General features: G+C 38.6%; 1 protein-coding gene and 1 long non-coding RNA gene across 2 annotated transcripts; one reads left to right on the top strand and one right to left on the bottom strand.

The window, feature by feature from the left end:
* Positions 1–34,750: 34,750 nt before the first annotated feature.
* On the top strand, positions 34,751–140,297 carry LOC309797622 (uncharacterized protein; the record flags this gene model as incomplete). Its single annotated transcript, XM_082646089.1, has 6 exons — positions 34,751–34,927; positions 81,773–82,867; positions 83,626–83,681; positions 133,284–133,505; positions 135,022–135,110; positions 138,684–140,297. 4 exons carry the CDS (start codon positions 34,751–34,753, stop codon positions 133,351–133,353), a joined length of 1,398 nt encoding a protein of 465 aa, XP_082502215.1. The 3' UTR covers positions 133,354–133,505; positions 135,022–135,110; positions 138,684–140,297.
* LOC309797621 lies at positions 67,054–81,989 on the bottom strand. Its single transcript, XR_014292738.1, has 3 exons — positions 81,923–81,989; positions 74,391–74,515; positions 67,054–67,178 (listed from the first exon to the last, which is right to left on the bottom strand). It is a non-coding gene; the product is annotated as an uncharacterized lncRNA (long non-coding RNA).
* Positions 140,298–144,179: the final 3,882 nt, after the last annotated feature.

Here is a 144,179-nt window from a genome sequence, read left to right as displayed (position 1 = left end):
TGCTTAAGCCTAGCTCTGTTTTTTCCTCTCCTCTTTTTCTAGGGAGCCAACTTTGACAAAGTGTGTGTAGGTAGGATGGTTCTAAACTGTGATTGTCTGAGTGACTCTGTCTATATCCAGGGTCTGTTATTAGGAAGACTCTTAGCCCACATATATAAGCCACAGTCTTAAATGTTGACGTCCTCATTTACAAATACTATATTTTGCTCCCATATGCTTAACCTACTTCTTTTATTTCTTAACTCATTTGAAATCCAATGAGGAAGAGGGAGGTTATTCAAAGCACCATATTTAGGAATTATGTAGAAAGGGCAGGTCTAGAAAAAAAATGGTCTAGAAAAGAAGAAACAGAGATGAATGAGGAAATCCAGGAGTGCCTCTTAGGAAGGAATCTAAACGATAGTAGCTCATTTGACAAAGGGAGAATTAACCATTGAATTAAATGTCTCTCGACTATTGAATACAGTGAAGAGATTAAAAGTATGTACCTGTGGGGCTTCCCTGGTGGCGCAGTGGTTGAGAGTCCACCTGCCGATGCAGGGGACACCGGTTCGTGTCCCGGTCCGGGAAGATCCCACATGCCGCGGAGCCGCTGGGCCCGTGAGCCATGGCCGCTGAGCCTGCGCGTCCGGAGCCTGTGCTCCGCAACGGGAGAGGCCACAGCAGTGAGAGGCCCGCGTACCGCAAAAAAAAAAAACAGTATGTACCTGTGGAGTGGCCAACACAGAGTTCATTAGTGACGGTGGAAAGGAGGGTTCCAGCGGATGGAGAAACACGAAGCCGTGTTGGTATGAGATGAAGAGTGAAAGTGTGTGGAGCCAGTGCCAACAACACTAGAGGATGAGGGTCTGGCAACGCGCAGATGCTGCAGGCTTCTGGGAAATGAAAATGTAATGGCGGAGGGGCGGGCGCGCAGCCCTTAGCTGCGCTTAAAGGTACAGCTCCTTCAGCAACCAGCCTGGCCGTGGTCCTCACGGCAGAGAGTGCAGTGAAAGACGGATCTCGGCCTTCTCCCAGGGCCCTCCAGTTCCTCTGGCCCCGGGGCGGGCGGGTGAGCTGGGGGCCGGAGACAGGCTGAGGGCCGTGTCCCGCGGAGCTCCAGAGCCCTCGGCACGGCCTCCCACCCGCCTGGCCCAGGCCTCGAGGCAGTCGTGAACCTACCCCGGTCCCTGCCTCGGCGACCTAATGGCAGCAGCGGTCCCCATGGGTCGTGGTGCACAGAGGTCTCAGCACCTGGAGTACACGGACACTGTCATCCAGGTAAGAGCTTCAACCGGCTTCAGTCTCTCTGCTCAAGTTTCAAAACTTGGTCCAGCTTTGATCAGTTGTCCACCCCAGGAGGTGGCCAGAGGTCAGGGTTCAGTTGCAAGGACTTTGCACATCATTACTTCAGGTCCGCCTCTGTGGTTGGGCTGTTCTCGTCAAAGGGCAGTTGTTGGCAGCTGGGAATTCACCTGACTGGTATTTGCTACAAATGATTCTCTCCAGTTTCAAGGAAAAGCCTGAGGGCCGGCGGGGTCCTGGGAGCCTGGCTCCCTCAGTGATGAAGGCTGGGCAGGGTCTGGGGACCTTGAGAGTCATTGTGTTCTGATGAGATTACCTTTTAGAGAGAATTACTTTGATGATATATGAGAAAGGGGTGCACACTTATGGAGTGAAGTTTCTGAGAATAGAAGGGTCTGCGATGAGAGAAAATATGGAGGCACTGGCATTTGCTGGAAGAGATGCTTTCTCCTAAATAGGAGTGAGAGGCTGGTTTCAGTCACATCAGAAATATGAAGCTCCTATCTTATAGTATAATCACAACAAAATATAAACTGAGACTATGAGTTGGAAGGAAGTAGGGGTGGAATTAGAAAGCCAGGCACATTAGAAAATGTGTGTAAGACCCTTTGCTGAAAATAGGAAAACAAGCTTAAAAGAGCTAACTGGAAAAACAAAGTAGAATTACTGGGTGTGGTTGAGGGCCTATTGGAGTTACTTGTGATTTTACTGTAATTTTCTTCTCAGCTCTGTGATTTTTGCCGAGGATTCTCCTTAACTCGGTGGCCTGTCTTCCTGGACTCATATCCTCCATGTTTTATCCCCCCCTTCTCCCTAATTTTACATCCTACCCTATTCCCTCTTTAATTTCTCCTTTATCCAACCCTTTCTTAGAGAAACAGCTTTACTGCCAATGACATTGTTAAATTAGCTACTATATGGGGAAATATTTGGCAGTGTTCCTGACAAACAGTGGTTTAATTCTAGTCAAATATTATGGGTTTTTTTTCTTTTTCCTAGAGACATAGTTACCTTTGAGAGCATACTATTCACCTAATAAAGGATGAATTCTTAGATAAGTGTTATGTTCCTTCTTAGACATTACAGAGAGACAGCTGCTAATCAATTATATAGAAATTTATCTAGACTGGCATCTGCCATATTCCCAATAAAAGCAAAGCACTTACCTAAATCTATGCGATGTTTTAGTAAATGCTTTCTTTAACATTCTAGAGTACTAAATCAGAAGACTTTTACTAAATTATTAACAGCTTGTTGAATACAAAGTAAGACTCCATAGAGCCCTCTTGGCTAATGTTAAGATTGAGAGATGAAACATCTAACACTAGATGAAAAGGAAAAGCAAAAATGTTTACATTGTGATTTTATTTCTTCAGAAAACTTTGCTAAATGAAAATTATCTGTATGTTAATGCTATCCCCAGGATACATATTCAACATTCATTAAACAAATATATTTGAGGACTTCATGTGTGAAAAGTTGTGGCAGAAGCTGCTAAATTGTTCTGGGTCCTTGAAGATCCTCTTAGAAGAGATCTACCCAGTGGACAGGACCACCTGTTTGGGATTTCATGTGATTAATAAACACACTTCAAGTGGTAAATCCACCGAAAACTGGGGGTTTATTTTTGGAGCTGTAAGCATCTCCTTCACCAATAGTTCCATACCTTGTCTTTCCCACTTTCTCAGGCTGAACTATACACTTAGAATGACAGCAACTGGGTCCCTGTAACAAAGTCACCTAGGACAGTGGCACCATGGACTAACAAGAATTGCCCTCCTGCATCTAGATTCCTATTTGAAGGAAAATCAAATATCTATCATCTTTGAGCCACTGTTATGGGAGCCCTTTGTTCCAAAGGTTCACCCTATACCCTAAATTAGTGGTGCTCATGACTTAGATTGCATCAGCATCACCTGTAGGGCCTGTTAAAACCTAGATTTCTGTTAAACATAGATGTAAACCCCCAAGTTGAAACAATAGATGCGAAGATAGCGTTATTTTTTCATAATTATTGAAACAGATTTATGCATAAGAAATGAGCCATGAAAGAATTATAAAGCTAAACCTTAACCTACTGTCGTGATGCTAAACATGCTACTTGTCAACTACTCTTTGATGAAATAGGGCTTGTGCACTGTTATTGAAACACACTCTACCCTGCAAAATGGCACATCTGGCCTTTCCCTCAACTGTTCTACCTTTTCAGTCTAGATAAATGTCACCAGGGGGAATTCCCTGGTGGTCCAGTAGTTATGACTCTGTGCTCCTACTGCTGAGGGCCCGGGTTCAATCCCTATTGGGGGAACTAAAATCCCACAGGCTGTGTGGTGTAACCAAATAAATAAATAAATAAATTTTAAAATGAAAAAAAAAATATTCACCAGCTATGACAATGACATTAAAATCATGGCTTAATATTTGAATGTAGTTATCTTCATTCCACTCCTTGGTCACCTTTGTTTGCTTTAAAGCAGTATGGATTTTAAGGAAGTCTGAAAGCCAAGTGTAAACATATTTTCATGTCAGCGAAGACAAAGCCAAGTTCATGACCTACTGATAATTGGTGTAGACTAACATACGGAATAGAAAAAGTATTGAACTAGATCAGGGCATTATTCTTGACCCTGGAATTAAGGGGCAAGTCAATTCATAATGTTTGGTTTTCTCCCCTGCATTTACAAAACAGCAGCAATGCTCCTTGTCACTAACTCATTAAGTTTGTTTGTCTGTTTTTAAAGATTTATTTTAATGTGGACCATTTTTAAAATCTTTACTGAGTTTGTTACAATATTGCTTCTACTTTATGCTTTTTGGTGTTTTGGCCCTGAGGCATGTGGGATCTTAGCTCCCCGACCATGGATCGAACCCGCACCCCCTGCGTTGGAAGGTGAAGTCTTAACCACTGGACCGCCAGGGAAGTTTTCAAGTTTGTATTAAGTATATTAAGTAGGTGGAAATGTAAAGTTCTAAGCAAACGTGTTTATTTGGATAACTGTGTCATAATTTAAATAGGTTAAGCCAAATGTGCACATGCTCCTTTTTATTGAATATTCTGGCCATTAATTTTTTTTTGAATATTATTTATTTATCTAGAATAAGAAGCCAGCTAATGGGGAAAGAAGTTACTTAAGGTGTATTTGTATGTGTTCAGATTTACTCCCTTATTACACTTTTCTTTGCCCATAGTGTGAGAAAAATACTGTTTGCAAACATGACAACTTGATGTATCCAAATGAAAACATTTACTCCAAAGGGAATGGTTTCGCTTTACAGACAAATTAAAAACCAGCTGTGCCAGACTTCATGGAAAACATTACACAGCAACTGATTTGTCCACAAATGAATCATTTCAATGAACACAATACATAAGGCTGCAGGTGGCATTTATTTTGACAAACTAGGTTTATTAAGGTAGTTGAATTTAAAAAAAAAGTTATCTGTAAAATAATAGAAAATTGCTCTAAAAGCTACCTTTTAAGTTTAAAAGGAAGGGTTCTTCCTACACTTAATTGAGTTTCTTGGATTTTCTATTGCTGTAACACAGAGATACCAGATAGATAATACAGAACAATGCATAGTAATTTAGGTAAGAGTTTTATAGTTCAAAGCAGAAAATCCAACAACAGGAGTCCAACTGGCAACAAGGTATCATTATATAAGATAGATAGATGATAGAATATAGTCATATACTCAGCAGTACTCACTGAGCTCCAATGATGAGCAAGGCAGTGTCCAAACTGCTAATATTTCAGTACCGAATAATGCAGAAAAGTCATTACTCCCTAGAGCTCACAATCTAATAATGGAAAAACAGATATTAAACAACAAATTTTGTTACTGATATTCAATCATAATTTTAATAATTTCAGTTATGTATTTCCTTAGGTGACTCAAATTACTGCATTGTAATTTGATTCCATTAAAAATACACATTTTCAATGGCGTGTCATACATGACTGTAGAAGTTGGGGATATAACAATAAATTTTTTGAAAAAATTAAATCTCTGCTCTAATAGAGTTAAAATTTTCATGAGAGACAGACAGATCGTAAAATCTTACGTTATGTAGAATATTACTAGGTGATTAGTGCTATGAAAGAAAATAAACTAGGTAGGAGAATAAGAGTGTTATAATATTCAAGAGTAGAGTTAGGAAATTATTTACTGAGGTGAGCCAAATATTGAAGCTGAGGGAGTGGAATGTGGGATGATATTTGCAATATATTTCCAGGCAGATGAAACAAGAAGTATGAAAGGCCATGGGGCAGAAGTGTGTCCAGTGAAAAGCAAGTTCAATAGTGTGAAAAGAGGTAATCAGGGGAAGATGAATAGAAAATATGGAGATACATGTTATGAATGTGTTCCCCCCAAATCCATATGTTGAATCCCTAACCCCCAGTGTAATAGTACTTGGATATGGGACTTAGGGGAAGTAATTAGGGTTAGATGAGCTTATTAGGATGGAAAATTCAGGAGTTCAGCATAAGATGGTGTCCTGGTCTAGGCCCACTGGAAAGATGTCATCTATATGATGGAAAGTGCTCCCTCCAAGATTGGGACTTGTTCCAAGTCATGGCCAACCCACTGATGGCAAAGACCCCAGGAATTTGGGCAGGCTTGTGGAAGGACATTAAAGGTGTAACCCATTCCATGTGAAGGCAAGCCATCCTGATCATCCTTGTAGAAAGGAATGCTTAAAAGTGTCTTTGCAATGTCAATTACCAAGTACCCTCAGTTTGGGTCACAGCCTGTAGCAATCACAATGTCAGGGAAGCACTGCAGGCCCCAAGTACTGAACTACAGTGTTGAGCCATTTATTACACATGGTGACTCTCCAGGTACCTGCAGCCTTCCACACAGGCAAGATGGGGCTACTGAATAGAGAAATAATCTCAGAGAGGGCTTTGACTTCCTGGAGCTCAGCAATGAGGGCAGCTGTTTATTTTTCTCCCTCAGGCAGCCAGTATTATTTTTGAGGAACAACAGCACTAGGTGAGGGTGGTAAGGTAGGTGCGTGGTCTTCCATATGCCCTGGGAGGATGGCCCTAATTGCAGTACTTTCTGGCAGGGACTGGGGGCGAAAGTGAGCAAGATGGCACATAGATAATAGACCTATTCATTCAGTAGCAGGAGGCGCAGCAATGGGGGTTTGTAGAGGCACTAAGGGATCCACCTATAGTCAGCTTGGGCAATGGTCCCAGAGGTGGTGGCCTCAGCCCCCGTATCAGAAGCTGTGATTCTTCCCTACCTCCCTATTGGACTGTAACCTTGGCATAGGGCTTCCTGTTCTCCTGGGGGTAGATGGACCTTGGCTTAACCTCTGGTACTGTCTTGTCTTTTTGTATTTTGTTTTGTGTTTTTTGGAAGCTCAAAAGATCTGGGTCAAAGTTGCTGGGGCACTCCAATTCATCTCCAGATTCATGGGAAGGGTCAGAGGGCATAGCACTCTTATTAGTCATGGGGACCACCATGAGGACCCTAGCAGGGTCACCCATGGCACTCTCCATGCCTTGTACCTGGCCTGGGGAGTTCATCCATCTCCTCCACTGAGACCTCATGTTTGAAAAACCAGACCCAGAGATCGCTTTGGGAAGATCCTTGCCCACATCGTCTAGGGGAGGGTGTGTAATTACCATTTTTACCTGTTTTTTGCTGTTGGTCAATTTTGCTATTTTGCCTGTAGCTGCCTTTTCCATGTCCAAGTTTGTCAGTTAAGATCTGGGTTGTCTCATGGACAGATAGAACTGACCCTATAAGGGATTTAATTGGGCTTGATAGCCAGCAGGATCTGCATGAACAAATATGGAAATCTGACTATGCCTAATAATCTCATCACCTGCTGTTCCCACTCCCTCATTGTACAACCAAGAGATAACCAGGGTGGCTTTCAGGGGCCCCATAGTCTCTGTGAGGATGGTCTAGAATGTTTTTCAGTGATGGGGAACTCATCACAGGTGGACAACTGGTGGGAGCCCAAGTAGTACCCGAATGAGGAAGAAGTGGGTCTGGGGTGCTGTGGAACCCACACCTTCCTCCCGCTTAGGCAAAGAGGATGATGTCAAGGCACTCCGGAGGAGAGGGTCTATTTCCAGGAATGCATTCAAAATTGAAAAAGCAATTAATGAGTCACCAATTTAACAACAAATTAACCAACTAAAGATCAGGAGCAAGACAAGGATGTCCAGTAGAAATTCTACCCAGAGCAGTTAGAAAAGGAATTAAAGGCATCCAGATTGGAAAGGAAGACTGAAAACGATCTCTATTCCTAGACAACATAATCTTGTATATAGACAAACCTAAGGAATGTGCTAAAAGGCTTTTGGCACTAATAAGCAAGTTGAGCAATTTTTCATGTACATGATCAATATACAAAAATCAACTGTATTTCTACATACTTGCAATGAAAAATCCAAAATGAAATTAAGAAAGCAATTCCATTTACAATAGCATCAAAACGAAATATATAATTAACAATAAATTTAACCAAGAAACTGCAGAACATATACTTTGAAGACTACGGAACAGCGTTGAAGAAACTAAAAATGATTCAATAAATGGAAATTGTTCACAGAACTCATAAGTTACTATAGGTAAGATTTCAATACTCACAAAATTTGTTTAAAGATTCAACATAATCCCTGTTAGAATCCCAGCTGGCTCTGCTGCAGAAATTGACAAGCACACTCTAAAATTCATATAGAATGGCAGGGGATGCACAAAAGCCAAAACAATCTTAAAAAATAAAAGTTGTTAGACTCAGAGCTCCCAGTTTCAGATCTTATTACAAACTGTAGTAATCAAAACAGTGTGGTACTTGCATAAAGATAGATACATAGACCAATGGGACAGAATTGAGAGTCCAGAAATAAAACTTTGTATCTATGGTCAATTGATTTTCAACAAAAGTGTCAACACCATCCAACTGAGAAAGAATAGTCTTTTCAACAAATGATGCTGGGACAACTGATAGCCACATGCAAAATAATAAAATTGGACTCCCACCTCATGCTAAGTACAAAATTTATCTGAAAATGGATTCAACATCTAAGTATAAAAACTGAAACTATAAAACTTTTAGAAGAAAATATAAGGATAAGTTTCTGTGATCTCAGATTTGACAAAACATTCTTAGATATGACACAAAAAGTGTAAGCAAGCAAAGGAAAAAAATTTTAATTGGACTTCATCAAAAATAAAAATGTTTCTGCTTCACAGGAAACTATCAGGGAAAGTGAAAATATAACCCGTAGAATGAAAGTATTTGAAAATTATGTATATGATAAGGTGCTTTTATCTAGAATATTTGGAACCATTACAGTTCAATAATAATAAGACAACCCCATTAAAAAATGGGTGAAGGATCTGAATAGATATTTCTATAAAGAAGTTATGTGAATGGTTAATAAACATATGAAAAGATGCTCAACATCATTAGCCATCAGGGAAATGCAAACTAAAACCACAATGAGTTATCACTTTGTACTCAGTGGTATGGCTATAACCAAAAAGTCAGGTAATAAGTGTTAGCAAGGATGAGAAGTATCAAACTTCTCATAGACTGCTGGTGGGAATATAAAATAGTGTAGCCATATTTGAAAACAATCTGGTGGTTTGTGAAACATTATCATATGTTACCATATTACCCAGAAATTCCACACCTTTGTATATACCTAAGAGAAACTAAAACACATGTCCACACAAAAATTAGTAGGAGAATATTTATAGCAGCCTTATTCATAATAGTCAAAAGATAGAAACAACCTGAATTCCATCACCTGATAAATGGAGAAACAAAACTCAATATATCCATACAATGCAAAATTATTTAGCCATAAAAAAGAATGGAGTAGTGATACATGCTACAATATGGATTAATCTTGAAAACATGATGCTAAGTGAAAGAAGCTAGTCACAAAAGACCACATAGTATATGAATTGTCCAGAATAGGTAAATCTATAGAGACAGAAAGCAAATTAGGGGCTACTTAGGTTTGAGTTGAGGGGTTAATGGGAGTATAAGATGGTAATAGCTATATGGTTCATGGTTTCTTTTTGCTGTGATGAAAATTCTAAAATTGACAATGATGATAATTGCATATGTCTGCCTATATAGCAAAAGAGTGAGTTATATCTTTTAAGTAGGTGAACTGTATGTTATGTGAATTATGTCTTAATTAAGCCACTATAAAGAAAAATAAAGCATTTGGTAAAGAATTGGAGATAGAAAAAAAAGAACAACTATTTTGAGAAGTTTTATAATAAAGAGGAAGAACTTAATGAGGCCAGAACTAGATGAAATAATATGGTTGGGGGAGTTTTTGGGCTTTTGTTTGTTTATTTTTTTAAGATAAGGTAACATAACATGGAGAGAAAGGAGCAAGGAATTCATGGAGGGATGTTGTTTAGATTCTGGAAAGAGCATGTGAGTCTATTTAACAAAGACAATGGCTTTATAACAAATATGCTATTAGAAAACTTAGTTACTTCTGCTTAAATGAATATCCATTTTGACCCTAAGTAAATGACTACCTTGAGCTAATCAAGCCAAGTATATTCTTACTTATTTATTTATGGAACTGGATTTTTTTGGTCCTAAAATCAGTTCCTATTCTATTCCATAACCTGGGATTTGAATAATGCTATTTAGATTGTTATTTTTACAAATTCTCATCAGTCTTTCAGGTCCCCAATTTCAAATATATCTATACCTATATATCTATATAATTCTAGTATATCGAGTTATATAAACTCTAATATATATATATATGTGTATATACTATATATATGTATATATACTATATATGTATATATGTATATGTATAATGTATATATAGTCTACATATCACACAATAACTATTGTTACTGTGTTTGTTGTTGTTATACTTATTTCAATTTGGTACGGCATAGGTTTAGACTTTAAATAATGATTCCAGGTTTTCTGTTGCTTTAGTCTTGTTTAAATTACTTCATTTTTCTCACTGTCATTTTTCACAACTATACTTAACTGTAAGAACACTAATCTGTATCTTGATTGTCTGTAATAATATTAAATAAAAGTGACATATACGTAGAACCTCTCCTCTTTACCTACTGTTTAAGAATCTTTACGTTTTTTTCGCTTTTGTCAACTGTTGTGCTTAATATCACATGAAAAATTTTTCTCAGTATCTCTGTGCTCAGTAATTTCAGTCAAAATTAATAATTATGTGATAAAAATGCACTAATCTAGATATGGTAACCTCCATTTTAAACCAAATTATAGTTTTGAACTTAGCAATCAAGAAAAAATAAAGGAACTCATTATCAATTCCATAAGTTATTCAGTACCTTTACATATTACTTTTGGTTGAGAAAGAAAACTTTAAGAAAGTCATTTTTCATTCCCTGTGAGGTGTAATTATTTAACTCATTAGCAGGAATCAAACTGATGGCTAAATTTTGGTGATTCATACCAAATAACTAAAATTTGAATATTTTTCTAGTAACTTCTTTCATGTCAACTTTGAAAACTAAGAAATGATATAGGAGAAAAAGTTTGTAACACTAATGGATGTTCTTTTTTTTTTGTATAATTGCTTTACAATGGTGTGTTAGTTTCTGCTTTATAACAAAGTGAATCAGCTATGCATATACATATATTCCCGTATCCCCTCCCTCTTGCGTCTCCCTCCCACCCTCCCTATCCCACCCCTCTAGCTGGTCACAAAACACCGAGCTGATCTCCCTGTGCTCTGTGGCTGCTTCCCACTAGCTATCTATTTTACATTTGGTAGTGTATATATGTCCATGCCACTCTCTCACTCCGTCCCAGATTACCCTTCCCCCTCCCCATATCCTCAAGTCCATTCTCTCCATCTACGTCTTTATTCCTGTCCTGCCCCTAGGTTCATCAGAACAATTTTTTTGTTTTTTAAGTTCCACAGATATGTGTTAGCATATGATGTTTGTTTTTCTCTTTCTGACTTACTTCACTCTGTATGACAAACTCTAGGTCCATCCACCTCACTACAAATAACTCAATTTCGCTTCTGTTTTTGGCTGAGTAATATTCCATTGTATATATGTGCCACATCTTCTTTATCCATTCATCTGTCAATGGACACTTAGGTTGCTTCCATGTCCTGGCTGTTGTAAATAGAGCTGCAATGAACATTGTGGTACATGTCTCTTTTTGAATTATGGTTTTCTCAGGGTATACGCCTGGGAATACTGGGTCATATGGTAGTTCTATTTTTAGTTTTTTAAGGAACCTCCTTTTTTGATGCAAAAAGGGTAACCTAAAACACTTCTTATTAAAGAAACTCAATTCATCACAGCAGGCTTGAAAACCTGGTGCAATCTGAGTTTTACAAAAAAGCTAACATTAAGCTCGTATTAATCTCTCATCTGAGATGATAGAAATTCCAAAAGTCCTCCTTGAAATATGTTATCACCTTTAAAAGTATTGCTTATAAAGTTATTCTTCTTTTCAAAGTGTACTTCATGTTTCCAAAGTCAAACGAAAACCTCAGCTCTCTTTTTCCATGTCTAAAGGCTCACTAAAGTTAGAGGTATATTAAATGTATATTAACACTAAATACTGACTGTTGGGCACAATAAAGAGAATTAGCTAATACATAATTAAGATATACTTCTGCTTACAATCACAGGAATATGTCAGTTGTTAATATTTACTTTAACCCTCCCATTTAGCTTCTGAGAATGTACATCCTACACACACACATACACACACACATACACTCATTTATGCACTATATGTATTATATCATTTTTATTGACCCTAAGAAACATAATTTCCCACATTATCTCCTTTCTGATATTTTAATGCTTCTTATCATCAGTGGAGTCTTACATTTGCAGGCAGATGGGTAGGCAGTAAGAATAATGTAGTTGTCATTTCCTGACATTTGGCTTATATTTTCCACTTTGCATACACACCAAAGTATGTATTAAATATAAGTATATTCTTTGAATTTTATTTTATTTATTTTTTATACAGCAGGTTCTTATTAGTTATCCATTTTATACATTTTAGTGTATATATGTCAACCGCAGTCTCTCAATTCATCACACCACCACCCGATGCCACTTTCCCCCCTTGGTGTCCATATGTTTGTTCTCTACATCTGTGTCTCTATTTCTGCCCTGCAAAGCAGTTCATCTGTACCATTTCTCTAGGTTCCACATATATGCATTAATATACGATATTTGTTTTTCTCTTTCTGACTTAATTCACTCTGTATGACAGTCTCTAGGTCCATCCACGTCTCTACAAATGACCCAGTTTCATTCCTTTTTATGGCTGAGTAATATTCCGTTGGGTATATGTACCACATCTTCTTTATCCATTCGTCTCTCAAAAGGCATTTAGGTTGCTTCCATGACCTGGCTATTGTAAATAGTGCTGCAATGAACATTGGGGTGCATGTGTCTTTTTGAATTATGGTTTTCTCTGGGTATATGCCCAGTAGTGGGATTGCTGGGTCATATGGTAATTCTATTTTTAGTTTTTTAAGGAACCTCCATACTGTTCTCCATAGTGGCTGTATCAATTTACATTCCCAGCAACAGTGCAAGAGGGTTCCCTTTTCACCACACCCTCTCCATCATTTGTAGTTTTTAGATTTTCTGTAGATTTCTGATGATGCGCATTCTAACTGGTGTGAGGTGATACCTCATTGTAGTTTTGATTTGCGTTTCTCTAATAATTAGTGATGTTGAGCAGCTTTTCATGTGCTTCTTGGCCATCTGTATGTCTTTAGGTTCGATATTATACACAATAAATACATATACTCATTTGACCTTGAATTCATTTCCAAGAATATTTCCTTTCAACTCAATTTCATTGAAAAGTGGTTTGTACTCATTCTCTCCATTTCCTCCCTTCCCATTCATGGTTCAAGTTGTTTGACTTTTATTCCCACTATTGGATAACACTTTCCAGTAAAATGTAACCAATGACTTCTGGATATTTAGTTCTTACTCTTTGTATCTTTCCTGAATTTCAAACCTTTGACTATTTTCCTTAATTCTATCCAGTATTAGTTACCATTGTTTCCCAGTCTTGTAAGGAAGACTGCAATGTCTTCCTTCAGACACTTACATCTTATGATTCCACACAGTTCTGTCTTCAGATTTCTTCTCATTCAACTTCTACTCACTTCCTCTTAATTTATCTAACAATATGGTTTCAAAAATCACCTGTTTGTCAATAACTCCCAAATCAATACAGTCTTCTCAGACTTTTCTCTTGAGACTCAAAATATATGTATCCAACATTTTATTATGTGTTCCCCTGATAATCTCATACCCATATCAAACTCCAAATATCTAATAATGAATCATAACTATTCATTTACTTAATCATTTTAAAAGATTTTGCTAGGAAATATGCTTTGGTCTTCATATTCAAACAGTATTTCATCCTAACTTCTATTATTTTATTTGTACCATAATCAGCATAGTTTCTTGAATTAAGAATTGGGATCATAGGCAAGACTTTACTTCCTCATGTCCTCACATTAAATTAATAGATAATTAACAAGGACCTACTATATAGCACAGGGAACTCTACTCAATACTCTTAATAACCTATATGGGAAAAGACTCTGAAAAATAATAGGTATATGTATATGTAAACCTGAATCACTTTGCTGTACACCTGAAACTAACACAACATTGTAAATTAACTATACTCCAGTATATAATAAAAATTAAAAAAATATGTTTAGGATCAGCAAATTCTGCCTTCTAATTATATCTCTGATCCTCTCTCTCTGTTCATTCCTGTTGTCTATTAATTTAGATGTTTTCTAACATAGTTCACCTTTGGAAAGGCCCCCCTCGCAGTGTTCTTTCTGACATTTATTCTTTAACCATCCTTCAGATTGCTTCAAAAGTGATAGTTTGGAAGAAAGAAAACCTGATTATTATTTTCTTAATTAATTAATTTATTTGGCTGTGTCGGGTCTCGGTTGTGGCATGCGGGATCTTTGCTGCGGCACACAGGTCCTTCATTGCCATGCACGTGCTCTCTAGTTGTGGCACGTGGGCTCAGTAGTTGCAGTGCATTGACTCTCTAGTTGTAGTATGGCAGCTTAGTTGCCCAGCAGCATGTGAGATCCTAGTTCCCCGACCAGGGATCAAACCCTTGTCCCCTGCATTGGAAGGTGGACTCCCAACCATTGGACCACCAGGGAAATCCCCAAAGCCTGATTATTTTTTTCTCTTAATTAAATCCCCTTAATAGCTCCCTGTTCCCTTCCAGAAAAAGTGTAAACAACCTAGCATGTTTCTTAGCAAGTTTGATGAGTATAATACAATAGCGTTGTCTATGTTCACTATGCTGTGCATTAGATTTCTAGGGCCTATTTACTACTTATTGCAAATTTGCATCCTTAAACAACATCTGTCCTATCCCCCACCCTCATCCCCTGGTAACCACCATTTTACTCTCTATTTTTACTAGGTTGGCATTTTTCGATTCCACATATAAGTGATAACATACATTATTTGTCTTTCTCTCTCTGCCTAGATCTTAATTATTGCAGCCACTAAAAATAAATGGAAGTTTTATGACATGATAAAGAAGCTAATTATTGCTACAATGGCAATCGTATTACAATATATATGTATCACATTAATGTGTTGTACAGCTAAATTTGCACAATGTTATACATCAAATAGATTTCAATTTAAAAAATAAACAACCTAGCTGCTATAACCTGGCCCTGGTTATATCACCAAGATTATCTCCAGCTATACTTTACATTCACAATGAATTATTCAACAGCTCTACTCTTTTCTAACTGCCCACTACTATCACCTACCCTTTCCTAATAGTCATTACCTTTTATTTGCTTCCTGGAAAACTCCCATTCATCTTCAAAATACAGGTCATAAATGACTAAAGAAGATGTTCTCTGATGCTTTTACTGTTATATTAAAGAAATTCCACGGTTTGTTTGCACATCTGTCTTTCCAACTAGCCTGTGCATTTCTTGAGGAAAAAAAAAAAGTTTCTTCATTTATCTCTATGTCTGCATTGCTGTGCACAAGGCCCAGAACTTAATAGGAGCTCCATCCATGTTTATTAAATGATGAGTGAGAAAATAGTGAATAAATATATGGATAAAATTAAAAATGAATAAATGAATACCTTTATAAAATTAAAGTTAAGAATAACTCTGTTTGTTTTGAGCCTGACTTCTTTATGTACTGGGTTAAGATATATCCCAGGCATTAGCTTCAGTGATGTTTTCAGTCTATAACTGTTATACCTTAATCTGTCTCTTTCCTATTCTGTACTAAGTTGCAGTGTTATTAGAAAAACTTGGTTGAGAATATCAAGGAGAGGAGGACATTACAAAGCAAGTTAAATATTCTGAAAGAAGTCTTTTAAGGTAAGGTTCATGATTGTCTAGAAAGATTTAATGAATGAAACATAAGGAGTCTATGGACTTCTTGAAATTGTACACAGAAGGTGAACTGCATATGTGAGGAAAGAATCCAAAGACAAAACAAAATTAGGAATTGTGTCCCAAAGGAAGCGTACAAGTATGGCTCTAGAAATTCGTCTACTAAATCAAATCAATAAGCTAAAACCTGAAAATTTCACCAAAATCTGTTCTGATTATTAATACTACAGAGAAAAATACTCTGAAACTTCCTTGACTAACATAATTTAATACTGGCTTTCACATTGTGTGAATTAATAGGGCTCCGATGGACAGTTCTTGCTTCGAGTTCTTGATGCAGTTGCCATACAATAGGGGCAGGTTAGAGTCAGATGAAGGCTTACCTGGTCTGTTCATCCAATGCGGAGTACTCACTTGGCTAGGAGACTCGAAGATCAGCTGTCAAGCAGAGCATCCAGAGAGCCTTTCCGTGTGACTGGGGTTTCTCACAGCATGATGGCTGGCTTCAGCATAAAAGCATCCCATGTACAAACGTCCCAAGACAGGATACAGAAGCTGCCAAACAAGCTAAGGATACACCTGAAATAAGCAAAGCATCCTTTCCCACTGTATTCTATTGGTCAAGGCCATAAGAGGACCCTCCTAATAGTTTGTTCTTAAAAAAAAAAAAAGAAAGGAGAAATAGAGTCTATCTTATGATGGAGGAGGGGCAACATCACATTGCAGAGCAGAGTGTGAGATGGGAGATATTGCCTTGGCAATCCATGGAAAATAAAATCTTCCATGCTGTTTACCAAGAAGAAAGACTTCAGGAAAAGTAAATGAGGATTTTGGAAAGCTTATTGATGCCTTACAGTGGTTATTTACACTGAGACAGGTGCAAAGAAAGAGGAAGGCAAAATAATGAAGAGTAATTTAATGTGAGGTGAGAAGAAAATCAAAATACTCAGTCTTACAAGCACTATTAAGGATCTTGCATCTTATCAAAAATTAATGGTAATCTATTCTAAGAGTTTTAATCAGGTTGATGAAATTAATATGTATATTTCCAATAATTGTGCAAAGTTTCTGTGAATCAGTTATGTTATCCTTGTGACAACTGTGTCAGAGAAGTATTAAAATTAAGACCCTTTTACAAATGAGGAGATTGAGGTTCAGTTACACTAAAAACAAAACAAACAAAGCAAAACAAAAAAAATTGCTCAAAGTTATGAATTTAATAAATGTCAGAGCTGGCATATGAGTGAGTCCTGGACAGATGGCTGCAGCACGGGATCACTGAGTGACCAAGCTAGAATTGTTGTACACAACACTTGAGTTTGCTTTCCCTAACCACACCTCAAATTAAAACAAAGATAAAGTCTTATTAGTCAGAAAAGGAAATGCTGGGATGGTGAATCATCTCTAGCTCTGAGATGGGGAAATGCCTCAAGCAAGAGTTAAAACCTTAATAGGCCCTCTAGTTCCCAGTTCATATATTGTCTCCTGGAATAAACTTTTATAACCATGAAGAAGCTATTTAAAACCTTCATTAGGATGCTTCAGCATCTCATCACCAAGGATAAATAAAAGCAAATTAACCTGAAGTAGGAGTGAGTAATCTCTTGAATAGAATAGTGCTTTGCTCCAGACACAAGTATTGCTGTACATAAAGTGCTGAACAAGAGGAAGATTACAGGATATCCATAGTGGCAGCACAGCTTGGAGCAAAACAGAGCTAAAGCAACACTTCTGTCTTTGTGAAGGTGCCAGCAGGAATCCACCAGTGGTAGGACTTGCTAAATTTAGATATAGAGCTAACAGAAGACCAATCTGAATTTAGGAATATGGTCAATTTATGAAGACAGAGGCCCTGACTTTAGTGCACGGTAACAGAGATCATACAAGCCATCCTGGAACCAGTGCCCTAGAAATGTCAGGGCAGGGAGAAGGAGAGCCTAAAACATGCACTGCCCTTGATTGGAGGATTCTCAATATAGACAATCTCTGGATTGTTTGCTTTGGTGTTTGTGATGCTAAAACTCAGCCTCTGTGCACCGGTGCTGAATCAAATCTCTGAGAAAGAGTTTTGGGTGAAGTAGGAAAGAATAGCTTTATTTCTTTGTCAGGCAAAGGGGGACACAGTGGGCTAATGCCCTCAAAACTGTATGTCCCAACCCCGGGAGGATTTGGTGAGGAGTTTTTTTTTGTTTGTTTGTTTTGTTTTTTGTTTTTTTTTTTTGCATTTGTAACCTATATTTGAAAGAGAGTTTCTAGAATCACAGCACAATTACGACAATACATTTGATAGCATCGTTATCGTAAATAAACACAAAGAGTCTAAAATATGGCAATGCCACCAGAAGGGAAAATGACGTTCAATTCACCCTCCATCCAGCCCTTTTGAGAAAATTACACCAAAAATCTGTCATATTTTCAGTTCAGAAATAAATTTTAGAAACTGTAAAACAAATTTCAGGAAGTTATGACGTTGTTTGAAAAGGCAGAGTTGCAGTTATTCTTCAATACGCTCAGACTCCTGTGTGGATTCTAACACGGAAGGCACTTTGTCACTGAGGCAGGTCCATTAGGGAGATGAGGTGTCCACAGGGTCCATTTCCCAGCCCACATTGTGGCACCAGGGAGCAAAACACCGTGAAACAGTAGCTGAGCCTCAGATCACAAAATGTTCAACAGGCATGCTCGGCAGCTGTTCATTTCCCATGGGTATGCCATCCAAGTACGACAATAACCAACTCTGACCAAATAAACACATCACGCCTGGGGCCATTATGACTCAAGACTGGACGGCTGGAGTTGAACTAGAACCATAAGACAAAAGGTGATGCTTGCATGGTTGGAGCTGGGTTGGGTTAGCATAGTTCGCATTTGTTTTCCTTCTGTGTTTATTTCATGTATTTGTTTTGTGTGTATGGTTAACAATTACAGAGTTCACTCTACCAAACATATATATCAGTAACTGCAAGCTAAAGGAATGTAACGAAAATGTACGCATGCTGCAATTATGATAATACCACAACCCAATGAGTAAACGCAAAGCAGTGGGTGTAAATACAAGCACAGAAATGTCCCATGCTCTGGTGAGGAGTTTTATAGCAATGGTTCAAGGGCAGGGTTGCTGATAAGGATCAGGGTGTGAGAGGGGCCTGCATTCCTCTAATCTGGCCTCAGCTGGTCTCCTGGTGAGCTTCTGTTGCATGGTTTTGTTGCCAGGGAAGCTTACTTTCTAGAGTGATCATTAGCTTACAGGGGTCTCCCATACTTTTTTCTTTAATTAGAATCCCCTGTGGGATTAACTATTTAATCACCTCCTTTGTCCCTTTACTCTGTCACTATCGATTTTGCCTGTAAATGTAAGATCAGAACTCGGGAGGTAGCGTAAATGAAGGTCCATCTCTAAATCAGCCCAGCTCCTTTTTCAAGGTATAGATGCACAGGTAGTTCACCTAAGGACTACGGAATTAGAAGTTAGTGATGTGACAAGCCATATGTATTCTGGTAAACTTCCCCTAGATGACACTGAAGGTTAAATGCTTGGTTAGAATTACAGCTTTTAAGATGTCAAAAGGTTGAGGATTTAACTTTGGCCATCAGATATAAGCACGTTAAAACAATAATAGGCTCTATTCTTTATTTTTAATTTTTTTAGTTTTTTAAAAAATTATGATACATCATGTTAGTGAGTTTTAGTGAGTGTATGGGGGATACAATTTTATAAGCAGTAATGTGAAATTATAAAACTATTGTAGAAGATATTGTGGCATTATGCATCAAAATGCTTAAAATATTTATACAACACTGACTCACTAATTTTACTTTGACAAGAATATTACTAGGTTTTAATCATACAAGAAATACAAAATTGCTTTTCAATAATAACAATATGGTAAAGCCTCTATGTTTCAGTCAAGGCAACTATGTTTCTTAGAATATCCACAGTTCCTTTCCATTATGGAAATAAGAGCAGATGTTGTACCTTATTTATCTTTGTAATCCTTTTGTAATTCCTTGGAACAAGATATTTCCTGAGTGAATGAAAATAATAACTACATCTGATTCCTTAGATTAGGAAAGTTATATGTCAAAGTGGTTTACATATTTTCTTTCGCAGAGGTTTATCATGTATATTTTATTTTTGAATTAAAAAATAGGCTCCCTGTTTTTAAAAATGAATACCTGCAGTGATGTTTGAAATGAATTTTCAATAGTAGTTTATATTTTCTCTCTTGCATATATTACTTGTACAACTTTGGGCCTAAGAATAAATTCTCATCAACGCCTGAATATGTCATATGCCAAGGATGTTTACTCTCCAAGCAATCACTGAATTGAGCCAACTTTTCTGTTTGATTATTTGTTTTTTAATTAGCCTGGTTGATATATTGTCAACAACCTCCTGCCTCTTGGAAATGGCTTAGTGAGTTCATTTGGTTTTTATCTTAGAAGTTAAAATTTTCCAAAATTACTTAGGGATTAATTAGTTAGTTATTTTTTAATTAAAAATTTGCTGTTGATTTTTGGGATAGTGTAGGAGAGTTCTTAGCTGCTTGAGGCCACATCCAGAATGGTGATGGAATTTGATTTGCCCAAAGGAGTGCAATTTGGGTACGTATGTGTCTTTTTTGATGGTTTGTGAGTTCATGAGCAATGAGACAAAAAAAGAGGATGAAAACAAAGTAGCCCTGCCAAATCTTCTGCTTTAATTATTTTTATATCCAGTCTAAATGTTTATTTGAATAATCTTTCGAGACATTTTCAAATGAACATAAAAACATATAATTCAGCAGGAGATATCATATCCCTACATTGTGCTGATGTAGGAAATAATCCCAAAACACACACACACACACACACACACACACTCACACACACATGCAACTCTCTCAGAGTTGAAGGCAGGCTGACAAGTTACCTGAGATTGACTGCCATTTTTGTGACTGCTTGAAACAGAAATGGATCAATGGACAACATTTCAGAGAGGTAGTTTTCATCTCTGCAAAAGAAATATCTCCCAACATGCAAAGCTGTAGAGAAGGGAAATGTGCATTATTGGGAAGTGACCACTGCTGATTGGAAATTTGTGCAATTAATCTTTAAAATTATGTGCAGTAAATTTCACTCTTGGGGTAGTCAGATGTGTGTTTTGACAAATGTGGTATTGCTATGTTTGTTATTTTTTAGCCATGGTAACGCATATGCAGTGATGACCCTGGGTTATAATTTGCATTTCTCTAATGACTAATGACATGGAAGTTGAGCAACTTTTCAGGTCCTTATTTACTGTTCATATATATTCTTTGGTCGAGTTTCTATTCAGATACTTTGCCTGCTTTTTAATTAGGTTGTTTGCTTTCTTATTGTTGAGTTTTGAGAATTAAGTATTCTGGATACTTTTTACAAGTCTTTTCTCAAATATGTCATTTACAAATATCATCTCCCAATCTGCTGCTTTTTTTTAAAAAATATGTTTAACAATACACTTCACAGAGCCAAAATTTTCATTCTGATAAAGCCAAATTTATCATTTTTTTCTTCCGTGGATAGGTTTAACTGATATATCTAAGACCTTTTTACTTATCCCAAATTCACAAAGATTTTTCTCCTATGTTTTCTACCAGACATTTTATAAATTTATGTTCATAGTGAGGTTTGTGATCCAATTTTAATTTTTGAATAAATTCAAGGTTCATTAATTTTTTTAGCATGCAGACCTTCCATTTTACAGCCCTTAAAAAAAGACACTTCTTATTCTATTGACTTGTCTTTATACCTTTGTCAAAAATCAGCTGATTATATTTCTGTGGGTCTATTTCTGGACCCTCTACTCTGTTCCACTCATATATGTATATTTTCCTTGACAATCCCCCACTGTCTTGACTGTTTGATTACTGCAGCTTCATCATAGCTCATAAATCAGGTAGTGTGAATCCTCTTTTCTTTTTGAATAAATTATCTTTTCTAAATTTATTTTTATTTTATTTTATTTTTTTTGGCTGTGTCGGGTCTCAGTTGTGGCATGTGAGATCTTCATTGAGGCATGCAGGATCTTTTCCTTCTGGCACAAGTTCTCTTTGTTGCCGTGTGCAGGTTTTTCTCTAGTTGTGGTGTGCAGGTTTTGTCTCTCTAGTTGTGGTACACGGGCTCCTGAGCACATGGGCTCTGTAGTTTGCAGCATGCGGGCTCTCTTGTTGAGGCACACGAGCTCAGTAGTTGTGGCGCATGGACTTAGTTGTCCCTCAGCATGTGGGATCTTAGTTCCCCTACTGGGGATCAGACCCACATCACCTGCATTGGAAGGCAGATTCTTTACCACTGGACCACCAGGGAAGTCCCTTGAATAAATTATCTTAGTTAGTCTTATTTCTTTGTGTTTCCATATACATTTCAGTATTAACTTGTTGTGGTCTACAAAAAGTTCTGCTACATTTTATTAGAATTGCATTGAAACTATAGATTTATTTAGAGAAAATTGACGTCTTATTAACATAGAGTCATTCAATTATGAACACAGCACATCTCTCTATTAAATGGAGTTCTTTGGTTTCTTTCATCAATGTTTTGTAGTTTTCAGTGTACAAGTCTTGTACATATTTGATTGCTCTTTACCTGTTTGCTTCATTTTTCTGTGCTATAATAAGTGATACTCCTTCTTTAATGTCAAATTATAAACGTTCGCTGCTGGTATATAGATACGATTGGATGTTATACTTTGCAACTTTACTGATTTACTTATTAGTTCTAGGAATTATCTTTAGAGTCCTTTGTATTTTCTATGTGAATAATCATGTCAACTGTAAATATTCAGTTTTATTTCTCCCTTTATTTCCTATATACCTTTTATTTTATTTTTTCTTGTAATATTCTTCTGGTTATAAATTTCAGTATAATGTTTTATAGGAGTGCTGATAGAGGACATCCTTACTTTGTTCCTGATCTTTGGAGAAAACATTCTATCTTTCACCGTTAATTAAATTATCTGTATTTTTGTAGATACTATTTATCAGGTTAAGGAAGTTTTCTTCTATCCCTAGCTTGTTGTTGGTATTTATAATGAAGTTTATTGAATTTTGTCAAATATGGTTCCTGTATCTATTGAGATGATATAATTTTTCTTCTTTGCTTTATTGATTTGGTGACTTACACTAATTGATTTTTCAATGTTGAACCAGCCTTGCATTCCTGAGGTAAACCCTACACTAATTGATTTTTCAATGTTGAACCAGCCTTGCATTCCTAAGGTAAACCCTCAGTCTTAGCCAAAATGAGTCAAAGATTTAGTGAAAAAAAATATTCTAAAATAGAGACATGAGTCAAAGACCTACCCCTATTTGAACAGTTGTGATTATGGACAGTACAATCAAAGAAATGAAAGAAATTAAATAAGAAGATATACAAAGGACAACCAGAAAAAAATCTCATTTCTTATCACTTGTAAAATTTTGTTTAGTTTTTTCACTCCATATGTCTTCTAAGTCTACATATAAGTTAAGATCACACTAACTACTCTTGCATATATCTCAAGCACACACGTGTGCGGGAGCAGACACACACACACAAAACCCTAAAATATAAATGTTTCTAAATATGAGAGGCATTTACTTTGTTTCCTTACAAAATTAAAACTGCTGTTTATTGCCAGTAGTCATAGCTCTCCTGATTAGTGATATAATACCTCAGTGTTCAACCTTAAGCTCTGCCATACTGAATGCTTGGCTTCTAGGGTCACTCTGCCTTTCAGCAGCAGGCTGGCAAAAGGCAAACAGAATGGAAGGGCACATGTAGAAAGTCTTTATGTGATGGGCCTGAGAGAGACAAGTGTTCTGCCCTTTGCTTCCCAATGGATAGCACTTAGTCACGTGACCTTACTTCACAGTAAACTGGTTTAAATGTATGTCTAGGAAAAAATAACAGGCAGGTTGAATTGGTCTCTCTCATAGCCACTGATGATTTCATAGTTGATTGTGAATATTCATATCTAGTAACCATATTTATAAAAACATAATGTAAATTTGGGGGGGAGTTCTTTGTTTCTAAAAACAGCATCCTTCAAACACACACATCAATAGTGTTAAAAAAAAGTAAAGCTTCCATTTTTAACATGAAATTCTGAATAATGTTTGAAGCAATATCAACTTATATTTATGAGTTATATACTTATACATACTTATGCATTACTTTAAAAGAATATTTATTTATTTATTTATTTATTTATTTATTTATGGTTGTGTTGGGTCTTCGTTGCTGTGCGTGGGCTTCCTCTAGTTGCAGCAAGCGAGCACTACTCTTCGTTGTGGTGCACGGGCTTCTCATTGCGGCGGCTTCTCTTTGGTGCAGAGCACAGGCTCTAGGTGCACGGGCTTCAGTAGTTGTGGCACATGGGCTCAGTAGTTGTGGCTCGGGGGCTCTAGAGTGTAGGCTCAATAGTTGTGGCACACGGGCTTAGCTGCTCCGTAGCATGTGGGATCCCTTACGGCCACTCCATGAGTCACTCTCCCGCCGAGCCCAGGAGGGAGGGGGCATCAGTCACAGACCCTAAGGCCTCAGCAGCATTTTGAAACAGCCTATGCATTACTTTTCTTGTATGAAAATGCTTAAATTTTTCTTTATAATTGCATAGTTTAAAAAACTAACATAGAATGATTGCCTCTTTCATACATTTAAACATTTATTTTCTCATATGTGAGGATATAAAACATGTACATATACATTTGGTATATTCTTCAAAACGCCATATATGTAAATATAGCAGGACATATAAAATATTAGTTTTTATGCTTGATTATTTTTGCTCAGTGTTGTAATTTTTTTTTTTTAAGAAGATGTCGGGGGTAGGAGTTTATTAAGTTATTTATTTATTTTTGCTGTGTTGGGTCTTCGTTTCTGTGCGAGGGCTTTCTCCAGTCGTGGCAAGCGGGGGCCACTCTTCATCGCAGTGCGCGGGCCTCTCACTATCGCGGCCTCTCTTGTTGCGGAGCACAGGCTCCAGACGCGCAGGCTCAGCAGCTGTGGCTCACGGGCCTAGTTGCTCCGCGGCATGTGGGATCCTCCCAGACCAGGGCTCGAACACGAGTCCCCTGCGTTAGCAGGCAGATTCTCAACCGCTGAGCCACCAGGGAAGCCCCAGTGTTGTAATTTTTGAAAGTAAATTTTAAAGGGTAGTATAATTCAGAATAAAATATAATTTTGAGATTTTATTTTATTTTTATATAATATCAATCAACAGGCTGATGATAATATATTCACACCTGTCCATGTACAGTTTTACAAAGTTTTAACCATTAACATGAATTCATTTCTTTAAGACTAAGTAACACGGAAAATGATTCCCAATTTTTTTCAAAGTACTTTGGGTCCTTCACTCCTATTGTCAAATAAGAAAGAACTAGAAAAAGTACCAAAGATAAGAATGAGTGGAAGTATGGTTTAGTGATGAAATTTAGTAAACTAGAAAAAAAAACCCTCAAAACAAAGATTTAAATATTCAGATATACTGAATAATTGAGCTATTACTAATATTACTATAATATAAATTAAATTGCATAAACTTATGCTTAGTGGAACTAAGTGATTATTTTCTAAATCATAACTCAGATAAAATATTCGGCCTCTAAGATGAGCCTAACATATTTGTAGGCAGTGCTCCTAGGGAAAAAAATAAAATAGCATCATTTTCAAATTATACATCATGCAAGATTGGATTTTAATGTGCTTCAGAATACCTCAACAATGATACCAAATGCAGCAATGCTATGGTAAAAATGTTATGTTAACAGGCATCCTATTTGTGCTTCATAATAAAATAATATTTACATTGAGATTTGAATTTTATTATGTTGGTGTTTTATTTACACTTTGAGTTGTAACATTAATAACACTAGGTTAAATCAAGTCTAGCCTAATTTCATTTTTTACAAACTTGCTTCTATATACATTTGCATAATTCTAGCAAACAGTAATCACAGTAATTCAGCTCCCTATAACCTCCTCTAACCATGTCATTCATAATTGCAGAAAATAGAAATTAACCTTTCTGAAAGCTGAATAGCATAATACTCTTTGCTGTCATGGAAAAGGTAGCAGGTGTGGCCGTGGGCTGCAGTCATTTGTCAAGTAAACCATAATGGTGGCATCAAGACAAAAATTATGCTAACGTAAAAGTAATGCTTCTCAACACTATTATTAGCACTCTGTACCAGCAGAATGATAATGAGACTTAAATCACTTCTGAGTTTCCAAATTATTTTTTTCATATGGTAGAGTGTTCCTTAGATTCTTTTTTAGATGCTGTGCATGCAGAAGTAAACACACTGAAGGTGCTTAACAAACTGTAACTGGGTTGAATGTAACCTAAAGCTCAGTTATAATTAGCTAATATTAATATAGTCTCTCACATGATGTTTACTAATTTTTTATAAATGTAACAGTTTTCAGTATTTATGTTACTTAGAAGTTTACTAACACATTAGGGTCTCTTCTCTCCTTTACACACAAGTTTTAAGTTTCTCAGTAAACGACATAAAAAAATATTGTCTTCTTCCTTGTGACTCAAATTTACAACCTGAGTTTGAGGCCTGAAGCTGCCCTAGCAATGTGAACTTCAGAAAGTAAATTAATCTCTCTTGATGTTTGGTTTCTTTATATGTTAAAAAAACAAAATAGTAACCACTCATTGTCATTGTAAGGGTCGATAGTATTATGTGTATAAAATCACTTAGTGGATTTTAAAGCACAATATGTCATTAAGATACAAGTGTTACTTAATATTGCTTGACAACATTTAAAATCCTCTAAATTAAGTAAGTCAATGTTGGGAGAAAATAGGCAATCTATCATTTGAAGATTCCAAATATTGAAGTCTAACTGGTTTTGTATTTTTCTGGCTAGATCTGACACCCGATAAATCAAAAGGATATCAAGTAGCAGAATAATCTGGTTAAGTGCAGAAGCCTCCTCTGTACCACTTTTACTTGGCAAGAGATTAGGCTGAGGATAAGCAACATCACAAACAAAATTAAAATGTCTGTGGCAGGCATATGAGCCCCATGATGAGGAAGCTGTAGAGGAGACAAGTGTCTTCCTCCATCACAGAGCTAAACATGGAAACAACTGGGATTTTCACACTGACTACTTGACTGCCCAAGGCCATGTTCATCATTTCTAAGCAGATGGGGTGCAACTTCTCAGCAACCATGAATCTATTAAATTATATTCAACAAAATTTCTGTGGTAAAATAAAGATGGCCACAAAGTTTTTGAGACTCTTTCTATTGAAAGGGGGATTCTAATTCTTCTCCCATTGAATCTGAACAGGTTTCTTAACTCATTTGTCTTACAAAATTAGGCAGTGGTCCAGATTTGGTCTACAGATCATACTTTTTTTTTTTTTTTTTTGCGGTATGCGGGCCTCTCACTGTTGTGGCCTCTCCCGTTGCGGAGCACAGGCTCCGGATGCGCAGGCCCAGCGGCCATGGCTCACGGGCCCAGCCGCTCCGCGGCATATGGGATCCTCCCAGACCGGGGCACGAACCCGTATCCCCTGCATCGGCAGGCGGACTCTCAACCACTGCGCCACCAGGGAGGCCCCAGATCATACTTTTTGACCCCTGATAAGAGTGGGTTGGGTTTAGCCTGTAAGTAAAAACTGAGTGGTTCTGTATGCTATAGTACTCTTTACTGAAGCCTTAGAGAATCCCAACAAGTACTTCACATTTTCCAAGTGACCTTTAAGATACTCCTACTTTTTAGTTATTTTAGGAACATACACTAAAGCCCATACACTAGGTTACATTCAATGCTTGTCGATAGACATCTGACGAACAGCCATAAGATTTCCTAAGTTGCAAGCATTGTGTTTTATTCCTGCACAAAGTACCCATTTTCATGGAGACATACAACCCAGTCATTTGTATTTCTACTAAAATACAATAATCATGGAAAGAAATGAGCCAATTATGTTTAGGTTACACAGATAGAGGAGTGAAGTGGGGAGTGAGAAAATGAGAAGAATCAATGATGTCTCCTAGCTTTCAGACTTCATCAACTGGGTGACTTGCAGTATCACTTAGAGATGGAGAATACTGGTGTGATGATTGTAAACACAGCCACCCTTTTCCATTTCTCCCCTCAAGAGGTGGAATCTATCACCCAGTCCTTAAGTCTCGTTCGACCATGTGACTTGAGGCCAATGGAACATTAGCTAACGTCACACCACAGAGACCTGAAAAGTACTTGTGAATTTTAATTTGCTCTCTTAAGAACTTAGAACCCTCCTGCTATCCTGAGAACAATTCCAGAATACCCTGTACACATGAAGAGAGGACCAAGTGGGTAGTCATTCCAACCAACTCCTTTATGAAACATCCACGGTGGCTGACCTGCCAGCTGGCAGACACATGAACCAATCAGAACAGACCAGAACTCTCCAGTAGGGTCAAAACCCATTGCCAAACTGCAGAATTGTGAGCTAAATGACTAGTTGTTGTTTTAAACCACAGTTATTTGGGGTTTGTATTAGTTACCTTTCATGTAACAAAGTGCAACAAACTTAGTAACTTAGTAACTTAAAGCACCATACATTTCTTATTTCAGTTTTCACTGTTCAGGAGTCAGGGCATGGCTTAGCTGGGTCCTTTGCTAGGGGTCTCTCAAGGTTGAAATTGTATCAGTAAGGCTCTGCTTTTATCTAGAAGTTTGAGTGGAGAAGAATGTACTTTGAAACACACTCAGGTTGTTGGCAGAATTAGTTTCCTCGCGGTGGCAGGACAGAGGATTCATCTTTTTGCCAGCTTTAGGCTGGAGGCTGCCCTCCACCACCAGAGGTTGCCCACAGTTCCTTGCCATATGGGCTTTGCCAACATGGCTGTTTCCTTACTCGGCCAGCAAAGAGCATCTCTGGAGCGAATCTGCCAGCAAGACCAAGGCTTCCTTAAATAACATCCTTTTGTTTCTGAATCAGAATTTCCAACGACTGGGACTCCCCTGGTGGCGCAGTGGTTAAGAATCCTCCTGCCAATGCAGGGGACACGAGTTAAGGCCCTGGTCCAGGAAGGTGCCACATGCCATGGAGCAACTAAGCCCGTGTGCCACAACTACTGAACCTGTGATCTAGAGCCCATGAGCCACAACTACTGAAGCCCACGTGCCACAGCTACTGAAGCCTGGGCGCCTAGAGCCCCTGCTCCACAACAAGAGAAGCCACCGCAAGGAGAAGCCGACGCACTGCAACGAAGAGTAGCCCCCACTCGCTGCAACTAGAGAAAGCCCTCACGCAGCAATGAAGACCCAACACAGCCATAAATAAATAAATAAATAAATAAATAAATAAATAAATAAAATCCTCAGGGAAGTGACACAACATCACCCTTGCCATATTCTGTTGGTTAGCAAGTCACAGATTCTACCTACACTCAGGGCAGGAGATTATACAAGGTCACGAATAGCTGGAGTCTATCCACCACAAGGTCATTTGTTACACAGGAGAAGTTAACCGATATGACCAGGTATGAAGACATTATGATTTTTGTGCTTAAAAGACAAGGTTCTGTGGGCTTCCCTGGTGGTGCAGTGGTTGAGAGTCCGCCTGCCGATGCAGGGGACACGGGTTCGTGCCCCGGTCCGGGAAGATACCACATGCCTCGGAACATCTGGGCCCGTGAGCCATGGCCGCTAAGCCTGCGTGTCCGGAGCCTGTGCTCTGCAACGGGAGAGGCCACAACAGTGAGAGGCCTGCGCACTGCAAAAAAAAAAAGAGTAGGTTCTATAGCTAGACTGCCTGATTTTATATCCTAGGTCTGCCACTTAGCTATGTGATATGAGACAATCCATCTAACTTCATCCCTAACCACATAAACAATTTCTATTTTAACAATGTAGATTTTTGACCTATGGGACTTATTAATAACAACTAAACAAGTCATAACCATACCGATACCTTTTACTCATATCATATTAATAACAAGAAAAAGAAAATTGGAATAAGATGTATCTATCACAACTTTATACCCAAACACAACTTCCCAGTAAGAAAAAAAAAAAAAAATCTGTCAGCATCAGCACTGTGGAAAACAGCAAAATGCAAATCTGCCTTAGGAAGCTTTTAGTGACTTAAATATTGAAGCCACTGAAACATTAATTTGAATTTAGGATTCATGCTACAGTGATTTTACTGTACTGTGTAGTTGGCTAGGACTTCCCACCTGTTCTTCCACAAAACTGAAAGTACGAAACAACTGAAATTTAAGTAGGCTTTTACTTAAACTTTCTCATTTGTAACATCTAAAAAGGCAGGATGTAACAGCTAAGAGGATAAACTTTCCATTTGGATGTTAACAAAGTAATTCCTTTAAACTTTATTCTTCTGTTTTAAATGGAAAATACTGTCTATAAACGCTCTCCTATTGCACATATTATTTACCCATATGATTTTTAATATATATTACCAACATGATTGGCATGTGATATTGCAATTTAGGCTGAGCATTAAGTGGCATATATAAAATAACATAAAAATAAGACATTTTATTCTTGCATTTTTATTTTTATTTATTTATTTTTTATTATTTTTTTAAACCACCTAATTTCCCTTTCACATTTTTATTTAGCAGGTTATTGAAAAGAAAAAAAAAAGCTTTCATTTTAAAGTCCAAGAACCCTGGAGGTTTTTTTTTTGTTTTTGTTTCTGTTTTTAGTTTCTGCTTTATAACAAAGTGAATCAGTCATACATATACATCTGTTCCCACATCCCTTCCCTCATGCATCTCCCTCCCTCCCACCCTCCCCATCCCACCCCTCCAGGCGGTCACAAAGCACCGAGCTGATCTCCCTGTGCTCTGTGGCTGCTTCCCACTATCTATCTACCTTACGTTTGGTACTGTATATATGTCCATGCCTCTCTTTCGCTTTGTCACAGCTTACCCTTCCCCCTTCCCATATCCTCAAGTCCATTCTCAAGTAGGTCTGTGTCTTTATTCCTGTTTTACCCCTAGGCTCTTCATGACATTTTTTTTAAATTCCGTATATATGTGTTAGCATACGGTATTTGTCTTTCTCTTTCTTACTTACTTCACTCTGTATGACAGACTCTAGGTCTATCCACCTCATTACAAATAGCTCAGTTTCGTTTCTTTTTATGGCTGAGTAATATTCCATTGTATATATGTGCCACATCTTCTTTATCCATTCATCCGACGATGGACACTTAGGTTGTTTCCAGCTCCGGGCTATTGTGAATAGAGCTGCAATGAACATTTTGGTCCATGTCTCTTTTTGAATTATGGTTTTCTCAGGGTATATGCCTAGTAGTGGGATTGCTGGGTCATATGGTAGTTCTATTTTTAGTTTTTTAAGGAACCTCCGTACTGTTCTCCATAGTGGCTGTACCAATTCACGTTCCCACCAGCAGTGCAAGAGTGTTCCCTTTTCTCCACACCCTCTCCAGCATTTATTGTTTCTAGATTTCTTGATGATGGCCATTCTGACCGGTGTGAGATGATATCTCATTGTAGTTTTGATTTGCATTTCTCTAATGATTAATGATGTTGAGCATTCTTTCATGTGTTTGTTGGCAGTCTGTATATCTTCTTTGGAGAAATGCCTATTTAAGTCTTCTGCCCATTTTTGGATTGGGTTGTTTGTTTTTTTGCTATTGAGCTGCATGAGCTGTTTATAAATTTTGGAGATTAATCCTTTGTCAGTTGCTTCATTTGCAAATATTTTCTCCCATTCTGAGGGTTGTCTTTTGGTCTTGTTTATGGTTTCCTTTGCTGGGCAAAAGCTTTGAAGTTTCATTAGGTCCCATTTGTTTATCTTTGTTTTTATTTCCATTTCTCTAGGAGGTGGGTCCAAAAGGATCTTGCTGTGATTTATGTCATAGAGTGTTCTACCTATGTTTTCCTCTAAGAGTTTGATAGTTTCTGGCCTTACATTTAAGTCTTTAATCCATTTGGAGCTTATTTTTGTGTATGGTGTTAGGGAATGATCTAATCTCAAACTTTTACATGTCCCTGTCCAGTTTTCCCAGCACCACTTATTGAGGAGGCTGTCCTTTCTCCACTGTACATTCCTGCCTCCTTTATCAAAGATAAGTTGGCCATATGTGCATGGGTTTATCTCTGGGCTTTCTATCCTGATCCACTGATCTATCTTTCTGTTTTTATGCCAGTACCACACTGTCTTAATTACTGTAGCTTTGTAGTATAGTCTGAAGTCAGGGAGCCTGATTCCTCCAGCTCCGTTTTTCGTTCTCAAGATTGCTTTGGCTATTCGGGGTCTTTTGTTTTTCCAAACAAATTTTGAAATTTTTTGTTCTAGTTCTGTGAAAAATGCCAGTGGTAGTTTGATAGGGATTGCATTGAATCTGTAGATTGCTTTGGGTAGTAGAGTCATTTTCACAATATTGATTCTTCCAATCCAGGAGCATGGTATATCTCTCCATCTATTTGTATCATCTTTAATTTCTTTCATCAGTGTCTTATAATTTTCTGCATACAGGTCTTTTGTCTCCTTAGGTAGGTTTATTCCTAGATATTTTATTCTTTTTGTTGCAATGGTAAATGGGAGTGTTTTCTTGATTTCATTTTCAGATTTTTCATCATTAGTGTACAGGAATGCCAGAGATTTCTGTGCATTAATTTTGTATCCTGCTACTTTACCAAATTCATTGATTAGCTCTAGTAGTTTTCTGGTAGCATCTTTAGGATTCTCTATGTATAGTATCATGTCATCTGCAAACAGTGACAGCTTTACTTCTTCTTTTCCAATTCGGATTCCTTTTATTTCCTTTTCTTCTCTGATTGCTGTGGCTAGAACTTCCAAAACTAGGTTTAAACTTTCGGATACCTCAAGAGTATATTAAAATAAGCCTGACATTTCATGACTTGAGAGGAATAATTGACTCATTATCTATGAACAAAACCGGGGAAAACATAACTACATTGTTTTAATTTATTAATGGCAAGTGTGTGGCATCATAGCTTTAGAAATCCTTGATCCCCTACAAATTTTTGTATATGGAATTCTTACATAGTTCTTGATCTTTTCTGAAGCAAAATATATTTTTCTTTATTGTCTTAGGCTACTTGCTGATTCAGAAAAATCACTGCATATTCATTGCCCTACACTCTTTTAATGGTTCATTGCCATTACTTAGAATATGTGTTAATGAAAAGATGTTATGAAGAGTATCTGAAATTTAACTTATTTAACTGAGAAAAAAAAAAGCAAATAAGCCTTTTAGGTCATTGCAAACTTGTGAGTTGGAAACAGTAACTTGTAGAATCATTAGGATGCTAAGATGGAAGAAAGAGAGAAAGAAAAGCCCTGAGTATTGAGCATAATGATCTGCACCTGTTTTCAATCATGACTTTCTGTGGAAGCATCGACCGCATTGGAATAAAGATTTCAGTGTTTGCACAGCTGGAATACAATGCTACTTTCCAGATAGTGGAAAGTCATTAAGGGCATATAAATAGACCACACTATGATTTTGGAAGATTGAACTATGAAATTTACTGAGGGGTAGGATTGTTTAAAAAATGTTTGGTTTGTTCAGAACTCCTTTTCTTAAATAGCCTAAAAATAAATACAGAGAGGATCGTGTTATTGCCAGTCTGGGATTGATTTACATGAAGTCTATAAATACAAGAGTGATTACCATCTAATGTGGGAGCTATCGCTTCTGTCCAAAAATAAGCCCCTCTCTATGGCTCCAAAGGGTAGAAATTCTGCTACCAGGGGAACAGACTTGATTTTCCACTTATCTTTTAATGACTTCCTGCAGGCAAAAACCGGGAGCCAAAATCCTACTGACATCTGTTTGTTGGTATGGGTCTTGTTTAGAACCCCAGTACTAAGTAATTATTCATTTTTTCTTGGCATTAGGATTGCATAGCTCACAATGTTTCACAACATGTAAGCTGTAATAAATAAAGGAATAAACAAAACTCTTCTCCTAAGTGCTCATTTATATAAAGCATCAGCAAAACAAACCGGAAAGCTTATACCATTTATTGCTAGATTGGCACTGTTTACAGTTCACATTTATCATTAACAAATGGAAGAAAAGGAAACTGCTAGCTTTTTCATCTTAAACCAGGTCTGATATTTTAATGATCAAGGAAAACTTCATGTTGAAATTTATGCTATTGTGTAAGTCATCCTGTGGAGTATTTTCTTTTATCCTTAGTATTTATTTTTAAGGCACTATGACTTCACTGACTTAGAAAAATGTGGATTTAAGCCTGAACCTGACCTTAGAGATATTAGGAAAATCTCTTAACCCTTCTAAGCATCTTTACTCCCATACTACATGGAGATAACAATATTTATTTCATAAGAGCATAGTGGAAAATAATTTAACAGACATAGGGTATATGACATCACTATCTTAGTAATGCTTTATTTTCTCCCTAAACTCTTCTGCTACTTGCTTTGAAGTATTTAATTTTAAGCACAAAGCGATGCTGACCAAGTTGTTTCGCATGGAAAGACAGCCCTCGTCAATTCAATTTAAAGATAGGTAAGTTGTGAGCCAACCACATAATAGAACTATTAGTATGGCACTTACCAAAGTGAGAAAGATCCAAATGGGGCCCATGTTTGCGGGAAGCTAAAGAATGTCCCCAGGAAATCAGGACCTAATTTCCACAACCTGTGAATATCACCTTATATGACGAAAAATATGTGATGATTTCTAAGGATTTTGAGATGGGACATGATGCCCGGTGATGCATTGCCTTAGTGTAGGCCTTAAATGCAGTCACACATGTTCTTATAAGAAAGAAGCAGGGGCGGGGCTTCCCTGGTGGCGCAGTGGTTGAGAGTCTGCCTGCCGATGCAGGGGACACAGGTTCATGCTCCGGTCCGGGAGGATCCCACATGCCGTGGAGCGGCTGGGCCCGTGAGGCATGGCCACTGAGCCTGCGCGTCCGGAGCCTGTGCTCCGCAGTGGGAGAGGCCACAACAGTGGGGGGCCCGCGTACCGCAAAAAAAAAAAAAAAGAAGCATGGGGTGGGTGAACATAGAAGAGGAGAAGGCACACAGAAGATGGTATGTCCCTGGAAGCAGGTGTGGGAGTGAAGTGGATGCAAGTTAAGGAAAGCTGGCAGCCACCTGAAGCTGGAAGAGGAAGCGGATTCTCCCCTGGGGCCTCCCAAAGGAACACCACCCTGCTGAAACCTGGATTTCCAGACGATGACACTGAATTTGGACATCCTGTGCCCAGCACTGTGAGAGAGTACATTTCTTTTGTTTTACATCATCAAGCTTGTGGTCATTCATTACAGGAATCTCCATGACTACTAGTACAATGCTGCTGATTGTTTAGAAGTAAGTGGACTGACTCACAAATGATCCATGATGCAGGAGGAGGTAAACACCAGACACATAACACATGTGCTAGAGGACCAGGATGGAGTCATCACACATGTGATATCTGAGGGGCACTGAAGGTTGTAGAGTGTTCATAGGAATGACAAAGAATGGGAAAAGAACATTCCACATGTATTACATACATGAGGCAAAAAAAGATGACTGAAAAGTCAGATAAGCAGTAGTTGGTGCTGATCCTTTCTTAAATGTGAACTTCCTCTGCTGAGATGGAGGAACCATGTGGGGAGAAATTTAATTTTGAAACCCAGTAGTAAAGAACACAGGCAAACAGCTCTTGGGATTGGAGTGAGCTACTTGCATGGGTACGTGTCTGAGCAAATATCCATACACTAAAGAAATACAGTTGTTAAGTGTTCTTCACTTACATATCTGAACCCTAATGCATTACACAGACATCTTCATAATTCTCTTCGTGTAAAAATATACCTGCCCTAAAAGAGGAAAGTAACTAGTCTGGTCCAAGGTGCACTGTAGGGTACAAAATGAAGTGAGGTGCATGTTGAAGAAAGAGACATATCCCTTAGCAAAATCTGGTTAAGAGTCCCAAACACTCGTTAGTGAAAAGAAATTAAAGGAGCCTCAAAATGACGTTAATTTTAGATGTGTATGTTAACAGGTTTTTTTTTTTGATGGTCTAGCTATGTGGTGGATATGAATGGGTCATCAGATTAAATTAAATGTTAAGTACATTATATTTATTTAATTGTTTTGTGTATGGTTCATGTATCTGAAGTGAAATTTTATGTTGTTTTTCCCTGAGTTAAAATACCCATTCAGGTATTTTGGTAAAGAACAGTATTTCTAAGGGAATAAGACATATAGCCAATATTTTGAATCCCAGCCTATGAAAATTAGGTAGGTAGGTATTACCATTTTAATAAAAATGTCCGAACCACTTTCATGTCTTTCTAAATTTGGAGGAGTTTACTCACGCAGAGGAAGAATACCTGCCACAATATCAAGACATGAATAGTCATGGCCTTTTGGGAAAAGTGGAAAGAGTTACCAGTGTTTGGAATGTTGGCTTAGTGGCCAAAGTAACAATAGAAAAGGCTCAGCAGGGGATTTGCAGAAATATTGAGAAGATCTTCTATGGGGAGCAGAAGAGTTTAGAGGCAATGTAACTAGGATGCAATGAAGGAGAAAATCTGGAGCCAGAGTAACCATGGAAGATAAAGGAAACTCAACTAGGAAATGATTTTAGACAAGAGAAAATGCAGGCCTGAACTAAAATTACAGCGATGTCACAAAAACAACATCTAACGACTCAGTACATAGGGTTCATTCTGAGCACCCCACGAAATGACAAAATGAGGCAACAAATTCATATCCTCCTTTCTTCCCTCAATATACTTTCTGATCTGATTATTGTGACAGTGCTTTGACTATGTCAAGTATTTATTATGCCATTGCATTTATGTTTAATATTTAATATGCAGTAATACACAAAGGAACAGAACTCTGAATGATAATCTGTGCAGAGAAGCAAAAGTAAAGCTTTTACTGTTCTCATCAAGTTTGTGAGCTGTCTGAAATGAGTCCATGTTTTTCAGATAATCTTGACTCCTGCAGTAGTTAGCAGACATCAAAAATTGCATTTCAATATAAACCAGTCTGGGTTAAAAGGAAACTTCTGCCAGTTAAAAAATCAGTCATACTGATACACATATAAGTGGGAAGAGTTACTTAAATTTGTGTGATTATTAACTTATCACCAGGGAATAGAGTTTTACATAAAACAAATATTGGGTTGGCCAAAAAGTTCATTCAGCTTCTCCCAGAACAGCTTACCAAAACCCGAATGAAGTTTTTGGCCAAACCAATACAAAAAGAACCTTGATCCAAGACTGAATGAGGAACAAATAGAAAAGATGAACAGACCAATCACAAGTACTGACATTGAAACTGTGATTTTAAAAAGTCCAACAAACAAAAGTCCAGGATCAGCTGTCTTTACAGGCAAATTCTATCAAACATTTAGAGAGGAGTTAACACCTATCCTTCTGAAACCATTCCAAAAAATTGCAGACGAAGGAACACTCTCAATTCATTCTGTGAGGTCACCATCACCCTGCTACCAAAACCAGAGAAAGATACCACCAAAAAAATTACAGGCCAATATCATTGATGAACATAGATGCAAAAATCATCAACAAAATACTAGCAAACCAAATCCAACAATACATTAAAAGGATCATACACCATGATCAAGTGGGATTTATCCCACAGATGCAAGGATTCTTCAGTATCTGCAAATCAATCAGTGTGAACCACTACATTAACAAACTGAAAAATAAAAATTATATAATATCTCAATAGATACAGAGAAAGCTTTTGATGAATTTCAACACCATTTATGATAAAAATTCTCCAGAAAGGGGGCATAGATGGGCACTACCTCAATATAATAAAGGCCAAATATGACAAACACACAGATAACATCATACTTGAGGGTGAAAAGCTGAAAGCATTTCATCTAAGATCAGGAACAAGACAAGGATGTCCACTCTTGCCACTTTTATTCAACATAGTTTTGGAAGTCCTAGTCACAGTAATCAGAGGAAAAAAAAAAGGAATACAAACTGGAAAAGAAGAAGTAAAATTGTCACTGTTTGCACATGACACTATACATAGAAAATCCTAAAGATGCCATCAGGAAACTACTAGAGCTCATTAATGAATTTGATAAAGTTTCAGGATAAAAAATTAATGCACAGAAATCTCTGGCATTCCTATACACTAAAAATGAAATATCAGAAAGAAAAATTGAGGAAACAATCCCATTTGTCATAGCATCAAAAAGAATAAAATACCTAGGAATAAACCTGGCTAGGGGGACAAAAGACCTGTGCTCTAAAGACTGTAAGATGCTGATGAAAGAAATCAAAGATGACACAAACAGATGGAAAGATATACCATGTTCTTGTATTGAAAGAGTCAATATTGTCAAAATGACTATACTTCCCAAGGCAATCTACAAATTGAATGCAAACAAAATCAAATTACCAATGGGATCTTTCACAGAACTAGAACAAAAAACTTTAGTATTTGTATGAAACACAAAAGATCCTCAATAACCAAATCAATCCTGAGAAAGAAAAATGGAGCTGGAGGAATCAGACTCCCTGATTTCAGGCTATATTACAAAGCTACAGTAATCAAAACAGTATGGTAGTGGCAAAGAAACAGAAATATAGATCAATGGAACAGGAGAGAAAGCCCAGAAATATACCCACACACCTATGGTTAATTAATCTATGACAAAGGTGGCAAGAATATAAAATGGAGAAAAGACAGTCTTCAATAAGTGGTGCTGGGAAAATTGGACAGCTACATGAAAAAGAATGAAATTATAATATTCTCTAACACCATGCACAAAAATAAATGCAAAATGGATTAAAGACTTAAATGTAAGGCCTGAAATTATAAAATGCCTAGAAGCAAACACAGGCAGAACACTCTTTCGCATAAATTGCAGCAGTATCTTTTTGGATTCTTCTCCTAGAGTAATGGAAATAAAAACAAAAATAAACAAATGAGACCTAATTAAACTTAAAAGCTTTTGCACAGCAAAGGAAACCAGAAGCAAAATGAAAAGACAACCAACAGAATGGGAGAAAATATTTGCAAAGGGACAAACAAGGGATTAGTCTCCAAAATATACAAACAGCTCATGCAGCTCTATATCAAAAAAAAAAAAAACAATCAAAAAATACACAGAAGACCTAAATAGGCATTTCTCCAAAGAATTCATACAGATGGCCAAAAAGCACATGAAAATATGCTCAACATTGCTAATTATTAGAGAAATGCAAATCAAAACTACAATGAGGTAGGTATCACTGTACATGGGTCAGGATGGCTATCATCAAAATGTCTACAAACAATAAATGCTGGAGAGGGTGTGGAGAAAAGGAAGCCCTCCTACATTGTTGGTGGGAATGTAAATTGGTAAAACTACTATGGAGAACAGTATCGAGGTTCCTTTAAAAACTAAAAACTGAACTACCATATGATCTAGCAATCCCACTCCTGGGCATATATTCAGAGAAAACCCTAATTCGAAAAGATACATGCACCCCAGTGTTCACTGCAGTACTATTTACAGTAGCCAAGACATCAAAGCAACCTAAGTGTTCACTGACAGATGAATGAAGCAACCTAATTGTTCACTGACAGATATGTGGTACATATATGCAATGGAATATTACTCCGCCATAAAAAAGAGTAAAATAATGCCATTTGCAGCAACATGGATGGACCTAGAGATTATCATACTAAGTTAAGTAAGTCAGGCAAAGAAAAATATGTTATAACTTATATGTAGAACCTAAAAAAATGATACAAATGAACTTATCTGCAAAACAGAAACAGACTCACAGGCTTTGAAAACAAATTTATGGTTACCAAAGGGGAAACATAGTGGGAGGGATAAATTAGGAGTTTGGGATTAACATATACACACTACTATATATAAAATAGGTAATGAACAAGGGCCTACTCTATAGCACAGGAGCTCTACTCAATATTCTCTAATAACCTCTATGGGAAAAGAATCTGAAAAATAATGTACATGTGTGTATGTATAACTGAATCACTTGCTGTACATCTGAAACTAACACAACTATACTCCAATATAAAATAAAAAATTAAATTTAAAAAACTTGATTTTTGATCTGGAACAATAATAATAAACAAGCAAACAAAAGTGTGAGGTTTTCTTCCCAAAATAGCAGTGTTTTACAGAATAAAATTATTTTTTCTGAATTTTAAAATGTTCTATTGATTTTAATATATGGCATATGCAGTAGCTACATAACACTCAATTCATTAAAATTAGATGAGACTGCTACCAATCACAGTAACTGGCAGAAAAAGCAATTGGTTTTGGAAGTTAAAATTATTGCCTAAAAGAAGCTATGTGTAAGTTATTTTGAATAACTATTGAGGCAAAAGAATTTAAAATTACTTTTCATGTGCTACAAAAGTACTAGATAGAAGAGTTTGTATTTATTGGTTTTGGCTAATAATAATTTCTTTATCCTTATGGAAAAGAATTTAAAATTTCTCAGCCGATGAAAAAGTGTGGAGTTTATTTTTCAGTTTAAAATATTTGTATAACTATATAACTATATTTCTCCACCAACTTTAAAAATAATATATTGAAATTAGATTAGCAGTTTCTATATTAGATTTTTTTACACTTTTTAAAATATGATAGTAGTTTTCAAATACTTATCTTATTATTCTATAATTATATTAATATATGAGAGTGTCCATAAAGTAGATCAAGTGTGAGTTAAGATTAGAAGCTATCTTCAGGTTTAACTGTCTCAGAGACTATTACAGTAAGTCCCTACATACGAACCTTAAAGTTGCAAACTTTCAAAGATGCGAACGTGTCCAGAGAAAGGATGAAGAGTGACAAGAGGAAGAAGAAGTAACTGAAGAACTGAAGAGATTCACGACGCAGGAAATAACAAGGGGACTTTCTTTATTTGAGGAGGCACTGTTAGTTTCTGAGGCACAGGACCCAAAGGTAGAATGGTACACAAAGGTTGCAGCAGCCTTTCAGAATGCAATCCAGTGCTACCGTGTCATCTATGATGAGAAAAAAAGAGCTACTACCCAGACATCGCTGGATCTTTTTTTCAAGAGGGTACTATGTTACTATGATAATTTTCAAGGTACTATACTGTAAGATTAAAAATGTTTTCTTTTTTTGTTTGTTTTTTTTTTAATTTATAATTTGTGTGAAAAGTATTATAAACCTATTACAGTACAGCACTATATATCCGATTGTGTTAGTTGGGTACCCAGGCTAACTTTGTGGGATTTACAAACAAACTGGATTTATGAACGTGCTCTTAGAATGGAACTCATTCATATATAGGAGACTTACTGTATAAGCAACTTTCTAGTGACAGTGAAAACTACATTAGTGGTTTTAACAATGTACTTTAAATATAAATATTAAAGGATGATGTCTAATATTAGGAATGAAGATTTCACAATTGAAATGGCATCTGTGGAAGAGAAGTAAGAGTCACCGTCTTTCAAGTCCACTTTGAGAGAACTTTACATATACAATGTATCCTTAAAGCCAACAACTGCCTACTTTTCCAGGTACTCTCAGGGTTTAGCATATTTTATGTTACATCAAATTTGCTGGAAAAAAGTATTTAAGAAAAGAATAAATGAGCATTAAGCCAGTCACTTTTCCCCAGCAAAGAATGTATTTCCCAGGGAGTTGCTGTCCCAATAAGAAAAGAGGCAGGATTAGACTCCGGATTGGTGTGCTCTGCCAGGCAGTATCGTATTTCATAATTATAGGCGAGCCAACTGATAATAACGTGAAATGGAAAAGTTCTGGTCACAACATCTCCTACATACGTTTTTTTCCCTAAGCATTGTCAGTAAATTAGGGGGAAATGAATGAGTGTTCAGGGTTTTAAAAAGGTTCATGTCGCTATAGGAATTAAGTATGATTTACATATCAATTATAACTTGGATATTACAATAACTTTTGGTTGACCTTTGCCTTTTGCTAAACACTTATGTTTTCTTTTACCTGTGGACTTTTAAAAATATTATTAGAGAGGTTGTTTCAGCACCTTATGTTCATCAAAGTAAGAATTTATGTACCAAAGATGGCTAGAAGATGAGGCTATGTACTTAACAGTTGTCACAGCAACTCCTTAACATAACACATATTATTTTTCCATATTTTGACTCAAAATAATTTTATGTTTTCTTTTTGGCATCACAACAGCCAATTGTTTGGATTATTTAGAGAAATGATCATATTACTTTATAAATTGTATTGAAGGTGAATATTTACATTGTCTGAGCCACTGTTGGAGAAGAGGAAATTTCCCCCTTTACCCTCTTGAGGTCTTGTGGCTGGACTAATAATAAAATTGACACAAGACAGATTAACAGGAGAAAAGGAAACACATTTTAATCATGCCCACAGAGGTCTCATAGAAATGGGACCTAAGAAGTGACCAAAGCAGGTAGCTTTTATCTTTTTAGACAAAGAAACAATAAATTTGTAAGAATTGACAGGACAAAGAAATGCAGGTGTTGGGTGTTTAATTAGTGAAGAATCTAAATGTAGTTTGGGCTTGGAGTAGTAAATTAAGGAAGTCACAGGGTTTGTTTTTATGGGCTCCTTGGCCCTGAATTCCCTGTCTCTGGTGATAAGGATGTCCTCTTACCTCCAGATGCAGGAAGTGCACTTTTCACGTGAGAGTTTTATTTTTTGCTTTCAAGGAGACAAAAATAAGGGTCAGGGTGTCCCTCTTGCCTTGGCCATTTCTTAAGTAGATTTAATTTAAAGTAATCAATATGCCATTGAAGCACATTTTGGGGTGGCCAACCCTGGAACCCAACACCACCTATTTTTTTTTAAACAAGTATGCATTAATCAGCTATACTTTGACTCTCGGAATCTGATTCCTGGAGGTAGGACTTGGAAACTACATTTTAATTTACTACCTGAGATTCAGAACTGCTGCTATTGGAGCATCTCAGGCCCACTTCACACCTACCCATGATTTTGAGAAGGAAGAAAACCTTGACCATGATTCAAGGACACAATTATTACACTGTGGTAAGGAGGCTAATGGGATAAGTGAAGGAATTCTAAATAGATTTAAACTAAGACAAGCAATCTCTTGGCCTCTCCTCTGAGATGTCTTCCGCTTTCAAATTGATTCCTCTTTGTATTGGATCTTTTTTCTTCATCTTCTCATGCAACCCATACAATAAAACAAGTCTCATGATACCTATCACTTTGAAAGGATTTCCTTCCACTGAGTTGTGTAGTTTGTAGCAAAACCAAGTGGGGCCCATAAGAGGAGAAGGCTTAGACTGCAAAATAAATTCTTTTCTAGAATTTATTCTAGAGAAATGTTTTAATTTTGGTTGGGTTTATCTTACTATCATTACTCACCACTCTTTCATTTACACACTCAGTTAGTTAACAAGTATTTATTGAGTTGTTACCATATTCCAGGCAGTGTCTAGGCACTGTTGGACAGGCCCTAAAAGTGGTCAAAGAACCTATTCTCATAGGGATTATCCCATCGAGGTAGTGGACAAATTATAAGTAGATACACAATATTTCAGTACTTAACATACCTATGAGGAAAAAAATAAGCAGGTCTTTAGGGATTGGAATTTAAGAAATTTTGAAATGTAAAAGAGCAAATCATGAAACTATTCAGGAAAAGACCAGTCCAAGCAGAAGCCACAATATTTAAGATGCGTCTGCAGATAGAGTGTTTGGTCAGAAAAGATCAGTTAAGGGGCCAGTGTGGCTGAACTAGAGAGAAAAAGGGAAGGATGACATGAAATGATGCCAAAGATAGCTTGAGGAACAGACCATATGTGGCCTTTGAGGTCAGCATGCAACATAGAGTTTGGCTTTATTCTTAATGATGTGAGAACCCTCTGGAATTACCATGTCAGAATAGAGAGACACCACACCAAAATCAAGTTAAAAATGCTCGGTCAGACTCCAGCATATGTAGAAAGAATCATTGCTTTATCCAGCCCAGCTTACCACACTTAATGTGCATTTTCAAATAGTTTAATTAGTCAGCTGAATGTCAAAGTTATAGCTTGTAATAAATATCATTTCCTTGTCTAAAGGTCTTCTTTGATAAAGAAATATAAATCATCTTGTACTTGACAAAAGGAAAATAATTCCAGTCTTAACGCTTGGCCATTGTATTAGTGAGCTTTTCAGCTGGAAACAGAATCAAACCCAGATGTTACTAGAGTCTTCAATGAAGATAGCATTTACAGAAGTGTAAAAATATTATAATGAAACAAACAAAAAACCAAAATATTGATGAACCCAAAGAACAGCAATGACAGTAAGCCATTATCTCTCCTGGGGCTGAAGGGGTCAAGGAGCCAGGGGAGTGGTGAGGCCATGAAAGAAGAGGTGCTGCCTGAGCAGTGTGCTGGAACATAGCCACTACCTGAGGATGGCTCAGAGGCACGAGAAAGCATAGAGGAACAGACCTAGCTCCTATCACCCACTACTCCTGTGATTTCTCTCATTGGTGGATTTATGGTGCTTTACCTAAATCACCTCTTAAAAACTTAGGTACCTATCCCCCTGCTCTTATTCTTTTAGAAGAAACATTTTTTTGGAGCTTTGTTGAAACTTTGTACACTTTCTATTTAATTATTTTTCTCAAAAATGTTTTCTTCTGTCCACTTTTTAGACCCAGGTTGCTTTTCATTTTGCAACTTTTTCAGGTGATACTTTATTTCTAAGGTATACATTTAACATTACAAATTCCTTAAAAATGTTGTTTTACTTTTTCAGACAAGACTTGATATGCATTATTTTGTTATCAATTAGAATCTTTTCTTAATACACTTGTGTATTTCTTAATATCTAAAAATGTGAGGTGAGGGGTATTTTACTTGTAGTTTGCCATTGATTTGTAATATAATTGCATTGTATTTTTAAAATATCTTAATTTCACTTCTGAAAGGTTTTGTGATTTGCTTTTGGGTTTAATATATTTGTAAATGCAATGCTTACAGTGCTTATAAATGCACTATATATGCTTAAAAAATAATGTAGGGCCTAGAGTTACTTACTGACCTAATTTTGTCCACTTTCTGCTTTTTAAAGTTATCTATTTTTATATAAAATAATCATTTTATTTTTCTAACGATAAATACAATTTATAGTGCAAGAATATATTTTATAGTATCTACTTTAAAAAGACCTTATTTCTATCCAAAGAAAGTTGAATAAAGTAGATATTTATTAAAATAAGGCAAATTCTCCTACTGTCCCATAAGCACATCTCACCAAGTTATAAACTAGTTTTTAGAGCAGCTTCAAATTAAAGAAGAGTGAAAATATTTGAATGTACTGAAGTAGATTCAACCAGCGTTTACTTCCTCCCTACCAAAATGTTTATTTACCACACAGCAGTGAGAGAATTTCTTTAAAATACAGGATACCCTGTTCTTCTGAATTTTAGAAAATGAATAAAGTATGTCCCATGTAATATTTGGGACATGTTTTATTTCACATTCATTCATTGTTTATCTGAAGTTCAAATTTAACTGGGCATCATGTGTTTTTTGTTTGCTGAATATAGATGTTTCTCTTCTGCTCAAAATTCTCCAATGGCTTTCCAATCTCATACAGAGTAAAAGCCAAAGTAAAAACCAGTTTTAGACACGACAACACAAGCTCTGACCTGGACTAATTCTCTGATCTCATTTCCTATAATAATATCCAGCATTGCTCCAAAATACCTGCAGTGGCCTTCTTGCTTTCCCTGGACAACACAGAACTTCTGCCCCAGGGCCTTGCTATTCCCATCCTCAGTTTCTTCAGGTGCTTGTTCAAATGGGTCACCTTTTGAGAGAGTCCCTCCCTGACCAGCTTATGTCAAACAGCAACAATTTCCACATGCCCTGTTCCTTGCACTCATCTTTCTTTGGGATACTTATCACCATCTGATGTTATCTAATTTTGTTTTCTGACTCTCTCCCAAATAAATACATTTAAGCTCTACAAAGCCAAAGACTTTGTTTTACTCACTATTGTATACAAGATGCCTAGAACTGTACCAACATGTGGTAGGGACTCAGTATATTTTTGCAAATGGAATAAATGGGATAAACCATTGCTTATCCAGAAGGTAACAGAGTTGTTTTCATTCATAATATTATTCTCCAGTGTACCCTCATAGCAAACATTGTGTATACAAGTCAAATGAATTTTATGTAGAGTATCAAGGTGATTTAAATGATCATTTCAACCCAAATTGTATTTAGCCTTCAATTAGAAAGATTAATATTTAGATGAGAGAGACATCATCTATTTTCATGCCCTCTTATGCTTTACTTAAAAATTATTGAAGCAAATAAGTAGGAGACATTAAAATTAATGATGTTATCATATTACTAGATATAGTGTTGAAAGCAATTAAGATTTTTATGATTTGGCTTTAAATTTACCTATGCAATTATTTTGACTCTTCTCAATATTTTTATAAAATGGTACCTAAACTTTTATGTTTTTATAAAAAATATGATTGCAAACATTGCATGTGTTTCTTTTAAAAATTTGATGTATTAAAGAATAATAAAATACTAAAAAGTCAGATATGCATATAACTCTACCCCTACAAATAATCAAAACTAGCCACGCAAGTCCAGTGATACTCGATGATTATGTTTCTAGAAGCTGCTCTGAGATCCGGATTGGAGCTCATTCAGATCACTCTCTCATGCTAAGGTATAGTTTGTAAAGAATGATATAGTGCCAGAGTGGTTGCACTCAGGGACTTAAAACCTCAGCTGTAACCTCAGTGCCAGCCCCCTACATAAACAGTCAGACCATTGTGTTTATCCATGGATGCCACAAAGGCCTCCACTTCCCTCCAGATGCTTTCCTCTTAAGAACCTGGAGAATTATCTTTCCAGAGGACATGAATTAGAAGCTTTCCATCCCATTATGGAGGTTCCAAAAATATTGAGGGAAAAGAGGTCCTGAGCCTAATTGTTTTCTTCCTAAAAAGCTCCTTGAGCATGTTGGCAAAGGTGCCTATAGTTCAGTGCTCAGCACTCCCGATCCAAGCGTATTTAGAGAGACTAGCGCCTTCACTGGCCTACAAATGTATTGTTAGTTTGTTCTACAGGGAAATGAGTGGTTACTTGCTTTACATTTGCACAGCTATAAAAAAGGCCATTCAGCAGTTAACTCTGTGTAAGGAAAGGGTGGGCCTTGCTCTGGTCTGCTCTTTACGCAGAAACGGTGTCTCTCTCCTGTTGTTCCCTTACATCATTATGACAAAATAACTGAGAAGACCTGGAAACAGAACTTTATTTTAATTTTAATTTTATTTAAAATTTTTTTTGGCTGCACCGTGCATCTTGCGGGATCTTACTTCCTCCACCAGGGATCGAACCCGTGCCCCCTGCAGTGGAAGTGCAGAGTCCTAACCACTGGACCACCAGGGAAGTCCCCAGAGCTTTATTTTTTTAAATAGCTACTACATTTTGATATCTTAATTCAAATATTCTTAACATTAACTCTAACACTTGGTTGAAAATATGTGTATGAGAGTAAAGATTAAGGTTTAGATCAGGCTTACTAACAAAGCAGAGACTAAAATATGTTGAAAATATTTCTTTAAATTTCATGCAATTCAATGATCATAATTACTACAAAGCTGCATACACTATGAAAGAGAAAAACCAAAATTGTCTCTTAACACAGAGACTCCTCCCAACTATAGCTAATATTTATTCTAAACAAAATTGTTATTGAAAACTTTAAGTTGCTTGGAATTTTATAAGATGCCTCCAACGAGCATCAGACTGGAATGGCTGTATTTTATTTCATCTGTGCCTCTTTGTTTTTGGTGGAAAAGGCCTTTGAATTATTCTGATTTGAAGATGAACCCAGTGGCTTAAATTCTTACAATATTTCTGAAGGTACAAACAAATTATGTTATTTCAAGTTAAAGCAGTAGAGTCATTTCCAAGTTCTCCCTCATAATGAGTTTATTTCAGAGAGAGAGCACAAAGAAATAAGAAAACAAAAGCATTTTTCAGGAATTACAGATGCAGGCTTTACCAACAACTTCAGTTCAGGTATCAAATTGGGGCTCCTGTCCTGGTGACACCCCCATCTTACCAACCCAGCTCTCTCCTCCGTCTGTCTCTCTCCCCTCCTCCTAGGCTCAGTACCGATTCTACTTCCTTGCTTCTGGGCTTTCTCTCTGGGTATTATATTTGAAACTCCCAATCAGAGAGGATGTGGTTAAACTGTTTTGTCACTATCAAATTGAGACCATCCCTATCGGGTAAGTGTGTGTTTGGGCTCGACATTATCACACTAATATATATATATATAATAGATAACTAATAAGGAGCTACTGTATAGCACAGAACTCAGTTCTCATCATTTCTGTCTCCTCGATGCCTAGTATGTGCTTCACATATAGTTGACACAATAAATGTTTGTCAGAGAAGTTAGTTTCAATATAATTATTATGAGGTTCAAAGTAGACTAGAAACCTGTATAAACAAATACAGACATAACTGAATACAACAATTGTGTTAGACCAGAGAATGGGCAGAAAGAAGACTTTAATAAAACATTTTAAAATCGAGATATAATTGACATATAACATTATAGATTTGTGTCAAGTGTACAACATAATGGTTAGATCTTTGTATATATTGTAAAATGGTCACCACAATGAGTCTAGTTGACGTCCATCTTCATACATAGTTACAATTTCTTTCCTTATGATGAGAACATTTAGAATCTACTCTCTTAGCAGCTTTCAAATATTCAGTAGCGTATTATTAACTATAGTCACCATGTTGTATGTTGCATCCCCTTGACTTATTTATTTTATAACTGCAAGTTTGTGCCTCTTGACCCCCTTCACCCATTTCACCCCCTGTCAACCTGCCTCTGGCGACCACCAATCTGTTCTCTGCATCTATGAGCTCAGTTTTGTGTGTGTGTGGGGGGGGGTATTTTACTTTATTTTTATAGACTTCACATATAAGTGAGATTATGGAGTATTTGTCTTTTTCTGTCTGACTTACTTCACTTGACCTAATGCCCTCAAAGTCCATCCATGCTGTTGCAAATGGCAAGATATCCTTTTCTTATGGCTGAATTAGAGTCCATTGTATGTGTATATATATATATATATATATATATGCCAACACAGTTTTCTAGTGAAGGAAAACATTTTCATTAACAGAAGAAGTTCATTGCAGTCAATAATTATTATAACATCAGTAAGAAAATGTTGATTTGACAAGTAACATACATTTTTGTATTTGTAAAAATTTTAACAAATTAATTTTTACTTTTATGTAAGTGCAAATTGATAATGCCTATGGTACAGTGGGTCTCTTTCTAAACCAGACCCTTATACAGTAGATGCCATTTTGACAGGCTGGTGTACTGTGACTTAACCGTCCCTGGACTTACGTGCCTTTGAAATCTGAAGGAGTCCTTGAGCATTTTTTATAAGACCAAGATCTTCCTTGGTTCCCTTCTAAGATGGTGGGGTGGCAGTGCAGTTTTCCCAGTTCTTATGGGGCCTTTCCAATATTGCACAGAAACAGATCTCACTAAGAGAATGTTAAGGAAACCCATGCTTTAAAATGTCTCGGCACAATACAATAATTTTTAATCAAATAATATGTCAGGGCTTCCCTGGTGGCGCAGTGGTTGAGAGTCCACCTGCCGATGCAGGGGACACGGGTTCGTGCCGCGGTCCGGGAAGATCCCACGTGCCGCAGAGCGGCTGGTCCCGTGAGCCATGGCCGCTGAGCCTGTGCGTCCGGAGCCTGTGCTCCGCAACGGGAGAGGCCACAACAGTGAGAGGCCCGCGTACCACAAAAAAAAAAAGAAAGAAAATAATAAAATAATAAAATAAAATGCCTTAAAATATGATAAAATAATGTATCCTAATATACTAATCAATATAAATTTCCTTATAGTATATATCCTATTACTAACAATGAATTTAAGTCTTAATGATTATGTATTTCTTCCAGCAATTTGTTCTAAATTGTATTCTGAATAAAAATCCAGCTTCAAAGAACAGTGGTTAGTTAACTAACTTCTGAAATTCTTAAAGATCTCAATTAGCATCTCCCCTTATTCCAAAGTAAATACATAGAGATAGGCATTTAAAACCTAATGTAGAAAAAAATAATTTTTTGACATATATAAAATCAGTGAATGAATCCAAAGCAGTCCAAATTGATGAAAAGCAAACTGGCATAAACAGTAATTACATTTCAGGCAATGTTCTGCAAGGCATGTTCAGCTTCTGAAGAATAGAGCAGCTGCTTGTAAAATGTGACAATCTCTTCCACTTAAGAGAGGAGCAGAAAAGTCTCATAAAAGCAGAAAATCACATGAATGGAATAAGTGTTTATTCTTTTAAATCTATGGATGGATAATAAACTTTAACTTGAATAAGCAGGAAAAAATGTAATACTGGTTTCTACATGAATATTATAGAATGTTAGTATTTTCATTATTTCTTCTTATAAATTTTCAGATATAGCACAAATCATTCAGATATTTTAGAAACTGTAAACTCTATGTTTTATGCTATCTGTCACAAAATGTAATCTCAGAGTAGCCGATATTCAACATAAAATCTGAAACCATTCCTGATACAGCTCCATAGGTAATGCTCACAAATCGTTAAACTGATTTTCAGATTAAATCTGCTACAACAGTTTCAAAATTAAGTACCATATCTGAAATCTTAGCACATCTTTTATTTGAACTCAAACTACTTCAAACTGAGTCAGTTTTCTCTGATTAAAGCCTTGGCAACCACCAATGAGAGCTTGCTTTTAACATGTCAGTTCACAGACTTCAAGAATTCTACTTTTTCTAAAGTTCACTCAGGAGTTAGCAAATAATTTTCAGATTTCAATTCAGGGGAGAAATGGTACCCAGAGGACCTATTTAAGGATGACAACTTTCCCCCCTATTCACTACTCCCTGTTGAAAAACTTGTAAATATAAAAATTACAAACAAGTATGATTCAGAGGAGTTTATCAAACTGGATTTGACTAACCCATCTAGTCTTCTGATGCCAAGATAAAGTAAGGGTGCCACCACCAAAATAAAGTAGCCTAGCATAAGTTTCTCATAATTTCTGGTATTTCCCCTTTTTGCAGAAAAAAACAGTAATTTCCTACACCATTTTAAAGTGCAACTAACAGAGTGAGGAAACTTGCTTAAAATTCAGCATCGGAATCTAAACACTTGACTCTAAGGAGGATTCCCCATGATGGTTATTCAGAATTTATTTACTTTTTTACTTATAAAACATGAATAACAGCTTTCTTGTAAGGCAGAAAACACAAAAAACAAATTTAAATAGGATGTTTTGTAAAATCAGAGATAACTACAAGGATGGAAATGGGCAAGTACAGTTTTTCAGTATAACACCATCAGGTCAAAATGATAGCCTCAATTATCAAAAGGGTGCCGCTTCTACATTTTATTTAAGAAAGCAAGGAGGCACACACTAAATGATTTAGAAATGTTTCAAAAATTGCTAATTTTTAGACTGTTATCAGCGGGAAATGGGCAGAAGTATTTACAACAGCAACAAACAAGAATGTTACTTCATCCTTACGGTTGCTTTTTAAATGAGCAGTGATTCCCTGTGGGAGATACCTTATTGGAAAAGTTTGTGTTCTTAAGTAACCTATGGGATATTTAGGTCGTAAAGAGCATTGCTTTAGTGCACTTGAACCAGACTAATAATAAGAAATAATATCAATAACATATTACTCCCTTAGATCATTAATTTAGTCACTAGTCAACTGTAAATTGGGTTGATTTCTCCCACTTTGTAGAAGTACTTGAACCAAGAGATGAATAATTTCCTGGAATGGATTAAGTTAATTAAAATATCTCTTTTTGGTAATTTGGCATTTAAAATATAAAGCAGTGAAATTCAAACAAGTAGAGCTCAAATTGTGAGTAAGATACCCAATATATTTTCCAGTTTAAATAGATTTAGTCATAGTAGAAAGAGAAAAAAATGTCCTTTTTCCTACTTCCTTTCTCTACCTGCCATTACAACTGCTGGTCTCCAGTTTGGCTCCAAAAGAAGCTGCCAGTTCACAGTGGCAAGTTAATCAAGGCAATCTGATGAATATATAAACACAGAACACAAGTGTACCTTTGTACCACTAGCCAGGGCTTTAACTTTTAAGCACATTGTGGGTAAATTTAAGAGTGCCTGATTTTCAAAACTTAGAACCCAGGAAGGCAGAATCAGTGACTCAACACTTTAGTAACATTCATCAGCCCATAGAGTTACAAAATTTTTTTTCTTGTGATGAGAACTTATTTATTTATAAAATTATGATCTCCTGATATCTCAAAACAGAGGAGTCATAATATCAAGATTAATAACTGTCTCAGGGTATATTCTCTGTTCATCAAAAGAAGAATATTTGTAGCTACATGTTTTTCTTTTGGAAGCAAATGTTCCAAGTAAGATTCTTTTTTTAAATTAATTTTTACTGGCGTATAGTTGATTTACAATGTTGTGTTAGTTTCTACTGTGCAGCAAAGTGAATCAGTTATACATATACATATATCCACTCTTTTAGTCTATTCCCATATAGGTCATTACAGAGTATTGAATAGAGTCGGATTCATGCTTTGTACATATTGAAGGAAAGAAGATTCTGCATTGCTTTAAAAATTCAGTGAAACCTAAGTAACAATAACTTTAAGAATTACACATTCTAAAGTGAAAATAGTTTTTGACCTTCTACAACGTTGTCAGATTTTCTGTATCAGGAAGAGATCATTCTTCTCAGCAGGGTACCATATATATTGCAAAGTGCAGTGTCCAAATAATTTTTTAGAAAACAATTTTGTCAAATTATGTGCTTAGCCCTCAAATTAGCCCTTTGAGATGGAAAAAACTTTGGCTTATGAGTTAACCCTTCGTTCACTTGGATTCTACATCAAAAGTGAATGTGGAAAAGAGTGAGAATAATAGAACTTCATAAAATTCTGAGAAGCCAAATGAATTTCTTCAGTGTGGAAAGTATCTTGAAAAGAACAAAGCACTACAAAATAGCTTCACTTTGTGACGATGATCACTAATAATAATTAAAAAAAGTGTTTTCTTCATGATTTTTACTATTGCAAGACATGGCCAATTTTCAGAACTTTAACAGTTACAAGACTATCTGAAAATATCAAGATGTTTAAAAGGAACAATTCACTTCACTACAGCCAACACGTAATGATCAGGCTCCCAAGAATCGGCGTCGTGAATTAAATCATATTTAACACAAAATAAAGGTAACAAGAGATACATCAAGTAAGATAAAACAACTTTCAAGTTTTTTTTTTCATATTGCAGTAACATAAGCAATTAAAAATTTTAGGAACTATATATAAATTTACATATGCAATAACAAAATGATTCATTGCAATGTTGTATTTAAACTCTGATGGTATTAAGAACATAATATCCCAATTTACCTAGACTTATAGAGGCCTTTAAGAAAACATGTTTGCCTTCATCCATGATGTCACAGAATTCATGCTCTCTGACCTAGTAGACATTCTTATATTTTATTAAGTGTATATTATTTGAGCAGTCATCAGTTTTCTTTTGAATGTGTTTAATTTAATGTACATATTTATGTGGCAGGCAGCCTCTAAGTTGATCCCTGATGATCCCAGGCACCTGGTATGGTATGGGTTCGTTGTACTGACCAGAACAGAAAAGAGTAGAATATGGTGCAAGTGATGGGGTGTCACTTCTGAGATTATGTTACAAAAAGACTGTAGCTTCTGCCTTGGGTGTTCTCTCTTACTCTCTTGCTTGCTCTGAAGGAAGTCAGCTGCCGTGCTGTGAGTTGCCCTGCTGAGTAGCTGCCCCGGCTGAGTACAAGGGTTGGAGTGCTGATCAAGGAAAAGACAGTCAAACACTTGACTAGTATGCTCCCAAAGGTACTTCATCAAGGTCATGGAGAGCAAGAAAAGACTTAAAAATCATCATCGAGGAGCCTGAGAAGACATGGTGACTAAATGCCATGTGATATCCTGGATTTGATACTAGAATAGAAAAAGGGCTTTAGCGGAAAAACTGCTGAAATCCAAAGAAAGTGTACAGTGTAGTTTAGAGTAATAGGCCAATGTTCCCACTTGAGTTTTGACAAAGGTACCATGGTTATGGAAAAAAATAGCATTTGGGGAAATTTGATAAAGTGTAAATAGGAACACTGTACATACTGTCTTTGCTACTTCCCTGTAAATCTGAGTATACATTATGTGTTATACCTATAATACATACTGCATATAACATAAAATTAGAAAGAGAGAACACTTGGACAATTAAGGTTTATTAAATGTCAGCTACTTATCAATTTTAAGAGAATGCTATAACTGTCCTTAATAAAATGTACTTTATGTCTCTTAAAGATTAATTCGTGAAATGTTCTTCCATAGGGATTTCTCCATTTTAATTTGAACTATGATAACTGATTTTAGTCCTGGGATAAATCTGCTTCAACTCTATGTACTTTTAAATAGTTTTTATATGTAGAAGCTCATTTTATCTTAAAAGTACCTTGTTATATCAGCAGCAGATGTTTTAATAAGTCCATTTTAAATATAATAAAACTGAGGCCAAGAGATTTATAAGAAATAAAGACCTTTATGTGCATCCTCCTATTTCAGTATTCTCTTCTCTATGGCAGTGACTTAGGAGTTCTCTTCTTTAAAGCCTAGGGCTATACATGGGGTACAGAGACACTGATAAGCATGTTTTGTGTCTCTGATTACCCCTGATTATAATGTAGATGTATCATGAAACTTTGCTTTTAGATGATTGATGCATTTCAAGATGACTAGGATTAAAAGAGTTTGTTTAGTATTTTACTGAAATTTAAAATAAATACATGCTTAATTAGCTTCTGTCAGCTACAGGATTGGAACTGTAAGTATATTTTGTGTAAGTATTCATAAAGATTTTTGACAGAGAACCATCCCTTTGAGTCCTACCTAACTTTCAGCACAGACTTAAATGATGATATTGTTTATTCATGTTTCATTCATTCTTTATACTTCACTGCCTTTAAATATGCAGGGAATCACGGAGTTGAATTGTCTTGATAGACTTATACTAATTGCCCTATTGCAGATTTGTTGAGTATGGATACATATACAAATAGGATGCTGTTGGGGAGTTTAACTATAATTAACAGTGGGTTATTATACTATATGGCATATAAATAGAGAAAATATGCTAAATATTATATTATAATATATTAAATAATCCTTATATGCATATATATATATATATCTGAAATGCAAATATATCCATATATATTATATATAGTATATATGAAATTGATAATTGATGCTGATAAATATCAATTGTATAGCTTGCTATAGATTTGTATAGTAAAATACAAATTTCCATAAAATGTGTGCTCTTATACTCATTACTTTGGAATAAATTTCACATTTTCTTTTATGCTCAGAAGTAAAGGAAAAATATTGATACAAAAATCTAAAGATACTCATTTCATTTTGTTTGAAATCATATTATCTTATTCAAGAAAATGTCATAGATAAAGGATATGCAATTTTTCATGGTCCTTAGTATTCTAACAAAAAGAAAGGTAAGTAAGGCTCCTTGATACTCAATAGTGAATAGATTCAGAAGAATGAAAATACTGAACAGGTCATGAGGCGTGACTTGGGATCTAACCTATACATAGTACTGACTCCTAACTACAGTATCCATGAAACACTTTGTATATGTCATGATCAAGTTCAGACAGAGACCCCTTTGTCACTCATAATTCAAGGATTATTTAGAATTGTGTTGGGAGATCCCTGAGACAGAAGATTTTTGATATGCATGGTGGTTAAAGTAGTTCTGAAAAAAGTGTGTGGGAAAGGAGATAACAAAAAGTTAAAGAATATTTTTTATAAAATATTTTAAGCATACCATTTCATTTCAGATTTCAGAATTAGAGAATATTATTAGAATAAAACTGAAATCCCAAACAACTAAAAGCAGTATAAAAAGGTCAAAAAAAGAATGTTTTGATCAATAAATCAAAAGTTTTTAGTGTATATTAGAGAATAACTTTGAAGCATAATTGGTCAAATTGCAATAGGCAAGTTTTTGGGTCTGTTTTCAAGCTCAGATACAAAGTTCTGAGTAATTCCAAATGAATTAACCAGTTAGTTAGGAACTATGAGGATCAGCATGAATGCTTCACATGTTTCCTGTACAAATATAGTTCAGAAGCTTGGATAAGAGAGATTCAGAGAGAAATAAAATAATTACCTGTCTTTATGATACTACTGACAAGGATATAAAGCTTTATATACTTATAAATAATTTGCCCAAAGCCCAAAACATAATAATTGCTAAAGTCACTTCAAGAAAAATAAGGAACTCTAAATCATTTAACTTTCAAAAAATATAGGTCATCTAAGTAAGCGTAAAAGACAGTGTGATGGAATAAAACAAATGTGAGAGAGTCGGAGGGGGTGGGGAGGTGTGTGAATTTCAGACTGAAATTTGACTTTTAGAGTTTGATTTTTAGTTTCTCTACTTATTTATGTGGCACTAGGAAAAGTATTTACTTTCTTTGGGACACAGGTTTTTCCTCTCTAAAATAGTATTGAGAATACTACTTTGTAATATTGTTGTAGGCATTCATGTTAGATGTAAAGTCCCTTGCTCAGTGCTTTCTCACATAGAAAGACTTGATAAATGCTATCAATTATTTTGAACATAGAAAATTACTGGAAAAAAAACTAAATAGTAAACTTAGGAGATTTTCAATTCTTAAACACTCAATTATGTAATCATTTGCATTTAGGAAAATCTTGCTTATGATTGATTTATCTCCTCAATGACCAGGGAGATAATTTAGAAAGCCATAAATAATATTCTTTTGTCAAATATTTTCTGAATGTTTCATACCCATAGGAAATATAAATACTAAGGCAAGATAAAGTACAAGACGTGTCACATGGCAAAACTGCATATGGTTACTATCTACACTTAGGTACTCATAAGTTCCATAGTAATTTAGAATTTTTAAAGATGGTTTCACTATATGTGTAGAATGATCACATAGTACAGTTCTGATATGCTTCTATTCTTCCTTTTGCTTCCCTCACCCACATATACGCTATTGCAGTCTTATAAATAATATTTCACTCTGAACACCCCAAGTTATTTCACAACTTGTGCCTTTAATTATGCTCTTCCCTTGGCCAGGGATTCCTGTCTTTACTATAGACTGTAAGCTACAAATGCGCCAGAATTGTCCTCTCCTTTGTAGGGCTCTACGTTCGCTATATGTCTAATAGTTGTATCATAAAATGAATGTCCCTCCAGAGAATCCCTCCTGATTTCTCAAGACTCGTCTCAAGACAAGGTTAAACGTCTTCACTGCCAAATCCTTCTCTCCTACATTTTTACAGCTCACTGTAGAATTATATACCTTATCCTTTGAGCTTTTAAAACATCCCATGTTTGCAACTAGTATAAAATTTAAGATCGACAGAATCTATTCAGAAGTGAGGATAGAAAGGGAGAAACATCATTAACCTCTTAGAACTCTCTCTAAAATAATTTTTAGTGATACACACAGCAGTTCTCAGATTCATAATTCTGTAGCCCTGAAGATGTAGTACTGTGTTGTTGACCTGTCTTTAATAAATCATGATCCTCCTTGAATTAAAGCCCATGTAAGGTAAATTATAAAAATATACCAGAATGTTTCTACATAGCTTTTGATGAAACCACACTTTTATAATAAATTGTAATAATTTAAATAGACCAGTTACTGTAGAATGCAAACAATAAAAACAGAATTATTACCCATGGAGTTTGAGCACTGCCATCTCCAAGTATCACAGATTTTCATGATTTTTTTAAAAAAGAAAATACCACCTAGTGTCCATCAACAGATGAATGGATAAAGATGTGGCACATATATACAATGGAATATTACTCAGCTGTAAAAAGAAATGAAATTGAGTTATTTGCAATGAGGTGGATGGACCTAGAGTCTGTCATACAGAGTGAAGTAAGTCAGAAAGAGAAAAACAAATATCGTATGCTAACACATATATATAGAATCTAAAAAACAAACAAACAAAAAAACTGGTCATGAAGAACCTAGGGGCAAGACGGGAATAAAGACACAGACCTACTAGAGAATGGACTTGAGGACACGGGGAGGGGGAAGGGTAAGCTGGGACAACATGAGAGAGCGGCATGGACATATATACACTACCAAATGTAAAATAGATAGCTAGTAGGAAGCAGCTGCATAGCACAGGGAGATCAGCTTGGTGCTTTGTGACCACCTAGAGGCGTGGGATAGGGAGGGTGGGAGGGAGGGAGACGCCAGAGGGAAGGGATATGGGGATATGAGTTTATGTATAACTGATTCACTTTGTTATAAAGCAGAAACTAACTCACCATTGCAAAGCAATTATACTCCAATAAAGATGTTAAAAAGAAAAAAGAAAAATAAAAAAGAAAATACATAGCCAGTTAATGATTGCAAGTTGAGTTATTAGTAGGAAAAAGAAAATCCAGAGATTATAGAAATTCATCTAGTGAAAGGAAAATAGCAAAATAACGAAATTAACTAACTTACAATGTAATAGCAAACAGCTTAAAGTTTATTTTAAGCAGAATTTAAAACAGAACAACAAATCTCCATGTTTTCTGTTTTTCTAGAAGTGTCATTAAAAAAACATAACTTAATGCTTTTCTAGGTATTGAAAATGGGTCAAAAGTAGTTCTTTTGAAATTTATGGACATCACACATTGTGCAAATAGACCTGCTATTCCCCACTTGAGAGTAGAAAATGGAAGTAAAAATTCCTGGCTCTTGAAATCCTCTCATTCATTCTCTGGTTTTGTTCTTGACTGCATTAGCAACACGTCCCAGTTTATTATCGTCAGCTTCTATTTTTAAGATCATGTTGGTCAGAGTTTGTCACCGTTGGTCTCGGGGTTTTCTAAAGTGATTTACATCATATTTTCTTCCCTCCTCTGACTTTTATGGTTGTCTCACTCTCTCACTGTGACTTTTCCAGCCTGTGTAGGAAACAGCCTCCAAATAGTTTGAGAAGTTGTACTTCTAGAGGATTAGTGGGTCATCATAGCCATGTTTTCCTTCTTTGCCTGAAATTATATTTTTGACTGTAAACCTGTGGACATGGTGATAGGGATGACAGGAGAGAAGAGCCAATATTTATCAAAAACTGTCTGTGATACACACGACTTTTCCTTGGAGCCTCTCTTGATTTTCCATGTGAAAACAGCTTTTCTTTTATGGAAGTGAATATTATAGTTTGAACACTGTAGCAAATCCCAGATCTGTTCAATTCAATAAGGTCCTAAGCTTGGCTGTTTCTGAATAATTTTTTATTTAGTCCACTGGTGCACAAACTTTACACCATTACAGCAATTTCCCTTACTGTTTAAAACACTAAACTTTAACTATCAGCTAGTGTCCTATACCTTATATATTTTCTATAATTGATGCTATATGCTGTAAGTATTAAAATATAGAGTCAGCCAATTGGATAACAGTGTTACCTTCGTTTAGTATTTCTTTTTTTACTTCAGTTTTGATTTTTTTTGTTTTTGCTTTTTCTTTCCATCTCAAATTTTCTATTTGTTTTTGTTTTGTTTTGTTTTGTTTGTGATGGGTATTATGGCTTTGATGCTAATAGATAAAACTGGAATGGACTTGATATTGATAACTACAAATGATTTTATGCTTGCCATGAGCTAAATTTAGCCAAGCTGATTGATCATGGATATCAACTAGTTACGAGAAGACAATAATTGGTAAACACAAATAACTTTTAAATCAAGTCCTAAATTATTATACCACTGTAATCGTTAGCAAAAGACTATGTTCTCCAAGTCAATCATTCATTCATTTATTCATTCATTTTTTCATTGAATAAACATGCTTTGAGCGATTTGACCAGTCACTGTGTCTTTGAGTAATGGCCTGAAAAGAATTTTATTTCACTCATTTATCTCTACCCTAAATTTAGTATTTTAATATGTGCAAAGTTTAGAATAGCAATTTCTTATTTTTATATGAAATGCCTAAATATTTAGGGTTTCATTAAGTAAGGGTTTACTACAATACACGATAGGCACTCCTAGTTTACATCACTTATTTTTTTTTTTACAGAAGATGTTGGGCGTAGGAGTTTATTAATTAATTAATTTATTTTCGCTGTGTTGGGTCTCCGTTTCTGTGCGAGGGCTTTCTCTAGTTGTGGCAAACGGGGGCCACTCTTCATCGTGGTGCATGGGCCTCTCACTATCTCAGCCTCTCTTGTTGCGGAGCACAGGTTCCAGATGCGCAGGCTCAGTAGTTGTGGCTCACGGGCCTAGTTGCTCCGCGGCATGTGGGATCCTCCCAGACCAGGGCTCGAACCCGTGTCCCCTGCATTAGCAGGCAGATTCTCAACCACTGCGCCACCAGGGAAGCCCGTTTGCATCACTTTTGTGTTGCCATAGTATTAACCTAATAATCTAGACGTTTTTAAACTCATTAGACTTAAATTAAGTCCCCCAAACTAATCAGCTATTTCTTATTTGTACTCATAGCTTATATTCAGGCAGTCTTACTCACGTTATATCCATTAATCTAATTTTTCTTTAATGATACTTTTATTCTTGATTTTTAACTCTGAAATTTTCTTATAAATATAGAAGTTTTGACAGGAAACCAGAAGAAAATTTAAATATCTGCAATCTCATGTACTAGACGTAAAACACATCTGTATAGATGCCCAGCATATGTTAGTATTTTGCTTACTCATAAAAATTTATTCTGCCAGGCAAAACAGTGAACATTTAGATGCATCCCTTTATGAGAATTTCACTACCCATAAATAAGCATATATATATAAAATTAAAAATTGGCATCCTCTTACATGTAGATAATCTGATGTCTACGTCTTAGTATTAACATTATAATAATATAATTAATATATAATGTTATTATAATATATAGTATATATGATATAATAATATAATGATTGTGAGCACTTTCCAATTCACTAAACATTCTTTGAAAAGATTTCATTATCACCATAATACTAGTGTCCTGTACTCTAAGTGCATCTGTCCAAATTTTATTACAATTTTTATATAAAAACCTTTGCAGTTATCTTTGTCCACAGTTCTGATTATTTCCTAGTTTTGTCTACGATAATATATTGGGTTAAAAGTGTAACTTTAAAAGCTTTGGTAGGTATTGTAAGAATAATTTCAAGTTATTCCTATTGTTTGTGCCACACTGAACACTGTTTCCTTTCTCACATTTCATGATACAACAGTAAAATGCTTATAAGTTTCCCATATATCTTGCTATGTTTTTTCTTTGGATTTTTCCCTCCTTAAATTTTATTCAATAATCAAAATTTAATTCAAGAGTTACTCCAGAAAACTTTACTTAACATCCCCAGGCTGGGCGAGATGGTCTTTATTGACTCTCATAATAGTCTGTGCATATCCCAAAGTAAGACTTGTGTATCTGTGCGTATTTGTGTCTCACTTAAGAATGATGATCATATCTCTCTTTGTAGCGCCTGTGACCAGCACAATGCCTGGCCCATGGTTGACATCAAATAATTTTTTTAATTAAATAATCATCTGACTGATATACTATTCAATCAATAAATTTGATTCTCACAACAAACTTTTCATGTGGGCAAGTACTATTTTCCACTTCATATTGAGCAAAGAAATATAAAATGCATTACTTTCCTGGAGTCAGACAACTAGAAAATGTATGCAGTGTGTTTCTGGAGCCAGAAACAGACTTTATGAATCCTATTATACTATTATATTAATTTTCTCAAATGTGACACAGGAAATCTATGATGGAAATAGCCAAAAGAACTGGAAAATCAGCTTGACAGTTAGGAAGTGTTAGGTTACAATAAATATCATTATTTTTGCCCATATGATATTAATAGTGGATTTATATTACCTTTTCCATCGTTTTTTATTTCCACATTTTAAATGTCTTTGTAATAAAAAATAACATGAACTGACTGTCATTAAATAATGTATGACATGATAAATCATTCTTAGTAATTTTTCATATAGGAATCTATTTAAAGACAGAGGATATGAGACTTACAGTGTGATTTATAAACGTGCATCATTAAAATATTTGAAATATGTTTTTTCAAAAACATCTGGTAAACATTTTATGTAAAATTGTCCTTTTTCTTTTAACTTGGCCTCAGCTAGAGGAGTATATCTAGGAAGTCCATTTTTTTCCCACCACAATAACCTACATTGCTTTAAAACAGCATTCTTTATCGGTAAAATGGCAGAGTAGAGATAGCATGAGCTTTGGAATCAAACATACCATATGTTTGAGCCCCAGGTCACCCCACTTCAGGATGTATGATGTTAGGAAACTTATTTCACTTTCTGATCCTCATTGTAAAATGGAAATAGAAATAAATGTCCTGATAATAAACATCAGAGTCATATATTGTGAATATTCAGTATATGTAAGTTTCACTTTGTTTCCATCTCTCTAGGAGGAAAGATGGTGTTGCTGGACAAAAGGCTGGGGAAATAAATGTTGGGTCTTTTAGACCCCATATAATGAGTTTTCCTTCAGATGGTAATCAGATTTACAATAGAAGATTCTAGGGCCTTAATTTTGCTATGAATATGTAAGGTTGGTTTGACCTTTGAATAAGTGTGATTGATTGGTTGTGGTATAAAGCAGTGAATTAGCTTGGCCTGTTTAGAGGCAGCTGATAAAATCCACAGCTTTACCGAGTTTGCCTCACAAAGTTGCTTGTCTTCCAAACTGACTACTGGCCGAAAAGTTCTCTCTCTTCTGACTAGGGAAAGAGTAGTTCTTGGCAACTGAAGTGAGCTGCAGGCTGCTAAAATGAGTTCCAATTATTCTATAGTTTGTTGAGATTTCATGGGGCCAAAAAATAATATCATATAGGCTTACCGAAGCCCAAACACACTGAGATAAACACAGTAGTAAACTAAATATCAGTGTTATTACTCAAAAACAGGATTGGAGGATGTGGTGAAGATAAGGAGTCCCAACGGGCTTCCGCATCTTTCTCTCAGAATTAGACTTGCTCACGGAGTCACTGGCAGTCCTGGGAAATCACCGACCACTTCTCACAACGGCAAACAGCCGACTTCAAGGCCATGAGCAGACCAGAATGTTCCCAGTCTGCAGGCTGGCAGAGCCACAGGAATGAGAGCAGAGAACGGCTTTAGGAAGGTCAATTCCTTCTACCGGTTTCTGCAACCAGGTAAGTTATTTTTCTTTCCTTAGGAAGGAGTTTCCGAGAGGTGTGAACTGAGGCAAAGAGTATTATAGTAAAGCAATAGTTCTCGCAATGTGGTCCCCAGATAAGCAGCATCAACATCACTGGGAACTTAATGGAAAGGGAATTTCTCAGGTCCTGCCTCAAACCTATGGAATTAGAGACTCAGGATACAGAACCCAGCAATCTGTTTTTTGTTTGTTTGTTTTTTGCAGTACGCGGGTCTCACACTGCTGTGGCCTCTCCTGTTGAGGAGCACAGGCTCCGGACGCGCAGGCTCAGCGGCCATGGCTCACAGGCCCAGCCGCTCAGCGGCATGTGGGATCCTCCCAGACCGGGGCACGAACCCGTGTCCCCTGCATCGGCAGACGTACTCTCAACCACTGCGCCACCAGGGAAGCCCCAGCAATCTGTATTTTAACAAGTTAGACAGGTGCTTCTGAGATGTTAAAGTTTGAGAACCATTGAATAGAGGAAGTCTCCTGTGCTAATTTCCTATTTATTTCTCTATAACAAATTACCACCAATTTAACAGCTTATAACAACACCTATTCAATATCTGATGCTCCACAGGTCAGAAGTCTAGGTGGACTTAACTGTTTTCTTTTCTATGGGATTCAAAAGGCCAAAATGAAGGTGTGAACCAGGCCAGCATCTTATGTGGAGGATCTGTGGGTTGGGGGCAGGTATCTGATTCCAAATTCAGTTGGGTTTTTAACAAAATCCAATTCCTTGCTGTTCGTTTCCTACAGCCTGAGGTCCTCATTCTGTTGCAGGCTGTTGGCTGAGGATTCCTCTCTGCTCATAGGACCAGCGCTCAGGTCCTTCCCATCTTACCTCTTCCATCTGAAAAGCTGACAGTGGAATATCCTCTCATGCCAAAATTTTCTCACACTTCCAATCTCTTTGATTTCTCCTTCTGTTACCAGCCAAAGGAAACTCCTTGCTTTTAAAGAGCCCATGTGATTAGATTACATCAACCTGAATATCTGGTACCTTTTATTTCTGCATTTTAAAATAATTTTCTGCATTTCTCAAACTTTCTATAATCAACATATTTATCTTCTAATAAAAAAAAAACACAAATTCTTGTTTTGGAACAGAGTTTGGTCTTACTTTGTATAATTTTTAATTGGGCATTTAAATGAACAAAACCTTATTATTCCTGTGTAGCAAGAGAAAACTGATAATTTTGTAGATGCCCATCACATGAACTACTACTTAGATGCATGAAAATGTCCCACTATCCAGGGCTTGTTGAGAGACAAATATTTCAGATACTTAATTTCTTAGCACCCACCTGGAGATAGACAGTTGCACCGAACTTAGGCTCACGTTATCAGATGCCCTGCCCTAGATATTATATCCAAATATCTAACATTTTTAAAGCTAATTATGGAGAGATAGAATAGATATTTCACTCTGGCAACACAGTATTAACAGCAACATCTAGTCTCCAAATAATCAGATGTAACAGCAACTCCCCAATTTTCTCCCCAAAGTGTGACAGTTTTAGAAAAGTAATATCAAAGAATTTCTGTAGAACCAGTTCAATGAACAGGGATTTTACTACCATTATGACTATGTGAAAATCATTTCTCCAAATATAACACCTAAAAACTCTTCACAAGATTTTTATAAATTGCCTGAAAATACTTTTCAGTAACCATAGCCATTCTAGTGAAGAGTGGAAATTCTGGAAAACAGAAAGGACAAGATGGTGAAACCCAAAATACATCAAACTCTGATGATACTAACATCCATATTAGCAAATCAGTCCCTATAGAGTAATTTCAGATGCTTATCAAAGAATGGAGTTATTTAATATCACAAATTTTATTTAAAATAGGATATTAAATATTAGAATTGTTCAAATGAGCCTGTAATTATTGAATTAAAGTCTAACTTCAAAAGTCACAAGCAATCAGAGTATTTCTATAGCTAGTTCTCACATTTTTTTCTTTTTTCCCCGTTAATGGTAACTTTTACATTTTATTTTTCACTGAACTCTCTGTCTCCCCTGTTGGAAGCCACTGACTCTGTCCTATCTCTTCTCCTGCAAGTACAATTTGGTCTAAAAATGCCTCGAGTATTTGTTGATGTAAAGTCAACTTTACTGAAATTTCTTCTTAATATGAAGTAAATGAAATTTGGAAAAAAGTACCCTGGATTTAGGTTTTCTTTGTCTTCACACTGAGCTGTGTAATATTAATTGGGATGCCTTACCTGTCAAATTTTACTCCGTCATAAAATGGGAATTAAAACAGCCATTCCACAAGCTCACTGTAATATTAAATATATATGTCAAATGTTTTTGTACGATAAAACAATTTTTGCCTACAACAGACTCCTATTTGCCATTGTGTTATTTGATTTTAAATGACTTTGACTAACCGAGTGGACAGCAATTGCTTATTTAAACCTGAGTAATAATCCTAAGACTTAAATATTGTGCTTTCCTATTTAGGAGTGAATGATGAAGAACCACACTAGTTTATCAGGATTCAATTCACAGGGTTCATTTACCTTACAGTTTTAAAATTGCAGCCTTTTCGCCATACTGAACACCAAATAGGAAATGTTCTTAAATAAATTATTTAGATCTCTAAAGAAGTTTCATGTCAATTCTTAGAATATTTGTAAAAGAAAAGAACCGACTATCTGAACTGAATTGTTCACCTCCTGATATGTCTTTATGAATAGGTTAAATCTTCATTTTTAACCTTCTTAGAGATATCTTTACCTCCGTTTAATATTAAATAGATGTAAGATGTATTATTCCTACAATTTTAGCATGGTTACAGTTTTTAAAACAAAACTATAATTCTCTGGTCTGGAAACATGAATAAATTGTGAAAACACTTCTTTTACATGACCATAGTTACATTCAAGAAGTTAGCTTTATATATATATTTTTTAAATTTTTGCTTCATTCATCATAATTGTTTTAACAAATAATATTATTGACAAATATCTATTTCCTATAAGGTGACTACAGGTTGCAGTATTAGCTGACCTAATAGCATTTTGAACTCAGAGAGTTGTCCCATATTATTCTAGATCAAGTGAAATCATATTTCTAAGTATCCACACACCACTCCTAGATGAAAAGCACATTATCACAGTTCTATCTACGAGTGAACAGGATTCTGTTCCTACTGTTTGGAATAGACCTCCTGCAGTTAATGATTCTACACAGGCATTAATCACATCCTCTATCAAGTAGCCTAATGATGCTGAGGAGGTGGAATCATTATGATGCTAAATTATATTTTGCCTGACAGGGAATGAAAATTCTCTTTTAGTAATTATTAAAGACATTGGTAATAAGAACAAGAAAATGACATGTCAGAAGTATTATTTTAATTTTTCTTTAGAGAAAAAGAAATTATTTACAAAAAGCGAGCTGTCCTTTTCATCACTTTTCCCTTATTTCTTGTCAAGTTATTACATTGTCTATGTTACCAAAGTTACCTGTCCTGTTTGAAATATGTTGGAGTATTATACTTTTCTTACACTAAGCATCACTTGTAAAACTTAACTGGGTCATATCCTCGTAACAAAGGAATATTTTACTGTTTTATATATGTGAAAGGCTTTCAGAGCTACAAAGCCCTGTATAACTCGTCTGGAACTCACTGCCAATTTTAAATTTTACCTCACAAGTAACTGAAGGCTGGTTATAAAAAAAATAACAACCAAGAGAAATAAATTAACTAAAATAGTCTTCAGAAGAATGTTATTCAGAAGAGGATGAATACTGCAGATTAAGAGTTCTGGGAGATAATTATAAGTGGGAATTAGCAATAGGTTGTCTTTGCTTTAAAGTGAAAGAATAGTAAAGCTTCTATTTTAAAATCCAATTAATTATGGGAGGATGGTAGAGTTTTATGTCTTCCTTTTTTTCCCCTACATCCAATATACAATCATTTACCAACCCTTGTTAATCTTACTGCTTTTCATCCTTCAAATCATCCACATAGTCCTCTCCACCAAAACAAGAACAACGCAGTTTATCTCTATCATCTCTGATCTTTATTCATTCATCCTCCTCCTAGTGACATGTCCACCTTCATCCGTGCTCTCTTTCCGATGTCCTTCCATTCTCCAAAGATATCTTCTGAAACACAGGACTCATCTTGCCACTCTCCTGATTAGAAATTCAACATGACAGTTAATTTTATATGTCAGCCTTCTAGGATATAGTGCTCAACTGTTTAGTCAAACAATAATCTAGATCTTGCTGTGAATGTCTACTTAAAGATGTGTTTAACATCTAAATCAGGAGACTTTGAGTAAAGCAGTTTATCCTCCATAGCCTGGGTGGGATTCATCCCATCAGTTGAAGGCAAAGACAGATTTCCTGAAGAAAAGCAATTCTCAAGACTTTAATATAGAAAACTTGCCTGCAATCACAGGATTAAAAAGAACAACTTCTCTTTGAAAAAGAACTTTTCCAATTTCTTAAATCTATGTTTTAAATGGCAAAAGAACCACATGTTCATTGTAATAAGTCTGAAAATATAGACTATATATATATATATGTAAAATACAAATAGCATCCCCATCTCCTACAACAAAGTTATACATGTTAGTAATGTGTTCTGCAGGGTTCCATACCTTTCCTCTAGTATATTTTCAATGTTGCACTCTGTAATTAGATTTGTGATTGTCCAGATTGTGACTGGTAGATCATTTCCAGATCATTTGCTACATTTTTACAGCAATCAATACTCGCAGAATTAGTACTTGTACAGTAGTATTCGTGATAGTCGAAATATTTCTAAGATGATAATTTTCTAAGAGGATGGTGTTGATAAGTAGTAGCAATAATCACAGGTCCATAGGTCCTAGTGAGCAGAAATTTTCTGATGCCAACAGCAATCATCCAAGACTGTGGCTAAGTATGTCATGTGGTGCCTTTTTGCAACTAGAAACTGAACCGGCAGATGATCCAGAAGAATACTTGGAATCTTTTCTATATAATAAATGATAATTTCTTGAAAAGCCCTGTCATTCTCTTCTGAAATGGAGTAATACAATTTTTGAAAATTATTAACTCAAGAAAATACTTTGGACACTCAATAAATTATCCATTTAGCCAAGTGATTTTTGAAACTCTATCACAAATGAGAAGGTTTGGACTACTAGAGAAATCAAAGATGAGATTTAGAATAAAATATATATTAGATGCTCAATAAATGAATTTTGATGTCATGAATAAATGTATATGGACCAGAATAATGAGTAAAGACTTTAGCTATCATGTCATCAAAATCATAACTTTTATTTTGAAGGTATAAGCAAGAAACGAATACTTGCTAGCTTAAAAAAAATCAGAGATGGAGGCAAAATGGGAAACGCATTAGTTAGGGTTTAGTTTCGTGATATATATCAAAATAAAAATGACTGTTGGGTTGAATTTTTACCAAGTATATTAATTTCTAAGGTGGCTGTAACAAAATGCCACAAATGACAGAAATTGTATTCCCTCATGGTCTGGAGCCTAGAAGTCTGAAATCAAGGTGTCAGCAGAGCCATGCTTCTTCCGAAGGCTCTAGGGACAATCTGTTCTATGCCTCTCTCCCAGCTTCTGGTTGTTGCTGACAATTCTTGGCATTTCTATCTGTATCACTCCAGTCACTGCCTCTGACATCACACGGCCTATTTGCCTCTGTTTGTGTCTGTATCTCTGTGTTCGAATTTCCCTCTTCTTATAAAGACACCAGCCATTAGACTTAGGGCCCATGCTAATTCAGTATGACCTCATCTTAACTAATCACATCTGCAAAGACCCTTGCAAACAAGGTCACATTCACAGATCCTGCACGGACATGAATTTTGGGGGCACACTGTTCAGTGCAGCACCCCAAGTCTACCTTGTAAATAGACAGTGGTTTTCAACTGGACTCTATTACCAAAGTTCCTTTTAGGAGCATTTTGTTGTCAATAACGTTTCTTTACAACATAAACTAGGTATATTTTAAAACTGTTGAAACTCTTTTTCTGTTTCTTATGTTTAAATGCTTTCCTCTGTTAATTCAAGTGAGGTTTATTCATCACAAGTAAATCGAAGACATATTATTTGTTAATTTTAAGTTACTAGTTATATAAGGATTATGTGTGTGTGTGTGTGTGTGTGTGTGTGTGTGATTTCTTTTCTTTTTAGTGTCTTTATGGTAACTCTTAGACAATAACTCATGTCCTCCTTTCTTTGTAAGTAGATAATTTTGTTCAAATTGCAGCCTCATTTTCCCCCAAAGCTTTTTAATACTACATCATCTTCAGATGATTTGAGTATTTTTCTTCTTTTATATTGATCCATCTTTAAAATAATGTGCTTTTCAGAGTGCTGGAAACCATGACTTCTACCGCAGCCCTACATTTTCTATGACTGATAATGGATGTGCAGTTGGGAATAACTTTTTAAAAAGATTTGAAGCTACTGTCTCTTATTATTATTGCTTTTTTTCTCATTCTATTTCTAGAGAGAGGAAGCTGGAGTGTGTTAACGCAAACTTATTTTTACTGATTTTAGTAAGATGACAGAAGTAATACTTAGAGAGTCTCATAGTCTTGTCTGTGGCATTTTTAACAAAATGTTCAATAGTAATACATTAATTTCTTTTGGAAAATGTAAAGGCTTTTAAATGTCTAACTGATCTTAAACTAAAATTCTTACTTCATTATTACTGTATGAAAATAAAAGACCCTTTTTCATTTTAGGTATTTTTCTGTATACCCAGTAGTTATTTTAATTTTTTAAAATGTCTTAAAATGCATGTCTTTTTATGGCTTGATAGCTTATTTCCCTTTAGTGCTGAACAATATTCCATTGTTTAGATATACCACAGTTTATTTATCTAGTCACCTACTGAAGGACATCTTGGCTGCTTTCAAATTTTAGCTATTATGAATAAAGTTACTATAAACATCTGTGTGCAGGTTTTTGTGTGGACATACATTTTCATCTCTTTTGGATAAATACCAAGCAGTGCAATTGCAGGATTTAATGGTAAGAATATGTTTAGTGTTGTCAGAAACAACAATTTTGCAAAATTTTTAATTTTAATGAAGTCCATGGATTGTGCCTTTGGTGCTGTATCTAAAAAGTCATCGCCATAACCAAGGTCATCTTGGTTTTCTCCTATTCATATTCTAGAAGTTTAATGGTTTTGCATTTCATATTTAGGTCTATGATCTACTTTGGGTTGTTTCGTTAAGGGTGTAAGTTTTGTGTCTATATTCATTTTCTTGCATGAGAATGTCCAGTTGCTGCAATATCATTTGTTGAATAGATACACTACTGTTTCAAGTGGAGAGAAATTATTTTAGTTATAAATATAATTGTAAGCATTCACTGTTTATTTGTGATTTGGTAAAAATATTTCTCTTAACTAGTTGGGAAACACAGGGTCTAACTATGCCACTCATGGTGAAACCTTTCTACTTACCCTATTTTCCAGCTTCCGTGTTTATAATGAATTACATAATCTCCAATCTCCTAAGAATCTTTGTCTCTAAAATTCTTTGAACATGAAGTATCAGATTTGAATTGATTCATACAAGTACTTAGGAAGACTCAATTATTGGAAACTTAAAATATCCTTTAGCATAGTGTAGACACAACCTTAGAATCAGTGGGACATATTTTAGGGAAAAGTGAAGAAGCCCTCAGTGAAAAGATGGTTCATTTAGTTCTACTTCTGCCTTTTTCTTGCATTTTCCTATTGTATTTCGGTTTATTCCCCTCTGTCAATATTCTAATTTGAAAATTATCTTAGCAATGGTGAAATACAAATCACCACTGTTTTTATTACTTACAAGGACTATTTGAGACATCTATGTAAAATATTCAGGTAATTAACATAGAATTTTGAGGCTCATAAAAAATCACTACACTCAACAGAACTTCCTGACATCACATAATAGATTGATTTTTAATGTAGTGTAATGTTTAGTCTCAGTGAGTGAGATTTCTGACTATAATTAGCTTTGATGGCTCAGAAAAAATATTATCTATGGTGATTGATGATACTCTAGCTATGTATGTGAGAGTCAATAATTAAATTACATTCAGAACATAGAGGTATTTATGTCATTTTATTTGTGCTTCATGAATTTACTGTCCTTATCTCAGAATTCTTCAGTAATGTTTTGGCCACTCCAATTTTATTTCCATGGATTTATATAAAATTTTTACTTGCTATTAATTATTTGGAAAATTTCAAGTCTGAGGTGCAGTGCTGCTTTACATATACGTTTTTTGCTAGAATATTTCCAAATGACTATTCTGATTAAGGGCTATTTTACAAAACGTTTTCTATTGCAAACAATCTTGTTATTTTTTTTCCTCTGAGACCGTGATAATGTCAGTGCTAATTTAATAAACTAGTAACTTGATCCTTCTAATTTCCTTGATTCATGCTGTAGAAGCCTCTGCCTAATAGAGAAATCATACAATTTGTTATCTTGGTTGACTCTACATTCCAGATGCTGAAATAATGAGCTCAGGATATTTCAAATTTATCTGAAAACAGTTTATATAATCTCCCTTAGTTAAAGAAGCTACGAGCAGGATAGAATGATTAAATTATGATATTCCAAAATATAGATATGCTCCTGTCTTCTCCTTCCCAGATTTCTTTTCCTATGTCTCCTTTTCAATTCTAAGAAAAGGACACCACACAAATTTTGCATGACATGTAGAGTCCTCACTGAGCTGACCTCACAGGTGTTTCCATCGAATCCTAGAATATGTGTCAAGCTCATCTCACACTAGATCAACAACCTCCAACAGTCTATGTACTTTCACATTCTAATGCCCTTACTTATGCTTTGCTTTGTAGTCATAACAGGGTAATATGTGTTCTAGTTCCCCTTCTTCTCCAAGAAAATGGTAACACTGTACTTTTCTGCTCCATTTGAAGAGTGATGTGGAAATAGGATATAGCTTGACCAGTTAAACATGAGCAGAAGTCAATTGCAGGAAGGAGATGTAAGACCTAGTGAATTAATATTTATACCCTCTCCCTGTGCCATAAGGATCTTAGATGCATGGGTGTGAAGATGAGTCTCCATCAGCGTAAATCCTAAGTGTCTACAACGGGCAGAGCTTCTGCATCAGTCAGCCTTCTGGCAGGAAAGAAAATTCAACTCACTGGGTTCAAAGAAGATAATGTAATGAAGGTACGACTTGGAGAAGCGGGGCCAGGGTTAAGGGGAATCACCATAGATGTCAAGGCCCCCAGAGGTAAGGGGGGGAAAAGAACATTCCAAGTAGAGGAGGTAGCAGGTACAAATGAAAGGGAGAGGGGGCACTGAGCATGGGTTTTCAGCACTAAAGCAAATTAAAAAACTACAGAGATTGAGCGTGAGATAATCATGAAATGAGAAAGAAAAGTAATACTAATACTATGGTAAATTCATGTCTAATTGAGTGAAAGCCACTGCTCAAAGTATTTGATCTGTGTTAGCTTATTCGAGTTTTTAAATGATTATATGAAGTAGGTACAAGTAATAACTTCTCTGAGAACTGAGGCTCAGAGAAGGAAACATCTTGTATAGTTCAGCCGGTTAAAGTGTGAAGGTGTTTAGGTTTGAACCCAGGCAGTGTAGCTCCACAACTCTTGTCTATAACAACTACACTACACCCGCTCACACAGCTGGGTGAAAGATCGTGCAAGACTTGTGTGGCAAATGAAGGATTTCTTTTTCCCTTCCTCCTAAGAGAAATAGGAATCCACTGTAGGGTTTTAAAGGATAACCTGAACATATGTGATTTCTAAAATGGCTATTCTTTTTGTAGTGTGGAGAACTGGATGGAGAGCAAAAGGTACACGTTAGTGAAACTATTTAGATAGAATCAGTATTAGTCTAAGCAAGAAATGGTGGTTTTTGGCTTAGAGTGAAAGTGGTACTGATGTTGAAAAATATGAATGCCTTTGAGACAGATTTAGAGAGTAAACTTGAAAGATCCCAATGTGAATTATATACAGAAGAGAGGATTAAGGACAAGCATTAAGGACAATGCCTATGTTACTGTCTTATTCAACTGGATTTACTATGGGGTTGTTCATTAAAATGAAAATAGTGAAGAAAAAAAACAGCAAAAGAGAGAGATGAGTTTGGTTTAGGACTGGCTGACTTGGAGTTGGCTTTTATTTATCCATATGTAGATACTGATTAAGCAACTTTTGGTGATGTCTGATTCTCACTAGGGCTACTAATTTGGAGCCTATTTTTCTAGAGATGACATTCACAGCAATAAACGTGGATCAGATTACCAGGACAGAGAATGCAGAGTGAAAAAAAAATGGGGTCTCAGACCAGGTCTTAATTGCTCCGACATGTAACAGCTCAGGAGAAGAGGTAGGATTTTAGCGAAGAAGAGGTAGATCCCCAGCAAAGAAGAATATGAGAAAACACTATAAATAGTGCTGAGAAGAGTACAAAGATGAACATAACCAGATACTTAGGATAGAAAGCAGGATGAAGAGCTGTCAGTGAAACCAAGAAGAGATTGTTTGAAAAGAAAGGCCACAGTGTTGAAAGTTGCTAACAGTTCAAGCAGTTAGAAAAATAAACGAATGGCTCTTGGTGTCAGATATGACCTTAAAAACCAGTTATTCCAAATTTATTGTTGTTAGTGGGATCCAAAGAAATTGAGGAATATGAAATATGTATTTTATGCCATGTTATACATAGTGGCCATCATTATTTTCTCATTTAATTATCTAAAACAGTTAAAGTGCTTATATAATCACATCAGGAGGCATATATTGTCCTTTATTAGGAAAAATTATCCACAATTTGCAAATAAGACAAAGGGAATGTGGTATGTCCTTTCAATGTCATGCAGGGGCATTGCTTAAAAGAATCACCCAAAGATTATGTAATTCTCCAGGAAAATGTACTTGAGTTAGATTTAGCTCTTTACTATTTGATTAGTGCCCAGACACCACTGTAAAGCCACGTCTTAGTTTACAGGTTTCTCACCAGCAAAAAAGAAAAGAAAAAAAAAACAACATAAACCCAAATTTATGATTTTATTGCCCCAGAGAATTTTAATTAGTGTCATGTCTTTCATGGTATTATTTTTGTTATTTCTTATTCCACTATTTATAAATGCCTTAAAGTGTTCTTTGAACCAGCTCTACTATCTCTCTGCCCCCCCAATAATGAAATAATTTTTAGTTACATTTATATTTGTATAAGTAAGATAATTTTTAAATTATACTTTCGCATAATCAATTGGTTTACTAGATTAAATCACTGTTTTACTGTAGCAAATAGCCCAGTGGTAGCCTGAAAATTATTGGTTCACTACAGATTATGTGATGAAATATCAAAAAAAGCTTACCTGAGGGCTTCCCTGGTGGCGCAGTGGTTGGGAGTCCACCTGCCGATGCAGGGGACACGGGTTCGTGCCCCAGTCCGGGAAGATCCCACATGCCGCAGAGCGGCTGGTCCCGTGAGCCATGGCCGCTGAGCCTGTGCGTCCGGAGCCTGTGCTCCGCAACGGGAGAGGCCACAGCAGTGAGAGGCCCGCGTACAGCAAAAAAAATAAATAAAAAAATAAAACAACTTACCTGAAAATATTTTTCTAGAAGTTACACTTTATTATGCATAGTAGGATAACAAAATCGAACTATTTCCTTCTCAGACTGAGACGGCAGCACACTAAATGCCAGTTGTTCCCACATCCCAAGTTGAATTGTGATTCGACTATTTGAAACGGAGTAAAAAGCAAACTTTTTTTTTTTAATCTAAAGCTTCTCAACTACATAGAGACAACAAAAGTGTCAGGATTTAGAGATTAAGAGAAGATTTTAAGGGAGAGTTCTTGAAGTGCTGTGAGTCCCAATCGCAGTCCTCAAGGAAACAAAGTGGAAGGTACTTCCCTCTTCATATAATGTGAAAAAATAACAAGTTTAAGAAGACCACTCAGATAGCTTACTATGGCCCCCCCTTGAGCTTGAGGCGCACAGTGTATTCTTGTCTGACTCATATCCTCCTAAGGAACAAAAGACTGGATAGCTAGGTGATATTAGGTCAGATCAAGGACAGAGGTGTCTGAGTTGAAATCAGCCTTCTGACAGTTTCTTCACGCTGCCACTCTGGAGGCTAGAGGCTTCCAATGATTAGAGCAACATGAGCGCTGTAAATATCCTCTCTCAAAATCGCACAACCAGGTGAGATGTTACAGTGAAAGCAAGGCTTAGACCAAATTCTATCACTCGTAGAAAAATGAATTGGCAAATAGACCCCAGACAGTCCTGAGCTGTACTGTTGCAGCCATATTCAGTCCTATATCCCATAAGTTCATCGCTATTCAGTTCTACATTTAGTACCTTTTCCTCTAGTACGATGACAGATTCCTTCATATCATGGTGGCACCGAAGGAATAAACACCTGGGCTAAAACCCCCACTTGGGAAAATGTTACACCTTGAGTTCTCTAGAACTTGTCCAAAGGCCAAGTATCTGTACAAATTTGCTAGTCAATAAACATATCTCAACCACTACCCGTTTAGCAAATACGTACATATTTGTAAATTCCCTTAGGCTGTTTAACAAGTCCTCTATTGCAGATTGAGGCAATGATAGTTCAATCGTTTTTAGTTGAAATCTACCTCTTTATGATTTTTCCAGGGGTTCCTTATTTCTCTCAGTAGAAATCGAAAGTTCCTAATTTTCAAATGCTGACTCGCTACCCTTAGGGTGAATATTCCTGATTAAAGTATTTCAAGTGTCAACCAAATACCTAGAGGGTATAATACAAATATGTATTCCCTAAATGTCACACATGTGATGATGAGTTATTTTTAAATAAATTACTGACATTATAAGACCTAAATTTCTATAGGGTTTCCTGGCAATGGATTGGGTAGGCTGTTTGCATAGGACAAGATATAGGCAATGGCTAAAACTAACCATCCGGAATAGAGTTGCTCTTGGTAACCCTAAAGGGAACCACGTGTGAGAAATTCCCAGTGATGGGGCAGTGGGCTCGGAAGAACCCACGCACCATAAGAGAAAGTGTCAGCTTTAAGCATCTACCAGGCACACACAACATTATTAATCTAGTAAGAGCTTTCATGCCACACTCCAACAACTAGTGTGGATTGAAAACTTCTCTCTTGATGGGGGATGGGTGGAATTTCAACTTTAAATGAAATTCATAATGTTGAAATTAATACAGTGGATTGAACAAAATAATTATTGAACTGAGACTGTGTGTGGAGCTGGAAGTTACTGGTGGATTCTTGTTACCTGAAAGTGACCATGGCAGGTATGGGATGTGCACTGCTTTTCACCCAAGGAAGCAAAGGCAAAACAAGTCTCACAGCACAGGGGGAATGGACAGTGGAGGATAAAAATAAGGCTCCTTTATATATCCTCTCAGTGAGTCCCATTCTTCAGTATAATGATCCCTGTCATTCAGATGATTCAGAGTGAGGCACCTTTGAAATAAACTTATTTTTTTATCACTCAGTCTTTTATAGCATAACCATAATGAGTTAAAGGGAGATTCTCTTCCTGTAAGAGTGAGAAAAGGAAAGAAAGATAAAGTAAGTGAGGGAAACTGAAGACACCATCCTGCCTCGTATGTTTTAGGACATTTTATCTGCAGTTGTTCAAAATTTCAGATTTAAGATGATGTATCAACTTGTTGGCTGAATAATGTCATTCAATAAGCCTGCCCCTAGCTACCTATTGCATGTAGGTTTTCTCTGGGCTATAATTCCTCTCTCATAATCTCTAAAATGACCATTCTAAGTGCTTTTGGCTTAAAAGACTATATTCCAGAAAAAATATAATTGGAGAAAGGATTGCAGATGGGGTAGGAATTTGAATAATGTTATAATTTCTATATATTTAATTACCTTTTCTTTTTGCATCAGCTCCAATCTTCCACTATTTAACATCATTATGTTCACTTATCATGTACATTTCTGTGCAAATTATCAAATGTGCCAATCAAATTATGGGGAAAAAATTGTCAACTAATTTTAGAGTAAAATAAATGATTTATAAAATATTATACTTAACGTATGATCCTTGATAAATTAACATTAGTTTTTACTATCCTCAGTGATTCTTTTGTTCACATAACATAGAACTACCTAGAGTGACCTGATTCTGCCATGGAACTAAGAGAATCATTAGATTTTAGAGGATGAATGATGGCTGTAGGGAGACACAGTTGACTGGCTAAGCTGCTCAGATGTTCACACTACCTCCCAATAGGTGAAAAATTGTGCCCTGGAGTTATCACGTCAGAGCTGCCTAATGCCATCCTGACGCTGTCATAAACCAGTGTCATCAATGATCAAGTTTCCCTCAGTTAAGTATAAAACCCCCAGCTCCCCTCCATAAGCTTACTGAGTCTCACTGTACTCTCTCGCTTTGATATCTGTGATGAATTTAAAACCTTATAATCAGTAGAAAAGTGTGGTTTTGGTTGAGTGAAACAAGTTATAACTAGAGCTGAGTATAAATGCTGTTATACTCAGGATAGCTATCAGTAATACATGAACTATAAATGCACACATGTTTCCTTTGAGATCAACTCAAGGAAGAAAGGAAAAATGTAAATAACCAGATGATGTAATCTCCAAACAGTGCATCCTCAATTAAAATGAATATAGTACATAGCTTACCTTCAGTATAAAAGGATAATCAAGTTCCCTTAAGGAAGACTGCATGTCAACAAAAGCAAAAATTAAAATTGCAAACAGAATGAGCTTTCTCATGAATTTGTAAGATATAAAGGGAATGTGTGTGTGAGTGTGTGGTTGAGAAATATTAAAGGAAAAAGAAGAATCTGTGACCTTCTTGTTTTCCTTTCTAAAAAGAATATATTCAGAAAGTTCTGAAGGTTCTGCACTTTAAAAATAGATTGATAGAAAGAACTAGTAATACTCCCAGTTATAGGAAATGTAATTTTTAGGAACTTCCCAGCAGGAACATAATAAGTAGGCGAAAACTTGCAAAAAATACAGAGAGTCAGTCTTGAGGATTAGTAATCATGTGATTTTTCCATGAAGACTTTGAGCTGCTGAAATGAGAAGGTTTGTATTTGTTGTAAATAAAACAAGTAAGTACTTATATTAAAACTTGAGAGAAAAATCACTTTTTCTTACAGCCTAGTAAGTTGCAATCAATAGTCTGCTTGCCTAATTGAAATATTTTTACCAATTTATCTGCAATTACCAAAGAAATATCATGTAGAGGTAATTACGTGCTGTTCTCACTTTTTGAAAAATATGTTTTATCAAATAGTGCTTGTATGTATCAATTGACCCTGCACAAATTCAAAGGGAATCTGGAGAAACTACTGAGGGAAATGCATTGTACTTTGCAGCTCCATTTCAAAGTTATAGAGAGTTAAGGATCCAGCTGCTAGTTATAAAACAGTTATGTGCATCTATTTGTCTGACATTTATTATTTTAGCAATATTTCTGTGTAGAAGCAATATCTCTATATTTAAAAGATACATTATTTTACTTTTATTAACTAAGGTCTTTACTCCTTTTTTTTGGTTAATTATAAGCCTTGTCCTTTAGATCCATATAGTTTCATAGTTTATTGGCAAGCACAGAAGACAACATTATTATGGGTAATATTTATTGAGCATTTGCCAGGTGCTATGTGAAGGACTTTACATGAACTAGCTTATTTAATCTACAAAACAAATCTTGGAAGTAGATATTTTGTTATCATCTTAGTTTTTCCAATGAAAAGAAATAAGGCACAGAGAGGTTAAGGCATGCTGTTGGTTGCAGAGCAGGCTGGGAGCAGAGCTAGACTTTGAAGTTAGTAGTTTTCTCTGAAGCCTGATGCCTGACCACAGTGTCATGTTTCCTCTGTTACAAAATACTCAGCCAAATAAAAGGAGAAGAATGTTTCTTATCAACAGTCAGCCTTTCAGGCAAAATCACCAGCGGCTTACAAAAGATGATATTATTTAACATAAATATGTAAAAATTACTACAAAGCAAAATGTTTCAAGTACCTTAGGAAAAAAAAAAAGGACAAGAGTATAAATAAAAAATTTCTGTAGATGTACCATATACTGAGATAATGCCGAAAGCTCACTAATGGTGTGCTCATAAAGCATTGTTTTAAAACACAATGCATGGAGAACTTAACACATTAGGAGGTTATTGTTCCTTGGACTTGATGGCTGAGGGTAGGGCGGGAGGGTGACTTTATCCACAGGCAAACCATTGTTTTCCAAAGACTACAGAATTATTTGTTTCCATGTTATGGCATATAATTATTTTTAAACAAAAATACTCTATTTTTAATCCTGTGTTTGAAAAATGTTGGCACATTTTAGGACTTGAATGCTTTGCAAACATTGGAGAAGTAAGTGTGAGAGCACCTCTCTGTGGTGGGAAGTTATTACTGTTTTAAAAAGAGAAAAACGTTTTTAAAAAAGACTTTTTCAGGAGCTGACAATTATTTTGTGTCTTTTCCAAGCCGTTTGTCTTTCTCCTGACTGCAAAGTTATCCCTCTTTTTCTCTGTTAAGTATTGCTAGCAAATAAGTAACATTTAGGGTGTTATGCTACTTCTGACTTTCAAAGAAAAAGGCACAGCATAATTCTGGATCTTTAGGAAAGTTAAGGATAAGTTAATGACATCATATTTCTTTCTTCTATATTTCTAAGAAAGAATGTATTAATATTCATTTCCAGAATACAAAGGGAATATTTCAGTATAGGTCCCCCAGAAGAAGCAGAACTACTAAGAAATGAGGCCCATCTGTCTGTCTTCTCTCCCTGACTTCATGTCCTGTGGACTCCAAGCTCCAGGATCAGACACAGGCAACAGTCTGACCTAGACAATTGTGTAAGGCTGAATTCTTAGGACTGTGTCTGATCCTGGAGCTTGGGGGTCACAAAGTAGGCCGCGAGGGAGAGAATATGGATGTAAAGTAAAGTAGCAACAGTCCGGAACCCATACACCAAAAAAAAAAAAAAAAAAAAAAAAGCTAGAGGCCACGAAAACAGAATGAAACCTATGTGAGCCCTTATTGCCTCTGACCTTGACTGTGTAGTTTTCCTGCAGAAGTCAAGCCCCTTCCTCATGGAACTAAATACCCACACTGGTCCCAGAGTAGAAGAAGCTGAAGGAAGGCCCAGTGGAAGGTGGGCAATGGCAGACCTGGCCACTGTCTCTCACCAATGAGATGAGCCAGCAGACCAGTGAGGACATAAGATGACTGCTGCTTCATTTCCCCTCCAGTCCCCTGTAGGAAACTCTGCTATATCCCACCCTAACCAGAGACATACAGAAAAGGAATGCTGGAAAGTGTGGTAAGGCCTAGCCAAGTGGCCACATCAAAAGGCCACCATAGCTCACCCCTTGTCAACCCATGCAAATCTCCTTAAACTGTATTGCTCTCCAAATATTGAAAACAGCCAAGTCGTGCTTCCACCTAACATGGTACAAATATCCCAGGTCCAACTGAAAACAGATGAATCCCTTCCTCAGAAGGGATACAAAGTCCCTTTTTTGTCTTTGCATGCTAGTCATTTTCTATTAATTCGTTCATACTCTCTCATTGATATCCTGCAGCTTAAATACAGAGATATAGTTATGTGGCAGTGGGTCCATTCTCATGGAATTAATTAGTCTAACCATGGTTTTCCTTACAGAGCCACAGATGTAATGGTGGAATGGTCTAAGGGAGACTCAGTTATGGTGCCAGCTAGATGGCAATACCTTTCAGGGCTGAGGTGATATCTCCAGAGTGTTCTGTATGATCACCATTCCTTCACATATAGTGCTATATCTCCCAGAGTCAGAGTTCCTGGGTCAGGGAATCAAGGGAGGAAAATGGGAGAGGCTCCTCCACTATCACTGCAAGTGATCCACTAGCAAAATATTTGCTTCTCATCTCCATGATGTTAAGTCCAGTGAGATCTTAGTACCAAGGAAAATAATGCTTCTGCCAGGGAACCTGACAGTACTTTCATTGAAATAGAAGTTGAGAGTTTGACCTAGCCAGATGGGACTTCTGAATTAACAGGCAAAGACTGGGGTTTCTGCACTAGTTGGAGAGATCCTTCTATCAAGATGAAATTGGGTTGCTACCAAATAATGTGGGTAAAGGAGGGTCTGTATGGAATGCAGAAGATCCTCCAGGGTGCCTTTTAATACTTTCATTTCCTATGATTAAAGTCAGTGGAAAACTATCATAATTCAGGTTGGGCTGCTATGGTCCAGTTCCTTCAGGAATAAAGGTTTGGGTAAGTTTAGCAGGCAAGAATCTATGACCAACAGGAGTGCTTGCTGAGGGTATAGGGTGTACAGGATGGTAGTGGAAGAAGCTTGTTATACATACCAGCTATGATCATGTGATCAGCTGGAGAAACACAGGCTGTAATAGTTATGAGTACTTCTTCCTTATTTTGATATGAATATGTTTGTGTGTATGTGTGTGTGATAAATCTCCCCCCTCCCACATACACACATCACATCACACATTTTTTTTCTTTTTGTTCTCCTCTTTCTCATACTCTAATCATGTAAAATAAGATATGTTAATAATATCTAACTCTATATAACACAAAGAGCTATAAATGAGAATCCATAAAAAGTAGTATTTTATTGGCAAATATAAATGATGAAGAAAATTGAATGTTGACGATTTAGCCTATAAAAGAGAAAGCTAAAGGAACTATGTTTTGAAGAAGATGTAAAATTTCTTCTAAAGTGAATCTAAAAGAAAAAAAAGGAAATAGAAAGGAGGAAGGAAACTCGGTCCAAGCGGGGGAGGGGAGGACAAGGGGCGAGGGGGACGCCACCCAAGTGGTCTGGGGTTCGAACCCAGATAGGCGAAACGCGCCGGGAATCGGCTGGGGAAACTCGGGCAAACCTTTTTGGGGAATCACCGCTCCGACACCCCACCGCCCAGGCGCTGCAACGGAGGGTGAGCGGAGGCTGGGGGAGCTCAAACTTGCGAGAGCTGGAGGCGGCGGCGGGCGGGCGGCTGGCTGTCGCCCGAGCGCTGCGCCTGCGGGGGGAGGGGAGGCGGCTGCTGGGAGGGAGGGAGGGAGGCCGGGCGGGCGGGCGGGCGAGAGGGCGGAGGGAGGGGGAGGAGGAAGAGGAGGGAACCAGGGAGGGGGGACGCGTTGGGATCGCGGCGTGCGGCGGCAGACGGAGCCTGGGCTCCCAGCGGCGAGGGGAGGCAGGGCTACGCTCCTTGCTGAACGCGGACCGAACTCGGCGGCAGCGGGGAAGACGCGCCGGAGCCCAGACCGCGACCGAGAGCGGGAGCGAGGCGGCAGCGGCGGCGGAGGGGGAGCCCGCGAGCTGCCGGGCGGGGAGCCCAAGCCGCGCTGTCGCCGCGCAGGGAAGACTTGGCCAACACACTCACACACACATACACACCCAGCCCGAGCGGGCGCTCGCGGCTAATCGTCAGCATGGCGCTGGGGGAGGATCGCGCGGGGCTGTCGCCACCTGCCCGGAGGCTTTGAGCCCGCCCCCGCCCCCACCCGGCCCAGAGCCCACCCCTCGGCGTGGCCGACCCCGAGGGCAGCCGGCTGGCAGCAGACGGCGAGGGAGGCGAGCGAGCGCGGCGCCGCGAGCGGGTTGCGGGCAGCGGGGGACGGCAAACTTTGCTGTTCGCCGCGCTTCCCCGGCCCGGCCCCTTCTCCCATCGCCAACGTCGCCACCCCACTTTCCTCCAACCCCGCACACCTCTCCCCACCCACCCCACCACCCGTCGCTCCTCCTCGCCGCCTCGACTCTGCTCCGGGGAAAACTTCAAAGCGCCGGATCGCAGGCTCCCTGCTTACTCCCCGGCTGGGGATTTCAGGTCAGTGTCCGGAACACCTTTCCCCGCGGAGGCCGCGCGGGCTGGCGGGCGTGCGTGCGGCGGGCTGCAGTCGGCCCCCTCCCTCGGGGCCCAGACTAGCGGCGGGTGGCTCCTCTGACTCTCTGGCGTACCCCTCGAAGCTTGTGCCTCGCGCTTCACTTTGGCTGCTTTGCTCGCTTTCGTTTTTATTTCCTAGCTGTAAGTTATTAAAAATGCAGCCAACCTAAGCGGCCCGGCGTGGGCTTCGGGGAGGGAGGGGCGCGGCGGGGGTGGGGGGCTGCCGCCCCCCTGGGGGCTGAGAGGAGAGCAGGGAGTTCGCGGATTGGAAGTTTGCAGGCAGTGTGTGTCTGTGTGCGCGGGAGCGCGGTCGTCGCTGAGTGCCGCGAGTCGGGCGGGGGGGGGGCGGGGGGGTGAGCTGGGCTGGAAGCTGGGAAGCTCGGCTCGGCATTAGCTTGCTAGCAGGAAGGGGAGGGCGGCGGGTTCCCGTCTGCTTTCTTTTTCGACTCGGGAAAGAACTGTAAAAACCTCCAGCCGCCGCTGCCTCGTCTCACCTCTCCGGGGGCAGCTCGTTCTTGCTCGTGGAACGACGGCGTGTGCGTGCGCGAGGGTGTGTGTGGCGGGCGCCCCGGGCCGAGCCGAGCTCGAGCTGCCGCCGCTGCCGCGCGACTCGGGAGGGGAGTCCCGGTTTTCTGGTTTTTTTTTGGCTTTTTTTGGATTGCTCCAAAGCGTGAATCACATGGATTTAAAAAAAATACTAGGAAATCGAGCAGAGCGAGGGGTTCCGACTCGGCCCGCCCGCCAGCCAGCCAGTCAGGTCAGACGCTTTGTTTTGTAAATGTTCTTTAAAAATTTTAATGTGCCACCCTGGTCCACCCGCACCGTCCCCGCGACGTCGTGGGGTTGGTTTTAAGTTTAAGATCTACCCCCAGGGGTGGGGGTAGATCGTGCGGGGGCGGGGGCGGGGGCGGCGGCGGGCGGGGGGGCGAGACCTGGGTCCTCCTCTGGGTAGCGTGGAGTCTGGTGGAAAGCCCTGTAGGGCGTGTGCGAGTCTGCGGCCGGAGGAAGTTGGTCCCACTCGGAGGGCGTGCGGCGCAGAGGCTGAGGGCGAAGAGGAACTTGCGCACCCGGGCGCGATCCTCGGCCGAGGCGGGGAGAGCGAGGCGCCGCTGCGCCGCGGGGCCCGCGCTCGGAGCAGGCGGGCGGCTGCGCTGCAGAGCCTCCGCCAACTAGGGGGCTCGGGGCGGCGGCGACGTGCTCCTGCTGTTGACCAAGCAAGCCCCGGGGCGCCGTGTGCGGAGTAGGCTTCCCTACTTCCCGAGTAGGCTTCCCGACGGGCTTCCCGCCGCCTGCACTCTCGAGTGGGCACGTCCCCGGGTCCCTGAGACGGCTGAGCCTGGCCGCGTGTAGGCCGAAGCCGGGGCGAGGCTTAATTTGCAGTTAATGAATCTTTTCCAGAAAGTCCGCGATCTCCAGCTAGAGGCTGTGAGTGCCCGCGCGCGAGGGCGCGCGCCGCCGGCGTCTAAAGGGTTGGGGGGTTGCGGGGATGGAAGAGCGAAGGAGGGGGGACGGTTATGTGTATTTAAAAACAAACCTTAAAAAAAGAAACCAGCGCGCTTCAAATAGGTATTCGTACAGCCTCTTGTGTCTAGAGTAGACAGCTCAGGGTTTTAGCTGGGTTTTTTTGTTTGTTTGTTTCTTTTTTGAGAGAAGGCCAGAGGAGGGGTAGTGGTATTTGATTCTAGGGGTAGTCTCTGGAGAAAAATCCTTAAAATGACTTGGGAATAAAAACGAGGAGGAAATGGCCCACCCCAGAAGGTGGTGGGTGGTGAACGCAGACAGACTTGGGTATTTGTAGCCATCTGACACTTCCTGTGGCACTGGAAACGGACACCGCGGGCCGAAATCAATCCTTACGAGGTGTTGGATTCGGTTTGGCCAACAAAATTGCTTGTGTGGAAGTCATTTTAATTGTCGGCCTCCGAGACTCCTGTACGTGGACACTTGGAAAATACATTTGCTTCTCGACCCTTCCCACTCCACCCCCGACCTGTTATCTGGTCTGGGCTTTGCAGTGTTGGTTCCCGTGTTTATTTTGGGCATGATTTCACCGCGAGGAGGAAGCGGGGAGATGGCGGTGATTAATATGCCGTCCAGGTTTAACCCGAGGCTGGCCTTTAGTGTGCGGGTTTACGCCGCCACTCACCGGGATTGCCTGGGGTAGTGGCGGGGGGCGCGCGGGGTTCGGGCGCCAGGCGCTCCGCGGGCAGGTCGGGGTTAGGGCTCGGACGGCCCCAGCGCTGTCCTTTGAGGCGCTGTCACCAGTAGGTGACTGAGAGTTAATTAGGAAGTGTTCTCCGGATCAATGGGCCGCACAGCTCATTAGCGATTCTCTCCAGCCCTTTGCAGGGCCGGCCGGGCCTGTGCCTCCCACAGAGGCCGGGGCCCCGCGGCCCGGGCTGCGGAGAGCGCCTCTGGGAAGTGGGGAGGGATGGGCGGCGAGGGGCGACCGGGAGGCGAGTGTAACTTGGCCGGGCGGCGCGTTGCGTGCGGCGCCTCGAGGCCCGCGCAGCCCGCTCTTTCTTCCTGCTCTCGGTCGCCTCGACTGTCTTTAACTCGCTCCCGCTCGCGTCGCTGCCTGGCTGCTCCTCCCCGCCTCCCTCGCCTATCTCTTGTTCTCTAAGCACGACGTCTGTGCTCCCCGCCCAGTTTGGGATTAGACAAGATAAAAATAGGACTGCCCAGCGCACAGAGCTGTGACTGTGCCCCGGCAGCCGGGCTGGCGGGAGCGCTGTGGGCCGGACCCGCTGTGCGCTCGGGGCAGCCCGAGCCCGTAGAGTCCCACCCCGACCCTGCAGGCGCGGTCACGCTCCAGCGTTCTGTCCACCGGGAACCGTGCGGGCAGGGGGACCTGGGTAGGGTCTCCGCGCTCTCGCGGGTGTTGTTGGTGTGCCTGTGATAGATGGGTCTAGACAGGCATGCAGGCTCCCTCCCGGCTGAAGGACGGGAAGGGGCGGGGCGGGCCGCGGAGGCGGCGGCAGACTCCCGTGAGCGAGCGAGCCTTCGGGCCCAGCGACCAGGGTGGAGGGAAGGCTGCGAGGGTTTCTCTTAACCCTTTAAAGACGATAGGGAGAGTGGGGGTGGGGAGTGTAGTAGAAATTCCTGGAGGCAAAGTAGCTCCCTGGGGAGAGGAGGCGGGAGTCTGGGCTTGGGGTTTTCCTTTCTCTTCTGTGTATGCAGTCTCACATCCTGGTACATTGGGCTCGATTCTTCGACGAACCAAACGCAGCTGCTAGGTGATCTAATTTGACCCGATACTTCTCAATGGGGAAGGTGTGAACACACACAGTGGGCACCCTCACTTAAGGAACTGAGTTGGGGAGATGCAGAGGTTAGACCTTACCGTTCCCAGCGGCCCAGTATGTGAAGGTCTGCTCAGAGCTTTAGTCAGTGGGGCCTCTGACCGAGAGTGTTGCCTACCAAAGACCCAAGCCTGAAATGCCTGGCCAGTGCGTACAGGTATGCGTCGGAGAGAGCAAAGGGGTCCTTGAGTTGTCTATGTAAATAAAAACACTTTTAACCATGAACTTGTGGAGAGTTCAAATAAGATATGTGCAGGGAGGCAGCCTCCAAACAGGAGTTGGACAGTGATGTGTACAAGATCGATCATTTGTATACACATCCGTGGGGTCAACATTGAATGGGTCTAAAAATTGAATACAACTCCGCAGGCATTGGTCTCGTTCTTTCCCTGAGGTAGAAGTTGTTGGGTGGGTTACCCTATAGAGAAATGAATCATTAGTCACACTCCTCTCTCCTTCCCCCTCCTCTTCCTTTTAGGGTTTGGAGTCTTAGGGGATCCTCTAGTTACATTAAACTGCAAACCCATATTGGTCTGGGAACGAGCCCCATTATAGACAAAGCAAGAATGTAAGTCGTGGGGAGGTGTACGTGTTAGACAGGAATGCACAGATTAAGATGTGCGCCTGAATGACATGTGCTGAGACAAATCAAGACACTTGGGCTCTGGTGCCCACATGGAACAAGAGATACAGAAGAGAGAAAGAACTGGCCGCGAGGAATGTAAACATGGGTATGCAAATACTGAGACCTAGAGCGAGATTCTAGGAGAAAATCCCAGACTTTGTTGAGCTGGAAACTGGAGCAGAATTTCTGTAAGTTCGTTCGAGAGACAAAAGCCCATTTAAAGGTGTGAAGAGGGTCACTTGGAAACACAAAAAGCATTCACGTGCATACATCCATGCTTAGATACACAGGCTGAATGACAAAAACCCCTCCATGCCTGATGAAGATTTTCCTGCCCGGTGAGACAGAGCAGGGCACGGAAGTGTGGGCCACACAACCACATTCGCACACTCATTCACTGGGAAATACTGTGTCTTCGGCTAGAGGGAAACTGAGGGCGACGGTGCCTAGCTAAGGGTGGATGGCCCTTGGTTACTAAGATTGCTTCTGGTTATAGTTTCTTCCCACCTAGAGTGGGGAAGAGAGTATGTCTTGAGCAGGTAGGAGGATTTCTGAAAGATTTTTGAGTTCTGGACCCTGAGAGGATGGATGGTGGAGGAAAAAGAGGAGTAGCTTTGCATTCTGGGTCGGAAGCAAGGGATGTTGCGCTCCTCTAAGCCCTGTTTGCTAAGGTGGCGCAGGGCCTAGTGAACTGAGAGAGACTGAACCGAAAGAAGTGCGAAGCTCGGCCTCTGGGCGGAATCAAGGGGAGGTATGCTTTCTTTCCCTTTTTTTCCCCCTTGAGGAGACCGCGCGGGGACGGCCAGCGTAGGGAGGATTAGCAGGCGCCTCTGTGACCCCAGACGCGGGCGTAAACTCGGCTTGGGTTTGGTTTGCCCGCGGCGTCGATTTGCCGCGGCCCCTCTTTGTCTGAGCCCAGCCGGGAATTCCAGCTTTTATTGGGAAGACCGCACTCGGCTGGAGCCCGCGCTGGGTCGGGCACGACAGCCGGGCCCGCGGGGCTGGGCAGGAGGCTCGCCGGCCTCCGAGCCGCCCAAACCCCAGGATGGTCCTCGGGAGTGCCCAGCAGCCCCGGCAATGCCACCTCGGTGGTTTCCTCGAGGGCGGCGGGCCCGGCAGACCCAGCCCGGCGGGGCGGGGGGCCTCACTTGGGCCGCCGTACCGCCCCTCTCCCCCTGGCCCCACCGCTCCCCCCGCCAGCCCGAGGCCCAAAGGAGCTCTGAAGGCCCTTTGTTAAGCTCCAGGGTCACACCCGTGCCCCGGGGGCCGCGCGGGGGCGGGAGGACCTTCTCCTGGCTGGAGGCCTCCAGCCCTCGGCTCACACGGTTCGGGCCTGGAGGGGCCTCGCCCAGTCAGGAGGCCCGGCCCGACCGGGCTGCCTCGCCCGAGTGTACGGCCGGCAGGATTCCGTCTGTTTGCAAGGCTGGCTGCGCTGCCGGGGCCTAGATGGTGGCGCTGGCTTGAGAAGCAGCCGGGGCAGGAGTGGAAGGTCTTCTCAGGCCACCCCCGTGGCAGCCAAGCCGCCTGTGCCCCGAGCACTTGGCCGTGGACGTCTCCCAACCTCCAGCCCGGCCCGACGGCTTTCGCTGGTTGCCCCCCATGTGTTCCTCCGGAAGGGATAGCTGACTTTCTGTTGGATGGGAATTAACCAACGAACTTTTCCCCCCGCAACGTTTCTGTAGAAGGCCCCCTTTCCCAGCGCAGGCTCATTTCCGCCGGCCCCTAGTCGAGGGTGTTGGAAATGGGGGGGGGGGGCGTCCCCGCACTTTGTTATTTCTTAGAACCATGTCTCCCCGGCCAGCCATCGCCCCTCAGCACCCATGGGCTCCGGCGCCCCGTGATTAGACTAGCGGGGAAGTCCGCTAGGAGAAGATCCTCACAGCATAAAATAGAATTTGATCTAAAAGACAGTTTCCAGTATAATCTCATTATGCATCACAGACTCCCGGTGTTATTTTGTGGAAGGCGGACAATGATCAATTTATATTGACCCGGGGCTGGGTGAGCTTTTAGATGGTAATTGCCAAATTGATGTGCATGCAAAAAGGAGACCTGCTAAAATTAAAGACCGGAAGCTAAATGAAACTAAATTTCTTGTCTAGGTGCAAACCAGAGGAACTACTCGGGGGAAGAGGGTGAGTCAGGTCAGGGTGCCAGGGGCAAGAGCAGGTGAGAGGCCCAAGAGCTCCGGGAGGTCACAGATTTGGGAGCGATCTTTGCCCTGGTGATTTCAAAACGTGAGGAGGGGGCTTGTATAGGGTATGGGGACCCAGCAGGGAAAAGTTATAAACAGGCACTATTGCATTGAAGGCACTGGGATCTTTTAATGCTAGTAGTAACTGCGAGGGGGGAGGAGAGGTTTATAGGGTTATAGGGGTCTTCCTGCACCATTTCCGGCACCCCCCATTTCTATTGTTCTACCCGAGCGCTCATAACCGTGCCAAGGGCACCCAAATTCTTGCATCTGAAGAGTTAAATTTTTTTTTTAAAGACAGGTCTTAAACTTCCCCCGCCCCCCCTGCCCCCGCGTCTGGTCTTTCGAAGAGAGCGAGAGTAGGGGGCGGTTCTGCATGCCGCTGCGGGCAGGCCTGGACCTTTGGAGGCTGCGGGAGTTCCTCCCCGGACGCAGCAGCAGCCCCGGACTCGGCCGGACGCCGATCGCTTTGGGAAGCGGCTCGCTCCAGGTGGCCCAAGTGGCGGGGGCGGGGGAGGGTCTGCCGGGGCCAGGGACTCACGGTGCCCGGGGGCGGGGGTCACCTCCCTGGAGGTTGGAAGGGCCTGCACGGAGGGTGTGGAGGCGGGAAGGCGGGGGCTGGAAATCCTGTCCCAATCGGCGGTGATGGCCAAGGCCGGAAAGTTTAAAAAAGAGAGAAAGCCACTGGCTGCGAGCCAGGGGCTGCCGGGCTGCCGGGCCGCCGGGGCGTGTTTGGCTGACTAGAGGGGTGAGGACCCGGCTCCGCCATCGCCTCGGTCCCTCCCGCTGCGGAGGCCCTGGCCTGCCCCAGGCGCTCCTGGAGCCATTTCACACATCCGGAGCCTCGGCCACTGGAGGAGCCACCCGCCCGGGGCCGGGAAGCCGCAGGGGCGGCTGAGTGTCCGGCGCTCCTGCCCGTTCCCCTTCCCCTTCCCACCGAGCTGAGCTGGAGACGGCCCTCGGTCGTGGAGCCTGTGGCGTCTGTGGCATCGGGTGTGGATGGTTCCCGGAGCTTCTGAAAGCCCGGGGCAGAGCAGGAAATTGAAGATGGGGTGGGGAGGGGATGTTGAGCGCTGACCCTGCGCTGCTGGGATGAGAAGTTGGGGAGAGGAGAGATAACCCCAACCTCCGGCTTGTCTCGGGACTTGGCTTTTTGTGGGGACCCCCAGGAGTCCAGGAGGGTCCAGCATCTTGCAAGCCGCTTCCCCCTCAGTTGCCTCCCCAGCCCACTTTGGTTCCTGAGTTTTTCATTAAAGTCCTAGGAAAGGTAGATGTAGGCAGTCTTTCCAAAGGGCTTTTGCTCTGTCTAGATAATTTGATTTATTGCTTTATGTGGCAAGCCTTCTTCTAGTTCCAGGTGTCAGCACTTTTTATAGAGACCTAAGAGTAGCACCCACCTCCCACTGCCTGTTCTGGGCTCCTGGAGGAGGGGAAAGTGGAGCCTTGTTGGGAACCCCTGGCCTCACACCAGGGTGTTCCAGTGTAGGGAGATGGGTAGGATGTTGGCAGAAATTTCGAAAGCCTTCACATGGACCAAGAGATTTCTGGGTGTAGGAGAAACTAGGGTGCGGGCTCCTTGTGGACCGAATTTCATACGTGTTAAGTGCTATCCTTTTACTCTGTATTGGAGTACAAGGGCTAAGGAAGGCTTCCGAACTTCTTGGGGATTCTGGATGGCACAATTTGACCAATAATTGGCTCCTCTCCTCAACTCCAGGACTGAGTTTGACCGTGGCCCATTTTTACTAGCTGTGTGACCTTGGGGGCAGGTTATTTATGGCCTCTGAGCCTCAGTAAGTTTCTTCATTTGTAAGACTGGGAATAATTTTCCACCTTTAGGATCAAAGAATACTTGGCACATAGTAGGCCTGGAGGATTAGTAATTGCTTTGAATGACTGGTCAGATTCCTATAGGTTGCTTCTCCGTTCCCTGCTGCCCCTGAGATGCCAGCCGCCCCCCCCCCAACCAAGACCTGCGTAGGCCAGTGTCTGGGGACCAAACTGCAGGTTAAGCTCCCCTCCAAGGGTATTCCTGAGGCTATTCCTCCAGGTCTGCCTCCGTGGGTTCCTCTTTCCCTTTGTTACAGTTCTTTGCATTCTGGGCTTTAAAGGAATCCATATGAAAAGGCTGGGATTTTTTTTTCTCCCCCTAAGTGGGATCATTTATATGGTTAGGAATTGATTCCAGAACCGGTATCTAGGTGCTCTTTGGCAAGTCCTCCCGTCATTCTTTCGGGGAGAGGGAACAGCAGCGGCTGGAGGGGAGAGACCTGGTGGGTCTGGCCCGCTGCAGAGGCCGGAGGTGCTGTGGTTTGTCTGATAGGGATTAAGTCTGGATGTTATGAGGTCTCAGTGTGGTTTTCAATAAAAGTCTGTCAGGGATTGCTTCTTTTCTATCGATATGTATTTTAAAAAATTACTAGCATGAGAAGAAAACCAGACCTGTATGGATCCAGGCCGGTAGTAAGCTACTGTGATCAGGTTTCCTACTAGACTCCCAGAGGGGAAGTCAGCATTTGATTGAAGCTACACTTGGTTCTTGACTCTCTGGGGATGCCTGCTCTGAAATAGGAGCCCTCCCTTTCTCTCCTCCCCGCAACCCCCCTTTTCCCTTCTTCCCCTAAAAGCCTTTGTGCTGAAAGAGCTTCAGTAGGCATGAGTCCCTGGTACCTCTCTAAAGAATGCCTTTCAGCCTTTGCTGACATTGTTTTGTGAACAGTGGGTTTTACCAGGCCAGCAGTTTTCCCCCATCTTAGCTCACTATTTTAGAGGTTCGAGTATGCCCAGGATGCGCCCAACTGCAGTGCTTTCCAGTGTGTGTAGCCAGGGCCTTGCCTGTAATCTGAAGACACCTTAACCTTTGCCCTAGGTGCCCCCCCCCCGGGGGTGGGGGTGGTGAAGGTGGGGAGAGCAAGGACAGGGGATCGTTGTTGAGTGTCTGTTTGTTTTCTCCAGCCACAGAGGCAGAAGGGTGGAGTGGGGTGAGGCTGAGAGTACGTTCCAGCCTTGGGTCTGATTTAAAACTTGGTTTAATTGGAGAAACTCTTAGGCATTTAACAGTTCTGTACAAATGCAAACTTGAAATAGCTCTAGGCCTACGTCAATTAGGAAAGAATAAATGAAGTACAGAGATGTCCAAACTATGTAAATCCTAGAGTTGTCTGCCCTCCCATAAACACATGACAAGTGCCAAGGCATTTCCAGTCAAAACACCCATGGAACCAGCAGCCTCCATCCTTTGTATTTATTATTTTATTAACAGCATTTTACACAGCATTTAACAAGCACAGCCTGCCTGCTTTCCACCACGGCTCTCAGCAGACTGAGGGGTGGAAAACAGATGGGGGTGGCGAGGAGTGGTCTCTAGAAGAGACTTCTAAGCTGGAGAGATCTCTTCAGATGGGCAAGGAAAAGGAACATTTGGGGTTCCTTTCTCCTGGCCCCAAAGGGAAGACAAAAGTAATGCTTTGGAGGAAGAAATCCCCTCTCCCTTCTCCGGAGGAAAGTTGTGCAGATGTGGTCTGTCTAGTCTCCACTTGGATTCCAGAAGGTGTGAAGCAGGGTCTGCTTTCCCAACACTCTGCCCATCAGTTATTGGTGCTTTTCAAAGAATAAGTGTATGTCTGCTATCAGTATTCTATATCCTGGTGGAAAGTTTATAACGAAAACTAATGCCTTTCTTAAGTCATAAAATGAGCCTTGTATGATTATTTAATTAAAATCTATTTAAGGACCGATTAGGCATGTAATTTGCGCTAATAATGACGATTATGGAAATGTTCGACTTAACCAAAAATCATTAAAAGGAGACATTTTGGTCAGTGGGGCGACCAGGAAGGATTCAGGGAGTTGGACGGTTTTCCGAAACACACGAGGCTTTGGGCTGCAGAAAGTGCCGGGCTGCCTAGCCTCTGGGACCACGGTAGAGAGGGCTGCAGGACCCCAGGCCTGGCCGGGGCAGGCCGACCCACACTTTGCTGAGCAGAGAAACCGACCCTGGGAGTCTGAACAACCTTTATTCCCAGCTGAGGAAATGGGGGAGGGGGCCTGGGAGGAGGAAACTCTGGGAGAGCTGATGAACCGCACAGAACTCTGCGCGAAATGGCTGTGTTGTCTTGCTTTAACAATCAGCAGCGACACACGCATTGCTGCCTCGGCTAGCCTTGGCTGGAGCCTGGAGGGGTGGGGGGAGGGCGGTCTCTTGTTCCGGAGAAACCTGCCAGCTGCTGGGCTTGGTGCGAAGGCAGACACAATGCTGCTGTTGTTGGTTTGATCTCTAACTGGATTGTTAGTCTGGCCTTAACTGTGTGGTAAGGGGGGAGTGTGAAGGCTGTTTACAGCGAGTGCAAATAATGTGACAGCTGTTGGCGCACGAGCAGCGCTGTGCCTCCTCGGCGCTCACACAGAGCGCGCACTGTGCAGGCCCGCGGAGAGCTGCAGAGGTGGCCGCCCCTTGCTGGCCCGGGAGCCCTCGGATGCGCTGCGAGAGAGCCCTCGGCGGCGGCACCCGCCCCCCGCGACACGCATCTTTCTGGCTCCTGGGATCGTGGTGGACGTGCGCGCTGGCTGGTGTGTTGTGGTTTAGGGAACTTGTTAGGCAGAGGTGGCAGGAGAAGGCCTGCGGGGTCATGAGTGTCAACTGTCTGGAGGGGTTTGGCCGGGATCTGTTGACCTGGGGCCTCAGTGGCTTGTGACCGGGTTGTTAAGATTTGGGAAAATAACTTTCCGCCCTAAAGCAAGCCTGTTGGAAAGAATGTATTATTAACTGAAGGCTTTCTGGAAATTGCAGAGGCTCTGAAGGCCGTTGTTCTTCCTCTGAAATGGCCCTGTTATTCAGACAAGTTCAAGAGACGGGCGGCCGCTGTGTTCTATGCCCTCGGCCCTGTTTCCTGGATTGGAAACACAAGTGGGTAGGTTCAGGACCCGAAGGGGGGGTGAATGGGGGTGGGGAGGGGTGCAAGTCGGCTTTTGATCACCCGCCTCCCTTTGCCTTCCCGGTTTTTAAGAGCGCGCTTGCCTTTCAGCTGCAGGACCAACGGTGCTGTCTTGAGGTCTGCCCACAGCGCCACCCACTCTGTGACTTAATCAACTAAATGCCCAGAGCCCGGCCTTCTCTTGAGTTCCTGGTCCTCTGCCAGGCACTGCGGGGAGGCGCCAGGGTGGGAGGGAGAACAGTTGGTGGGTGGCAGCAATACCCCGCTGGGCCGGTCCAAGCTGGCAGGCTCAGGATGGTCCTCAGGTTGGTCCAGAAGATGGGCCTGCCCCAGGGCTGTCCTGGGGCAAGCTGGGTGTAAACACCACTCCCCCCAACCTCAAGGTTGAAGGCTTCCGCAGCCCTGGCCCCCGGGCTTTGGAGGATCATTTAGAGCTGACTTAACTCTATATCGTGCCCTTCTGTGTGACTTCGGCCCCTGAGTGTACAGCTTGCAGGATATCTGCAAATTATGGGTCCACCTCCGCCCCACCCTGCCCCCAGGTCTACTCTCTGGGTTATAATGTGGACTTCTACATCTAGTTGGGTTCCCTAGAGGGGAGCTGGGAGATGCTTCTGGAATGATACATGAACTTCGGTGCCAGTTCTATAAACTCGTCTCTTTTTATGACGTGTGCCATTTTCTGTAGGAATGTTGCTTGCAAAACGAGTTTCGCCTTGGAGGAAAGGCGGAAAGATAGACAAGCCTGCAACGCCAAAGCGCTGGCAGTCTTTCCCTCCTTCCAGCTCTCTTAAAGCAGCCGGGCTGCATTTCCAGGATTAGACTCGTGCTTGTGAAGAGGGACTCTGGTTGGCTTTTTTTTCCCCCCGAAGCAAATGCAAATCAGAGAAAAATAATTTTCTTTCAACGATATGCAACGTATTGGTCACTTGTTATCGTGCTCCGAGGCAGGCCTCATTTGCGCGTCTGCCAGCTCGCTCACATCTGCTCGGCGCTGTTTGGGGCATTTTAACCTTGGTGGTGTCGTGTCTGGTCCCACGGATCAAGGAGGAGTAATTAAGCTCTGAACAGCTAGAAGAATTCACGGGCCCCCACGTCTACCGCAGTTTTCCCACAGCTTTGTTTGGGGTGTTCCGGGTTCCAAGATGAACAGACGTGGGGTTCCTATTGTTCCTCGTAAAGAAAGTGGGAGCCCCTGTCCTCCTCTGACCCTCATCCCCAGCCTTCCCAGGACTCCCAGGCTGCACACAATCAGCAGGGAAGCCGGGTGCAGATCACAGGACCCTGTGTTTTATGCATCTTTTATTCGTAAAAAGTTCCTTTGTGCTTCCTGTGTGTACTAATGATAGCTGTCGTTAATAGCTTTCTGGTATAGCTTGTTCCTTGTGGGGGGAGGAGTTTGCAGTGAGTTCACTTTATTTCTACAAAGCCCTGATGGAGGCTGCAGTGCAGTGACACCCCCTCTAGAGTCGTGGTCTATGGATCGTTTATTCTGGATTTGTTTCCAGGTTGTGTAGACTCCAAGTGGGATCCCAGCCTGTAGGGACCAGACCCGGGCGGGTGTGGAGGGTGGGTGGGCGGGGAGGAGTGGAGTCAGGTCGATTAATTGCATTCAACCTCGGTTTCCTGTCCTGGGCTGCTGCCTCCTGTTGAGGGACACCAGCTTCCAAATGGGGCCCCCTCTTGCATACACGCGTGGTTGTGTGTGGCACAACCGTGAAAGAAAGCGAAAGGAACAAAAAGCCGAGGCCTGGCGTCGGGGGCGGGGGCGGGTTGGCGGGGGGAAGGGGAAGTGTCTGAGGTTGGTCCAAGAGCTGACGGGGGGCCACGGCTCTGCTTTTGGGAAAGGGGGTGTGTGGCGGGCAGCCCCGGTTTGGCAGCGGCTCTCCCGGTCGATCCTTGCTGGTGCCTCCTCCCCAAGCCCCCGAGCCCCCTTTTACAGTTGGCTACACCTGGCTTGCATCTTTGAATCGGGGAAGGTGGGGGAGGCGTCCACGGAGAGAACACTCCAGACTGGCCGAAGGGAGCGCAGGACGATGGGCCGGAGCGGTCTCCAGTCAGTGCCCACTCCCCTGGGGCGCGCCGCCGCACATCCTGGGTTCTCCGTGCGCCCACCCAAAGTTGCTTTTTGTCAGAGATTCGGCGGCAGGCGCCTGGGAAGGGGGATCCCAGAGGAGCGCGCGGGCGGGGTGAGCTGGGGTCGGGGGCTGGCCGAGAGAGCCGGGGGTCCTGGAAGGTCGGGCGGGGGGTGCGTGTGCGGGGTCGGCCCCGCGCGCGCGGACCTGGCGTAGGAGGGGCGAGGAGCCTGCGGCAGCGCGGGTGTGTGTGATGGGAGAGAAAATCCCTTTGTTGCCGACCGATCCGTGCTCGGGGCTGAGGCGGGGGAGGGGGCGAGGGGACGCCCCTCCCCCACTCGCCGCCGCCGCTGCGGGCCAAGTTCACTCCCGACTGACCCGAGTGGCTCGCGGCGCTATCCTGGCGCCCTGGGAGGAGGCAGGGAAGGTTCTGGTTGCTCAAAAGGTCAGGGCCAGCCACGTGAGTTTCCCGTCCCCCACCCCGTCACACCCGCACTCCTGCTCCGCAGCTCTGTTACTAATGCAAAACTTGGGTCGTGAGTGGGGACGCCTCTGGAGGCGGCGACAGCCATGACTTGGAGTGTGCCAAGAGACAGAGCCTGGGCAGGCTGGATCACTCCTCCCACCCCCCACCCCCCCCAGCACCCATGCCCGGCTGCAGGACCCAGTCGGGCGACCTCCTTCAGCCACACCCCAGGAAGCCTGCGACCCTCCCCCCGACGTGGGGGCATCCTTGGGGTTCCCCTCTCCCCAGTGCTACACATACTGGGGAAAACATCCCAGGAGGACTTGCCCCAACGCTGCACACCCTGGACCGCTTTTTCTCATCTCCCACCTCCTCGCGGCCCCCAGTGCTAAAATAGGAACTTCTTCATCCCTCCCTTCCTTGACGCCAGTAGAGAAGTGCCTGTGTGTGACTCAGTCTGCGCTTGGAGCAGTCCCAGGAAGGGCTCCCGTGCCATCAGTTTTGGGCTTCCATGAAAGCCACACACTCTGCAGAAGGTCACCTCTCCCTGGCCCCCTCTGTGTCCCTGCCTCAGCCTTCCCTCTGCCGCAAGGAAACTATGTAGCCATTCTGGGGTTTGTTTGTTACGTAGAATGTTTAGTGGAGTCAGATGCTGTTTAATGGGTTAGATGTGGCCTGCACCAGCTATTGCCAGGCAGAACTCAAGTCCATAGTGCAGTTTAATCCTCTGGAAAACACGGTGCCAAAGATTTACAGATGAGGGGGCCAAAGTTGAAGAGGTCCGGCCACCTGCCCAGAGACACACCGTGGATGAGAGTGGGAGCCGGGAGGCTGTGGTGACTGCGCGCGCGCGCGCGCGCGCGCGCGTGTCCTCCACAGAGAACCAGCCATGCCCGTGCAGTGAGAGACACCCCTTCCCCGAAGAGGTCCCCAGCCTACGGAGGACCGTGGCACATGGCATGCTGGCTGGGAGCCCTGCCGTCTGCCCGGCCTTCTGAGCCGGAAGCTCCCCAAAACCCGTCCAGGTCTTCTTGGTCACTAACTGGATAAGTGCCTGATGCGGCATGGGGTGCCTAGAGAGTGAGGCCCTAGGAAGGGGCACCGTTAGTATTGGAGTGGAGTTGGGATGGTTTGGTGGCGCTGCTTCCCATTCCGTCGCTGTCACTTGACAAGCGTGCTGTGCAGACTTGAACCAATCCATCAGCGCCTCAAGGGCGGAGGCAGTGGAAAGTGGCCCGGTGCCAGGAGGAGCTGGGGTGGAGAGAAAGGAGAGGTGGCAGGAGTGGCCTGGTGCTGCCTTCCTCCCTGCGCTCACGCCAGCCTCTCACTGCCACTGCTCCTTCCTTTGCAATCTGTTTGTTGCCTGCCAAGGGAAGTCGCCTTTAAAGAAAAAAAAACAAACGTTCTCTCCTTCTCCTCATTCCATAATGGTGTCTTCATGGCAGGAATCGGCAGAACGGTGGTGGGTGCAGCTGGGGACCCGTGTGCCCCCTCGTGTCTTTTCACAGAGGGCCAAGGTGCCCTCACTCAGGGATGCCGAGGTTGGGGGGACAGCTCCTAATCTTGGTCCCTCTGACCTCTTTCTGCCAATCAGGCTCTTCTCCCCAGCGTCCAGGCCAAGCTCGGATGCTAATCATAACTCTTGGCTCCCGGACCAGATGACTGCACAAGTCTGTCGAGGGAGACTCAGGCTCTCCTGTGCTTGGCCCTAGGGCCAGACCGAAAGCCGGAGACCACGCGGCGAGTCTGCGTTTTGCAAGCCGGGTCTCTCCCAGAACTGGGTGTTCAGCGGGCAGCCACCACAATTCCTGGTCTGTTCTTCAGAAACCAGACCCTCCTCCATCTCCCCGGCTGACCCCTTCTCTTGGCCACCTTCCCTCTTCATCCCTATCCCACATCCTTGCCCCCTTCTCTCCACTGCTGGAAAAAAGGGTTATAACCCAGAGCCAAGGTGTAGCTTAGCAGCTCCCACTGGAAACAGGTTGGTGCTTGTAAAGTGCTTTTCATGACTGACTTCACACATCTTGGCACTTCCAGAAGCATCACCCACCTGTGGAAGAAAAGGGGGGGGTCGTTGAGAAATAGGGGCAGATGAGCCTCTTATATACAGCAGCAAAGCGCCTGCTCTGTCTGTCATCTAAATCACGTCATTTGCCCCCTGCAGCGTGACCCACAGCCAAGGGTGAGGGAAGTCACTTTTGAAGAACTTTTCCTTGGAGGTTAAAAAAAAAAGAAGAAGAAGAAAGTAAGAAAGACCCCCAACTATTTCAATAGCCGCTTCTAGAAGAGGAATGGGGTGAGTGTGGCGGTGTCTCTGACCCTATCTCTGTGTCCCTTGTGCCCAAGATCCCCTTAGTTAGTTCTACATCCCAGAGAGATGGGGGGTGGGCCCGTTTCTCAGTGATGGTGGGGTGTACGCAGTACGGCCTTTGCCCAGGATGAGGGTGTTCCTGCCCAGGATTTGGGCTGTCGCTCTGGAGAAGGGCCTCACGCCAGGCAGGGCCCCCGGCTCCTTGGCCCTTTCCGCTCAGGTCCATCTTTGGCCTGGAACCTGAAGAGTTAACAGTCTTTAGCTCGTTGCAATGAAATTATGGCTGGCAGTGGCGCCGCTGTTTGTTCAACAGACCTCCAGTTTTAAACAGTTCACAAAAAGTTCATGGGGCAGCTAAAGATTATAAGTGTGTGTGTGGGTGTGTGTGGGTGTGTGTGTGTGGGTGTGTGTAGTCAGCAGGATCCAGTACTGAGCCTTGCCCCTCCTCCTCTTGTTTCTTCACGGCCAGCCCCCCGCCCCGCCCCCACTCCCGTGACACTGGACCACGCTCGGGGCCTCAACCCTCCATCTGACCCTGTGCACGTAAGAACACTTCATCCTGGCACTGGGTGTTATTTCTCTGTGCGGCGTTAATATTGAAAACCCCACCAGACAAGACCTGGAAGGGCGGGGAGAGGCTTTGAAAGCACCCCGTGGTCCCAGGTGTCTCTAAACTGCATTCCCCTGTCATGCTAAGTCCAGGCCGCCCTTTCTAAAGAAAAGCCCTTTCAAGGGAAGGGGGCTGCTGGCCCTTTTTGAGGGGAGGGGAGAGGGCTCAGTAGGATGATTGTGGCAGCGGCCTTTCTGTTTCCTCAGTCAGGTGCTCAGAGGTCCTTGTCCCAAGGTGACAACTAAAGGAGACATGTAAGAGGCAGCTTGTGTAAGTTTTGAAGACTGGAGCACCAGAAGATTGGGGCTTCGAGGGCACACATGCTTCGTCCCTCATCCTTTTCTTAAGGGTTTGGTGGAGTGACCCTTTGGCTTCTGGTATAATGTCCAAATTTCATCATGACACCCAGCCAGGGGGTGGCATGGTGTGGTCCTCCCGCTGCAGCCACGGCCAGGACACTTGCACCGAGGAATGTTGCTCCTCCACCTTTTAGATGAGGCTTCCCTGGACATCTTCCTTTTGGTCTTCCTTTTGTTAGAAGGGGCTGCAGGGGTTAGGGAGGGGACACTTTGTTGAACGTGCCTTCTGGTCGGCCCTGCACTAGTGGTGGCCTGCCCCCACCTTGATTTGTATGTTCGAAACACGGAAGAACAGCCCGTGAGCCCCCCACAGGACCTTCCTTGATGCCCAAGTCCATCTGAGTCCACCTTTTCGGGGCACTGTGGCCAGCCACTGGAAATGCCCCAGTCTGTCTGAAGAAAGGGACGCTTCCTAAAGAAATAGCTTCTCTAGAATCCCACCAGGCCGGACACAACTGGGAGATCCCTGCCTCTCCTCCAGCTTCATCGTTGAGCTCTAACTCCGCGCCGTGTGTCTGCGGCGTGGGGCTCTTGATGAACAGACGGTGTTCTCTTCTGTATAGGGGCCGACGGGGATGCTGGTGGACAAAAGCCTGTGTTAGGACAAACAAATGCAGAGGGATAGCCTGGCTGGCTTTGGGATTCATAACATATCTTTGGGCTCATAACATATCTAACAAGATATAGCAATCTTTTTTGATTTTTTTGAAGTTTAAACAGATAGTGTACTCTGCATGAATTTTGTCTTTGAAATGAATCATTCTACTGTGGGATTTATGATGCTATAGAACTAGTTTACGAAGAAAGTGTAGTAGGCTTCACATATCTCCATATCTTATATTGATGGCATTTAAATTCTAATACCAAACTGTTATTGTTTCATAAACTAGGAGAAAATTGCGCTGATAACAAGCAGGAGAAGCTGGCAGAACCAATAGATTTTCTACTCTTTCTTTCTATTGTTTGTAAGCCTAGTTACCCTAGTTGACCAGTTAATGACAACACATAATGAAATTTTCCTGGCTGCTAATTAATTAGCTCTAATTTCACTAGTTTTGTTACTGGTAAGGCTTCCACTAATTCTATGTGTGAATGTCTTCTTACCCTACTCATCCTATTTTCCTCTCTGAGCTTCCTCATATGTAGAGAACCCATTTAATTGACTTAAGAGTCAGAAGAGACTTACAATCAGAGAAAAAGCAAAAAAGAATGACTATAATGCCAACTAGTATAACTATTAATTAGAACTTATGTTTTGAGGATTTTCAGACAGAAGAGGGGTAGAAATGATAATAGTTTAGTTTTAGGAAGGCTGTAGTACACAAATAGAACCCCAAATCACACCACAGATAATTTTCCAGGAATTTAATATATCTGATATACACTCAATTTGTGCCCATGAATGGTGAGCAACTGAAAGTAAAGGAGAATCACATAGTTACATTTCCGGACAAATCAGGTTATCAGAATGATGCAATAATGACAGTTTACCTCAGTCACTTCTTAGGCTTTCTTATTTACTATGCTAAATGTTAAATGAGATTCCTGAGTAAAAGCATTACAATGACTTCAGCATTGTGGGACATGAAACACAGTGAGAACTCAGAGCAGGGAAGGAAATAAGTCAGGTAAGCAGGAAAAAGAATTGAAAGAGCTGAAAGATGTATTACTTGGCTGTCAGGTGTTAGGAGAGTTTATTTGTGCTTTTTCTTAATCTTCATAACGCTCTTGTCAGAATGGTAGTAACATACCCATGTTTTTAGATGAGCGACCTTTAACTGTAGGTTGCACTTGATTGTCTGCCAGGTTTTCAAGTCTGTGATGGGGACAGTAATGTCAGAAATTTCAATCCCAGTCAAATCAAGAGCTGGTAGAAACACCATTAAGGAAGTGCATAGTTTTGACCCAAATTTAACCACATTAAAATGTTGTCCTTTCTTCTCCAGGATGATAGTCTGTATTTCAAGAAGAATTCTAATTCTTGCCCCATAACAATTTCTCTGAGTTCTTTGTGCCAACTAAAGCCTTTGATTGATTTTCGTATTAGCAAAGCCCTGGAATTCTATGCAAAATGTTATGAATAGTTATCTACCTATCTAATTATATTTAGCAAAAGGATGCAGAGCCGTTATCAGATTCTCAAAACTCAATCAGATTATCTAAGAGTTTACATTAAATGAGGTAATGAATGCCCTTTCTGGATCCAAACATTATAATATTTTTAATCCTTACCGTGGTCCCTGAAATGTCTATTATCTCTAATTATCGGTAAGGGAACTGAGGCGTCGTAAAGTCTTAAGTAAGTGAGAGGTCTGGAATTCAAATCCAGGTCAGTTTCAGTCTTGAACACCACTAATTCTATAGCCTACACTGCATTCTATACTCTTACTGTAGATAATCAATATATATTCATTTATTTCCTCTACCCCAGTTGGGGACAAAGAACATGGGTGTGTGAAAGAAAGTACAGATCAGTTTTAATGTAAATGATATAATAATAATGCTAGTCAGCAGTTACGGAATATTGATATTGTGCTAGGAGTTGAGCATTAAGTACTTTACAGGCATTCTTTTATTTAAAATCTCATATATATAATACCTACCTTAGGAAGTAGGTAATATAAATGTGCCAAGGTGATTGAAATAACGTGGTCATGTACAGGCAATGAAACTGGGAAAGAGTTTTCTGGGCTGATGGTTGAATTTTGGCCAAGACATTAAGGGGAGAAGGGATGAGCACTGGTGGGGAGACTGAAAACTTATTCATCGTAGGGAGAAAGCACTGGTGAAAGCATTGTGCTGCTTGCTTAAGAACTGTTACCCTCATAACCCCAAAACTGAGGTTTTGCTGAAAGCTGAAGGCAGATTTCTTGCAGTGTGAAAAAGAATTTACTGATATCTCTTCATCTCTTCACGTTTGAACACGACTGTTTTGCAGATTGGTTGAAATGACTCAAGTTCTCTTTCAGATCTGGACTAAATGTCTGTATCACAGCATTAGGGCCCGTGGAGCAGCATTTGCAAGCCCATACTCCCCTCCCCCCTTTTTAGTGTCTTGCGCTCCGGAAAAGCAGACAACAGCAACAGCAACATCTTATTTCCTTTTATCTATAGTTATTATTCATCTTGTCAGGAAACCCATTTGATATATTTATGCCAAAATATAAATGAGATTTCTCCAGTTTTATTGAGATTGAATTGATATATAATATTGTATCTGTCCAAGGTGTACAATGTGATGATTGATATATATATATAGTGTGAAATGACGACCACGATAAGTTTAGTTAACCTTAATTCACATAATTACAAATTTTATTTTTGTGATGAGAACTTTCAAGATCTACTCTCTTAGCAACTTTCGAACATAAAATACGGTATTGTTAACTGCAGTGACCAAGCTGTACATGACATCACCGTTACTCACTTATCTTATAACTAGAAGTTTTTACCTTTTGATCATCTTCACTCATTTTCCTCACCTCCAACCCCCAGCTCTGGCAACCATCATTCCATCCTTTCTATCATGAGTTCAGTATTTTAGATTTCACATATGAGATCCTAAAGTATTTATCTTTCTCTGTCTGACATTTCATGTAGCTTAATGCCCCCCAAATCCACCCATGTGGTCACAAGTAGCCAGATTTCCTTCTTTATCATGGCTGAATAATAGTAGGTTGTATGCACCCCATTTTCTTCATCCATTTATCCACAAAAAAACAGTGAGGTTGTTTCCATGTCTTGGCTACTGTATTGGGTTGGCCAGAAAGTTCACACAGTTAATGAATACACTGTTCAATAAAACTTGGTGAAAATGAAAAATGTGTCTTTTATTTTTACTTAAAATAAATCTTTGATAAAGCCAGCTAGGCATCCCTTTGAGTAATGACTTATATCACACTGAAATATTTTAAACATATGAACAGTAATAGCTTAAATGACAAATGTTACTAATATTGACACAATTGATCAAGGAGAATATGTTAGAATATGTTAAAATGCAGATGGACAGTGAAAGAACAAATATAACTTTTAACTAAATATTGTCTTGATATTTAGACCATTGGTTAAGAACATGATAACAGGTTTCATCCATTTCAAGAAAGCAGAATATTTGCAGATCACTTAACATTTACTAGGTATGTTAGTCTGGAAGGATATATTTCATTTACATGTGTCATTTAATTTAACCACATCCCTCTGTAATAGATAGTGTTATCCCTATTTGCAGATAGGAAACAGGCTCAGAAAGATTAAGAATGTTACCTAATTCTAGTAAGTAGCCAAACCTAAACTGATCTAATTCCGGGGCAAAGCTCCTTCTGACACATCAGTGTGGGTCTTTATCTCTTTGAGAATTGTTGAACATTAAAAACCTTCTTCCAGGTAAATGCATAAAGAAACAACATGAGCAATGATATAACAATACAAGTCTCACTAAATAATTAGTGTGTTTGGCCTTGCTTTTGCTGATAGATCTTTTGCAAAATTGCTTTTCTCTGAGATAGTGGACTTCAAATATTTTCTTTGAAGACTTTCCTAAATTATACCTATCAGAAAGCTACTTTTCTTTAAGGCTAAAGAAAAATGAAAGCTTACTTAACTACACTTAGGTGCCACGGTCATACTATGGACTCTATACCTGCCAGGATTCACGCTAAGATAGGGTGGCTCCGCAAACTGTCCATAGTACTGTGATTTCTTTCTGATACTTTGAAGTAGAAATAATTTAATAACTATTCACAAAAGAGAGAAACACTGTTTCTTGGTCCTCAGTATCATACTGCTGTAGGCTAATTCTTTCTCTCTTCTGTTGCCCCTTAGTATAGAGAGTGTGTTTTGGGGACCCTCCTTCACGATCTTCTCCAGTCCAAGAGCATCTTACATAAATCCAGGACTTCTCAAGCAGCCAGTTTTGCCAGATGGTCTTAGGGTTGGTTGGACCCATATATGTATAATCCTGAACTTCTCAAGTAAGGTCCTTATAGAGCATAATGGCTAAGAGAATTGGTGCTGATACCAGACCTGAGTCCAAATACTGCCTATGCCCCTAACTAGCTGTGTAACCTTGGAGAAATAACTTAAGCCCCTTAAAGGGATTAGATTTCTCACCCGGAAAATGGTATAATAAATGCATCTACCCCATATGGTTAGTGTGTAAATTAATGTAACTTGAGATAGTGCATGTTAAGCATTAGCACAGTGCCTGTCTCTTGTTAGTCATACCTGCTTTTATTATTAATTATTCTCTTTATATTCCCAGTTTCAGCTAGGTGCCTAACATATAATAGTTGTTCAGCGAATATTTACTGGATTGAACTAGCTCTGAAATTTAAGCATTGGGTCAACAGCAAAGTAGTCACCCCACCATCATTTCTCCCACAGAAAGGGAGAATAGATGGAAGCCAGCCATCATACTTTCTTTTCTTATTCTAAACTTCCCATCCAGGCCCAGCAATAAAATAATCTTCCTGAACCCCAACAATTTCGAGAATTTTTCAAATCACACTATTTGAAAATAGTTGGGTTTCCCTAATCTAATATGTCCCCAGACCCCAAGGTCACCAAGCTTATATTAATGAAGTCTAGTTAAGATAAATGATTACAGTTAGTAAACCAACTGCTTATGAGCTCATTGGGCTTTTTAAAATTTACTATCTGCACTTCATAGAGACACAAGTAGTTTGCTTTTGTAGGACACTCCACAGTCAAAGTAGTCTTTTAAAAAGCACAAATCAGATGCTATTATCGCACTGCTTCTAATCTCTAAAGGCTGTCTATTGTAAAGAGATGAAAATTTCAACTACTTAGCCAGGTTCACAGGGACCATGTGCTCTGGTCACTTACTACATGTTTCCCTGACCTTCATGGGGTTCGAGGCACAGTTGTCTTTTTCAGTCCCTCAGATGCAACAAGCTCTAGTTCTTGCTCTCCCAGCTTTAGATTGGCTAATCCTTCTACCCAGACCAATTTCCCTCTGATCACTAAGGTCTCGGTTCAAACGCCACCACTACTATCTTGACCAAAGAGACCTGCCTCCTCACTGCCTCTCCATCCCACTGTCCAGTCGTATTTCTGTCGCTGTACAAAATGTATTTACATGTTGACTCTGTCTTCCTCCACCACTGGACACTTGCTTAAGAGCAAGGACTTTGTAATTTTTTGCTCACCACTGAATCTTCCAAGGCTTGCAGCAGACACTGGCACATAGAAGGTGTGTAGGAAACGTGCGTCTAATAAATTAATAAATATGTGAATGGAAGAAAACTGTAAAACACTAACACAAGAATATTCTTCTTTCAAAAGAATAATGAAAAATAATTTCATTCAATAAGAGTCAATCTTAGTTACTGATACATGACTTAGTAGTTCCCATTCAATTAAAAATGTTCCATTTTTTTCCTGATACTTCACAAGTCATTAATTAAATGTTGCTCGCTTTTAAGGCCAATCTGTGAGACATTATTTAACTTGTCTACTCTAAAGTTCCGGCATTAACTCAGGCGGGGCTTCACCAAGTACTGATCATGTGACCTTGGCCTCTCATTGCCTCAGTTTTCTCATTTGTAACGTGGGTATAATAATAGGCTTATTTCATAGGCTTATGAGGAGGAAAACCTCATATATATATATGTGTGTGTGTGTATATATATGTATTTAAACAGTGTCTTAGAATAGTGTCTGGCACATGGTAAGCTTTATAGAGTATTGACTGCTGCTCCTAGTACTGTTATTATGAGAACTAACTGTTGAGAATAATCCTTCATATACTGGTTTATTCCACTGAAGATAAAGGAAACTAATAGAATATTAGAAATCAGATTAAATACAGAAAGCCAGTAAAATATACCAAGACAGAAGATGATGAGAGTGTAAAAGCATAGAAGAAAAAAAACGGTTTTAGTTTTTCTTATTCTTTTTCTTTTTTAAAGAAGGAAAGAGCCTAGAATTAGGACAAAAACTATTCATTGGCTATACTGACATGGAGGTCGCTGGTGACCGTCATAAGTAAAATTTCAGGAGAGTGGGCAAAGAGCTTACGGTGAGAGAAGTCAGATGGATGTAAATTATAGAGTAAATGGGACGTGAGGACAGGGAAACAATATATGAAGATAACAATTTTGAAAAGTTCAGACAGGAATTGGCTAAAGAAGATATGCAGGGATTAGGGGAGGAGGGAGGCTTTCATGTTACACGTATAGTTTTTAACATTTTAAGTTGGAGTTACTAGTCTAGAATGAGGTTGAATTTTGGCAAGAATCATTCGTAAGGAGTAGCTGGGTTGTAGAAAACGCAGTGCTGTGAAGTACTTGAGAAGATGAGGGAAAACGAAATGCTGTCTGTAGTGCACATGGCCTTTTAACTTTCACTCCTGTAGTAAAAGGGAATACAAAGAGCAACGCAAATGCTAATGAATTAATGGATTTGGCAGTGGACTATTTACTGACTTCTGAGTTCTTAATGAGCTATGAAGCACCTCACCAGCTCAGAGTGAAGGAAGTAGAGAGGATGGAGGGACATTTGAGGAGGGCAGGTAAAGCTTCTCAAAAAATAGTCCTTAAGGAGAATTAGAAAGAACGTACTGTAAGTCACAGCAATATTTCCAGTCTTGAAAATCCATTTGAAGCTGGTGATTATTAATTTATTGGAATACCAATTTGCCCTGCCACATGATTTTTCTCCAGCCACCTGGATATAAGTTACACAGAGTCAGAAAAGAGTGAGAGATAACAATCGAGGGAAAATACAATTAGTATTTTTTTTTACCTTTTTCCACTTCCCCGCTCCAACTCTGGGGAGCCTTCACAGACATGACTGCCCTCCCAGCCTCCAGCAGCACTCTGTTATCAAAGAATTCAAAGAAATGGAACATAGGTTTCCAACTTACTAATTTAGCAAAATCAAAAATTATATATAATGTCTTCTGTTGGCAAAGATTTTTGCAATATAATTTGGTTCCATCTTTAGACAAGTAATTTGGCAATGTCTAGCAAGATAAAAATGTTAATAGGTTTTTACACATTAATTCTAATTCTGGAAGCTTATGGCAACAAATAATTTATAATCCAGAAAATTATTATATAAAGATGCTCATTGTCATGTCATTTGTAATAACAAAAAATTGGAAACACCTTTAATTGTTAACAATAGGAAAATAGTTAAGGAAATTATATCCACTTAGTAGAAAGCTACACAGTTACTATATTATAATTACAGGATGATGGAGCAAAATAGAATAATGCTTAATAAAGAAAGAATGAAGAAAGCTGACCTAAAATTGTGTCTTCCTTATGACAGTAATTATGTAAACATATAAATATTTATTAAAACTTAAAACCAAAATAAGGTTTTAAAAGCTCTGTACCAGTAATGGGGATTTTATGTTTGTTTCAAAATATTTTTTAACATAACTCTTATAATTTTGTTTTTTCTACTCCTTTTCTTAAGAATTTCTGATTATTACCTCATTTTTCATTTCATAGTTTCAAATAAAGTCAGCAATTTTATCATCAGGGGAGATTAGACTCATTTGACAGTTCATAATTCCAAGTTATTTTGTATAAAAAGACCATATACACTTGTAGGTACTTTCAAAAAATAAGATTTTTAGAATTTTTTTTTTTTTTTGCTTAGTCTTTCCTAGTATGGAGATTAAGCAAACTACCTAAAATTGCCAGCCATTCTTTTTTCGTTTTTCTCATTTTATTCACAGAAATGATAACAAATGAGTCTGCAGTTGCCTCTGCCAATTTCTTAAATCCTCTATTATCCACATTATAAAATCATACTAATATGAATGATTCCAGTATTTTCAGAGCTCTTTAGTTATTATACTTTAGCATTCTGTATGAAGTATCTTATGTAAGTGTAAAATTTAGACTCAACTTCTGGAAGCTTTTGATTTCTTGGTTCAAAAGTGAGAGATCCTTAGTTCAGCCATATGATTAACAATTACTTGTATAGTAGGAATCTCCTAAATTATTGTTTTATGGATACCTGGCAGTTTTCTTGCCATTTCTCAGAAGTTCTCTATTAAACACATTCTCTCTCTCTCTCTCTCTCTCTCTCTCTCGCTCTCTCTCTCTCTCTCTCATACACACACACACACACACACACATTGTGATTAAAAGCACAGACTTTGGCATTATGAAGTCTAAGGTTCAATTTCCAGTTCTGTAGTTTCTGGGCCACCTCACTTTAGGCAAGTAACCTAATATCTCTTAACCTTGTTATTTTCATCTGTAAAATGGAGATTACAATTATATCAGACAATCCTCAAAACATCCGTAATGATTTTAGAGTTTCCGAGTCAGGTACAAGCAGGCACTCAGTAAATGGCTAGTGCTTTTATTACTTTATTATTATTTAGGTCTTGATTTTCCTTGAGTCTGTGAGTCCCCATAATGAAATGTAATTTCCAGTAGATTGAGTAACACCTGTGTTCACCAAAAATTGTAACTGAGTTCATTACTTTCTGTGCAACCCAGATTAGTTTTCTGCCTTTTTTTCTGTGCTGTATGTAGGTGTTCAATAGATTTATTTAATAAATGAGTGAATGCATGCGTGCGTAGATGAATTTTTAAATGTTTCTTTTTGAGAAGGTAGAACAGATGTGACACAGTTGAACAGATAAGAAAATAGTCCATGGAAAAAATAGCAAAGTCACGTATGTGCCCAGGGCCAGCCTAAGGAGAGCTACTTTTTTTTTTTAAGGGGAAATGTGTTGAATAGCTTATTTTAATTATTTTTAAAAGTTAAGTACAGGGACTTCCCTGGCGGTCCAGTGGTTAAGACTTCGCCTTCCAATGCAGTGGGTGTGGGTTCAATCTCTAGTCGGGGAGCTATGGTCCCACATGCCTCACAGCCAAAAAACCAAAACATAAAACAGAAGCAGTATTGTAACAAATTCAATAAAGACTTTAAAAAGTGGTCCACATCAAAAAAAAAAGTTAAGTACAAAAATTTGCTGATGATTAACATATTTAGCACCAATAAAATAATGTGAGATTAGCTGTACTAAAACAGAATGTTGAGCTACATTCACATTAAGTGACATTATATAGTCTAAATTTGTGGAAAACTTCTGAAATGGCTGATAAAAAGGAAGATGGTGAGTGATCTTTGAGCAGAAAAAGACAGAAAGAGAAATGGCCTTTTCTACATCCTATTGTGCCTCTAAGTAAAATGCTTGGTAATCTAGCTACGAAGCTATATGTCATTTGGCTTTAGGCACCTACTGTGATTTACCTTGTGAAGATCAGATTTTGCCATGGATAGGATCTGTAAATGTATCACACATTCCAGTACCATTGGCAACCACAGCTACCAAAAACTCCAATTTAAATTGATGAACCTAATATCAGATGATAGTATCATTTCCTTGTGGGTGTTTTGGGAAAAGGTGGGTAGGAAATGTATAAGAGTGAATACTTTATTAACTGAAAAAACAATTCATCATTTTGAAAACATAAAATACATTAAAGTTGTTATAGCATCAGGCATTAATATTTCACTGTACTTTAGTCATTGCCTACAATCAACATTTTCTGCCCTTTGAAAGAGAATCATGCTTGTGGTATGCATTAATCATATAAAAGATTAAACACTGAAAAGAAATTCAGCCTTTAAAGACAACTTGCTTTGATTTATTCAGTGGGTTCTTCCAAAAAGTTAATACCAAGAATTATTGCTTGTTGAATTGGAGTTACAAATTCTTTCAGAGTTACTTAGTATTTTCTGTAATATCAGTATCAAGGAAGGTAAAGCAAATTTACATATTTATTAGGAAATACAGGCACATAATCATAAAACAAGAAAACACAGCCGTTTTTATAGACTTTACTTTTTAGAAGTGTTTTAATTTTACAGAAAAATTGAGAAGATAGTGTAAAGTGTTTCCATATACACTAGACCCATTTCCCTCTATGATGATCCACTTACATTAGTATGTTACGTTGTTACAATCAATTAACAAATATTGATACATTATCATTTACTATAGCCCATACATTAGTCCAGTTCCTTAGTTTTTACCTAATGTCCTTTTTCTATTCCAGGATTTCATCCAAAGCATCACATTACATTTAGTTGCCGTGTTTCCTTAGGCTCCTCTTGGGTTTGATAGCTTCTCAGATTTTCCTTGGATGACCTTGACAATTTTGAGTACTTAGGTTTTTGTGGGATGCCTACTACTAGAATTTGTTTGATGCATTTTTCATGATAATATTGGGATTATGTGTTTTGGGGAGGAAGACCACAGAGTAGAAGGGTTATTTTGTCAGATCACATCAAGTGTACAAAGTATCAATATGCATTATGAATGCTGAGGTGGACCTTGATCACCAGACTGAGGTAGTGTTTTTCAGGTTTCTCCATAGTAAGATTACTGTTTTCCCTTTTTCATACTGTACTTTTTTGGAAGGAAGTCAATATGCTCAGCCCACAACTAAGGAATAGGGAGTTATGCTTAAGATGGAGTACTACATAAACTATTTGGAATTCCTTTGCACTGGAGATTTATCTATTCTCCTGCGTTTATGTATCCAATTATTTATTTATATCAGAAGAACTCATGGATTTTTATTTTATACTTTGGGTTATAATCGAATTCTACTTTAGTTACTTTGTTCCTCAAATTGCTCTAGTCCTGACCCTTGTGAACTCTTTTCAGTTGGCTCCTGTGCCACTCTGAGGTATCCCCATCCTATATATTTTTTTGGAACTTCCTTGCTTTCTGACACTATAAGATGGTCTTGCATATAAATCTTGTATATTTACTGCCCCAGTCCTAGAATCAGCTATTTCTTCAAGGATAACTAGGTCTTTTTAGTGGAGAACGGTATTAGACAGCAGGATCTGGGTGTGGGGTGCGCTAATTGCTGCTCAGATGTCATTGCTTCTAGATCTTCTCAGCTGACAGAGCAAAGAGATAATATGTGTGTACATTACCCATGTATATGCACATATCTGTAAGTATCTCTCTACATGACCCTGTGTATTAAGGTAATATGAAGCAATATTAAGCTAAACATGAATGTATATTGATGTTTCCAACTTTAATCTGTTACCACATAGATCATCTTAGCCTCATCTCTTGCTTATCTTTAAATTTCAACTCCAGCAAAACACTTGGCTTTTAGAAGTATGAAAATCAAATTGTAGCAACTTTGGGAAGCCACATCATCTAGCAAAATAATTCTTAAAGTGAAAGGTGTATATCATCAAATTTTAATTTACAGTCAGCAGTACTTTTTAACATCAAAAGGCCTCCAGACCTCTGCTTCCAAGAAGATGAAGTAGCCCATTTCTCCCAGGTTCTCCCACTTAAAACTAAAACCCTGAACATAACAACAAACAAACATAGGAAGACGCTGAAAGGTGGAAATGAGAAGGCAGACTTAACTAAGGACTTTGGGACTTGAGGAATGACATGGTGATGAGTCCCCTGTATTTCCTGTTGCTTCCCATACATCCTGGAGAGGGTATTACAGGACCCCCAATCAATAACCACCAACAGAACAACAGACAAAAAAGCTTCAAAAAAACCCCTACAAAACCCTGTTCCCCCTAGCCAAAGTATGAGGAAAGGGGTTGCTAAAGACAGAAGACCATTTGGGCAATAATATACACACCACTCGAGCCAAGTGCCAGTGGAATACACACACTACTCGAGCCAAGTGCCAGTGGAATATTGCACCCATCCCCTATGTCCTGTTGTTTCAGTTGGGCCAAGGTAGGATTTGATCTTCCACACCACCCCACTCCTGCCCTCCAGAAGAGCCAGCGCTCTGATTCCCCACCAGGGTTGTTTCAGTGTGGTCCAGTGGTGAGCTGAGCCTCCAACCCTTTCCATGAGCAAACAGACTTTAAAAGGTGGTGCCTGACAGGCTAGTTAACACTGGGCTGCCCTCACACAGTCGTGGGGTCCACTGGTGGGACTTAGCCTCCATCTCTCCCTGACATCAATAAGAATAGGGTGTTACAGATTGGAGGGAGTAGGCACCCCACTAACCCCCAACACATGATGTCAGTGAGACCCACTGGGGTGCTGAATCCCCATAACCATCCTGAGGCAGTAAGACAGAATGAGACGGCACAAGCAGGGCTAGTTGGCACTTCTCTTCCTCTTACCCTGGTGTCAGTGGGGCCAGCAGGTAGCTGACCCTCTACCCACACCCGGCATCAACAAGAAGGAATGAAGCGGGAGGAAGGACAGCAAACACTTCACTTCTCCCCTCCCCTGGTGTCAAGAAATCTACTGTGGAGATGAACTTCCACTCCTACTAAAAGGCAACACAATGATATTAATGTTCCCACTTTTGGGGGGAAGGTGTCAGAAGGGCCATAGGCTAGCTGAACTTCTCCTTGATCTGTCTGCAGTGAGACAATGTAAGTGCCCACTTTGGCTGGGGTATTGTCAGTAGGGCCCAATGGAAATCTGTACGTCACTCCCCAGTCCTCATACTACACCTCAAATAGGATGACTTCCTTCTAAAAAGTAATAACAAAATTAAATGGGATACAGAGTCATATAATAACTCACAATGTTTAGAATACAATTGAAAAATACTCATGACACCAAGAACCAGGAAATCACAGAATAAATGAGAAAAGACAATAAACATACACCAACACTGAGATAAAACATCTATTGATATGATCAGACAAGGATTTTAAATAAGCTGTCACTTAAATGCTTCAGTTAGCAATTATGCGTTCCTTGACAGAAATGGGAAAAATAGAAAATGTAAACAAAAAACTAGAAGTTATAACAATAAAAACAAATGAGAACAGTAGAACTGAAAAATACAACAATGAAAAGTCTTTGCTCAAGAGTAGAGTGGAGATTACAAAGCATAGAATCATGAACTTAGAAGAGATCAGTACAATGTACCATATGTACAGAGAAAAATAGACTGAGGGGTAAAGATGGGAGAAAGAACAGGATCTCAAGAACGTGTAAACAGTAACAAAAGCACTAACATTAATATCATCAAAGTTCCAGAATGAAAAAAGAGAGCAAGTAGGACTGACAAAGTATTCAAAGAAATCATGACTAAAAAGTTCCCAGTTTTTTAGAAGACATAAACACAAATTCAAGAATCTGAACAAACCCAAAGAGGAAAAACGCAAAGATATCCTTGCCAAGACGCATCATAATTAAACTTCTGAAAAGTAGAGACAAAAAAAATCTCGCAAGTGGACAGGCAAAAACAATGCATCACTTATTGAGAAACACCAATTCCAATGACAGCATATTTCTTGTCTAAAACTCTGGAGTCAGAAGCATTGACATAACATTTTTCAAGTGCTAACAGAAAAGAACACTCAGCCACAAATTCACACTTTTATCTCCACTTTCTTGTTTGACTTACATTAATGGACTACTAACTCATCTTTCTATATCCGGGACTGCCGTCACCCTTCTCCAAAAATCTAGTCACAGTATTTCCAGAGTGATCGTTCTGAAAATGAAACAAATGTTTCTTATAAAAATACCTGATTGTGTTATGAAACTTGTCTCTCTTCTAAGTTACCAGTTAAAATCCTTCAGTGGATTCCCATCTTTCTTGGAGTAAAATCTCACATCCAAACTCTCTTTGTCCTTTTGGGCTGCTGTAAGATTATATTGCAGGTTGGGTGGCTCATAAACAACAGGCATTTTTTTCTCACAGTTCTGGAGGCTGCAAGTGCAAGAATAGGGTGCCAGTATGGTCAGATGAGGGCCCTCTTTTGAGTTCCAGACTTCTCATTGCAACCTCACATGGCAGAAGAGCTTCAGGAGCTCTGCGAGTCTCTTTTGTAAGAGCACTAATACCGTAATCATTTCCCAAAGGCCCCACCTACTAATACTATCACCTCCGGAAATTAAGATTTCAACGTATAAATTTGGAGGGGAACACAAAGACTAGACCATAGCACTTACTATACATACATGGACCATTCAAGGTCTGGCTTCTAGCACCCTCTCCATTGTCTTCTTTTCTTACACTGCAGTGAGCATTTCTTTCTTTTTTTTTTTTTTTTGCGGTACGCAGGCCTCTCCCTGTTGTGGCCTCTCCCGTTGCGGAGCACAGGCTCCGGATGCGCAGGCTCAGCAGCCATGGCTCACAGGCCCAGCCGCTCTGTGGCATGTGGGATCTTCCCAGACCGGGGCACGAACCCGTGTCCCCTGCATCGGCAGGCGGACTCTCAACCACTGCACCACCAGGGAAGCCCCAGTGAGCATTTCTTATACTGATTATGAATGGAACTCCTTTCTGGACTGATCCTTAACCATTCATTTTCTGGCAAACATGAATTTATCTTCTCTTTTCCTCAAAAATTCACCCTTCCTTCATGTTACATATCCATTTCAATTGCCTTCTACAGGAAGCCCTACTGATATCCCCCATATACTACTCTCCACAGCATGCATTAAGGTCTTACCGTGTCTTCCTATAGCATTCTGTAATAATTTTTACGGTAACTATGGATTTTCTTGTTTGAGTGTCACAATACATTGAATTCTAGGTGGCACGATAATGATTTTAGTAACAATAACACTGGTGCCTAGTTTAACCCATGGCATACTTTAGGTGTTCAATAAATGTTTATTGAATGAGGGAATGAATGAATGAATGAATGGTCAATTTGAAATCTTAATCATGTTACTTTTCAAAAATCTGTTAAAAGATACCCACAGTTTTCCAGAAGATTAGGGACTTAGGATCTTCAACTTGATTTAATAGAAGAATTTTTACTCATACATCATGTTTAAATACCGCAAAGTAAAACCATTAACCCAGGAATTTAAGGTTATCCATTTGGACTTGCAAGCCAATAATTAATATATTCTGCCCCAACTGTATTAGATGGTTTCATTGATCCACTCATATCTCCCCAGCACTCATCATTCCAGTATATGCTGATAGAATCATGCTACCACCTGCAATTATCCACCTTAGGGCAGGCCAGAAGTGTACAGGACTTAATGTATCTGGGTGTAGCTTTCAACCAAGGACAGAGGGGACTGGAAGATAAATACTTCAAGTTTCTCACCGATTCTTGGGATAACTCTGAGACATGTTCTGTAGAGTTTCACAGAACTCCCCTGAAGTACTGGCAGCAGTTCCCTACAGGAGTAATTTATTCAGCAATGCACCTCTTTTGGCTTCCTTCCATGCCTCCATTCTCAATTCCCACTCCACTTCTGAGTTTTCTGGAAGCACCTCCCAGATGAACAGTTTGCATTCAAATTATTGCCTCAGGTTCTGCTTCTAGGGGAATTCAATTTATAGCCTCCTACCAATCCGGTGCTCCTTACAGAGCCATCACTGGTACAAGTACCAAGGCATGGCACATTTGTATCACTCCTCCTAAATCCTAATATTTTTAAACAGATAGGAAAGAGCATGACCTTGAAGAGAAAAATAATTTATATGAGAATAGCCAATGGATAAAGGGAAGGAGAGACAGTGCCATTTGTTTTCCATTAATGATAGTGTGAAATTTATGGGCAGATGGTCTAACAGGTGTGACTATAATTTGAGGAGCCTGCTCCCTTGGTTACAGAAGACTGCTATTGTTATTATTATGGAGGCACAACCTCATGACTTTATTGCTTCACTTGATGTAGCCTTTTCCTTTACCCTTAAATCTTTCTACATCACTGAATTGCAGCCAATAGCTTTATTTTCTCCCTATGGCTCCATCACAAAAAAGACACACATGTGCACACACACACACACACACACACACAGAGTTTTGTGTATGCCAGTGCTTGAAAAGACAAGCTCATGGTGCATGTATGCAATGGATATTGTACATTACAGGTCTCTGTGAAATAGTCTTCTGCAGGTTCCTATGTTTATTTTATGAATAATTAACTTTAGTAAAGTTAATTTCCTGAAGATCTTGATAAAGACTGAAGAAAGGAAGTAAATTTTAAAGAAAAAGACTTAGAAACTTGCCCTTTTTGCCCTCTCTTTGTATCTTAATGAACAAAGGATAACTGGGCCTTTTTTGAAGTCTTTGCTTGAGTTGAAGACACAAAATGCAACCTGTACTCTTATAATATGTTTAGTTCATGAGTACACAAACTTAGAAACCGTGAATTTCCCTGAAGTTATTATACCATTTAGAAGATGTTTGCTTGGACGTTTACTTAAAACCAAACAATTGAGGTCTATATGTCCAAATAATTTCCTTTCTCTCTTGCTGTCTCCATTTCAGTTTCCTGAGTTTCTGGGAAGGCCTTGTTTCCCCAAAGGAACGATTTCTGGTAGAAGTCTGAAGGTCTGACCCAAGAAAAATAATCCAGTATAGCCAATGAATTGAGGACAAGAAGGTTTCCAATCAGGTAGGAACATTTAATCTCATACATTACAATCACCTTAAGTAAGGTGTGCTGATAGCTGGATATGATTTAACTTCTTGGAAAAAGATGCATATATAACCTACCTCACAAGGAAGTTGGTCTCAATTCCCTTAGAGGTTGTGGTGTTTATCAGAGAGTGCCTTGGGGGAAGACGAATACAATAACAGTATGATGCTTTTTTTTTTTCATTTTTAGCTCATTGTTGCCACGTACACTTGGTGATCTTGGTGCCTGTGGTTTAATCCCAGGAGGTTAGACATGTGGAACAGCACATTAACCCTTTTTAGTATTTTCTCCCAAGACAAATCATTTTTATAGGTTGTCTCCATGGTCTTCTAGTTGCTTATCAAAATTAAGCATCAAGTCTTCTAAGTGAGCAAAGCCCCAGTCAGTGTGAGGAAATCAGCTTAGTTCTTATTGGGGCACATCTTCTTGGTCTTGGCACAAAGTGAGTTCACATAGGGAGTTAGAAGGAGGAGAATGGGGCATGCAAAAGGGGAGTTCTCTGTTCTCATTTACCTATGCATGTTGAAACTCCACTAACAGTTTTATTTTCATTAGCAATTTGTGATAAAAACTTAGGGTAAAGGGAATAATGAAGCTGTCCCATTATATGGCAGGACAAAAGATAGTAGTGACATCAAAATCAGGGCCTATCCATCTCATTTGCAGTTATCTACTCAGTGTTTAGCATGGCATTTGACCCCTCATCAGTATTCAATAAGAAGATGCGTGTTGAATGACTTAGGGATGAATTAATGAATGAAGAAAGTTAATATGGTAGAAAATGTGTTTTATCCTTGTATTTTCGTGTGTTGACTTCTATATTCCAAGACCCAGAACTGTAAGTGACACATAGAATATAATCAATAAAATTTTGTTGAAAGAATGAATGAGTCCCCACAATTCTAAGAATAATTTTAAGACCAACACAGACCCCATATCTGCCAAGGTCTATGACAGAAGTATCCAGAGATGAAAGCCTGGATCTCAGCTAGTGGTAGAGCTGACAGAATTTATCTAGTTTTAATAATTTACATCTCATCCCATTACATCTAGGCATAGTACCTACGTGAGCCATACAATTAAATGTTGACTGAAAAAAAAATGCACAACCGGAAAGTTGAGAATTATGTTTTATTTGGAGGACATACTTAGGACTTAAATCAGGAGACAGCCTCTCAGATAGCTCTGAGGGACCCTTCTGAAAAGGTAAGGGAGGGCACAGGATATTTAGGGGTTGTTGCAAAAAAAACCCCAGGTAGTTGGAACATCAAAAGATTACTGTTAATTAAAGAAACTAAGTTAAGTTAATAAATTTAGCACTTTCCTATATATGGTGAGATGCAGGAATCTGGTCTCATGGAAATCTTTCCCTTGATATGCACTTTAATTATCTAGGGCCAGTATCCTGTTTTCTCCATCCTGAATCCCCTCAGGGTGCTGATGGCTTGATGGCTGTAACATCCTTTGTTACTGATACCGCAGGCTACATTCTTTGTCCACGTAAATGACTTGAATATGGATAGTAAATCTGTGGATTTGCAAAACGTAATTCTTGGAGCATTTTTAGAAAGGCAAAGTTAAGGGCAATTTCAGAATCACTAGCAGCTAAAATTGCTGTTTATACTTTTCCACCGGTAGGTAGTAATCTGCTGTTGCTATCTTCAGTATTCCCAAGGGATAACAAAAGCCATTTAATTCAAGAAAGAAATGTAAAATTTAGCACAATGCAACTTCCACAAAACCAAACACACAAACACACACCCAACTCTCGCAGATATGAAGTAATAATCTAAAATAGAATCCTGGAACTAATTGCAAAAAAAGAGCAAATGTACTCATATTGGATAATTTTATTCTTTTATTAATGTTTGATATATATACATATATGTATTTATTAATAAAATTCAGAGTTGCTATATGGAGAAATAGCTCTGTACCAATATTGTCTTTGTATGTGTTTATCAATAATGTATGACATTGCCTCCTATGCTCCTTTTCCTTTATTCTCTTGCAGGCAGTAGATGTAGTTATCGGTTGTTTTTAAAATTTCTAGGCAGCCAAAGGACTAGTATCACTTAAATAAAGAAGGCAAATTGTCCCAAAGTAGGAACAATTTTCCTTCATTATGGAACATAAAGTCCTCATATGAAGGGGGAAGAATTTCATAGCTAAAAGCTTTCAACTACAGAAGATTTATGAGTAACTATGTATGTTGTTTCAAAGTGGACTCTCTATAATTAATGTCTAAGGGTTATCTTTGGTATACAATGGATTTTGATTTTTAAAATATTATTAGATAATATACAAAAGAATATATTTAATTGTATGTAAGTTATGATAAATAATAAAAACTCCTGAAACACACCACCGAAACTAAGAACTAGAATCAAAACTGCTGAGTCTTCTCTCTGTTCTCTACCCTGATCCCACCTTCCTGCTTTCACCCAAGAAATCACTCTGATCTTGGCTTTATGTTCAACATCCACATAATTTTTATCTGATTTTGCTTATTATTGAGATTTATAAAATTGATATCATACTTTAGTCTTCTGTGCTTGCTTTTTTTACTCAACATTATATTTCTAAGGTTCACCCACTTTACTTTAACTAGTGTTCATTCATTTGTACTACTGTATAATATTTTATTGTATAAATACAAGAAAATGTCTTTATTATTCTATTAATGATATTTGGGTTGTTTTGGGCCTATTACGGACAGTACTTCCATGAACATTTATTTTAATGTTTCCTGGTAGACATGTGCAAGATTTAACATAAGTAAAAGAGTAGACATACTAAGAGTAGAATTGCTGAGTTGTAGGGAATTCAAATATTCAACTTTAAAAAATAACGTCAAAATGTTTTCCAAAGTTATGGAATCAATTTTCATCCCTTTTGCTCTATAGCTTCACCAGTTAGAATGGCCATTCTAGTCTTTTGTTCCTTGTATTAGTCTGCTCAGGTTGTCCTAGCAAAATACCTCAGATTCAGTGGGTTAAAAAACGAGATTTATCTTCTCACAGTTCTGGAGGCTGGAAGTCCAGGATCAAGATGTTGGCAGTTTTGGGTCCTCCTGAGGCCTCTTTCCTTGACTTGCAGGTGACCACTGCTTTCTTGCTATGTCCTCACATGGCCTTTTCTCTGTGTGTATACATCCCTCGTATCTCTTCCTCTTCTTACAAGGACACCAGTCATATCAGTTAGGGCCCCACCATTATGACCTCATTTAACCATAATTATGTTTTTAAAGTCCCTGTCTCCAAACAGCCACATTGGGAGATGGGGCATCAACATACGAATTTTAGGGAACACAATTCAGTCCATAACAATTTTAATTTGTATTTCCCTAATTACTGATAGGTTGAGAATCCTTTCATTTGTTTAATAGTTGCCTATGTTTCCTATTCTATGAAAGTCCAGAGAATATCTTTTGTCCATTTTTCTACTGTTTATCTTTTTCTTACTTATTTCTATTGTTTTTTAAATACAAGCAAATAATCCTTGGTCAGCTATATATGACACAAATAAGTTACTTCATGCCTTCTCACTTTTTCAATGTTGTCTTGTGATAAATAGCGGCTCTCAATTTTAATGAAATCAAATTTATCTTTTAGCTTAGTGTCTTTTTGTTCTACTTAAAATGTCCTTCCCTAGTTTAATGCTACCCAGATATAGTATATTTTCTTCTGAAAGTTCTAGTGTATCTTTGTTTTATATTCAAGCCATTAATTCACTTACAATCGACTTGTCTGTATTATCCAATTTCTTTGTTTTCTTATGAATAATTAAGTTTTCCAGGACCATTTTGGAATGAATGGATTTTTTAGGTGTGTCTGAGCTGTTCTTGACCATTCACATAAATTTCAGAATTGGCAATCCTGTAAAACCTCTATTAAGTATTTTTATTGTAATTGTATTGACTATATAAATTAAGTTGGGGAAAATTTACATCATTATGATGAGTCTTTTCTCTCCATAAACAAGATGTACCTCTCCATTTATTTAAGACTTCTTTAATATCTTTCAATAAGGTTTTATTTTCTCCATAAATGTCTTGCACATTTTTATTTAGATTTATTCCTAGGTAGTTTTTTTTTTCCATTTTAAATAATTTTTAAGCTCTCTCTTTGTTCCTGGATTATAGAAATCCAATAGACTTTTGCATCTTGAGCTTATATCTAGCCATCTTGCTAATATTGTTTTTTAGTAAGAGAGAGGATTTTCTTAGCAAAGAGGAATAAATGTAAAATTAAATAAAAATGTTATGGGTCAGCTCTGGTCAATAGAACTTTCCATGATAATGGAAATGTTCTTAGTGCTGTCAAAAACTATAGCCATTAGTCACATATGTTTTTAAATTTTTAAATGTAAGTTCAATAAAATTAAAATTTAAGTTCCTAAGTCAAACTTGCCCACATTTCAAGTATTTAATAGCCACTTGTGACTAATGGACACTATACTGGACATTGTATCTCTAGACTATTAGACTGTGAAGCCATGGTGTCCCGGGATTTTATCTTTGTCAATGGCATAGTGAGATCTTTCATGTGACAGTTATTCTGTTATTAAAAAGAGAAGTTACTTAACCTAGTCATCCCTAACTTTTTGAAATAATCCAACATAGCTTTCACCATCCATGAATTTCTTGAATCATATTTATGTTTCTAAGCTATTTCTTGTGTCAAGTGTTCACTTTGTAGCAAGTTCATTGTCCTAAAATGGCACAAGAGGTTCCCTTATTCCTGATAAGCTGTGATTGGATGAAGAAGACCTTGTTACCCTGCCTATCTGGTTTTTATTATAATCAGATGTTAATCTGTATCAGTCTCCATATTCAAAATTCACCATCAAAATTATATGTTATTCACATGATGGTTGTCTTTATTTCATTTAGCTAGTATCATGACCTTATAAATGCAGTTTTGGTCATTTTCTCCTAAAATATCATATTTATCCATGTGGAAATACATCTCCTACTTCTTTGCCCCCTTTAAACTCTTCCTGTAATTTAATCCTCATGAGCTTTATTTCCCCTAATTTTAATTACTTAATATTTTGTAAACCATTTAAGAGATCACTGGTATGCTCTTTTTTTCAATCATCTATACATTTAAACAGTGTGTTGCAATAAGAAATAGTACTGGTAATCAGAAGACTAGAGTCCTAGTTTTACCCATAAAAATGAACTATATGTGCATTTAAATAAGGCTTGTATAAGTTTTATTCTGATTCTAAAATTGTTATGATTATTTAGAAAATTATGTTTGAAATATGACATTATTCAAAACCAATAGAGGTTTGAAATCTATTAAAAATCTACAAAGAATTCAACTATTTCACCTTTTTCCCTGATTTGATATTCAACTGTAATCCTTCATCTTTCACTTACAGCATGCTGTAGCTGCTGTTGACACAAAGACAAAATATAATGTCTAAATATTGTGTACTTGTTTTTTAAATGAAGACTTTTGTTTAAAATTGTCTTTTACATAAATTCTTGATTCCCTTTTCACAACTTTTCCATTCCCCATGCTACTGCAATCAATCACTCATGGTAGAAAATTATTCTCTTTTCTGTTTGCTAAAGCTCTTTTTAAAATACCAAGTTTCAAATGATCATCAATTCAAGAAACTTTGGAAAATGAACTTCATAATTTCCAGAATGAATATTTTGTTTCACTGGCTACCAGGACACCATCCTCTCCTAGATTTCTCCCCTCCTCACTCAGCATTCCTTGGAAGTCTCCCTTGGTGATGCCTCCCATCCCTCAAAGTCTGTTAGAATGCCCTAAGGCTCATTCCTGGCCCCCTTCACTCTCCATCTACCTTAACTACTCATGAGTTTTAATCTAGTCCCATTACTTTAATGGGAAGATGACTTATGACTCCCCAATTCATACTTCTAGCCCTAACCACTCACCTAACCTCCAGACTCCTAATTCCAATTTCCCACTAAATATCTCCAATCTATGCATAATAGACATTTCAAACTTAGCAAATAAAACTAAATATTTTGCTTTGATCCATCCATTGCACTCCAGTTTTTCCTGGCTCCATAACTCATCCAGTTGCTCAGGCCAAAAATGTTAGATTCATCCTTAAACTCTCACTTTCCCACAATTCCTATGTCCAGTCCATCAGAAATTCTTGCCAGTCTAACTTGAAAATACATCCTGAATCCACCTACCTCTCACCTTACTCTTGCCATCTTTACTTACTCCAAGCCATCATTGCTTGCCTCATCTAATGCAATAGGCAGCCTCTTCCACAACCTCCTTGCTTCTTCCCCTCTTGCCCCAATCCTTATAGTCTATAACCAATACAATAGCCAGAATAATCACAAAAAAAAACATGAATCATATCACATTATTTCCCAAAACCTGTTCCCATAACTTTAGAATAAAAATTAAACTTTTTACCTGTCCTACATGCTTTATTCAGTATTTCTTCTGCCCTACTCTCCAAGCTCGTTTACTACTACTATTCTCTCACACACACATCCAGATTTTCTTTCTGCAGTGGCTTTCCCAACATCAGGGCCTTTGCACTTGGTGTTCCCTAAAACCTGGAAGATTTTAAAAATCTGTAAGATTCCTCCAAGCAAGATCTTAGAAGGTATTTACATTTCATTTTGTAGAGACATTTGGTAGAAGACATTTTTGCAGAAGATAGATACATTTTACTTTGGCGGCTATTCACACATCTGGCAATTTCCAAGTTGGTTAAATAACAAATGTGAATTGATGAAGCTAAAATAAAATAACTGTAGTTGGTGAGACCTATGTGTTTTAAACTGTGAACTTTGAGGAATTGTAGACATGCAAACTACACCATGGTTTCAGTGTTAATGTGTGAGAATTAGCTAAGGTATTTTCCAAATACTCATTACTCTCTAAAGAGCTTCTGAGCAGGAAATCAGAACAGGGCCTGTGGACCTGAATTTTATCTAGTACCACAGTTGATTCTGTTGCAGATGGTTTTCAGTCAGCCCTTTGAGAGACACCAAGCTGGGGTATTTGCCCAGATATGATTAGCAAAGGTCATGCAAGTCACCAATGAGATACAATGGAGAATCAACAAATGACTGAAAAGAGTGACAAAAGAAGAAGAGGATCCAGTAGGACCAGTAGAGACGCTATCCCAAGCACTCTTGGCTAGAAGTTTTACAAATCCATTCATATAAATGGACTGATAGTTAACAGCCAAATGGCACTGCATATTTTTTTAAGTTGCTGAGTATTAAAGTGTATGGCTAAGCATCATAAGTTTTGTTAAATTATATTTTGGTTGCTATAAAATTAGGTGTACATTGTGTGTCATAGATGTAGGGATATAGATGTGTAAATATATGTCGTTGTTTCAGTTCTTCAGCTGATACTTCATAATGTCTTTGTAACTTCTAAATGAAGGACCTCTTCAAATATTGTTTAGAAAAAAAAGATACCTGTTCATCCCTGTCCACCTCCCTTCATCCCCTTCCTTGTCCCTTCCCTCCTTTTTTTTATATCTTTATTGGAGTATAACTGCTTTTTAGTGTTGTGATCCCTTCCCTTCTTGAACAAATTAGTCCATAAAGTGAGGTAAAATAACCCTTTGTCAGCATGGGGGAGGTGGGCATTCAAGGAGCCACATGACTTGGCATTGGGTCTCAGAGTCTGAGAAAGGGGAGAGGATGTCTGCATAAGGGAGCCTGGAGTTGACTGCTGAAGTCTGATTCGTGTGAAAGGGCATCCACATGAGGAAGTGGCCTTGGCAACCACTCTGTACAGATAGTCATAACCCGTGCCAGGTGGAGAAAATGTGTGGATGGGAAAGTGGCAGCTACAAGAATTTACTTAAATACAGGAAGATTGATCAAATAAGTAAGGATATTAACAATATGGTAATCAGTGTTATTTTAATATCTGTGGAGGGAGTTAAAATATGAAAAGGGCAAAAACTGGAATGAAAGGGTGTTGAAAGGGAATGGAGGATGTATTTTCAATATAGAGACATTATAAGAATAAACATAGACAATATGTATGCATATGTTTATGAATGTGTTTGTGAATATATGTAAGTGGTTATGAATATATGTTTTCATATGTGTGTATGTATATATGTACATAAATCCCCTAGCCCTGCCTATTGAGAATACCTGGGACCACTACTTCCCAAGAGCAATGAATACACCTAGTGTCCAGATCTTGGTTTCTAAATACAGCTCTCCAACTGAAGGAATTAAAGCTCTTTGGAGAAATGGCTGATTCTAGAACCACTATAGGGAAAATAGAAGATGACTCTAGAACATATTATTGTTTCAAGAAGTAAGGGATCAGCCATAAAAAGAAATGAAATTGAGTTATTTGTAGTGAGGTGGATGGACCTAGAGTCTGTCATACAGAGTGACATCAGAAAGAGAAAGACAAATAGCGTATGCTAACACATATATATGGAATCTAAAAAAAAAAAAATGTCATGAAGAACCGAGGGGTAAAACAGGAATAAAGACACAGACCTACTAGAGAATGGCCTTGAGGATATGGGGAGGGGGAAGGGTAAGCTGTGACAAAGCGAGAGAGAGGCATGGACCTATATACCCTACCAAACGTAAAATAGATAGCTAGTGGGAAGCAGCTGCATAGCACAGGGAGATCAGCTTGGTGCTTTGTGACCGACCACCTAGAGGGGTGGGGTAAGGAGGGTGGGAGGGAAGGAGATGCAAGAGGGAGGAGATATGAGGATGTATGTATATGTATAGCTGATTCACTTTGTTATAAAGCAGAAACTAACACCCCATTGTAAAGCAATTATACTCCAATAAAGATGTTTAAAAAAAAAAAGAAGGGAGATATCACAGAATAATTGGGAAACATCAAAGGATATAGAAGCCAAACTGAAGGGGTTTCCACTGGACAAATCTTGAACAATCTAAGCCTCAAAATTAATAATGGTAGAAACATATTATAGTCAATTGAATAAAATAGGAGTCTATGAGTTCATACTGATTTAAATAATTAAATTGAATAAATTATGTTTGATGAGGAACAGGATATTTACATAATTACAAAGTGCCTTACCACAAAAATTATTAATAATGGAGAAAAAAATAACTTTACAATGGAGAAGACTGGGTGATACACCTTAATCAAATGAGTAAAATAATATTCCAGTAAGGTTACAAGTTAAAAGTTTGCCGAAATTGTTTGATAGGAAGCAGTGAGAAGAACAGAGCTTCACCACTGTGTTATTCCTGCCAACTACACATATCCTGAATAATCATGAGACAAATACAAACAGCTAAATCCTACAAAGTAACTGATCCATATTCTTTAAAATTTTCTAGTTCATGAAATTCAAGGGAAGCCTGAGAAAATTTTCCAGATTAAAAAACTAAAGAGACAGGACAGCTAAATGCAACATGTGACACTGGGCTGATCCTTTTATTATGAAGGACATGATGGGGATAATTGACAAAACTTGAAAGGGGTCTGAGGATTAGTAGCTCTGTGGTCATGTGTCAGTGTTAATTTCCTGATTTTCATGATTATATTTGGATATATGTTTGTAGGAAATACTAGAGGATTTGGGGGAGACATTGCATTGTGTTGGCAGCTACTCTCAAATGGTTTGGGAAATAAATTATTTTTATTGTCATTTCAATCTTTCTTTAATTTTCGAGATTGTTAAAAGAAGGCAAAGAAAGAGGAGAAGAGCCCTGAGTCAGGTAACCCTCCTTTTCCTGGCGACTCCCATAGTTAAAAGCTCAGTTTACAACGGTGGTCAGTTTTTCAGTCTATTTGTGCTAATTTCTGTTACTAACAACCTAGCATCTTATTTTCTATTTGAGGTTTTTGGATTTTTCCTAATTATGCTTTTGCTTTTTATTCTATCAAATGTCTATGAACTTGATAAAGTCCTCGGTATTAAAACAAAATCAGTAAGATTCATAAAAATAAAAATAAGTTCTTGGAGAAATTTATAAATTTCTACCTGCATTCAAATTGGAGTAAGTTGGCAAGAAATTTATAAGGGGAAAATACTATAAGGAGCACTCCCATTCAGAAACTCAAAATGGTTGCACGTGTTTATCCTGTAAGAGGTCTGTGATGAAACAGCAGGATGAAGGCTATATGTCCAAACTTAAATGCAATCTTTTAAATCACCTTTCATGTCAGGCCATGTGAGAACTGGGCAATTCAATAAGTAAATTAGAACAATTCTTTCAATAATTTCTTAGGTCAACACTTAGAATAATGGAAAACTTATCTTTAACTCCAAGAAATCTGGACAGTTATTAAAGCAAATGTGTTGTCCTACTGGCCTACACCTGGTTATAAACAGCAGTACGACTTCAGAAAACCCTGGACACTGAGTGGACCTTCTAAATATAGCTTTTTCTTTCTATAAAGGTGTTTTACAAGAATGCTATCTTTTGTGAAAATGTGGCCTTTATAAAGGGTACACTAAGGTGTGTGACTTTTAGACCTAGAAAAGATTTGAAATATTTTCTTAGCCTGGGAATCCAAATTTTAGAGGCATAGAAACAGAAACGCAATGAAATTAAATATTTTGCCCACCATCAAATGGCAAACAAGTAATAACGACAGAACTCAAGCCTCTGTCTTCTAAATCCATTGAATGCAGCATAAATAGATTGCAATAACTGCTGATTTTCATTGTCCTCAACACTACATTTCTTCTGTGCCTTATCCCTGTTCTTTTAAGAGGGATGACAACATTATCTGCAAACTTTATAACTATTTTTTTTTAATTTTGCTGTTTTGTAACTCACTTTTGAAAAATTCTGTTTCTATGTTGAAAATGTGTAAGGACATTTACCTTCCTTCTTGAAACAACTTTGCCTGCATTTATCACATTTTATTGTTGAACTGTTATGTAGCAATAAGTACAAAAGCGTGTCTAGTAGAGGAGATAATGCCAGAGGCAACAAGGTGTGTGTATGGGGGGGCGGGGTTAGAGTTGACATACCTTGAGATGAGGAGAGAGGGAAGAGAATAGAAATTTTATTTATTTGAAAAAATATGATGGCAAGTTAGACAATGTTTGGCTAAACTTAATACAATATAGCTTTCCTTAACTTAAATTCCGGGTTAACTTCCACTGTTTACATTGCCACAGACTAGGGAATAAACAAAGCAAAAAGATTTTTGGTACTACCGTTTTGTGTTAATTTCATAAAGATTTCTACAAGACTTTTTAAAAATAAATTGAAAAACAAAAGTCTTGTCTTTAGCTTATTTTCCCTGCATGCTTGCACTTTAGTAAGTTGATAAATGACATTTAAACTCAATAGTTATGATTAATTCTGTCCCACCATTTTTAAAAGCCCTGGGGATTGTGTGCGCGTTCATGCGCGCACTTTTACAACCAGTAAAATAAAGTTCTTGATCAAAAAATTATTATTTAGACTATTGAATAAAATCAGATATGATAGAGGGGCCAGCTGTTGGTAGGCTTAAAAGTCACCCTAGGTGATTAATTCATGCAGCAGTGTTGCAGGTCTCTCTTTAGATGAAGCATTTAGAAGTATAACCAAGCATGGCTCTAGTTTCATATCTGAAACCTGTTTTATTTAGTTATTCGGCAAGTGCTTGCTCCATGTGTTTTTATAGTCTTTGGTTGTGCTATAAAAATGTCAAAATTATGAACTAACAGATATGCAAAAGTGAAATCCTAGAAGATAGGATAAACATGAAGTCCTCTAATTATCACTCAAATAAGTTTGGTTGACACAGAACTGGGAATCAGATAAAGACATTAATAATTCATAATGCTGAAATTAAAATCTTCTAGTTACAGTACAAAAGAAATCCTAATTTGTACCACAAGGTAATGAATTCAGTACTTTTCATTTGTTAAATATTTGCTTATTACCCTGCACTGTGCATATAACACTGTTCCAAAATTTGGAGGGCAAACAGGAAAAACAGAAACTCTACCTTCAAGTTGTGTATACTGCAGTCAGTGAAATTTCTCTACTTTGAGATCTTTTAATTCCTCAGCTCATTGTAGCATTTTCTTCAGATGAATTGTTTTTTATTTGTTAAAACCAATGTTTAGCACTTGAAATAGTTTCTTCAATGTTCCTGATAGTGAAATAGAGTCAGCATGCTAATTTCCAATACTAATTATAGAGTTGATAGGAGAAATGCTCAAGATTGATAGTAAAGTGATTTCGATAATCTACAAAATGTCTTGAGGTTTCCCAGATAACAACTTGTCTCCCAGACAAAAATGCACTTATTATTTATATTCCAAGCTTATACAAATTTTTGTACTTTAATCATATAGCGATTTGACAACATCTTTTCATTCACATTTTAAGATATTTTGTTCAGTAGATTATCTCATTTTGAAACTATTGATTTATATATACATACTATGTAACTATTAGTATATATTTCTCAATGACTAGATTAGTGCTTTCTTAACTACTTAAATTTGTTTAATTCATATTGTTGTTCTTCAGCATTTCTTTTACTCACTGGAGCCTATCCTACTGACTTCAAAAAGCCTGAAAAATCTGAAAATCCCATTTAAAGTAACTGTATGGAAAATCTTTAAAATAACATACAATAATGGTAGAGAAGAAGAGTATTTAACATTGTGTTGAGATCATTCCATTAATAAAGAGATTAATCAATAATTCTAACAGTCAGACATATAATAAAAATGAAAAACAATCATAATACTGAGCAATGACATTTTCAATAAAGGGAGATATTAAATATTGTATAGGAAACTAGTATCTGCAAAGCAGATAAGTTGGCAATGATTATACATATATTTAAAATATGTTGAAACAGTCATAGACAGTTTTTCTTTTTGGCTGAAAAGAGGCATATTGCAGTGTTTAAGCACTACTTTAACTGGAATAGATATTTAGACACTATACAGAAAACACATGATTGCAGAAGAGCAGATATTAGCAGGTGTGTGAACGTGTATGTCTTTAATTAATGCATTTTCATTCATTCAAAAAGGAGAAGAATGCCAAATTTACTTTAAAGGTGGCATTGTGATATGTTAAAGTTCCATTCTTAGACTTTTGCTGCTGTTGCTGTTCCTTTAGTATTCACCAAAGAGTACCGTCCTGTCACTTATCCAAGTTAGAAATCTAGAAGCAATCCTAGGATTCTCATTATAGGGTCCCCTACCTTCATGCTCCCCGCTCAATAAGTAACAAATTCTTGGCTCTCCTATATAGGAAAGCTCTCTCCAATGTACGCCTGCTCTGTAACTCTCTGGGTCCAGCATCTCTGCCTCAGCCTCCCATTCAAGTCACTTCTAGTTCATTCTGTGCAGGGCCATTTTTAAACCTTCCTCAGTCCTAGGCAATTGCCCTTTTAGAAGCTTTACCCTAAATGTTATCAAATGCATTAATATGTGCCCAAGTCACATATCCAATATAATTTATAGATAACTATATGAAAGCTGAGTAACATTGCTGTTGTAGTAATATTAGTTGAAAAAATTAATTACACAAGTTTTGATCTCAATTTTGCAGATTTTTTTTTTCATACCCTGGAGCCATTTTTTTCAGGTGTCAAACAATTTTCTAAGTCCTTCTCAAACTCCTAGTCCCTAGTGAGTGTGCTTTTACTGTCACAGGGTTGAACAGCTCAGACAGCAAGATGTCTGAAGATGAAGACCATCACATGGATGAGTAAATCAGATACGTGGAAGATGGAATGCAAAGTGTTTGTAGAAAAAAATATACAAATCAAGGAAGAAATTGCAGTGTCAATTAATATGATGTATATCAGATGATAGTATTAAAAAGCCAGGTTAAAATAAAATAACTTAATAGTGTACATATTTGTCAGATTGTTCACTAGTGATATACTGCTCAGTGTAAGGTGAGAACCACAGATATTATCTTCTGGAAAAAAACCCTTTAAGCCCTAACAGATTCAGTTTATAAATTTCCTCTCTAATAAATGAGGAATAAAATAATTTACAATAAATTAATTATTTCCTCTTCTGAAGGTACTAATACTACAAATTCAGTCAGAAGATGGATCAAGTTTTTCGTACATTTCTCTCATTTCACATTTTTTAAATAAATGAGACTATATTTTGTCTAATGACTACCAGAACAACTATCTGGAAACTGTGCCTTCATTATATGTGAGACAGTATTTTAGGAGATATAGATGTATATTTAGATGGAGATATAAATACATAGCACATATACACAATATTTAATAAGACACAGGAAATGTGGGATAGCTCCAGACTGCTACACCCTATGTTCTGAGCTGCTCCGAAATGCAGTTCCTTTTTTTTTTTTCTTAACATCTTTATTGGAGTATAATTGCTTTACAATAGTGTGTTAGTTTCTGCTTTATAACAAAGTGAATCAGTTATACATATACACGTTCCCATATCACTTCCCTCTTGCGTCTCCCTCCCTCCCACCCTCCCTATCCCACCCCTCTAGGTGGTCACAAAGCACCCAGCTGATCTCCCTGTGCTATGTGGCTGCTTCCCACTAGCTATCTGTTCTAATGGGAGTTCTCTGGGCACAAAGAGCAGTATTTTCTGTAATGAGATTAGAAGAAAGGATTTGCTAATAATTGCTTCCATAGCAACTAAAAATCTTGGAATCCCACCTTTCAGCATTTTGAAAATCTTAAAGGGGATGTTGTCAGTAACAGAAAAATTGAAGAATGATAATGTATTCAAATTACTCATTCTTTAAATTCATCTGCCCATTCGCCTTTTAAATTGATTCATGCTTCTCAGAAAATAAAATATGCTAATCCATATATCATTTTTCCACTGCGTAGAGCAACTATATCTAAAAAAAATACTATTTTACTTTCCTTTACTATATTCCTCCACAACTTGTGTTGTATTTTCACATCTTCTTTTCATTCTGCTAGTGAGATATATATACATATATGTATATATACATATATGTATATATACACATAATATTTAGATTTTAGATATTTGCATTATGCAGGGCAATCCATAAGATGGATAGATGCTTAATATTAATACCATTGAATACAATTTTCATAATTTTATACTTTAATTATTTTTGAAAGGGTAAAGCAAGGGTAAAGCAAATTCGAAATGAAAAAAGGTGACCAAGCTGGCATTTTTCATTTCAGACTTTATATTTGGACTACTCAGTGGGACAGATTATAATAACAGAATTTTGCTTTTGCAGGGAGGTCAATCTTTGCTTCTGCATTGCCTCATCTCTTTTAATCCCATCCAGTTTATTTTTCATCTCAGAAACTATATTTTTCATCTCTAGGAACTCAATTTGGGTTATTTTTATATCCTCTATATGTCTATTTAAGATGTTGATGCTTTCCTTTAACCTTTTTGAACCTATGAAAATTAGTTATAATAACTGTTTGAATGTCTTTGTTTACTGATTGTACCATTTTTCAGTGTCTTTTCATTAATTAATTTTTCTCCTTGTTATGGGTTATATTTTCCTTTGTCTTTGCATCCCTGGTAATTCTAGATTGCATGTCAGATATTGTGAATTTTACTTTACTGGTTGCAGGGCGTTTTTGTATTTTTTTAAATATTTGTAACTTTGCTCAAAGAGGTAGTTAAGAAATAGTTTGATCATTTGGAGGCTTCCTTGTAAGCCTTATTAGGCTGCAACTGAAACAATTTAGTCTAGGGCTAATTTGGTCCCACTACTAAGGCTATACCCATTGAATACTCTGTGTATTGAATACTCTACTTGATGCTGCATGTATTAAATTATATCAAAACATATTTGTATAATCTTAAAGCAATAAATGCAACACATAAAAATATAAAAAAAATTTTAAAATTAACTTTTATTAAATAAAACAAAAATGTTTTCTTCTAGTAACTGTAGTATTTTAACATATTTAAATACTGTATCCCTATGAAATTCATTTTGTTAATAAATATGAAAAGAGAATCCACCTTTATTTTTTACAGGTGACCAGGGACTTGTTCAAACACCAACATTTAACTGTATTACATAAAACATTATGCCACTGGTTTTTATGGGTTTTCATTATAATTAACAGCTTTATACAACCGTTGTCTTGTGCTGTTTGTTGTTCAATGTCTAAAATTATTGTTTAATATATATATATTTTTACTTTTAGCAGTTTAAGCCAGGAGAGTAAATCCAGTTCCTATTACTCCATCCTGTCCAGAAGCACAGGTCTTAAGTGAAATTGAATACCAAAGAAACAGTTCCAAATTTTACAACGGATCTATCACTGGTTGTTAGCATATCTTCCCACACCCAAGACACCAAGATAACTTCTACTCACTGTTAAAGCTTTATGATGAGCAAAACTTCCACCACTGTGCTTCCTTAGCATGTGAGTATATTTTTAGTTTACTGGTTATATATATTCTCTAATTATCCATTATTTTGTCCTTCTTTTTGATTAGATATCGATATCCACATTTTCTTTTCTAATAGCTCACAGAAATTTCTCTCATTAACAACACCAATAGAAATCACAATAAAAATCGCCTTGGGGGACCAAATTTATATCACATTACCAAGTTTTTATTTTGCTCCCATAAAACTTCTGCAAAATACAACCACTATCTATCATCAGTATCATTAGAACAAAAACAAGGCATTCTAATCTCAAAAGCAAAATATTTTATTTAACTTAATAAGTTTCACATTATAAAAATTTTCTCATAGCATCATCCTTAATTCCTCAGTATTCACTAATATTGGGGGATTTTTCTTTCAGTTATTTGAGACTAAGGATGATTTTATTCATCTCTACAGCCTGGTACATATATGTACAGTGTTTGTCAAAAGGTGGATATTCAAAAAAAATCTTGACTAAATTATGGTAATTCATGTGATCAGTTCTGCAGTTCTTAAAACTTTAAATTACTTGTTAATTCTAAGAGAAAGTCAGATAATTTTTAGAAGGATTTCCAAACCATGCTAAAGTGTCAGCCTTCATTTCCTTGTCTGAGGGAAACAGGATAGAAATAGATGGTTTTAAAGTTCTCCAAGCTTCTGTGTCCTTTATACATCCACAATTTTAATCCTTATCATTTTCAAGATTTGCTAAATTATTTGAGGTGATCCATTCTCTTATTAAAGTTACATATTTTATGGCACATACTGAGCATATTAACAAATAACTTACTGATAAATGACAATGCCCATAACACCAGGTTAATCTGATTTCCATGAAATGAGCTGTAACTTCAAGAATATTAATTCATCTAATAAGGGTGATGATTTACATAATGTTGCCTAAAATATTTCTCTTGATTATTTAAGAGAGTTTTCCTAGGGGTAAATAGCTGGGAAGTCAATAGAAAAAAAATACAACCATGATTAATTTAATTCCAGTCTAAAGGACTCCATATATAATGTATTTGAGAAAACCAAGTCACTATTATAGATTCAGATAAATGGCTGTATATATGAGATATTTTTAATGTAACCCAAATTATAAGAAATAGTTTTTTGGTATAGAAGCAACCACTCTTTTACCTAAAGGAAAATATAAAATCTGAGTTCATTGTAAATTTGCCTCATTGCCCTCTGTTAGTTTGTGCCTGCCCCATCCTTAGGGGCCCAGTTAAGGACTATTGTATCATCCATACATCAGAAGAGAATGTCTGTGTTCTATGTTGATAGTCAGTCTAAACAAATATTTATACAGTTGAGATCAGAGATATAAAATGTCAGTTCCAAATCCACCCATGATGGCACATATATCAGACAGATGACAAAGGTTATAAAGGCCTGTGAAATACTTGAATCGTATTTTGCAACCCTTGAAAGAATTCAAGTCGGAGATTAGCAGAAACCAGGCTCAGTTCTGTCCATAATCCCCTTTATCTGTCTTCTAGCCAACAAAATGAAAACCTGAAGCCAAGCTGACAAATAGAGTGTGAAGGGCCTTCTACTGCATTTAAGAAAAAACTGAGACTTGCTATAGGTAAAAATTATCTTTTCTATTACTATTATTGTTGATGTTGTTGTTATTCATAGAAATAATGAAAAAAAACCTAAATAACATTATTCTGCTGGATTCTTTACTATATGTAACACAATAAATTAACTCGCTTCATATTACACTGGGCATATAACATGAAAACATGTGCAGAGAACAGAAATCAGTATCTGTAAAGACAAATTCCCCTGTGATAGAGAAATCTATTATTTTAAGTCCAGACAATTAGATCTATTAAAGTGTAAGAGTGTTTCAGTACAGTCTTGCTAAAAGTAAAGCTTAAAAGTAAATCGAAAAAAAAACTGGAAAACTGATGCCAGTTAGATACAAAATATAAGATTATGCTATGTATATGGGACAGGATAGAACTCTGAATGAGGTCACATGTAGGGAAAGCAATATTAGTGACAAATCAACTAATGTCCTTATTGAGCATAGACATTCCAAGAAGGGTGAAGAGTACTGTATAGATGTAAGACTCATAATATTCAAGTTAGTTGTAAAAGAAACAAGGTAAATGCTTTCAGTCAATACGATAGGCTGAACAGATATTGAGAATCCTTTCTTCCAATCTGAACACACAGTTTGTTATACTTGTGTTTTCTTTTATATGTTGCTTTTACATGTAGCAACATATAAAAAGCAAATGAACAAGCTTACAAAAAAGGGGGGGGGATCCCCAGTCTCAGGATTTAAGGGGAAAAAACAAATTCAACATTAGAATAGTGAGGAGGAGTTGAAACCAAGAAATTCAAGGGGGCCCTGGAAATAATAAGCCTTGTTTTTGAGGGCTGGCTTTAAATATTCGCTGTCTTATCAGAAAACAGGTAGATGCTGGAAAACAATAGAATAATATCTTCAAAGTACTGAGGACATATAGCTGTCCAAATTAAAATTCTACACCTCATTTTAAAAAACTACTCAAGAACAAGAAGTAAAGAAATTTTCATTCCTAGACAAAGAGGAATTACCACCCACAAACTGTAACAACAACAAATGACTAAAGCAGTGGCAGCAGCTGTTGGAATTGTCTGAAGGCATTAAAAAATATTCTGATGCCTAAAGCCAATACTTTGAGATTTTTTTTTTTAACCAAAGTGATCTAGGCGGTGTTTCAATAATGGGAGCTTTAAAAAGTTCTCACATAATTCTCATGTGTTTTAGGCAAGATTGGAGACCATTGTACAAAGAATGTTCTTCAGTAAGAAAGAAAATAAGCATAAAAAGAAGTAGGAAGGTGCACTGAACAGTGACCAGCAAAGAAATTTGTAATGTTGGAATGAATCTGAATAACGGTTGAGTGTAAAAAATAATAGCCAATGGGGGTATGTACAAAGTAAAACTAAAACACTAGATAATATACTGAAATACTGAAGATCAGATTTAAAATTTGAGGGGTCCATGAACCGCTTAGGAGGAAGATGAGATAATTAGTTTTAGACTTTTTAAAGTTAGAAATATATGTCAAATTTTTCAGAAAACACTAAAAATGAATACTTCATATATGATTCATAAAAAGGTAGACCATAAAAAGAGAATGAAAAATGTGTTTAAACGAAGTTAGTACTGGGAGGGATAAAACATAGAAAAATAAAGGAGAAATAGATCAATAATCACAATACATTTGATCACAGAGATAATAAAAATAAATTTAAAAATTCCAGTTTTTGCTGCTTACAAAAGACATATATAAACTATTTTTAAGATGCAATGCAATACTTCACTCGAAATAATTAATTATATACATGATAAATGATTTTCAAGATTACATATTTGGCATGATGACATGTATACAAATTTTTAAAACTCAAAGCAATCATGTATTTTTCATGGATTCATTTGCATATAGTAAAAACTTCAAGCATGGATTCAAAATATTTATATTAAATTCATGATACCAGTTATACCTAAGAAAAGGAAAAATGGGACTGAAATGAGAATAGAGAGGAGAGAAAAGAAATGTGTGTGTATCTGTGTGTTTGTGTGTGTGTGTGTGTGTGTGTGTGTGAACACATGTACAACAGTCAAATATGTGCTTCTTTCACAGCATGATTCACTGTATTCCATCACAATATTAATAAGATTTCATACGATATGGGCATCTCTGCAGAAATTAAAATTGTCACATGCTTATGTGTATTGGGCAATGAGCTCACCTTACTATTTCCATCCATTCTTCAATTAAAATCTAGAAATGTGAATGGGCTGTTAGAATTTAGTTAGTGAGCCAATTACCTTTACGGAACATGCTAGTTATGCATAGCTTTTCCTTGGCTTAATTATGTTTTAAAATAGCAGGCATTCATTTTACGTCTTTAATTGATGGCTATCACACACAATTAGTTTGAAATTTCTTATCAATATGCTTGAAATATATTTGGTTGAATCATTGGAGTAATCTTTTTTGAACTTACCCAAAAGTATGTGTTTAGCCTTCCTAAACACAGTGGCACATTTCCAAATACAAAGTAGTTGCATTAGAATTATTCCTAATATGAAGACATTCAATATTTGTGGAAACAAATTTTCTCTTGAAAACTTAGCTTCCAGATGGAAGAAAAATAGGGGTAGAAATGTATTTAAAGGCAAATTTGAAGATGAGAAATCAAAATTCACATTCCATAGTAAAAGAAAAAGGGTTAATAATTACAGAGAGAAAGGCAAATACAATGCAAAAATTATTGGAACATATTTTGCTCAATTACAAACAAACTTACATGGTAAGTTGTAGCTTCCATTATTGCACCAATTTGTAGCATATTTTAATATTTTCATTTTGAAATGAAAAATTTAAAAAGTCATCTATTGTTTTTATAGAAAGTATCTAGAGTGGTTGAAGTGAAATAACTTTCAGAAAATGTGTTAAAATGGGGCTACAAAAGACTTAGGAGGACATAAGCTTGGTTCTTATTATTGACAGTTTGCAAATCAGCCATGGGGATACACATTATTTCCAATTTAAAATGAATGATGATTCTATATATACATATATATGCATCTTATCATATTGATTATAAACCAAGTAAAATCTCATGAAATCTAAGTATGTTTGAAAAACTTAAACCTATTTTTATGTTTTTCCAAACACTAGAAAATGAAAGCAGTTTCTGTTGTTTGTCATTTTCTTTTGGACTCTCTTGGCTTCTGGAAAATGATTATGTCAAGATATTGGAGAAGTATTCATAGGAAGCAACAGAGGCCATGAGAATAGAGACCTACACTGCTTCCTCATTAGAAAAAATAAAATAAAGATTCCTGTCTATCCATTTCAAATTACACTCAGGGATGCTTATAATATAGAATTTGAAAGTTGAATACATACTAGTTGTCAAGTAGTCAGCCCCATTGATTACTCATGCATTCCCTCCTAAGTATGTTGTTCTTAGAATTCAGAGGGGTCCTTTAATCACACCCCCCATCTTGACCACTCACATCTCCAGATTTTCCTACTTCACGGCATATTGGTGTTTAATTTATTAAACAAATATTTGTTGAACAATTACTATGCATGCTAAGCAGTGGGGATCAAAGATGAATGAATATTCATTTGTCTTTAAGGAGACACAGTCTACTGGAGAGAGGCAGAACTGTGAACAGATGACTGCATAAAGAGGCAAAGTCAAGTCTTATTTATTCAGAGGAAGAAGTCCCCGTGATCAAGCAACAAGTAAAATCATTTCATTGTGCAAGACATGGATTTGTGATTGAAAATGCACAAGCATATTTATCTTATTATCCATCATAGATGATCACCTATTATAATCAGTGAGATTTCTTAATGGCACAGCATCTAGAGGAAGACGTCATGCATGAACCTGTCATATTCAGAAAGTAAGGAAGTGGCACAGTGGGAACAATTCAGGAAAGTAAATAAACATGACAGTAGATTTAAAATCTACTTTAACTGTTCTTACTATTATTAATCTATTTGGGCAAGTAGTAGTTTTCATTGATGTTAGCATTTTTTCATCCATGACTTGAAATCAGACATTAAATATTAATATTATAAAAAAATGTTACTAATTGAATTCATTCACAAATTTATAAAAATAGATCAGCACCAGAGACCTATTTATTGGAAACAAAGTAGGTAGAACAATTAAACTCATTTATAGTTCCTTCTCAACCAAAGTGGACAGAAGTTTTATATGTAGAGGTCAATCCTGGGCCAGAGGCTACTTAGTATTTTCATCAAGTCTAGGATGATAGAAAAGCATGTGGATTTAGTAATTTACAGTTCTCTTTAGTTGATAAGACTGATTAATACTTTGTCAAGATCAAAATTCAACATGACCATAATATGACCTTGACAAATTGGAGAAGTGGTTTAAAACAATGCAATTTAATAAGTCTAAGGGTCAGATGTGGGCTTTAAAGGGATTGGGAAGGAAATGGAAATTATAATAATGTAGGTGATACCATGCCAGTGAGAATGCATTTGTGTGTGTAATATAATATGTAACAAATAATATTGAGTATGACTTGAGTCAAGAATATAGCAATAGCTTTTATTTTTTTTCTCTCTCTCACCATGGCATAGTGCTTACTCACTCACAAATATTTCTAATACATTTCATCAAAATTTCATCATTAAATCCTGTATCCCTGCTGATAAAATTAAAAGTAATTCTAAGATATATAAATGAAGAGAAGGGTATAAAGGTACAAATAAGTGGGTGAATATTAATGAAATTACTTTGTATTGTGCTTTACAAATACGATTTATGCATTTATCTTGTTACTAACACATTCGTTCATTCATTCATTCATCAATCATTACATATTTATAGAACTTCTACTATGTCCCAGGCACTGCATTAGGTGCTGGTAATACAAGGTGTGGAAAAGCAAGCATTGTCCATATTTCTTAGAGCCTGCAGTCTAAAGAATAATTACTAATTGTAGTAAATATAGACAGGGTACTATGAGCCATGGAACAGGGAGCCTTTCTCACCTGGAAGGATGAGGAAAGGCATCCCTTGTGAAATGTCTTCTTAACTGATGTATGAGGGTAGGTAGCCTAAGGGGACAAGGGAGTAAAGGAGTAAGTATTTCTTGCAAAGGGGAAAGCAAGTATTAAGAATTTGAGCTTCAAAAAAGGAATGCTTCACGTTGATATTACAGTCTCAACAAATACAATTAAATTTCTGGTTGTTAATACATTGCATAAAAGTGGAGGAGTGGATTTCTGCCAAAATTAGGGCATATAGTTAGGATTAGAAGTGTGCTCTGTGATATCAGTGACTTTAACATTGCAGTGAGACTGGGAGGAAAAAACGTACAAAGAGGCTATCCTCTGGACCCAATGGCACTGATGTACATCAAGGCTTTTGCTGAAGTAGAAAATCTGCTATTGATATTGAGGTGCTCTTGAATGAAACAATGACTTCAAATAAGAGTTCCAAACTGAAACTCAGAAAGACCACCAATCTGACATGACTTAAATTTGAACTGCTTCTCAGATAGGCGATTTATACTTTGGGGTAAATGGAAACTGGGCTTGGTTTCACTAATGATATCAATGACATTTTGCTATTAAATTTGGTTTAATATTTTCATTTTACAAATCCCTAACTTCAAAAACTCTCTAAGGGAAAGTAAGGGGAAAAGGATAGGACTAACTTGTTTAGTTACATTACCTTGAATTTTAAATTTAAATTGAGCTGCGCTATCTCCACCAATGCTTGACTAGAAGCCTGCACAGTGAGTAGTTGTAATGGAGGAGATTGGCTCATTTTAATGGCCACATCTGATGGATCTCAAAGAAATTCAGGTAAAACAACTCTCTGCATAGTTCATAGTCAATTATTTATACTTGCAGAAAAATGCCAAAGCCTAGAAAACTTTAAATGGTGGATAATCAGCAACATTCACATTTTTCCTTGAGGTTTTCAGGATTGTACAAACACATTTAGGCTTTGAAAGACACGTTTTGGAACTTTACTGGAGGTATTCTAAGAAATACCTTCATGTTAAAACAATCTCCAAATATTTTAGGAATAACTAGTATCTCTCCGTAAATAATTCATGCCTTAATTAATTATTATCATTGTTAGAAATTAATACTGAAGTATTTCAGAAAAAGATGACATATTAAGAATGTGACACTGCTTCCATGTCATATAAGAGCATGAGGATATCTCTATTATGAAACTTACTGCATTTTGCTACAACATTTTTGTCTATCTTCTCTTCCAGATTACAAGCTTCTTAAAAAATAGACTGTGCACAGATCTAACTTTCTGGCCTACATTTGCAGCACTGGAGACTACTATTGAAATATTAATTCAAAGGATATTTTAGAAAACATTATAGACAGAACTCTATCATAAAAGAGCATATATAAATATAGCATATTTTCTGATGTTATTGAATCATCTTAAGTATTGGTTAATGCAAATTTCAATCTCTAAGGCACTTCTACAACATACCTGAAAAATGATCGTCATCTTGTACTTGAATGTCCTCACTGAGAAAGAAATTGCAACTCAAAATAAGTTTATTTCATTTTTAGGAAGCTCTAATTGTTAGAAAACTCACTCTTAAAATAAGTTAAAATCTCTATTCCTCAACTTCTATGCATTTTCCTGGTTTTTAAATTAGGGGCAACTTGATCTTTTTTGATTTTACAGCTCTAACATAGCTAAAGCTGGCGTTCAGGTCCTTTGCCCACTTACCTACTCTTCATAATTATTTTTATTAAAAGAAATATATTGTGGTATAATATAAAAAATATACTAACTTGAATGTACACTTTAATGAATTTTGACAAATGTAAATATTTTGTAACTCTGTTTCCATCAAGGTAGACAATTTTCCTATTACCCCCTTTTGCAGTTTTCCCTTTCCTCTTTGCAGTCACTCTCTACTCCATCTTTGATACAGGCAACTGCTGATATGTTTTCTGTCGCCATAGATTCATTTTTCCTTTTCTAGAAAGTCATATAAACAGAAACATAAAGTACATACTCTTGTGTGTCTAGCTTTTTTCTCAGCATAGTGTTTCTGAGATTCATCCTTGTTGCATTCCTCATAATTCTATCCTTCTACTGCTGTATGATATGACATTGTATGGATATACCACAACTGGTTCACCCATATAAATCTTGTTGGAGATTTTCTGATGATGGCCATTCTGACCGGTGTGAGGTGATACCTCAATGTAGTTTTGATTTGCATTTCTCTAATGATTAGTGATGTTGAGCATCCTTTCATGTGTTTGTTGGCAGTCTGTATATCTTCTTTGGAGAAATGTCTATTTAGGTCTTTTGCCCATTTTTAGATTGGGTTGTTTGTTTCTTTGATATTGAGCTGCATGAGCTGCTTCTAAATTTGGGAGATAAATCCTTTGTCAGTTGCTTCATTTGCAAATATTTTCTCCCATTCTGAGGGTTGTCTTTTCGTCTTGTTTATGGTTTCCTTTGCTGTGCAAAAAAAGCTTTTAAGTTTCATTAGGTCCCATTTGTTTATTTTTGTTTTTATTTCCATTTCTCTAGGAGGTGGGTCAAAAAGGATCTTGCTGTGATTTATGTCATAGAGTGTTCTGCCTATGTTTTCCTCTAGGAGTTTGATAGTGTCTGGCTTTACATTTAGGGCTTTAATCCATTTTGAGTTTATTTTTGTGTATGGTGTCAGGGAGTGTTCTAATTTCATACTTTTACATGTACCTGTCCAGTTTTCCCAGCACCACTTATGGAAGAGGCTGTCTTTTCTCCACTGTATATTCTTGCCTCCTTTATCAAAGATAAGGTGACCATATGTGTGTGGGGTTATCTCTGGGCTTTCTATCCTGTTCCATTGATCTATATTTCTGTTTTTGTGCCAGTACCATATAAGTGCTGGAGAGGGTGTGGAGAAAAGGGAACCCTACTGCACTGTTGGTGGGAATGTAAATTGATACAGCCACCATGGAGAACTGTATGGAGGTTCCTTGAAAAACTAAAAATAGAACTACCATACGACCCCGCAATCCCAGTACTGGGCCTATACCCTGAGAAAACCATAATTCAAAAAGAGTCATGTACCAAAATGTTCACTGCAGCTCTATTTACAATAGCTAGGACATGGAAGCAACATAAGTGTCCATCATCGGATGAATGGATAAAGAAGATGTGGCACATATATACAATGGAATATTACTTAGCCATAAAAAGAAACGAAATTGATGTATTTGTAGTGAGGTGGATGGACCTAGAGTCTGTCATACAGAGTGAAGTAAGTCAGAAAGAGAAAAACAAATACCGTATGCTAACATATATATGGAATCTAAGAAGAAAAAAAAAAAGGTCATGAAGAACCTAGGGGTAAGATGGGAATAAAGACACAGACCTACTAGAGAATGGACTTGAGGATATGGGGAGGGGGAAGAGGAAGCTGTGACAAACTGAGAGAGTGGCATGGACATATATACACTACCAAACGTAAAATAGATAGCTAGTGGGAAGCAGCCGCAGAGCACAGGGAAATCAGCTCGGTGCTTTGTGACCACCTAGAGGGGTGGGATAGGGAGGGTGGGAGGGAGGGAGATGCAAGAGGGAAGAGATATGGGAACATATGTATATGTATAACTGATTCACTTTGTTATAAAGCAGAAACTAACACACCACTGTAAAGCAATTATACTCCAATAAAGATGTTTAAAAAAAATCTTGGATATTTTGGTCATATCCAGTTTTACCTATTATGAATAATGGTGTTACACATTTTTGTGAACAAATTTGTGCGACATAAGACTTCATATCTCTTGGATAAGTATGAACTATTAGGTAATTGCTTGGTCATATGTAAATGTATATTTAACTTTAAAGCTTTCATGCTACAAGTCCATTAACAATGTATTCATGTTTCTCTAGGTCCACACCAAAACTTGATATTAACAGTTTTTTAAATTTTAGACATTATAGTGGTATGTAGTGGTATCTCATTATAATTTATACATCTTTGATGGAGCAATCTCTAAATATATATAAATTATATATACTTAATATATATGTTGTATACAATATATGTAAATATTTTAATTAATTTTTATTGGAGTATAGTTGATTTACAATG

The sequence above is a fragment of the Mesoplodon mirus genome (genome assembly GCF_964341445.2).
Source record: "Mesoplodon mirus genome assembly, contig: HAP1_SCAFFOLD_800, whole genome shotgun sequence".
NCBI lineage: Eukaryota > Metazoa > Chordata > Mammalia > Artiodactyla > Ziphiidae > Mesoplodon > Mesoplodon mirus.
This window is presented reverse-complemented; position numbering and strand designations above follow the sequence as displayed.